Source organism: Girardinichthys multiradiatus, chromosome 11, assembly GCF_021462225.1.
Source record: "Girardinichthys multiradiatus isolate DD_20200921_A chromosome 11, DD_fGirMul_XY1, whole genome shotgun sequence".
NCBI classification, from domain to species: domain Eukaryota; kingdom Metazoa; phylum Chordata; class Actinopteri; order Cyprinodontiformes; family Goodeidae; genus Girardinichthys; species Girardinichthys multiradiatus.
Genome location: NC_061804.1, coordinates 20,537,691 through 20,681,869, shown reverse-complemented (window position 1 = coordinate 20,681,869; position 144,179 = coordinate 20,537,691). Strand labels below are relative to the sequence as shown.

Here is a 144,179-nt window from a genome sequence, read left to right as displayed (position 1 = left end):
CCATCCATCATCTCATTTGAAGCATGCCCTGACGTTGTCAGATATGTAGACAAGCACCTGGGGGCCAAACAAACTGCAGAGTACCATTTTGAGTTGCTGCAGTGACATTTCAGCAAATTGGACTAACCTGCTGCATCAGTATTTCAATTTAAATTTCTCAGTGACTTTAGATTAAGCTCTCTGTGGGTTGATAATTTTGATTTTCTTTAAATGTGGCGTCCTTTTATTCCCAACACATTACCCATTCCGTATCAGTATGGATATCCAGCATGATTTTATTGATATCTGAAGTGTTTCCAAAGTGTTCCTTTAATTTTTGTGAGCAGTATAAAACAATTACATATTTTTTTATTATTATTATTTATCAGTTGCACAGAGAATAAAATAAACTGTCATGCTAAGTGTCTTATTTTAAGAAAACATCAGTTTTTGTTGGCTGACAACTCATTTACTGGCAAGAATCAATGACAAATATTTAAAAGTTAAAGTCATGTTATTGTTCACAATTTATTTTTATAGGTATCCATGATGTTAGTTACAGTCTTTGGTTTTAACAAAATGACAAACAGGTCTTGAACTCATCCCAAAGTCACATGGATTTGTGAGTTCAACTGGTCACAGACTTATTAGATGTCTGCTGTTGGGCTTTCCGCAGTTCTTTCTGAGCATTTTGGAAATTTGTCATGCAGTCTTTGAAATTGTGAACCTGCTTCTGGCAGGCTCTCCAGTCCTGATGTTCAGCCATGCACTCCTGCACAGCATAATGCAGCTCAGTGCAGCCAGTGCGGGATATCATCTGCTCAACGGGGTCATCCTCGTCGTCTTTACGGCTGCGATCATGGGGTGAAGGGTAAGACATCCTGCTTGTATACACGACACTGACTCAGGCTGTGAAAAGCAAACATGTCCTGGTCAGAATTCCCATTAGTGACATCTAAAAATCATCGAAATAAGTAGAAAATGAGGAACATTTATTAACTGTATTTATTTATATTTAAATTTTATTTTTGATGTATCTTTGTTTCTATTAATGTTTTCTGCAAAACCATTAGTGTGTGGTAGAACATATAAACTAAATTCTTCAGCTTAAATGTAGGATTTCTCTGCCAAAAAAAATGTTTCATTAAGCTGCAGAGAGCACAGGCAAAATAATCAGCTGCTAATAACAACTTGTTATATTGCTATAAATAGGAGAGTGGCCTAAAGCTATACGATTCTGAGCAATACGCACTTGAAAACTACTAAATATAGCAGTTTTCAGTGTTTTTGCTGAAGCCTAAATATTCCGATAACAATAAACAACTGATAAAGAAAACATTTAGATATAAATGTTGCTGTTAAATTACTGCAATTAGATAATGTTAAATACACTCATTGGCTGCTTTATTTGGTACAACTTGCTAGTACTGAGCTGGACCCCTTCAGCCTTCAGAATAACCTTAAACATATTGTGACAGATTCAAAAAGGTGTCCGAAACATTCCTCAAAGACTTTGGTTCATATAAATTGACATGATAGCATCACACAGCTGCAGCAGATCTGTCAGCTGCGCGTCCATGATGTGAATATCCCAATCCAGAACATCCTATTGGATTGAGATCTGGTGACTGTGGAGGCCACTGGAGTATAGTGAACTCACCGTCATGTTAAAGAAACCCATTAGAGATCATTTGATATTGTTGACATGGTGGAAGTAACCATCAAAAGGTCTGTGCACCATGGACATACAGATGGGCATGGTCATCACACCACCACCACCACCACTAGCATGGATCCATGCTTCAAGTCTTTCAATGTTGGACTGGTTTTGTGTAAAGCTGTAAATGGCTCAATTGTTAAACAGAACTAACTCTGAATTGGTGTGTCACTAACATAGGTGTTCTTGTTCTCTTTGCATTGGTCACAACAATTGTAATGTGCTTTTATAATTAAATGAGTAGCTACATATACATTTTAAATACTATTTCCCAACCCAAACACTGCATTTGATGATTACGAATCCGAGTTATGGCGACCAACATTTTATTCCACGTTCATAAAGCGTGACCAATCCAAATATTAATAAATCAACGTTTGACATTGAGAAATTTTTACATTCAGTAACATAGAAACACAAGCTGGCGATTAAATGCTTAATAATAATAATAAGACATTTACCTTTGTTTTAACAGATCACTCCATCAAGGTAATTCTCCTTCTGTTGTGATGTAAAAAACAAGTTTTGCTAACGCGCAGAGTCTCAACGCTTTTTCATAACCAACCTAAGCTACGAGGAGAAGCGGATGGGGACATGTTTAAACGAAAACCGGAAGTGTTACCACAAAACATGTCGCTTCCATTGGTTCCGCAGCGTAATGAAATTTCAAAATCCAATAACTACTTAATAATACCGCGACACAATTTAAAGCCAGAAATATTTCACTTTCAGATAATTCTATTTTTTTTTAATCCGATTATACTATTCAAATTTCTCAAATTTAAAAGAAAAAAAGTACATATCTGCATTTTTTTACGTCTGCCATTCAATTCAGGAACTGAAAGAATTAAGAAAGTCAAATTATTGAATGCAGCTTGTAAGCATGCCAAGTCATTAATATTTTAGCATTCCCAGCTGCATGCATCTTTAAGTGGTAGTTACTTAAGACCTCAATAATCCTGTTTAACCCCACCATTCTTGAGGACCATGTGCATCCAATGGTTCAAACATTGTATCCTGAAGGCAGTGCCGTGTATCAGGATGACAATGCACCAATACACACAGCAAGACTGGTGAAAGATTGGTTTGATGAACATGAAAGTGAAGTTGAACTTGTATATGTCATTCCCAAGACGAATTGACGCTGTATTGGCCGCAAAAGGAGGCCCTACACCATACTAATAAATTATTGTGGTCTAAAACCAGGTGTTTCAGTTTCATTGTCCAACCCCTGTGTATATATATATATATATATATATATATATATATATATACTGCTATATATATACTGCTAAAAAAAATAAAGGGAACATTCAAATAACACATCCTAGATCTGAATGAATGAAATTTTCTCAATGAATACTTTGTTCTGTACAAAGTTGAATGTGCTGACAACAAAATCACACAAAAATCATCAATGGAAATCAAATTTATCAACCAATGGAGGCCTGGATTTGGAGTCACACACAAAATTAAAGTGGAAAAACGCACTACAGGCTGATCCAACTTTGATGTAATGTCCTTAAAACAAGTCAAAATGAGGCAACATGAGGCCAGTATTGTGTGTGGCCTCCACGTGCCTGTATGACCTCCCTGCAACGCCTGGGCATGCTCCTGATGAGATGGTGGATGGTCTCCTGAGGGATCTTGTTGGAGTTTGTTACCTAGAACTCCTGCATGCTCGTTTGTTTTGGTAAAGTTAAGTCCTGCTTTACTGTTTTAGTAAAACTAAATACCAAAAGAAAATAAAAAGACTGCACAGTCAAGTTATTCTGGCCGGCAAGGAGAAACGCTGCAGCCCCGTTGCTGCTCACCACGAACGCTTCTGCCTTTCTCCCCAGCTTCAGCAGTTTTTATTGAAAAGCCAGGCATGTACATGCAAAACAAAACATACATTCTATCAAGTGTCAGTTGGCCTGCCTGAAGTATCTTCATTGTTGCCGAGTAGAAAAACGTACATTCTTATCAAATGTCAGTTGGACTGACTGATATATCTAAGTCAAACACACACAGAAGCCTGACTGTTAGCCAGGCCAATTATATCTAAGTTTAACACACACAGAAGGCCTGTTAGACAGGCCACCAAGCCACACAATACATTTTATTTCACACATTATTAAACATAACTTGAGCATAACAATTCAGACCCTATTAAGTATTTTAAATGTTTCCAACAATCTCCTCCCAGATCTGGACTAAAGCATCCGCCAACTCCTGGACAGTCTGTGGTGCAACATGACGTTGGTGGATGGAGCGAGACATGATGTCCCAGATGTGCTCAATCGGATTCAGGTCTGGGGAACGGGCGGGCCAGTCCATAGCTTCAGTGTCTTCATTTTGCAGGAACTGCTGACACATTCCAGCCACATGAGGTCTAGCATTGTCCTGCATTAGGAGGAACCCAGGGCCCACTGCATCAGCATATGGTCTCACAAGGGGTCTGAGGATCTCATCTCAGTACCTAATGGCAGTCAGGCTACCTCTGGCGAGCACATGGAGGGCCTTGCAGACCTCCAAAGAAATTCCACTCCACACCATTACTGACCCACTGCCAAATCAGTCATCCTGAAGGATGTTGCAGGCAGCAGATTGCTCTCAACGGTATCTCCAGACTCTGTCACGTCTGTCACATGTGCTCAGTGTGAACCTGCTTTCATCTGTGAAGAGCACAGGGCGCCAGTGGCAAATTTGCCAATCCTGGTGTTCTCTGGCAAATACCAAGCGTCCTGCACGGTGTTGGGCAGTGAGCACAATCCCCATTTGTGGACGTCGGGCCCTCATACCATCCTCATGGAGTCGGTTTCTAACCGTTTGTGCAGACACATGCACATTTGTGGCCTGCTGGAGGTCATTTTGCAGGGCTCTGGCAGTGCTCCTCCTGTTCCTCCTTGTACAAAGGCGGAGGTAGCGGTCCTGCTGCTGGGTTGTTGCCCTCCTACGGCCTCCTCCACGTCTCCTGGTGTACTGGCCTGTCTCCTGGTAGCGCCTCCAGGCTCTGGACACTACGCTGACAGACACAGCAAACCTTCTTGCCACAGCTCACATTGATGTGCCATCCTGGATGAGCTTCACTACCTGAGCCACTTGTGTTGGTTGTAGAGTCCGTCTCATGCTACCACGAGTGTGAAAGTACCACCAACATTCAAAAGTGACCAAAACATCAGCCAGAAAGCATAGGTACTGAGAAGCGGTCTGTGGTCCCCACCTGCACTCCTTTATTGAGTGTGTCTTGCTAATCACCAAAGATTTCTCCCTGTTGTCTATTCCATTTGCACAACATGTGAAATTGATTGTCAATCAGTGTTGCTTCCTAAGTGGACAGTTTGATTTCACAGAAGTTTGATTTAATTTTCCCGCTCAGGCTACTGTAACATTCTTCAGATTAAAATAAAAAGACAGAAGTTCAGGATAGATATATAGCAATAATTACAATAATTAGTAATAGGAAAGCAATAACAACCCGCTGATTATGCACCATTAGTCAAGGCTGGTTCATTAGCCTCCTCAGAGAAACTTTGGCACTTTGTATAAAGTTGTTGTTATGGAAGTGACTCAACAACAATAATGACATTGGTAATGAACAGTACTCCCTTGGGGGGCATTTTTGTCACCAGAGCTCAGTGACCTTAGATAAAATGATCCTCTCCTGCCTCTTTGACTCCTGGGAGCCCTGCTAATTAGTTCTATTTGTGATGTCATTATCCAAGGATGCTAGTTAATGACCTTCCTTATAACAAACAAAGCTTTTACTGTGCAAGCTTAAGCCTAATTAATCTCGTCTGCACCCATTAGAAGGTTGCGTACTCTTGCAATTAAAACAGTAAAATAATAGGAAGGCATGTAGAATCATGTGAATGAGTCACTACAGTTAATAGCAAATAACCGCCTTTTCCATTAAAAACTATGAGGAATACACCTACAGTTTCACATGGCACAATTGTTGATCTTCAGGGAGGTTTTCTGTTAAAATCTGTTGCACACAAGATACAATAAACCTATAAATTCATTGTTCAAAATTAATCACAATTACTTTCTAATGTGGCAACAGAACAGTTGAATTTAATGTTAAAAAACTGGAATTCTAGAGATTGTTAAATTTTCTTTGTATTATAAAAAAAAATGAACTGAAATAGCAGAAAATCAGTATTGAATTGTTGTGAACCTGCTCGAAGTGGCCAGCCTACTAAAATTACTCCAAGACAGTATTGACGTCTCACCCAGAAGGTCACAAAAGAATCCAGAACATCTGATGCGCTGCAGGCCTCATTTGCCTTACATAAGGTCTATATTCAAGATCCAACAATGAGAAAGAAACTAGGCTGAATTCCAAGGCCAAAACCCCTCCTGCGCAAAAATAACAAAAATGTCATTTCACTTTTTTTTTTAAGTTTGCCTTTTTATACAGAACTTTACATCATCATCATCCAAGTTTTAAAATATGATCAAGCACCAAGATTCACACCAAGTACCTACCCATTATGAGTTGTTTTTATATTTACTAATACTTTTATGAACATCCTCTGCTCTGCAGAGTTAATGCTATTGTAGATTAAAGGTGAGACAGAAAGAGTTTTAGTTAAATATTTCATAAAACAACAGAAGGTAAACCATCTGCAGCTTACTGACAGATAAAACTCGTGACTAATACCTTTGTCTAAAGCCAGAGATAATTACTTTTTGTGAACAGCAGTTTGTTTTGAAAAAAGACAATCAGACTATGCTAAAATATCCGCAAAGAAAAACATCCTTCTTAAAGTATTGTGCTTTTTAAGTACCTAAAAATAATCGTTTATAAACAGAAAAAGGATTTCAGTGGTAGAGATTTTATTCTTATGTAACCTGATTTTGTAAAAAATATGTTTAACATGATACAAAAGACATATAGATACTAAACATAAATTGCTAAGACTGAACTTTGAACAGCTGCATTGTTGTCATTTACCCACAGGAGAGCAGTGATTGGCAGTTTTAATCTCTTAACTTCACTTATAAGTCTTTAAATAGGAACAGAAAGATATAGTATAAATACTGAAAAGTGCTCTTTTGCAGCCATGGTTCATTATGCTGTAGCAGCATTTTTTTAGTATCCATTTGTAAGGACTGATGCTTATTAATAAAGAACATATGAAGAAAAGTTTGTTTAGTATGCTGGACATAGTTTATTGAGCATTATAAAACAAGAACAATACAGAAAGTATTTCACTCTAATGTCATGTAATGTTATTTCCTGTTAAAACCTTTAATGTAGTAGTTGGGCTGAAGTATGGAAATGAAAGGGCTGTTCAAAGTTCAAACAGTGACAGACAGGCTGTCAGAGCAGATTATGCTTTTTACTTTGCAGAAACAGCTCATCCTTACAACCAGATGGAGAATCAGCAGCTTCTCTTGAGCGAAGGACAACATGAAATATTTACTCAGCTGAGGCAACATTTTTGATTTTGACATATGAATGAGAAGCTTCTCATATGTGTTTGTTATCCAGGGTTATGTTTCTTTGCATTGTACCCTGCCTCTCACCCAATGACTGTACTGGGATAGACTCCAGAACTAGACACATACTTCTGGATCTGAAACAGAGCTAAATGGGTTTAGAAAATGAGCCAGTGACAATTATGTGAAAGATATGCAGAAAAATATATTGAACCAGGAACTACTTGAGATTATTATTATATTATTGAGAATTATACCTTATTAGAACGCTATATGATTTGTCTCATCAGCTCCTTACACTGTGACAGTTTTTGATACTGACACGTGGTTCTCTCTCTGTGTGTGCTTCTTTCATTCTGTAGCAAATGCACTTCTAACCCAATGGACTAGAGAGTCACTCTTTCTAAAATTAGATTTTTCCTGATACAAACATGAGTTCTGGTGTTAAAGTGATTCCTAACAAACTTTTTCCTTGAATGTGCTTCTCTGACTATTGAGCTCATTTCTAACGCAGGGTCACTTTGCCTGTAAATTGTTTGAAAGGTTCGACCTTATTAATCTCATAAGAGCTGGTTATATATCACAGATTCTATGCTAACAACTGAAACAGGATGATAATATTTCAGACAACAGATATTTTAAGGTTGGTGCTGCAAGAAACATTTGGATTTAAAAAGTAGAGTGGTGAAGCAGTTTACCTTCTCCTGACTCAGCAGTGAGTTTCACCAGTGAGGAAACTTAAATGTTAAAGCATGGATGGCATCAAATGTTTTTAACAATAAATAAATAAAACGTTAAAGTCTTGTCTTTTGGAGCCTCCAGCATCCATGACGTCAGCCCTAAAGCAAGGCCAAGGCAACCTGAAGGCCAGTGGTATCTCTGAGGGAGCTACAAAGGTCTTTGCAGCTCAGTTAGAAGACAGACCAATTATTGGTTGTGCTATCCACGATTCTAGCTTTGATATAAAAGTGGCAATAAGAAAGCCCTGGTGGCACTGCACATCACATTAAATACAATATTTCCATGGTGAAACAGGGCAGTGGTAGTATCATGCAGAGAGGATGCTTTTCTTCAGCACAGACAGGGAAACTGATCAGAGTTAATGGGAAGATGGGTGGAGCCAACTACATAGCATGAAAGGATAAAAAAGACTTGAGAAGAGAGGATAAATGTATTCCACGCTTTTAAAATTTTTTTGTAAAGAAAAAAAATCATCTTTTAATTATGCAGTACACTCTATTATAATAGCATAGCATAATTGCCCAAGTCATATTTGCCAAAATATAACTTAGGCTACGAGGCTAACAATATGTAAAAAATCAAGGGCTATAAACAAGAGCTACAAATACTTTTGCAAAGTATGGATTTATAACAAATAAACAGCACACTACAAACCAGAACCTGGAGAGGCATCAGTAAAACTCAGATTATTTTCTGTCTCAGCTGCTTTAATCAGGCTCTCCTGTTGATGCATGTGCAATCATGGAAAGTCACTCTGCAGTTGATACCCTTCAATACATAAAAAAACAAAATATGATATGATGTAAATTATTCGAATACATGTAAATTATCAAAAAAGTGGCTCCATTGCAACAGATACAAGAATAATAAACTGCTTTGTTGAGAAATCCAGTTTTTAGTTGGGCGTTGGCCTCCCAGGCATTCACACATGGAGCAAGAGGGTGAGTCATTGCTTTGCATAAGGCAAGGACATTTTGTGCCTGAACTATAAAAAAAGAAATCCTCTAATGAATCTTTTCTTGCGCCCCTCCTTTTCTTTATCTCTCTGCTTTTGCTCTCCCTGTTTGCTGGGCTCAGCTTAAACACTGTCCTTGCTTCCCTACAAAGTCACTCAACTGGATAAAGTCATTTACCTGGCTAAAGAGGTGCGAGAAAGACGAGCAGATGGAGGTGGTGCAAGGACACAGTAGATGTATTTGACAAATCACTATTTGTAAAGAGAATGCGGAAAAATAAGAAGTAAGGGAAGAGGAAATGACAAGACAAGTAAAGATGTTTTGAACCAACAATAGAATAAAGTGTTGTCTGTAATTTTTTATGTGACAGTCTCAGAAAATAAAGGAAAAGCTGAGAGTTAAAGAGACAACACAGAGAAAAGATAATGCAGATGCACTGACAGAAATGCTCTTTGTTATTTTTACACATCAAAGGGAAGACTTTTCGATATGAGTTGTGCACAGAACACCGTCCAAAATGACAAATCTTAATGCAAACAAGAAAAAATAAAAAACAATTTTAAATTGCAGCCTGGGGAACGTAAAACAATGTCTAAGAAGTACTGAATATTTTATGAACACTATTGTTTTGTGTTTTTTATTACATGCAGTAAGTTAAGCACCTCATTACATTTTACGTGCTATTTTTGTTCCCCACTGTGTTCAGTTACCTTTACATTTGTTGTTTTGGGTTGGTAAACATTATAACTTACCCTAAATCTGACTATGAAGAAGCAATTTAAGGTTAAACATTCCTGCAAGGTTGAACTGCATTACTGTGTAAAACATTATGCTTATATCTGTATTTTTTTGAAGACTAAGTGCAAATTGCAATAGGAAATGATGAAAGTAATAATACTGTTAGCATTAACACGATTCAAAATATTCAGACCCTGTAGGGCCCCTGAATAATATGCATATTTGATGCAATCTATAAATGTATTACATTTCAAAATTTTCAGTTCCAGATAAAAATGAGAGTGTTCAAATGTAGCACACGGTTTTAATTGTCAAGCTGAATGGTGCTGTGGGTCTGAAAGTGTTACTTGAATATAAACTGAGGCATTAATTGTCAGCAACAAACCTAAGATTTTAGTCCCATAAAAAGAAAAAACATCAACTATTAAGTATGTAAAAGCGCTGTTTAAATAACTGTTGGAGGCAATTACACATTTCTTTAAGCACTATCATCTGCTCTATTGTAATTTAGTCAACATTAACTTTCATGAACAAAAACCAACAAAAGGGGTCAAGTTTCCAATGCTCCACTGAGTAAATTGTGACAAATGGCAGTTTTGTTTTTTTTAATGAAATTTTTTGTAATATTACTTTCACAGAAGGCAGTGTAAAGTGAATGTTCTGCTAGATGTGTTGGGCCTTTACCATATAACAGGTCTCATAAAATTAGTTTCAGGGAATACAGTTTTTGATGACTCAGTGAAAAAAACAACATTGTTCAAAGAGTTCACTCTGTTAATTCTCACAATTATGATAAAACATTTAAAACCATGCAACATCACATGAAATAAGCTTCTCAGTGAATGGTGCAGCAGCTAGGAGCTGTGGGATGGTATTATCTCCTTTCCTTTCATAAAGGATTGTCTAGCGCATTTCCTGCTAAATATGATTATGCAGGAAGGAATGAATTTCCATTCAGTGGCATTAGAATATTCTGATTAGGCCCTCATCAAAGCAACCAGTACTTCTGTATCATTTATCTGAGTTGAAAAGTGCTTCTTGAAGAAAAAAAAAATAATGGTGCTTTTCTACTGATTTCATGCAGCCTTACAGAGCTGTTGCTGCCTTCTGTTATGTGGAAAATGCATGTACTGCACATGAATGCTTTTATTCTTTGACGAGGCTGTCTTGCTGATTAGGTTATCTCTCCTAAGCCTTCACATACAACATGACAGTGGATGTTACAGTGGTGTCTTGACAACTGACATGGTGTCACATTCTGATACAATTGTTACGTAAAGGTACCCCCTCTGCTGCTGACTCAGTAAATTTTAATCTAGAGCATAAAAATTTGAAAAAAGAAAAAACAACTATTGAAATTTTCCCCTCATAATTCCTACATGCATTGCACAAAAGGCTTTAAATCTGGAAATGGTGCACCCTCCCCACCCATTTTCCTCAGTACTTCACCTGTTTAAGTTGCTCAGTGCCCAGCAATCTATAAAATATTTATTATGTTTTCTGTGGGGCCACAAATGAATGATATGAAACAGAACACCCACAAACACCCTAGAAGGGTTTGGTATGAAACAAATGTTAAATATGTGGAAAAGCATCTTTAGCCCACTGTTAAGTAAGGTGGGGAATCTGTGATGTTGTGGGCCTATTTTCCTTCTAATGGTCCAGGGACCCTTGTTAGAGTGAAGGGCTTTATGAATTCTTTGAAACACCACAATACTTCAAATAATCATTCGGCCTGTGCTAAAAAAGTTGAAAACTGTTCCTCACTGAGTTTTTCAACAGAATAATGATCAAAAATGTATGACCAAATCAACACGGTCTTGGGTTCAACTCCCAGCCGGGGGTCTTTCTGCATGGAGTTTGCATGTTCTTCCCGTGCATGCGTGGGTTCTCACCGGGTACTCCGGCTTCTTCCCACAGTCCAAAGACATGCTTGTTACGTTAATTGGTCTCTCTAAATTGCCCTTAGGTGTGTGAATGAGTGTGTGCTTGGTTGTTTGTGTGTTGCCCTGCGATGGACTGGCGACCTGTCCAGGGTGTACCCCGTCTCCAGCCCATAGACTGCTGGAGATAGACACCAGCTTCCCTGCGACCCACTATGGAAGAAGCGGTAGAAAATGACTGACTGACTGATGACAACACAGAAGTGGTTCATCAGACACAATCAACATTATTAACCCCACACTTCTTCCATTGCCATCTCAGTCCCTATATCTGAATCCTATAGAAAACCTATGGGGTGAGCTAAGAGAAGAGAGAATAAAATGCAAGCCAGGATTCTAAGATTCCTCTACCCGTATGCTCCAACAGTGTGAAACAGTTAAGAAGAAGAAACAGTACTGTACAAAAGGTGTTCAAATACTTAATTGCAGAGGTGTCAATAGATATAACATAGATTCATTAAAAACATGTATTTCTTAGATTTTAAATTGTTTTTAACAGTAAATAAATGTACTGAGATTAAATGTTTTCTACATTTTCAGTGTTAGATCTTGCAACTGCAAAAAATGCTTATTTTACTTTTTAAGCATCATTACCAGGAGATCCAATATGTGGGGGGTCTTCTATGTAGTGTACACGTAAAGCATGCTGTTAACTTTCTACTTCTTTTAATGGCACCTTCTAATTGAAAACCAACTTTGTTGGTGTTAATTTGGAACCTTTTCTCTGTGGCCCAGAATCTCTGTTGATACTGTCTTACAACTAAGTGGTGAACTGCAGTTCACCACTTAGTCAAGTTTAAATTATTTATACATTATATTTGTCCTGATTTTCAAGAAATCCAACTGATTTCTTTTGTTTAATCATTGTGCTTGTTTCCAAAATACATTTGTCAGATAAGAAGACACACTTTTATTCCTTTTTTAAAGAGGCTCCAAAAAATGTGGATGTCTTATTTAAACAAGTTAAATGATTTCCTTAATCTTAACTCATACAGAGGCACATTAATCAACACATCTGATTTACCATATACTGTCACTTTTTTCCTAATAAAGATCTTCATGAGCTGTGAGTCATGCACACATGGGTCAAATACTCATTCTCTGTTTTATTAGTAGCAGTGCTTCTAAAGGGAATATTCTGCTAAAGGTATTAGAGGTGTTCCACCATGTTGTTTTATTGCTTTTATCAGAGATTTATCTGTTCACTCTTCAGTGCATTATTTATATACGTTTTGTTAAGTTACAGTAAAAATGTCAATGTATTTTATTGAGAAATCATGTAATAGAACCCAGTGTAGTGCATAATGGCTGTATGGTTTTTAATCGTTTTTATAAATAAAAATCTGAGAAGTGTTGCATCAATACGTATCCTGCCCTCTTTACTCTGAATTATAATATCCACATGAGATTACACCTGTATGTAAATTAATGGCAACAAGAGTATTAGGCAGAGAAGCAGCCAAGAAGTCCATGGTAACTCTGGATGAGCTACAAAGATACATGGCTCATGTGGGAGAATCTGCTTACAGTAAACCTATCAGTTGAGCATTTAGCAATTTTGACCATTAAAGAAAGGTATACAGAAGAAAGCTGTTTCTGAAAGAAAGTCGTAAAAAATATTGTTTGTAGTTTGCCACAAGCCATGTAGGAGACACAGCAAGCAACTGTTGCCAGCATCATGCATGGAGTTAAAAACCATGTACAATTTCCTTTCCACTTCACAATTTTTGGTATATCACATATATTCCGAATATAAAATACAGAAATTTGTGGTTGCAACATGATGAAATGTGGAAAAGATATAGGGATGTGACTACTTCTCCACTATATATAAAATAAGTTATTTGTTAACCTTGGTTAAGCAAAGTTGAAATGCATCAAAGGTTAACAAATGTTCATAGATGATTTACTGCAGATTTCAAATCTCTCTGTCTGCTTTGTTACTTTAGATATAAACTGGCTTTACATCAAATTATAGGCATGCTATTGTTCCCAAAGAAAGCATAACTAAATCTATTTTAAGTTGTGTACGATTAATTTGACTTCAGCTGTACTTCTTACAACAAACATGGCACTTTAACAACTCCAGCCTTGTTACATAATCTTTTCTCTTAAAATTCGCATTACTTGCTCCACCAGTAGAATGAATGATCTTGTTCTCCCTGCAGGGTTTGTGACCTTGAAGCAAACTAAGAATAAAACTAGCTGAGCCACCATTTTATTTTAGCTTTTTGAATTTCAATCCTGACATCTTGTCTCTTCTGTCCTTTCACATGACAGCAAAGGCCTGAATTTTCCAGTGGATAAAACACAAGCTTGCCCAAGGAGTACGAGAACTAAGCCGCTGCTGATGGTGCCCCAGGCCAGTAGAGGCCCCCCATGAGCCCCTGCTGGCCCTGCCTGGCACATTGTATATCTCAGAACATGTTTTTTGTTGCTTGTTGTCTAATTTAGCAAGAGAAGCACTGAGAATGTTTTTATTTGGTTCATAGTTTTCTAAATATCAGGTTTTAAACAGTTCATGTTTCTATATTTACATTTAAAACTTTGAAAAGTGAAACTGAAATGAGCTTCCTCCGGGTTCCTCTAGGGTGGCCGGACACTCCCTTAGAGATAGGGTGAGGACCTCGGCTATCCGGGAGGAGCTCGGAGTGGCGCTGCTCCTCCACATCAAGAGGAGCCAATTGAGGTGGCTCGGGCATCTATGCCTCCTGGACGCCTCCCTCGGGAGGTGTTCCAGGCACGTCCCACTGGGAGGAGGCCCAGGGGACGTCCCAGGACATGCTGGAGGGACTATGTCTCTCGGCTGGCCTGGGAACACCTTGGGCTCCCCCTGAGGAGCTGGAGGAGGTGTCTGGGGAGAGGGACGTCTGGGTGTCTCTTAGTCTGCTTGCCCCCGTGACCTGGTCCCGGATGAAGCGGAAGACGATGAGTACGAGTACTTTGAAAAGTGTACTACATTAAAATATAGTAAAAATCAAGTAAACGTTTCATAGTTTGGAAGCCACAATTTAATGCTTCAATGGTAATTTATGAGTTATTTTGTATTTGTCTGAGCTGAATTCATGTTTTATTGACACAGCAACTGCTAAATAAATCTCAATAAGTAATTAAACAGTTTAAACATTCCCTTGTAAGCACAGTATCATTAAACTAGTGCGTTACACAGGGTCACTATACACAGGATATAACTGCAAGAGCAAATGAATGAATCTGAGATAACCCGACTCTAAAATATATATTTACAATATTCACCTTCTAAAATCCATTCTGTCAAATGTAATTTATTTAATAAATAATGTAAATTGAGTGACAGTGGTGTTACTTGTATGTAGGCCCCCAAGATTGAATTCTGCTTAGTTCCCCTCTTAACCTAGGTCTGGCCCTGGTTACACAGCCTCAATGGCCAGCCCGGGATCTGAATCCTGCTCATTGTGGTTGTGTTAAAGGTCCATCTGGTTATGTACACCTCTGATGATACAGAGCTACTGGTTAATGCTTTCCCAGTTGAGATACAGCAAAATCAAAAATACCACTCCTATTCAGGCTAGCACTATGCTGTGGAACATGTATTGGACCACCTCCAAGTTCTTGTTCATATAAGTCATGTCCTTCCCTCTGCGGTTTTCCATAGGAAATCCCTCCTTGTTTTTTGGTACACCGCAAAGGACCAGCCGAGCCTCCGGGGACTGTTGCAGCCATTGTCCTGTAGACTGCATCAGTGTGTTATCCTTGCTGCTTGTGCACCTCTTTCTAATGCACTTTATCCTTTCACTTAACTTTCCAATAATATGCTTGAAAACATGACTTCCCGAACAACCAGCTTATTTAGCACTGAACTTTAGTGGCTTACCCTCCTAGAGGGTCTCAGTGACTGTCTGCTGGATAAGTGTAAGGTCAGCAGTCTTCCTCATAATTGTTTTAATTTTCTGAGAAACTGAATTTTGGATTTTTATTACCTGAAAGCCAGTACCATAAAAACGAACAGGAATAATCTTGAAACATATAATTGTGTGTAATCTTCAAATGAAAAAGCGTTCAATGTTATTCTAATTTACTAAGACTCACTTGTCTCCTGCTCTATATCACGAATTGAGATTTGCATGTTATAGGCCAGTTTTCTCTCCTTTTTATGAACATCTTGATTCATCATACATTGTCTTATCTGTCCTCTCCCACCACAGCACTGGGAGGATTTTTCCAGGGAGTTAAACTGCCACGTTGGCCAGCCTCGGGTCCGAGTCCTGCTCGTAGCGGTAATGGTAGACCTCCATCTGGTCCCTGCACGCCTCTCGGATGTTGTTGAGCCACCGTTTGATGCCTCGCCGGTTGAGATACAACACCATGAGAAACACCACCCCTATCAGAGCCAAGACAATACCGAGGAAGACATACGACACCGCCTCCAGGTTCTCGTTCGGACAATCCACCTCCTCTCCACGGAGCTTTTCCACGGGGATCCCCCTTCTCGCTTCCGGCTCACTGCAAATGACCCGTTCAGCGTCCTGACACTGAGATGAGTTTTTCAACCAGTAGTAAAACGCCCCCAGTTCACAGTTGCACCGAAACGGATTTAAAGCCAAGTAGACGCGGATGCGCCTTTGCTGGTAAAGACTGGATATGTTTTCAATCCCGATGTTCTCCATTGAGTTATTTATGAGCACTAACGCATGCAGGTTATATATATCTAACTTTTCCATGGGTATAGACTTTAGCATATTCCCCGCCAGCTCCAATCTATAGAGGTTACGCAAACTTTGCGCGCTGAGCGCACCGGAAAGCTGCGCCGTGGCATCGAGAGAAACAGAGCAATTGAGAAAAAGAGAGCGCAATTCCGGTATTCCATGGAAAGCCCTGGATGAGATGGTCTCCAGCTGATTATGGCTCAGATCTAGCAGATGTAAGCGGGTGAGACCCAGGAAAGCGTACGGCTCAATAGTCTGGATCCCGTTATGGGAAAGCGAGAGTGTCACCATTTCCAACTCGGTGCCGTTGACGGTGAAAGCGCCTTGAGGTAAAGTTGGGATGTTTCTACCTTTAATTATCAGAGTGGACGTCCACCTCGGGATGTCTGCAGGGAGATCAGTTTGCCACCCATCAGGTAAGCAGGTCACAGTTCCCGAGTCCATGGCACAGCTGCAAGAGGACGGGCAGGCGTCATCAGTCCTGACTGGCGAAGACAACAAACACAGCAGCGCCACGTAATGCAAACCCCGCTGGTTCCAAACAGAGAAAACACAACTTAAATGTTGGGCCCTGTGAGTTATCCGCATCTTTCCATTCACTGGTTGTCTAAAAGCCTGAAATTATGACGTAAAGTCGAGTCATTGAAAGCGACTTGCTAATCTCTAACAGTCAGGATATTAAGAACTCTCCACCCATCGTCACCTCAGTCTCAGAGTGTCTGTCCACAGAAAGGATTAGCTGTCTGGGATCTTTGCGCAGCTGAGCGCTGGACATCAGCGTGGCGGGGTTGCGTGGAAAAGCTGCTGATCTGCGCTGGTATTTTTGACGCCTGTCACAGGGAGAGCGAGAGTCACACACACACACACACACACACACACACACACACAAACACCGCACGGGACAGTTCTAGAAGGCACCTCCAGAAAGTTTTGAAAGAGGTGGCCAGATGGGGGTCATTGATAATCCAGGGGTGGCACACGCAGAAGCCTTAATAGAATGCTGTAATATATACAAGCACAATGAAATCAGTATTTGCCCCATCTGACACAAGAATAAATAAACATATAAATAAATAAACATTGAAGCTCGTCTTTTCCTCTCTTAAATTATTTTATTTGCACACAACTTGGAGACAATGAGTACAAGTGTCTCCGCCAAAAAAACATTCTAGTGCATGATTCATATTTTTTTTAAATGAAAGTGCTTTGCTTAGGAATTTCTAATATAATTAGAAATTAATAAAATAATATAATAACTTCAGAACGTTTGTCCTTGAGTGAGTAATTCTGGGCAAATTATTGCAATTTAAGCTGAGTAGCCTGAAGAGATGGCTCATTGCTTTTAAATATCTACCTTTAGCACTTTATGGTTTCTTCTTAGGTTAGCAACAGTTAATCTTTTTAAGGGTAAACTTGTTTGAATAGAACATAACAGAATACAGTGCCTAGCAGAAGTATTCACACCCCTTGAACTTTTGCACATTTTGCCACTTGTGGTGATGTATTTGTATTCAGACCTTTTTACTCTAATACTCCTAAAAATAGTTCAACAGACTGCCTTCAGATGTAACTTAAATAGTAAAAAGGGTCCACCTGTGTGCAATTTATTCTCAGTATAAATACAGCTGTTCTTTACCACACACCTGTAATACCTTTAAAGACCTTAGGATGAACAAACAGAGTTTTGAAGACCTAGGAACACACTGGACAGGTCATAGATAAAGTTGCATAAACTTTTATAGCAAAGAGTATGCAAAAGAGTATGGCACAACTGCAAATCTACCATGAGTTGACAGTTCACTTAAACTGACTAACAATCAATCAGAGAAGCAGCTACATGGCCCATGGTAACTCTGGAGGAGCTGCTGAGTCTATTGCCTGGTAGGACAATATGTCTACAGGATACCTATAAGTTGTTCAAACCACAAATCTGGCCTTTATGGAAGAGTGGTAAGAAGAAAGCTATTATTGAGAGAAAGTCATAAGAAGTGACATTTTGAGTTGGCCACAAATTATGTAGGGGACACAGCAAATGTGTTGAAGAAGATCTTTTGGTCTGATCGGACCAAAAGTTAACTTTTTGGGCGACGTTCAAAACTAACACTTTACATCATCCCAAGCCATATAACGGCAACCCCACATGGTGGTGGCAGGATCATGCTGTGGGAATACCTTATTTTAGCAGTGACAAAGAAGCTGGTCAGAGTTGATGGGAAAATGGATAGAGCTAAATACAAAGCCTTCCTGGAAGAAAACCCAATCAACACATTTTTAGGACACTATAGAATAGAATAGAATAGAATAGAATAGAATAGAATAGAATAGAATAGAATAGAAACATACCTGGTTTCCTTTTAATTCAAAAAAGGTCATGTTTGAGTTCACTGGCCTAAAGGTAAATCATTTAAATAATAAACTTTTATAATAACATACATTCAACAACCAGCCAGACAAATATAAACATTAAAACAAATATATTGACTCTGCTGCAGCTGTAACATTGCCAAAATAAAAAATTGCACTAGCTCTACATTGCTCTTTTTTGTTTAACAGTCTATTAGTGCGAGAACTCCTGTACTCCCTGGGTCCAGGGTTGGCTAATCATTTAATTGTAAAGCTGTTAGATGACATTTTAAGTCACATTTTTTAGACCTAATGTATGGGTTGTTTTGTTTATTCCAGATTAGTAGCTGTAATTAAATGCAGGCAGGGGAGCCTCTTAAATAATGAGTTCTTGATCGCCTTGCCTTCAGTTTGAGGGGAAAAAAACTCGCCCATCTGGAGAGGGCAGAGCATGTCGTGGTTCTGAGCAGAAACCTTTTGTGGCCTCTAACTCCCGAACAATCTGAAAGTCTCACATTTAAATATTTTAAATCACCAGGGTCCATGATCCTTGGACAATTCAGCATCATATGACAAAGGCCCCACCCATTTCTGCCCCAAATATTTTTTTTGCTTTGTTGCAAAAAACAAAAAGCCATTTGAGATATTCCCTCTTAATTTGGACTGCTAATTTTCATTTGCAGAGGATTGGGCGCTGGATTTAGTTTTTCAGATTTTTTTCTTAAAATATTGTCCTCCAGTGGTTGGTTGCAGTTGGTTGAGGTTCTGTGGGATATTTTATATTTCTTGGTCAATTGATGAGAAACTGCATAAATGACATTAACCATGGTGAAAAAAATTGCAGAAGCCAATTCTTTTACTTTTGGGGAAAAAAAAGCATAAGTTACTTGTGAACAAACTGATTGTTAGCAATCACAAAAGTTAAGTCAGCATATCTGTAGCATGGTTTGAGATAAGACAAGATTGAAAATCTTTCTAAAAGTATTCCTGCAGATTTTCAAATTTCATCATGTTACAGCCACAAACATCAATGTATTTTATTGGAATTTTATGACATAGAATAACTCAGTATTCCACATATACATGTGTGAAATTGAAAGAAAAAGAAACTTCATCCATCCATTTTCTATACCCGCTTCTTCCATACTGGGTCGCATGGGAGCTGGTGCCTATCTACAGCAGTCTATGGGTGAGAGGTGGGGTACCCCTTGTACAAATCTGTACAAGGTGTACAGAAAATTAAACTTGGTTTTGTCAGGATCTGTCGGTTTTGGCTTTATTTTGGTTTTGTTGTGAAGTGTTTTTTCCTTATGTTGTGATTCTTAGTTTGGTTATAGTTTCTGTCATTTATTCTTTCTGCCTTCTTATTCGTATTAATTTGTCCACCCACATACTGGTGTAGTTATGTTCTTCTGTCTTCCTGTGTTCTACTTCCCTTCACTCGTGCCCCTTAGTTGTTCTTCCCCTTGTCCTTAGATCCCCTTCAGTTATTGTTTTACTCAAAGTTTTGTTTGCCGTTAGATTAGTTGTTCTCTCCAGGCTTACTTTTATATAGTTTTCTCTCGCTTACGTTCTTCATGTTTATTTTTTTCCTTCCTGGTTTATTATTTTAGTATAGTTATCTTTGTTTAGTTTCCCATGTTTATTTCCCTTCTGTCAGATTATTAGTTGCAGTCACTTAGTTAGTTCCTTCTCTTGTGCCTTCTATTTAGTAATTATGTTTATTTATGCCTAGGCAGGGCTGTGATACTTAGTTTGGTTAGTTAGTTATTTTCCCTGTGTCCTTAGTCCCTTTCTGTTTATGGTTATTGGTTTTTAGTCTTTTCCCCAGGTTTGTTATTTGTATAGTTCTCGTTGCTCTGCCCCTCATGTTGATTTCCCTCTGCTTGTAATTAGTCACACTCCCTCCTCAGTCTCCCAGCTGTTCAGTTCCTCACCTGTTACCACTTCCATCTGATTACCTGCCTTCCTCTCTCATTGGTCCACACTCACCTCCCTCAGTTTATTAGCTGGTTTGTTTCCAATACTTCTCACTGGTTCCTCATGTTATGTTACGTCGCTTCCCTTGTCTTTCCGAGATCCTCCTCGTGGTTTTGTTTTTGTTTGCCTCCTGAAGTGACGCTTGGACTGCCAGCCCGTACTTTGCACCCTGCCTACTTGCTTGTAAGTCAGTGTTCTTCAAATTAAAACTTAATCTAATTACCTTGGGCCTCCTCGCCATGATCTGCATTTTGGTCCTGCCACCAAACCCACAACCTTGACAATTTTCAATTTTCCTTATAAATTATAATCTGAAACTGTGGTGTTAATTTTTAATTAGCTCCATTTACTATCATTCCCTTAATACAATTCAGGTGAATAATTTGCCTTCAGAAGTCTGTTATTTAGTCCTCTTGTGTGTAATTTATTCTCAGCAGAAATACAGCTGTTCTGCGAAGGCCTCAGTGGTTTAAAAATATTAGCTAACAAGCGGCATCACGAAGACCAAGGAACACAGCAGACAGGTCAGGGATAAAGTTGTGGGGAGGTTTAAGGCAGAATTAGTAAACAAAATAATATTTTCAGGCTTTTTTCAGGTTACTCAATCCATTATCCCAACATAGAAAGTCTATATCACAACTGCAAAGCTACCAAGAGATAGCTCTCCATTTAACTGGCAAGCCAGGCCAGGGTTCATTAATTGTCGAAGCAGAGATAGCGCTATCAGTCAACAGGACAAGTACTGGTTGTGCACTCCACAAATTTGTCCTTCATGAAAGCTTGGCAAGAAGAAATCTATTTGTTAAAGAAGAAGATACCAAATCTACATGCAAGACACTGTTGGAGACAATGCAAAAAATAGCAAAAAATAACTCTACCTTCCACCCTCAATGCACCATCCCCACTGTGATACATAGCTATGGCAGCATCATGCTGAGGGGATGATTTGCTCAGAAGGGACAAGGAAGCTGGTCGGAGTTTATGGGAATACAGATCCTAGAAGAAAACCTGTGGGAGGCTGCAAAAGACTTGAGACGCGGGCAGGGGTTTACTTCAAACAGAACAACAAGCATCTCTGATGGCGTTCAGTTAGAACCTTAGTGGAATGATTTAGATCAAAACATATTCATCATATTCATACATAGCTGGTAAAGATTTAGTAGAAAAGACTTGCAGCTAGGTAATCTAGGTAATCTAACTATACAGGTGCATGCCAAACTTATTTATTTGTGAAAAACAAACAAATAACTAAGTAAAAAAAACATATGATCCTTTCATTCTACTTCATTGTTCACTCATTTGTGTTGATCTATAACATTAAAGCCCAACAAAATACATCAAATTCTATGGTTAAAATGTGACAAAATGTGAAGAGCTGAAGACAAATAGTTTTGCAAAGCACTGTGGAATATAATAGACTAAAGTAGAAAATATATTTTGTTGTACAAGTACCACGGAATTAGTTTCACTCTTTATTGCACACAAAAATACATATACAGATAATACAGTCAAATAATACTGACAGGTAATATGAAGAAGAATTCATCTTTATATCGATAGTTTGCATATTTATACAATTCTTAAATTGGTCCTTTAAGGGACTTTTGCAACCATAAAGTATAGCTTTTTGTCATGTTTAAAAGTACTCAGTCAGGAACAAATGGACAATGAATGGTCAAGGTTGGAGTGTACATATTGACACAGGCTGAGGCATAAAACATAGAACTTGGACACAGAGAGACAACAAATGTGCAAATAAGGTAAAGTGACCTCACTGCTGGTGCTCCCGATAAGCCGAAACAGCTATATTAGCGTCAACATTTGTTTCTCCAGACAAACAAGGACATCAGCTCATTCATGCTCTTCTCCTCGGAGGACCCCTGCATCCACTTGATGGACGGTAGCTCTATCCTCCTGCACAGAGAGCTGATTTACACCGGCTGCTTCTGATATTGTCACAGTGCCCTCTGCGTGGCCTTCAATTTGACAGTGAATCTCAAAATTGATTTACCCCAGGCTACTCATCCTATCTTCTGACTACAATGATAACTGTGTGTGTGTGTGTGTGTGTCTCTATGCTGTTATGTGAGTCACCTGGTTACTAATGACATTGAGTCAAGTTTCCTTCCTATCTAAAAGCCTCAATTTTTTCTGAGTAGCTCTCATGCTAAATTAGCAGAAACATACAGTTGTTCTGCAAACATGATACAATATGTCAAATTTGATTACGCGCATGCACATTAGGTGAATGCACATCATTCCTTCATGTAAGGACACAGATGCACAATCAACAGAAGAAAGTCAATACATCAGTGACACTGCCTTCAAAAACTATGTCTACAGTACTGTGCAAAAGTTATAAAAGACCTTACCTCATTTCTCTGTACTTTCTTTATAATAAAGACTTTCTTGCAATTTGTCAAACTGGTCTTGACAGACTGTTCTTCAGGCTTTCTGAAGGTCTTGCAAAACATAATTAGCATTTGAGCAGCTTGTTACTTATTCCCTGTCCTGTTCTTGTTTCTGACCATGAAAGCATATTGTACACATTGTTTTAAAAAAAAAATTAATAGAGAGGATAAGAGGAGTGTGCAACCTCATGGATGCATCATGGTTTAATTGATCATCAACTGAATTCAGAACATGGCTCTTTGGGAATCATTTTGTTGAAGTTAGAGCACCTTAAAGATGTGGGGATATGGGAGATTTGCATCATGGATGTGCACCGAACAGATCTGCAGCAACTGGATAATACTATATTCCACATGAATCAAAATCTCTGACGAATGTTTCCAACTCCTTGTTGAATCCGTTTCTTAAATAATTAAGGCAGCTCTGAAGACAAAAGGGGACCAGACTCAATATGATACATCTCCTGTTTTTTAAACTCTGTTACATGTTGAAAGCAAGTGAAGTTTGTGCACTTTTGTGCCAGATCATTACTGGCTAGAAGGACCCACTCTCCTGCTGGTGTGACCCCTATGATGAGTGTCACATGAGGCTCTGTGCTTGAAGACTTAATGAGTCACCTCATGTTCATATAACATCCAGTGTATCTCCCTGTACTGCAGTGGTGGGTGTTTGACTGAGCACATGATTACCTGTAGATAAGCAGCCGTGGTATATAGTCTCAGGACTTTGCAGTAAGTGTGAACCATCCATTTGACTCATAATAGACCCTACATTCAACTCTTGAGAAAGGAATGTTGGGTGTGTATGGAGGTGGAGGTCAGTGTTAATCTATCCCTCCTTCAGTTAGATGGTGATATATGACCCCCCCTCCCTCCTATATCAAATGCAGAGTGCAGCTCTACAGTCTGCTTCACCTGGCCTTCAATCTGTCTATCTGTTTGTCGGCAGACCTGCTTCTCAAACAGTACTCCACCACCAAATAAATAAGAGATGAGGGAAAGGTGGGGGGAGAGAGCGGGGATGAAGGCTGAAGTGAAGAAGAAGAGCTATGGAGTGGATGAGGGGTGTAAATGGATCTTGAGGAGCTGGTGTCACCTGTCCCTGGACCATTAATTAGTCATTTAGGCTAGTAATGGACTGAGCCAGAACCAGACAGACACAACCGACCCAACAAAGCCAAAATCACTCTGTCACATCAGTTAGCTGTAGCTGCTGATCACTGTCTGTATCAAGGGTGGAAAAGTATGATGATTGCTCACTTTATAATCTTGCAAAGTATCAGACTCTACACGCAGAGATAATGTGTAATACAGAAACATTTTCTCAATGTGGGACTCAGGATCAGATACATTTCCACAGACATTTTCCATTTTGTGGTTTAAACAAGAATCTCATTTAGGTTCTAGGTAAATGAATTAGGAAATTAAAATCTAGATCACGATTACGACAAACTTCGGGGAACTTGCCAGGTAATTCCCAGCTTCTGCCACCTAATGTCTAAGTGCCATCAGGCAAGACGCTGAATCCCAAATTAAGTTCAGGTAGGTTTACTTGTTTCCATAGTTTCCATAGTCTAGAGCAAGACACCAAATACAGGTTGTTTTTACGTTACAACCTCTATCTTGAATTTATTTCATTTGGATGGTATTTTACAAACTAACATAAAGTAGTACATGTCTGATAGCAGAATTTACAGAACCTTTCCCCCTGAAACTTCCTCCTTGCGGGAAGTGACTAAAGCTCTCTTAGCTAAGACCAAAGCTGATGAAAAGTGGTTTAAAATTGCCTCTAACATGTAAGTTAGTGTGTATGAATTTGCCAATAAGACCAGAAAAGAGCTCCGTACATTAAATGCCATTCATTAATAAACACTCTTATTAAAAGCCATCAGTTCTGCTGCAAGTTTATACATGTTGAAGATGAAGCCTGCTTTCAAATCTTTTGCTTATAAATTCATGGTTTTTGGGTACAAACACTTTCATGTGATGTTCTTTCATGTCCTTTAATGTTTAAAGTCCGGATACAGAATGCATTCAATCTGAAAATTATTAGCTTAGAGTGTCTAGGGCCAATTAGCTTCCATTTGACAATGATTTGATTCGGACACTTGACCTCCCAAGAAGACATTAAGGTTGGGTTACAAAGTGCCTCAGATATACCCAATAATCTTTCAGGGATACCGCAAAAGGACTGTCCTCAAAGGTTCTTCACTACACGTTTTGCAGCCTTTTTATTTGTGCCTTAAAAAGACTGAGAACCATGCACTTTTTTATAAACCTTTTCTAACTACTTTTAATTGTTAGTATTACATAAGACCGATTCCTCCTATAGCACTCAGGATAGGTTTACCCCTCATTGTGTTCCAACATGATCTTTGGCGATCGAGTGTGTGACAAACAGACGATATGGATACTTGGCGTCGCCTGTCTTTGTTTAGATTGAATTACAAAACGCTTGATATCTGATGTTCAACTGACCGCAGTGTGTCCTTCTGGCTGACAGTAACTGGTGACACTGAAGCTGCCATGGTGGCACTGCTGTTGAAGGGTGAAATGTATCAGTGGCAGCTTGGAAAGTGAATCAGTTTTCTGACTCAGGAGAAGACAGTGGACTGCGCCCGGTCTTGTTAGGAGGGGCTAATTAGTCAAAGTGCACGCTGGTGTAGATTCTGGAATGCAGAGACTCAATATTTTGCAATACATTCAGAGAATTAAAGCAAAAAAGCTTTGTACCCTGAGGTGAACTAATTCTGTGTTAAGACTAATTGGTATTTGATATGTGGTTTAGAGTCAGGCATTACATGGGGTCACCAGCAGAATTTGAATTTAATTTGTTTAACGCTTCAGGTTTCCACAGTTTGCAGAGGTTGTCAGATATTCAACAGACCACATGATAAAACCTAGTCCCTACAAGTCAGCATTTATTTATCCAAAATATAGTAAACAAAAGGAAGTGTGAAGCCCTTGTTGGCCAACATCACCCAATAAATCAACCCTTGTCATCTGGCAGTCCTGAAAGGAAAAAAGTAGGAGCTGATATTTATTCATAGCATGAATGGGCAGTCAAAATTATAGTTTCGTCCATACATCACCAGCCAGGCTGCTCATCACGTCAGGGTGAACTTTCCAGGGTCGACTGCTGCTGCTTTCTGCACATGTTGGGCAGCGGGACACTGCAAGATGGACAGGCCAGAGTCCAGCACTGCCTCTAATTCATTTAATTATTAATATCTGGGTATTGCTGAGGTTTGATGTTAGGCTTTTAAAACTTTTTTGTTAAAGACATGGCAGAGAAAAGTAGCCTTTGAAGAGTATTTAATACTAGGAAAGTACATATAAACAACAGTAATTCGATTCAATTCAGTTTATTTATATAGCACCAATTCACAACACATGTTGTCTCAAGGCACTTCACAAAAGTCAGGTACAATTAATCCTAACCATTGAACAGTGCAGTCAGATTCAGTTATTTATTCAAATTGGATAAAACGTTTTTCTATCTAGGGAAACCCAGCAGATTGCATCGAGTCAGAGACTTGTAGCAGTCACTCCTCCTGGATGAGCATGTAGAGATCAGTGGCGATTGCTCTAAGACTGCAAGGGAAGCTCAGCTTCCCCTAAAATGTCAAAAAATAAGTGATCAAATATATACTGTTGTGTGTACATGTCATTGACTAAATATGTGCTACAACGCGCTCAACCTTTGTTCAGAATCAGCTTCTTATTACAGTGTTTATTACTAAACAGTGAGTTCAATAGCGAAGCAAAAATGCTGGGCTTTGTCCCCCCCCATCGGACGCTCAGAGTCTCTGGGGGCCTATGGGGCAGTGGGCTGGCCTCGGCCGGCCCGGACGCTCAGCTTCTGCATGATGATTGGATGATCTGTCTGAGGCTGAATCACTTTTTGATTGACAGCGAAATCAGCGCATCAGCGATCTTGAAATTGAGCTTCCCCTCCTTGAAAGACCAGCATCCGCCACTGGTAGAGACAGTGGAAAGTCACTGGCATTGACTTTGCAGCAATCCCTCATACTGAGCATGCATGTAGCGACAGCAGAGAGGAAAAACTCCCTTTTAACAGGAAGAAACCTCCAGCAGAACCAGGCTCAGTGTGAGCGGCCATCTGCCACGACCGACTGGGGGTTTGAGAGAATAGAGCAGAGACACAAAAAGAACACAGCAGCACTGATCCAGGAGTACTTTCTATGGGAAGGAAAAGTTAATGGATGTAGCTCCTTTAGTTGTTTCATCTAGAAAGAAAGAACAGATAAACTCTGAGCCAGTTTTCAAGGTTAGAGTCTGAAAGAGAGCACATAGAATTAGTCACAGTAGAAGCTCAGTCAATTGCCATGTCTAGGAGAGAGAGAGAGGGTTAAACACTGAAAGACAGGGCAATGTGGATCATCGGTAGAGGGTAAGCATTAAGTTGTTGCCAGCAGAAGCTTGGACGATGCCCCCCTCCAGAAAGGTGTCACAGGTAGACACAGAGTCAGGCCAGGTGTAGCTTCTAGGAAGAGAAAAGAGAGAGAACATAAAGTTAGAAGCCAAAATAACAGCAAATAATGCAAAATTGGAGAGTAGTGTGAGAATGTAGCGAAGAGGGTGAAAGTGGTCATTATGTCCTCCAGCAGCCTAAGCCTATAGCAGCATAACTACACAGATAGCTCAGGATAACCTAAGCCACTCTAGCTATAAGCTTTATCAAAAAGGAAAGTTTTAAGCCTAACCTTAAAAGTATACAGGGTGTCTGCCTCACGGACTAAAACTGGGAGCTGGTTCCACAGGAGAGGAGCCTGATAACTAAAGGATCTGCCTCCCATTCTACTTCTAGAGACTCTAGGAACCACCAGTAAACCTGCAGTCTGAGAACGAAGTCCTCTGTTAGGAACATATGGAACAATCAGATCTCTGATGTATGATGGAGCTAGATCATTAAGGGCTTTATATGTGAGGAGGATAATTTTAAATTCTATTCTGGATGTAACAGGGAGCCAATGAAGGGAAGTAGGAGAAATGTGACCTCTCTTTTTAATTTTCATCAGAAGTCTTGGTGCAGCATTTTGAATCAGCTGAAGGCTTTTAACTGCATTTTGTGGACATCATGATAGTAAAGAATAACAATAGTCCAGCCTTGAAGTAACAAATGCATGGACTAGTTTTTCAGCGTCACTCCTGGATAGGATATTTCTAATTTTGGCAATGTGCAGGAAGTGAAAGAAGGAAATTCTAGAAACCTGTTTAATACGGGATTTAAATGACATGTCCTGGTCAAAAATAACACCAAGGTTTTTTACTTTATTATTGGAGGTCAATTTAATGCCATCCAGGTTAAGTGATTGACTAAGCAGTTTCTTTTTTAAAGACTCCGGTCCAAAGACGACAACTTCTGTCTTGTCTGAATTTAGAAGCAAAAAATGTAAAGTCATCCAAGTTTTTATGTCAACACATGCTTGTAGTGTATCTACCTGGTTGGGCTCATCAGGATTTATGGATAAGTAAAGCTGAGTATCATCAGCGTAACAGTGAAAATTTATCCTATGCTGCCTGATAATTTGACCTATTGGAAGTATATATATAGTAAAGAGAATTGGCCCAAGTACTGAACCCTGTGGTACTCCACAATTAACCCTGGAGTTTAAAGATGATTTATCAATTACATGAACAAACTGGAATCTGTCAGACAAATAAGATTTAAACCAGCCTAGCGCTGTTCCCCTGATCCCTACAGCATATTCCAGCCTTTCTAAGAGAATATTGTGATTGACTGTATCAAATGCAGCACTGAGATCTAACAGAACCAGTACAGACACAAGTCCATTATCTGAGGCCATAAGAATATTATTAGTGACTTTCAGCAGAGCTGTTTCAGTGCTATGAAGAGCTCTGAAACCTGACTGAAACTCTTCAAACAGGTCATTGCTGTGTAAATGCTCACACATTTGATTAGGAACTATTTTCTCAAGAATTTTAGACAAGAATGGAAGATTGGATATAGATTCTTAAGTAAAAGTTTAATTACAGCCACCTTAAAAGCTTGTGGTACATATCCATTTACTAAGGATAGATGAATCATATCTAAAATGGGGCTGATAATCAGAGGGAACACTTCCTTAAATAATTTGGTTGGGATTGGGTCTAACATAGAAGTTGAAGGTTTAGATGAAGCTAATATTTCTGATAACTCAGGAAGCTCCACAGGATCAAAACAGTCCAAACACAAATCAGGTTCTACAGTTACTTCCAATGTTGTCTCACTTGCTGAGGGTGAAGTAATCATCTTCGGGAGTATATCAAAGATTTTCTTTTTAATAGAATCAATTTTATTTAAGAAGAATCCCATAAAGTCATGACTGCTGAGAGCTAAGGAAATGGATGGCTCAACAGAGCTATGACTCTGTGTAAGTTTAGCAACTGTACTAAAGAGAAACATAGGATTTTTCTTGTTCTTTTCTATTAATGATGAGAAATAAGCTGTTCTGGCTTGGCGAACAGTAGGCTATTTTTCCAGATTAAGTAGGAATCCTCTAGGTGTGTAGAGCGCCATTTTCTCTCCAATTTTCTAATATTGTGCTTTCAAATTAAACTCAAAGGTTATTAAAAAATGGTCAGAGAGGACAGGGTTATGAGAAAATATTGTTATGTCTTTACACTCAATACCATATGTCAGCACAAGGTCCAGAGAATGAAGACAAAGGTGGGTAGGTTTGTTAATGTTTTGAGCAAAGCCAATTGAGTCTAAGATAGCATTAAAGGCTATATTTAAGCTATCACTTTCAGTGTCAACATGAATGTTAAAATACCCCACTATAATAACCATATCTGTATTTAACACTAAATCAGATAAGAGGTCTGAAAACTGATCTACAAATTGAGAGTAAGGGCCTGGTGGACGGTACAAAACAACAAACAGAAGTGGTTTTAATGCTTTGCAATTTGGATGAGGAAAACTAAGGATTAAATATTCGAAAGAGTTGTAGCTATTGATTGGTCTGGGACGAATCAATAAATCGGACTGAAAGATGGTTGCTACTCCTCTTCGTCCAGTATTTCGAGGAATGTGAACATTTAAATAATTAGTAGTAGTTGACTCATTTATAGTAACATAACCCTCTTGCTGCAGCCAGGTTTCTGTGTGGCAAAATAAATCAATCTGATTGTCACAAATCAGGTCACTAACGAGCAATGTCTTTGAAGAGAGAGATCTTATGTTCAGTAAGCCACATTTAATTGTTTTATTTTTCTTTTCAGTCTGAGTTGTGTTTATTTTTATGAGATTTTCATGATTTCCTCCTTTTTACATAATTTTTTTAATCTATTCAATTTTGGCCATGGGCGAGACACACTCTTAATAGGGTAATGGGTGGGTAGCAGTACAGAAGCTGCTGAGAGGAGTGTTAAACCACAACCCTGCTTCCTGGTCTGAACCCTCGGTTGTCAGAGTTTTGGAGAACTAATAAATTCGGCCAGATTCCTAGAAAGAAGAGCTGCTCCATCCAAAGTGGGATGCTGATCTCTCCGGATCAGACCAGGTTTTCCCCAAAATATTAGCCAATTATCAATGTAGCCCACATCGTTTTCTGTACACATCAGGGTTAGTTCCTTTAACAACTGAAGTCCTTTAAAAAGTAGAAATTGTCCTCAATTTCTCCTTCGAGCACTGCTCAATTGTTAACATTTTCATAAACATGCATAATATTTTCTGTTGTCTTTCCTATTTTCTGAGGCATCCATCACAGCATCTAAATGCCATAAAAGTTGTTTTGTCTTGCCGTATATCACTTGTTCAAGATGATATCCTGCAATTTTCAAAATGACTTAATTGATCTAATGACTTTGCTAAAGTCAGCAAAGCAATCAGCATAAATTAGCAAATGAGAAAGCCATTCAGGTCTACAAAGACCCCTCTCAAAACCTCTGAGTCAAGAGAGTTTAAAACCCCTTCCGGTTATTCATGACATTGTCATGAACTGTTAGATTTTTGGTTCCTTTTATCACTTTGGGGTTGAATTTTTGAGGTTCTCGAGCTTTGTTCCATATTCTTGTGTTTTTATGTATCTGTTCATGTCTGTGCTCAGGTTGTTTAGTTCGTGTGTCCCTGTTTTTCCCTTATCTTTATTCAGTTATGCTCGGCCTCTCTCAGCTGGCTCTATCTCCCTGCCCTTCCGCTCATTCCACTCAATTAATCAGTTTCACCAGTTACAGTTCCAAAACTCACTATCCTCAGTATTTCTACACTTCAGGTCAGTCAACCATTGTCAGATTCTCCTCTGAGATCCTTCTTATATAGAAGGCCTCCAGTTGCTTATGCTTTATGTTAAGTTCCTTTATGTTTCATGTGTTCCTCGGTAGGTCTTATTTTGGAATCCACCCATGTTTTTTTTGGACTTTACTATACCCCTTTCGATGTTGCTGCCTGTCTCCTGCCTGCACTTGGGTTATTAACCTCTGCACAATATGACAGACAATTCCTCTTGTTGGTGTATGCACAAAGGAGAACCTATCTGTTCTCTTTTAGTTCATAACTGTGATAAGATAAGAAACAATACCTAATTGAACAGTCTATAAATGTATTTTTCTGTATGGTTAGGGAAAGAGATCAGGGTCAGATATACCTGACGAGGTTGAAACTAGGTTATTGGTTAGGCCATAAAAGCAGCAAAGTTTAACCAGGTTACAAAAATAATTGGCCTTAGAACATGGCCTGCAACCTGACACTTCTCAGCATTATTGAAGGAAGTGGTTTGCTATCATGACCACAGCCACTCCAATTAATGATTAAATTCACACAAGTGGCAGCAAAGACAATTGTATTTCTTTTATAAACAGAGGTGCCAATAAAATATTGTTAGCTGTAGCGCTGTTATTGAGGACATAAAAATACCACAAATATAACAGAATCTAAACTTGTTCCTGTACAAGCTAGCTTTAGTAGCATTTCCTTATAGAGCCACTATGATAATTAGTGGAAAATAATTCATAGATAGATAGATAGATAGATAGATAGATAGATAGATAGATAGATTACAGAGTACAGCGTACAGCGTTCTGGAATGCTGCAGGCTTATTACAGCTTAAACAGAATGTCCTCCAGAAACTGTAGGAGACGTCTGTTGCAGATTTCTAAGTAATCTTCACTCTGAAAGGTCATACTAGCTTATAGGTAATGACAGCGGCCTACACCATGACCCCTCCTTCCACAGGCTCGTGCCTGACAGTAATTGATGACTTGATCCACTACTGCCTATCCATCAAGAGGCCCTCTCATTTAATCGGGCCATAAAATCATCGAAAAATGTATTCTTAGGTATTAACTGGTGCACAACTGATACATCAGCTTGTGAATTTTAATCAGCGCTGGCCATGTTTCAGCCTGTCTTATCTTTTATATTTTCCGTAGCACCTGACAGCTTGTACAGGTCTGGAATATGGCACTGCAATATAATATTTTCTAGTTATTTTGGTCACAGTCTTTGGGTTATGTTGTGGTTTAATGTAATGTTTTGTCACCTTGATTTTCTATGTAATTGCTTTATTTTTCCTTGTTTGTATCATGGATTGACTAATATTGCTGGCATCTGAGGACCTTCTTTTAATTTCAAATTAAAATGCTTGGTTAAGAGTTGACTGAATTTAGACCCTTTCTATCAACAACTCACATAACACTTTTTATGACCACAGGATTTTACTAAAGTATAGACTCAACAGGCAACTCATATCTCTTACAATAAGTGTTTTAGCCGGATTTCTGAATCTGGATTTATTTAGAACTCTGTTAACTTGCAACAATGCAAACATCCAGTGACAGAGATTAGCCAAGTATGTGATGCATTGGGGACAGAAGAAACTACCTTGATACTTAGTATTTGAAATAAATAGTAATGTTGTTTGTAGTGTAGTGTATTTAGGCACAGATGTAAACATTTCACTGTTGCGAAGTACTTTGAGGTGACATTATATTGAACTAAATCATCTTTTATTTCCAGACTGTGCTCCTGAGATAGTCCAATATGACTATAACATTATGATGCCTAAAACGATTAGTAAAATTGTATTGCGTGTAAATACATGTTAAATCAATACTTTTTAAAATTAATGGTCAAACATTTAATCTTTTTGGCTTCCAAGATCCTGCACTGGGCATTTAGTGTTGCTTCCAAGCAGTTCTTGTAGTTTATAATTTGGAATACTGAAATACTGTGCTCAGTCAAGGCTAAAACACAATTTTGTCTTTCAGTGGTTGCTTACAATTAGGGAAATGGAGGATAATTACAATCAATAATCACAATAAGATTGCAATGTCATGTTTTTCTAATATTGTGCAGTTCTCGTTTTACCCAAACACTGTTTAAAGATTGTGACTCAAACTGTTGGGTCAGAAAAGCTTCATTATTCTTCACAGACTGCCATTTTAAACAATACAATGACAAAGAAGACATGGTACGGTAGCAGAATGATGCAGTATATTAATTCTAGCATCAGCAGGTTTTGTTAATGACCTTATTTTTCATTAGAGAGCCAGTTAGTGTATTTAAGATAACACAAGTCTTTTATCTGCTAAATAGTTAGCACAAGTTAGTTATGTTAAACATTCACTCTTTTGGTTATTGAGCTATTTTTTATTCATAATGTTAAATGTTATGAGTCTTATTAAACCTTATGAGGTTGTTGTCTTTATTGTTCTTAATTTAAAAATTTTTAATGCAGTGGAGTTAGAAAGATAACAGTAAAAATTATTTATTTTGGGTGGTACAGTGCCACACATGTTAATGGTGTTGCCTTGCAAGAAGGTCTTACTTCCACTCCATAGTGAGGCGTTTCAGTTTGTATGTTCTTTCTGTGTGTCTGTTGGCCCGCTCCTCGTCAAACCAAGCTTGGAAGTTAGAGGGTAGGAACAATTTTGTGATGACTTTTGGCACTGGAACTGGAAAGGCGTTGCACAACACTTTAGTACTATGGCAGCAGATTTAGAAAACTTTATTACTCAAACCTGTTCATAATGTACAGCAGGCATATCTAGGCATGTGGGCTTATGGCAGCAGGGTCAATAGATAAAAAAGAGAAGGATGAAGATCCTTACGAGTAAACAATAGTTAACACAAGTGTTAATTGTTTATCGATATAAGTAATAGGGTATTAATTTTAACCAATAGTTTGTATTAAAAAAATAATAAATTATGTTGGATCAAACTCATTGCCCAACTCTGTTAGGTTAGATTAACCAGTTGTTAAATTGGGCCATATTTAATCCAGGCATTGGGTTAAAATAACCCAAATTGTTTTGTTTTTAAGCCAGGAGTTTATAAAGCTTTACGAGTACCATCGGGCCTGACGTTAAGCTTCTTTCAACAATGTCCACAAAACCCCTTCAGAAGCACATGCCTCTCATAATGCAAATCAAGAAAGTAAAAAGGAAATGTCTGTATGAAAAGCAATAAGGGATCACACTACGTTACATGAAGGAGTGACAAGTGAACAAGAAGCATGAGCTGTCATGAAGCTAAATGGCTTCGTTATCCATCCATGTTTCTCCTCAGAGCTGAAAATACTTATATCATTACTGTGAAGAACAAAATGGGACATTTGAAAAAAGAACAAAGGAGATAATGTGACATTTATTATCGTGAAAGAAAATTACAGAGGAAAGGTCATTAATATCTGGAGAATTTTGAGAAAAAAGAATCTATTCTTAGATTTTGCCCACATAATGAGATATGACTACAGTTTCCCATTAAGAAGTTTTAGAGCACCAAGTTTAGCCCTGATGAATAACGTTTTATCAATCAGACAAAAGAAAGTACAAACATTACTCCTGTGTCATAAATGAATAAACATTTGTGCATGTTTTGCAAGAAAATGTATTTAACAGTCAATATCCCAGGTGGTCCAGATGGCATACAGATCATAGAATGTAAATAAAGTCAACAAACGATTACATTTCCCCGAAGCAAGCTTCCTCCTCAATAATATTTGTTTACCCGTTGGACATTTGAAATGTGCCACCTGGGTTATTGCTTTCCAACGGCGCATGAATAATTCCTGTAAAAGCAATATTCTGCTTTAATAAGAGCTAACTTCAACTGTCAGTGATAAATGTGTGAAAGAGAAAAAACGTTTTGCTCCTGTTTTCAATGCCAGTAGCCCTTTAAATCAACACTAACAATAATTACCCCCATAAGGCTTGGTCAGATCTCATAATCCATCACTGATAAAGAGAAAACAACCCACATGAGGGTAAATGCTTTTGATCTTTTGAGTGTATTTCTTTTCTCATCAAAAACAGTTTAAATCTAAAAGAAATATTTCCTTTACTCATATCAAGGTTAGTTGCCAAAGTTTACATGATAAAGACTATAAACCCATCCCTCAGTCCAACCATTTTAAAGGCCTATTTAATGCTTGCAGGGTCATGGGGTGCAGGTCTGTATTGGTAAATTAGTGGCAGGCAGGTTTCCTCCTGAACAAGTTTCTAGACTAACACAGGGCACTGACTGAAAATATGATGCAAATTCTATATAACATAAAGAGAGTAATAGGTTTTCTTCCAGTAAAATTCTGAAATGTTTTGCTGCTCAATTCAATAACAAAAAATAAAATAGCTTTAATTGTAGAGTCAAAAATGGTTTGGTACTCATAAAGAAAGCTTTAACAGTAAATATCAAATGTCTCTGGAGAAAACCAATGGCCATGTAAAGCTGGCGAAAAGAAGCATTGTAATTAAAGAAAGCATTAAAGATTTAAAAACTAAATTGGAGATGAGCTGTAGTTTTGATTTGTGATTTGTGTGATATGGCTCAAAGCCCAGGGTGCCAGTCAATCAGGGAGTGGCACAAGTGCTCTAAAAATATCTTTCAGTATCAAGCAAAACACGTTTTCTACTCCTTATTTATATGTTCATTAAATTGAGAGTGGGTCCCACCCTGTCTTGTGCACTGTGTAAGCACGATAGAAAATTTAGTCATACACCACGGTTTACTAATGCTGCTAAAGTTGGTACCTGATCCATAGACATCTTTCAGTCAAGAATCATGGGACTATTTCACTATTTCTAAAGGAGTCTGGGCTGCATTTTATCAACTTTAGCTCAAAACCAAAACAAATCTTAGACTTATTAGCTAAACTACAATAAACAAAGATTCCTATAAAACACAGTTAATGTATGTAAAACCTTTACCCCATTTGTGAAATCACAAAAATGGCATTGTGAAAACCAAAAAAGGGGAATTCTCAGTTTGTTTTAAAGAATACAGTTAAAATTTCTTACCTTGCTGTTTATGAACAAACACCAACTGTGAAACAGGAAAATACAACACAAACAACAGACTATAGAGTCTGTTAAGTTGAATCCAATTCCCTATGGTTATCCCTAGCTGTACTGAATTGTGGTTTTGGAGTAGGATCCAAATGCAGACAGGATTGTGAGATGAGCATAGGGAAGGTTTATTAATAAATGATACGAAAACATAGAAGAAACACCAGGAGAACAGAACAGGAAGAACGGGCAGAGTCACAGGTAAAACAATGGGGAATGAAACGGAAAATGTAACGAGCAAACTAACAGGAGGATCCAGCAGAGAACAAAGAGAATCAGAGAACTAATATGCGCAGGGAGGTGTGGATAATAACATGGGATGCCGGTGTGAGAATCAGGAAATAATCCAGAGCAGCTGAGGCAGAGAGTAAGCGGGGAGAATAAGTAACATTGAGAAGCTGAATTAAGACACAAGGAACTATTCAATCACGAAGGAAGACAAATACTACCCTAAGAGGTATAAACTAGAATCCACAGGGATGAGAATGGAACGCTGAAGAAGCTGATGCGTCATCAGTTCTCATTGATTTCTACTATATGTAAACATAAGTGATTTTACATTTAACATTGTTTTTTAGATTTGTTTTATGACATTAAAATTTAACATATACATACATTTCTTTGGTGTTGGGCGAATTGCCCCTTTAAACTGTATGACTTGGGTCAAACGTTCTGGGTATATTTCTACAAGCTTCAAACAATAGTTTGCTGGAATTTTGGTCCGCTCCTCCTGAAAGAACTAGTGTAACTGAGTCTGGTTTTTGTACGCCACCTTGCTCACACACAAGTATTCAGCTTAGGTCACAAATTATTTCTGGGACTGGATTGGATCAAACAGACTTGTAGTGGTCCACAATTATATCCCTGGCATCTTACATGATTACAATTGATTCCCATGATGTCACACAAGAAAGCAGTGTTGAAGTGTGTTATGCTAAAACGCATCCACAGGCATTCCTCCATTTTACTCTTCAGAGACTTGCAAAGCCATGACATTATCTACTGGTCTTCCCAAAATAGCTCAAAGGTATTGTAATCTTACATTATATACATTACTGACTGAAGAAAATAATAAAACATTATTTAATAAATATCTGATCGTTTTGATAATTTAACAAATAGGAATAGTTTTAGTAATGCTAACTGATCTAAAAAAGGAAATGTTTAATCTGATTTAATGTCAGACAGTGAGGGAAAATGATTAAGTGTTTTTGTATAGTGTATATAAATGTCTTGGTTCAGTGGTACTTTGTTTATGGTTTTTCAGATTTTCTAAATGCTTAAAAAATGTAGCACAAATACTAAGTGGTACTTGGTTCCAAAACAGAGTGAATAGTACATCAGAGTACTAACTAGAATACATATAAAACATTACAGAGCTTTTTATGATTCTGTGACAATCTAAACACAAAATTTTTTTTTTCTTTCCTTTTTGTTAAAGAGAGTTACAATGATATCAAATAAAAATATTAATAACATTCTAATGGTTGTGGTTTTGGTAAAAAAAAAAATTACTCTGAGCAACATTTGATGATAAATGCTATTATTCTATGCAGATTAACACAAATTAACAGTGACCTGAAATATATACAGTATATAACATATTTCAGTCCTTATTTTGTAATTGCAAATATGTTAATTGGGAACTTATTTACATTTATGTGCACATATGCAAGCACCCTAAATACACGGACATAATTGGAACGCCCAACCTCATTGAAACGTCAGGCTAATGCCTAAGACTGAGGGACAATGGATTAAAAAGATTCAGACTCGGTATGGTATTGAGATACTACATGTAATATGATACGTTGGAGCAAAATCAAATCTAACCAAAAAAGATTTTCTGAATTTTCTATATTGTGTCATCTATTTGTAAAGTTAGATCACTCTCATAAAAACAACGCTAATAGGCTTTGTACAACCAAAACGGATGACTTACACGCCGACACTTCCGTCCTCAGGGTCACACCACCTGCTGGTTGAGGTGCCAATCATACTCCAACTTCCCACGTTTCACGTTGCTTTCTCATAGATGTGTGATGATGTTCCAGCATGGTGAGCAGGCTGTTCAGTAGAATAATTGGTAGTGGCTTTGCTGCCCAGTTCCCTCACCTTGTCCAGTGTACATATTTCTCATGCACACATGCCAAATTTAGCTCATCTCTCTGCAGCCCTGATATGGAGAGGCTGTCATTCTCATTCTACCCACAACCTCCTCATCTTTCTCTGTGCCTATTTTTAACAATGATTTCTAGATGGTGCAGCTGAAGTCTGCAAATACAAGAAACAATGAATGTTTTTACATTTGCTCCAACAGGGATTATGTTTACCATTTATTCCTGATTCAGACATGGATTAACTACCCACTGTTTTGAGATTAGTTGGTAATAACTGGCTGTCCTGGGCAGTAATGGGGATTTTATTTTTACATGAGCCCATCCACATTACCATCCTCTGCTTCATATTATCAAACTCCTTCTGCTGAGGAGAGAGCTAAAAGACTGAGCATCATGGAGACTGACTGCTGACACAAATCAACATAAAGGCAAATGGAGAGATTGGAGAATTTGAGGAGGCTTTCAGAGCAATGAGTGAGGGGTTCATCAATGCTCAGGATGGGAGGAGGGATATTTTGACCTAAAATGATAAATGAGAGATTCCAAAGGGTTAATTGTTGGACACATCTAACTGTAGGTAAAACAATGAGAGTTTATTAGACTAATATGGTAAAGGAATCCAAATCCAAATAAGGTCCATGTAAAAGTATTGATATCCCTAGAACATTTTCAAGTTTTGTCATGTTCAATTCAATTCAATACAAAAATACTTTATTAATCCCAAAGGGAAATTAAATGTTGTTGTAGCTCATATTATGAAGGTTTCCTCAAAGAGCCGTTGTAGATGCTGATGGCTGTGGGCAGGAAGGGTCTCCTGTAGCGCTCCGTCTTACAGCAGATCTGAAGAAGCCTCTGACTGAAGACACTCTGTTGTTGTAGCACAGTCTCATGAAGAGGAGGCTCAGAGTTCTCCATAATGTTCTTCATTTTATGAAGAATCCGTCTTTCCACAATGATCTCCAGAGGTTCCAGAGGAGTCCCCAGAACAGAGCCAGCCTTTTTTATCAGCTTGTTGAGCTTTTTTAAGTCCCTGGCTCTGATGCTGCTTCCCCAGCAGATGATGGTAGAAGAGATCATACTCTCCACAACAGACTTATAGAAGATATGCAGCATCTTGCTGCAAACACCAAAGGACCTAAGCTTCCTCAAGAAGTACAGTCTGCTCTGTCCCTTCTTGTAGATGGCTTCACAGTTGCATCTCCACTCTAGTCTGTTGTCCAGGTGAACACCAAGGTATTTATACTACTCCACCACCTCCACCTCTTCTCCCATGTTTGACTTATTCTTGTTTCTCTTAAAATCTACAATCATCTCCTTTGTTTTAGTCACGTTCAAAATGAGATGATTTATTCCACACCATGCCACAAAGCGGTCCACCACCTTCCTGTACTCAGCTTCTTGTCCATCTCTGATCCACCCCACGACTGCAGAATCATCCGAGTATTTCTGCAGATGACAGGAGTCTGTCTTGTACTGGAAGTCTGAGGTGTACAGAGTGAAAAGGAATGGTGAGAGGTCAGTCCCCTGTGGTGCTCCTGTGCTGCTGACTACCTGGTTAGACTCACAATCCTTCAGTCTCACAAACTGTGGTCTGTTTGTCAGGTAGTCTTTGATCCAGGAGATTGTTGAGGCCTCCACCTGAGTCTTCTGGAGTTTCTGACAAAGCAAATCAGGTTGGATTGTATTAAATGCACTGGAGAAATCAAAGAACATGATCCTCACAGTGCTACTGGCTTTGTCCAGATGACAATGGGTTTGTTGAAGCAGGTGTATAATGGCATCTTCAACTCCAACTCCACTGCGATAAGCAAACTGAAGGGGGTCCTGATGGTTTACTGTTTGCTTACTCAGGTGGGCCAACAGGAGTGTCTCTAGGACCTTCATGATGTGAGATGTCAGGGCAACAGGTCTATAGTCATTGAGGATTGATGGGTGAGTTTTCTTTGGTACCGGAACAAGACAGGAGGTCTTCCACAACACCTGATATGGTTGAAGGCAAACATGTAGAAGCAGAAGGGTCTAGGGCTGAGGTAGAAGATAAAAAATGTGAGGTGTTACTGGACAGCTGTGGGTCCTGTGGGTCAAAGGAAGATGGAATGTCTGTTTGGCTGTGAGCAGGAGAGGAGGATGCGAAGCTTGTTTCTGAACTGAACCTTGTTTCTGAACTGAATGTGTTCACTTCATTGGCTCTGTCCAGACCTCCATCGGTCTGATCATCCTTCTGCTTGAAGCCTGTGATCTTCTTCATCCCTGTCCACACATCTCTGATATTGTTTTGCTGGAGCTTGCTCTCCAGCTTCTTCTTGTACACCTCCTTGCTGTCTCTTATCTTGACTTTAAGTTGCTTCTGTATAATCCTCAATAATTCTCTTTCTCCCTCTCTGAAGGCTCTTTTTTTCTTGTTAAGCAGGTCCTTCAGGTCACTGGTGATCCAAGGTTTGTTGTTGGGAAAGCATCTCACGGTTCTGGTGGGGATGATGTTATCCACACAGACGTTTATACAGTCGGTTACACACTCAGTCATGGCATTGATGTCCTCTCCATGTGGCTGGCACAGTGCGTCCCAGTCTGTAGCCTCAAAGCAATCTTGCAGAGCTTCTTCAGCTTCTTGTGACCATTTTCTCAGTCCTCTTTATTACAGGTTGCCTCTGAACAAGGGGCTTATATTTCGAGCAGAGAAAAACAAGATTGTGATCTGATTTGCCTAGAGGAGGTCTTGCTGTAGAGATGTATGAGTCCTTGACATTTGCATAAAACAAATCCAATGTTTTTTTTCTCTGGTAGAGCAGCTGACAAATTGTTGAAACGTTGGAAGTGTAGCAGAGAGTGAAGCATGGTTAAAATCACCAGAAATTGCCACAAAAGCATTGGGGTTTTGTGTATGTAGCTTAGCAACAACTGAGCTGATGGCATCACATACAGTGTCAGCAACAGCGGAAGGTGGAACGTAAACTGTTGCCAAAATCACACTGGTGAACTCTCTGGGTAAATACAGGTCCTTCTCAAAATATTAGCATATTGTGATAAAGTTCATTATTTTCCATAATGTCATGATGAAAATTTAACATTCATATATTTTAGATTCATTGCACACTAACTCAAATATTTCAGGTCTTTTATTGTCTTAATACGGATGATTTTGGCATACAGCTCATGAAAACCCAAAATTCCTATCTCACAAAATTAGCATATTTCATCCGACCAAAAAAAGAAAAGTGTTTTTAATACAAAAAACGTCAACCTTCAAATAATCATGTACAGTTATGCACTCAATACTTGGTCGGGAATCCTTTGGCAGAAATGACTGCTTCAATGCGGCGTGGCATGGAGGCAATCAGCCTGTGGCACTGCTGAGGTCTTATGGAGGCCCAGGATGCTTCGATAGCGGCCTTTAGCTCATCCAGAGTGTTGGGTCTTGAGTCTGTCAACGTTCTCTTCACAATATCCCAAAGATTCTCTATGGGGTTCAGGTCAGGAGAGCTGGCAGGCCAATTGAGCACAGTGATACCATGGTCAGTAAACCATTTACCAGTGGTTTTGGCACTGTGAGCAGGTGCCAGGTCGTGCTGAAAAATGAAATCTTCATCTCCATAAAGCTTTTCAGCAGATGGAAGCATGAAGTGCTCTAAAATCTCCTGATAGCTAGCTGCATTGACCCTGCCCTTGATAAAACACAGTGGACCAACACCAGCAGCTGACACGGCACCCCAGACCATCACTGACTGTGGGTACTTGACACTGGACTTCTGGCATTTTGGCATTTCCTTCTCCCCAGTCTTCCTCCAGACTCTGGCACCTTGATTTCCGAATGACATGCAGAATTTGCTTTCATCCAAAAAAAGTACTTTGGACCACTGAGCAACAGTCCAGTGCTGCTTCTCTGTAGCCCAGGTCAGGCGCTTCTGCCGCTGTTTCTGGTTCAAAAGTGGCTTGACCTGGGGAATGCGGCACCTGTAACCCATTTCCTGCACACGCCTGTGCACGGTGGCTCTGGATGTTTCTACTCCAGACTCAGTCCACTGCTTCCGCAGGTCCCCCAAGGTCTGGAATCGGCCCTTCTCCACAATCTTCCTCAGGGTCCGGTCACCTCTTCTCATTGTGCAGCGTTTTCTGCCACACTTTTTCCTTCCCACAGACTTCCCACTGAGGTGCCTTGATACAGCACTCTGGGAACAGCCTATTCATTCAGAAATTTCTTTCTGTGTCTTACCCTCTTGCTTGAGGGTGTCAATAGTGGCCTTCTGGACAGCAGTCAGGTCGGCAGTCTTACCCATGATTGGGGTTTTGAGTGATGAACCAGGCTGGGAGTTTTAAAGGCCTCAGGAATCTTTTGCAGGTGTTTAGAGTTAACTCGTTGATTCAGATGATTAGGTTCATAGCTCGTTTAGAGACCCTTTTAATTATATGCTAATTTTGTGAGATAGGAATTTGGGGTTTTCATGAGCTGTATGCCAAAATCATCCGTATTAAGACAATAAAATACCTGAAATATTTCAGTTAGTGTGCAATGAATCTAAAATATATGAATGTTAAATTTTCATTATGACATTATGGAAAATAATTAACTTTAACACAATATGCTAATATTTTGAGAAGGACCCGTAATATGGACGATAACTTACTGCCAACAGTTCAATATCTGGACTGCAGAGATGACACTTCACAGTAACATGTCCTGGATTACACCATCTGTTGTTCACAAGTACTGCCAGTCCACCTCCTTTACATTTGCCGCTCCTCTTTAAATCTCTGTCTGCTCGTATGGTTAAAAAGCCCGGCAGAGAGACGCTGGAGTCGGGGATATGATTCTGCAGCCATGTCTCAGTAAAACACATGATACTGCATGCCCGGTACTCTGGCTGGGTCCTTTGTAGGGCTTGGAGTTCATCCAACTTGTTTCCCAACGATCTCACATTGCCCATCAAAATCGACGGAACAGATGGTTTGAACTTCCTCCTCCTCTCTCTTCTCTTAGCTCCTGCTCTGCATCCACGGTGTCTCCTTTTCAACTCATCAGGGATTTGGGGTTGTAGCTGAAGTATTATTTGAGCTTTTGAGATATTAATCAGCTGCTCCCGGTTGTAAGAAACAACCCCGTTGCCATGGCAATGCATCATAATAAATGTCCAAAAATAGAAAGTATTAAGAAAAATCCTCCAAGCTGCACAGCATCCGACACTGGAGTGGACAGTCATCCAAAAAAAATCAACTGTATCCACCACAAGAGGAATAGCTCCCAGAAAAGAATAATTAAACCAGAAGCTGTTTCATCAAAAATATTTAGGGTGTCCACATTTATGTAATTACAACTTTTTTATTTTTTACACGTTCCCCTAACATATTTGCTTTTTTTTTGTTGTGGAACTGAACATTATGTATGTCATATAAGAGGTAGAAAATGTTTGGAAATTATTTATCATTTTTTTTTCTTTTCAATCTCACAAACTAAATTTTAAGTTATGTGTACAACTTCATCTTTTGGACAAAACACAAAGTAGTGCATAGTTGTGAAGCATATGGAAATAATACTTATGGTTAGAATGTTTTACAGTAAAATTCAGCAAAATGAGGTGAGCATTTCTAATCAGATTACCTGAGTTAACACTTTGAATCACCTTTTTTAGAATAACATTTTGTGACAGTTGTGCCTGCAAGTACATGGTGGTCTTAACCACTAGCTGCAGACTTAAATTCATACCCACTGTTTATTTGCAAAACAGCTCTGGCTCAGTCAGACTAGAGACAGAGATTGGATGGGATTCAGCACTGGACTTTGTGACATACTAACTAATAAATACACATCGTATTGCCAAAAGATTTGTGGTCAACTGCAATAAAATGCAAAATACCTTTTCATAATTTGAGTATAGTTTAAGTATTAGTTCCAGCAATTGTTTAATTCGTGATTTGTAGTTCAGGTTGTGAAGTTTGGGTGGTGTTATCCAGCGACAAAACTGCAAACCCCATGAGGCAGAGAAGAAAGGGAATTTATTGCTCTTCCAAACCTACAAAAAAGATTTGCTCATGAAACTGGTTCACTGGCTTACACTTGTATGCTTGGGTATTTAACATCAACATTTACATCTAATTATCCACCAGAACTCATTCATCTGCTAAAGTGCATATGTAAAGAAGTTTGACTTTAAACAAAGATGTCAGTAGTTAACCAAAAGCTGTCATCAAAATCTTTTCTGAAGTTTATACTGTAGAAAGTCATTGAAGTTAAGAAACCAACTACTTGAATTGCATGCCAGAGCTGGAAAACACTAATTCAAACTGAAGTAGGTCTAAAATATAAAACACATTAAAAAGATAATAAAAACTTCTTGAATCTTGCACAAGGCCTGTAATGAACAGATCATATTTCAAAAACAGTATGTGAGATTTGGTTAATAATTTAACACTCATTCCAAAGTAATTAATCATTCAGTCCTTCAGAAGCTAAAGTTTGCAAGGTTTAAAAAAGCCTCATGCTTTATTAACTCATCAAGATCACCACCCATAGGTAGGGGAGTAACCTTTTTAATACCAAAAGACCCTTAAAAAAACATAGTTATTTATCATGATGAGCATCACTGCACATCACAATTGTTTTGAAGATCAAGACTGTTAGAAGAGAATAGTCATAGGGCTATATGTACGTATCATTTCAGTAGCCCTTTGTTCAGTTGAAATATTGGATTCTTGTCAGTTTGCTGTTCTTTTGATGCAGTGTAGGTGTTGGGCTTTTCTGCTTTTGGCAGCACCTGACCAGTGACCTTTTCTTGAAGTATCCCACACCTCACACTACAGTACTGGAATAAGTTCCATCAATCTACCTCCACCCTCCCTCCATGACCCTGAACTGGATAAACCAAGAGTGGAAAAAGAATGGAAACTATGATATATAGGAGTAACCACTTTATGAAGGGCACAAAGCTCAGGCTTTTGTGTGGCAGAGATTAATATAAATGAATTATTTTCAGCTTGAAAATAAGCCTCGTTTTAGTTATTTTCTTTCTCAATCTTTGAGTCTTAATAAGAGCTTAATGAGATTAAAAAAATCTAAATTTGAATAATCTGCCATATTTATTTCCCTTGTGTTCACTCAGAATTGTACACATAACTTAAAATTCAGTTTGTGAGATTGAAAAAAAGAAATCTGATAAATAATTTCCAAACATTTTCTACCTCTCATATGACATACATAATGTTCAGTTCCACAACAAAAAAAAAAGCAAATATGTTAGGGGAACGTGTAAAAAATAAAAAAGTTGTTATTACATAAATGTGGACACCCTAAATATTTTTGATGAAACAGCTTCTGGTTTAATTTTAACATTAAGCCTTCATTCTTCGGAGTCATTCTGCATCCTACCTCTTAACTAGGTAAAATTTACCTTCCCAGTTCTCTAAATCTCTCAGACTGAAGACATCTGCCATAGCCTGAAGAGATTTTTGAATTGAACTTTGGGTCAGCCATTCCAAACCTGTTTTTTTTTATTACTACAGAGAGATTCTTTTGATTTGTATGTATGCTTGGACTCACTGTGATGCTAAAAAATGAAATAACACTTTCTAAGTGACAGCTGAATGTTTTGTGTTAAAACAAACTTGTATTTGGAACTATTAATTATGTTATCCAACTTGACTTCATGTTTTACAGTGAGCATGACATTTTTTTTAACGTTGATTCTTTGCCAAAGCACCTTTTGGATCTGCAGCCCTAACGTCTAGATAGGTTCCTTCAGACCAATTGAATTCCCACACAAGGTTTTTGGAGATTTTGGCCAGGTGTGGATGTTTTGTTTAGCCTTGTCTTCCAGCCCTAAACCTTAGTCCAGGCATTTATAAAATACAGCAGATTGTTGTTAAATGTAGAACACAACTTGTATTTGCTGTTGGCCCAACCAGGTTTTGAGAAGAGCTTCAAAGCGCAAAAAGAAGAAACTGCAGCAAGAGAAAAAAAAAAACAAAGAGCAGACAAATTATTAAAAACAACTTTTAATAACAAATAGGCTGTTAAGAGACCTTCAGAGGCCACATCTTCTTCCATGGCAAGAGTTTGCCACATTGGACTTTGCAATTAAGCATAAAAAATGTCTACTCTCAGTTGAAATTACAGAATCTTTATGATAGTGCTTACTCTTATCTGACTGCTGATTTTCAATTAAAAAAAAAGAAGCCATAACAGGACTGAGTTATGAGGGACTTTTAGGGTGAGGGTCCTGGGGGACATGCAATTCAGGTTCAAGAGTCAAAGCACAGGCATCCTGCTTTCCAGCCATTCAAGCATGAAATTGATTTAGTCAGTGTGCAACTACTGCCATCTAAGGGTCAGAAGGAGACAAATAAGTTGACTTTAGAGAAGAAATTGCATGGTTTAAATCATTCTTTCTGGGTATCTAAACAAGACACCCCCCCCCATCCCATCATGCACACACAAGATAGAAAGTCCACAGTTAGGAAAAGCACGTGTTTACTTTTGTTTGATTCGGCGCACATACAACCTGGAAGTAGCTGGTTGAAAGGTTGTCATACAGTGCAGGACTTTCACTGAAGCATGAAATTGGAATTACTGATGGATCCATTCTGACACACACGCTTACAAGTGCTTAAAGACAGGACATTAACTCTTTCCTGACCCATAATGCCCATACACTCATTTATTCAGCTTCACTGAATACATAACTATATTTAAATTTTAAATGTGCTCAGTTGGGTTCAATCCTAAAAGGTTGAGCCTTGCAGACATTCCTCCATGGCGTTTAGTTCCTGCAGTTCAGGGCAGTGAGGACCACAATGGAGGGAGAGGATTCGCCTGACCTTGGGAATGATGGAGAGGGCTGGGCCTCTGGCACCACTGGGAGGAAGGAAAGAAAAAACACACACAATGCTGGTATTACTACTAAACATGTCAGGAAAAACAATACAACTAATAACTAATAAGTGGAGCTGGTGCAGAACTACTCAGTTTATTTTAGATTGAGAAAAAGAGCCCAAGCTAATGACCTGACTGACCCATTGAAGTGGAGCTGAACTAATTTGAAGAGCTGCTGTCCCAGTTCAAGGCTGTCTTTTCCATACTGGGAGCTGGTAGCTATGGCACTCTGCTCCAGGTAGGTTGCAGCATTTTTCCAGTCACCTGCAGAAACAGTAGATATCAAAATAAAAAACACCAAGAGGATGGTACAGCTTCTTAAGTCACGACTATTAAACAGGATCAACACTTCTGTTGCTAATGAAGCCAATTTAAAATTAAACCATGAAGATTTTTTACGGTTCATATTCTTCTAGATTTTATAGCCAACGAGTTTCACCGTGGAAAAAGAGGATCAGAAGGAATTTTAGACACCCATCATCTGCTAAAGATCTCTGCCCAGTAGTTTAGAAAATGCCCTCTCTCTCACACTTCAAAGAAGTGTGAATCAAATGTTACTTTTCTATTCATGTAACAGAGGTCGGCCAAGCAGAGACCTCCCCAACACGTGCATTTCAAATGATCATAGTCTGCACTCCTTAGTGTGAACGAAGTGACTTTTCTTCCATGCTAAGACTCTCCGCTTCAAACTGCCTCAAACACAGCAGTTCAAACTCGGATCACCCTCATTGTTCATGTTACAGAGAAGTTATGTGAGTAAATGATGTAGGGGTTATATTTCTTTTTTTATAGCAACTATGCTTCTGGGAGTTATATTACAAATGCAGTAACATCAATTACTACTTCAACTTGTTGGATGGTAACATTAATTTGCACTTTGATAAGCAATTACTTCTTTACAACCGTTCGACTGCAACAAAAATATTATGACAAACGGTGCCTTGCCAAAGTTTTTTTACCTCCCCTCGACTTTTTTTTATGTTACATTCCAACCTGTAACTTAAATGCTTTTTAGTCTTATTTTATGTGATGGATCTCCACAAATTAGTTCAAGTTGGTGAAGTGAAATGAGAAAAATTTATAGAAAAAAAAGACTTAAAAAAAACAAAAAGAATCACCATAACTCACAGACGAGGCAAGGAGGGCATTAATTAGAGAGGCAGTGCAGAGACCAGAGGTAACCCTGAAGGAGTTGCAGAGATCCACAGCAGAGACTGGAGTATCTGTCCATAGGACCTCAAAAAGCCATACAAACAATTGAGCTAAAAAGCCATTACTTAGTGTTAAAAACAAGGCAGGACGTCTGGCGCAAACCCAACACATCCCATAACCCCAAGAACATCCCTGGGGATGTTTTTCAGCTGTAGGGACTGGGAAACTGTCCCAAGTCAAGGGAAAGATGGATGGTGCTGAATACAGAGGTATTTTTTAGCAAAACCTGCATCAGTCTGCCTGCGATTTGAGACTGGCATGGAGGTTCACCTTCCCGCAGGACAATGATCAGAAGCATACTGCTAAAGCAACACCAGAGGGGTTTAAGGGAAAACATTTAGATGCGTTGGAATGGCCTAGTCAAAGTTCAGACCTCAGTTTAAATGAGAATCTGTAGTTAGACTTGAAGATCGATGTTCACAAGCGAAAGCCAATATGAAGGAGCTGGAGCAGCTTTGCCTTAAGGGATGGGCAAAAAATCCCAGTGGTAAGATGTTGCAAGCTCACAGAGACTTATCCAAAGGTCTAATACATAGTACATACATTATGTTGTAGGCTTGTTATGTAAATGAAATGGTGCAAGCTCTCAAAAAAACATCGCAAACGCATTTTAATTCCAGATTGCGAGGCAACAAAACATTATTTACCCCACGGGGGGTAAATAATTTTGCAAGGCACTGTATTATTTATTACATTTATGCTATCCATAACATTTATTCATTATTTTGAAGCATTCATCTAAGTGAAAACACTGACACTAATTAAATTTAGTTGTAATTTCAAACCGCTTATTAGGTCTATATATTATCATTTTTGCTGTTCTTTGGTCACTCAGGCACTTTTCCATAAAATGACTTTAAACTCTAGAAGGGGATGGGACTGTTTTTGTTTGTTTTAAAACCAAATATATTAATAATAATATATTATCCTGGCGTATCTTAAAATCAGTAGTGATGCCTCTGCTCACAAAACAATCAAACGCAAGCGTTTCTTCTTCTTTTGTCACAGGGCTGCTCTGCAGTTGAACTCTGTTCCTGTTTTAAATATTTGATTACAAAAGATCAACTTCATAAATTCTACAAAGAAAAAACAATGTTAAGTGTTTTGTTACTGATAACCAGATAAAATATAAGCATATATCTTAGTTACAGGTAAACACATCATAAAAATACCCCTTACCTTAGTAAGGCTAAATTTGCTTAAATAGATGGTGTTACCACATGAAACATATTAACCGTACAGGCCTGTTATGACTCTCACCCACTGAAGCATAAGCTCTGGCTGTGGCATCAGCCAGCTCCCCCTGCAGAGGATGACTCTCTCCGAGTATGAGTCCAGACTGATTCCTGGTCCTTTTCAGAAGGTGCAAGGCTTCCACTGGGTGAGAGCAGAATGGAAGAAGGACTTGACAGATATTCATAATTGTATACCTGTACATTTCTGTACAGCATTAGTGTTTGGGCTGCAGTTTTACAAAGAAACCTGAAATTTCTCTCTCCATGAGCGCCGCAGCCTTCTCCAAGGCAAGCTTGATCTCCTGCAGCTTGTGGTTCACATCAGCTGAGGACATTTGATGGCCACAGGTTAAAAGAGAACATATAAATCCACTTCCTCTGTTTTCCTAAAAAACATATATATAGAAACTATATTAAATATTCAGTGCAAATGTTTTATAGCAGTAGAACAGAAGAGTAGATAATCATTGAGTAAATTCATAAAACAGATTGTTGCATACTTTAAGAGCTCCTTTGCACTTGGAACACAGGAGTCCTGACTCATTCCTGCTGCTCTCCCTCAGCTCCTCCTCCTGCACGCTGCAGGCCTCGCACTCACATAGGAAGTAGTATTGCCGCTGCAAGAGACGCTGTCTTTCTCGAATCCCCATTCTGTTGCTCTGGGGCCCTGAGGACAAGAATCGGGGTGATAATGTAGACCAGGACATAAATCAGACATTTCAGGTTTGCATATTGTTAACAGTTACTCCGATTTCAGGAGAGACTGATGAATTCATGCACGGTCCCTTTAAGTTGGCAATGTTTTCCTACTTTTATGGGGGGACTAAAGATAGGGAAGACATGTGCATCCATTGTTTTTGAAAGGAAATACTAAAAGAGATTCATAAAAAAAACTTCTAAAAAAAAAAAAACTTCTCATGACAGTCCAATATCTTAAAGAAATTAAATTAAAAATCAAAAGCATGGTTCCATGTCTCATATCTCACCATAGCAGTGCAGGATCTCCTCTCCAGGAGTGATAACTCTAGCTGCTCTGACCGTCACAGTGACTCTGGGGCCCTGGCGTCCTTCCCCAAGGAGAGGTTGATTGAAACCTATGGACTCCTGTGAATCACAGGGATCAGCAGCTGTTCCGGTGCTGAACACCAGACTGGTATTGGGACAGCAAGAGTGATTAAGAAGGCTGAGAGTCGGGAAAATTGCAGTTGCAATTCGAATTTCCTCCACTGATTGTACTCGTGATGTTTTAGATCCTGGTAAGAAGGAAGAAGTCAAACTAAAGGTGGTGTTCTTCAGACAGAATATATGGTAAAACACTCGCACTGCCTTGTAAAAGTATAAATTTTTAGTAAACAATTTTTCATCATCAAACTTCAGTGTATAAAGCAACATAATAATAATGTTGTCGAAGGAAACGATACATGGTTGTTAAATAAAAAAAAAACATAACTCACTAAATAAAAACATGATTAAAGCTCTTACAGCATGTTCACATGTTCATAGCACTGATCGCTAAATCATCTGAGTATCTCACAATTCCAAACCTACTAAGACATGGCCATCCACCTAACTCTTCCACTAATAAGAGAAGCAGCCAAGAAGCCAATGGTAACTCTGTTGGAGCTGCGGCTCATGTGGGAGCTTTTGCTCTTTCACTTCATAAATTTTGCCTTTTCATAAACTGGCATTAGACAGTCACTGTTGAAAGAATACCTGTTTGCAGTTTGCTACAAGCCATGTAGAGGAAACAACAAACATTTGCAAGAAAGCACTTTGGGTCAGAAGAGACCAGATCTGATGTTAGAATTGCCAGGTCAAAGGCCAGACCCAAATCCAATTGAGAATCTGTAGCAGATACTCTCCATACAATCTAACTGAACTTCGGTGGTCAAAAGGTTCAGTTTCTAGACACATAAAGCTGGTAGAGACATACACCAACAAATAAGCAGCAGTAATTGCAGTGAAAGGTAGTTCAAGAAAGTATCAATTAAGCTTTTAGTTTAAAAAAATAATAACTACTAACAAAACAATAACTACAAGTCGTCCCTTCATAGTTATCCACTATGTTTGGCTGGTCTATCACATACACTGCCTGGCCAAAAAAAAAAGTCGCCACCTGGATTTAACTAAGCAAATAGGTACGAGCCTCCCATTGGATAATTACTGCATGGGCGATTATGTTTCAGCTGGCAACAAGTTATTTAACCCCAACTGGTGCAATGAGTTGCTTCTTATTTACAGCCATGTTGAAAGACACATCCTGTGATTGTGGAAAACATGTCAGTCTGTTTCAGAAGGGTCAAATCATTGGCATGCATCAAGCAGAGAAAACCTCTAAGGAAATTGCAGAAACTACCAAAATTGGGTTAAGAACTGTCCAACGCATTATTAAAAACTGGAAGGATAGTGGGGACCCATCATCTTCAAAGAAGAAATGTGGCCGGAAAAAAATCCTGAATGATCGTGATCAGCGATCACTTAAACGTTTGGTGAAATCAGATCGAAGGAAAACAACAGTAGAGCTCTGGGCTATGTTTAATAGTGAATGTAAGAACATTTTCATATGCACAATGTGAAGGGAACTCAAGGGATTGGGACTGAACAGCTGTGTAACCTTAAGAAAACTACTAATCAGTGAGGCTAACCAGAAAAAAGGCTTCAATTTGCTATTCAGCATAAAGATTGGACTCTGGAGCAATGGAAGAAGGTCATATGGTCTGATGAGTCCAGATTTACCCTGTTCCAGAGTGATGGAGGCATCAGGGTAAGAAGAGAGGTGGGTGAAGTGATGCCCCCATCATGCCTAGTGCCTACTGTACAAGCCTGTGGGGGCAGTGCTATGATCTGGGGTTGCTGCAGTTGGTCAGGTCAGGGTTCAGCAACAGTATGTGTTCAAAGACTGAGGTCAGCTGATCACCTGAACATACTGAACGACCAGGTTATTCCATCAATGGATTTTTTTCTTCCCTGATGGCACGGGCATATTCCAAGATGACAATGACAGGATTCATCAGGCTTGAATTGTGAAAGAGTGGTTCAGGGAGCATAAGACATCATTCTCACACATGGATTGGCCACCACAGAGTCCAGACCTTATCCCCATTGAGAATCTGTGGGATGTGCTGGAGAAGGCTTTGCACAGCAGTCAGACTCTACCATCATCAATGCAAGATCTTGGTGAAAATTTAATGCAACACTGGGTGGAAATAAATCTTATGACATTGCAGAAGCTCATCAAAACAATGCCACAGTGAATGTGTGCCATAATCAAAGCTAAAGTAGGTCCAACAAAATATTAGTGTGTGACCTTTTTGGTGGTGACTTTTTTTTTGGCCAGGCAGTGTATAATACCAATAAAATATATCAAAGTATGGGGTTGTAAAGTGTTTAAATGTGGAAAGGTTTAAAGGGTAAAATACTTTATTTTTTATCTATATTTGCTTCAGCCCTGACAAACCTTAGCTACAACTGTTTATTGTGACATTTAACATGTTTGTGAAAGTTACCTGCATCTTGCAGTGTAATTACTGCCTGAGCATTACACCTCAGCTGCAGCATGTGCCTCAGAACTGCACTTCCCACAACCCACAGCTCTGAGCTCCACTCTGTGTCCTCTTCCTTCTTCTTTGGTCCATCTGAAGATTGGCTTTTTGATGATGAAGCAACATTAAACGTCGATGACACAGGAAGAGGACCTGCCTTGCTGAGCTTCAGATAAAGTGTCGCCACAGTAACTGCACACAGGAAACGCAAACCAGTGCTCTGGTGCTCTATATGGTGCAGTAAGTGAAACACAGTCAGGTATGGATTATACTGCTCAGACTTTCTCTGCTCATCTCTGATTGTCTGCCTTGCTATTTGGATGTTTTTAATCCCAGCCTTTACCGTCACCCTGAGAGCGAGCTGTGCCATTACACCCATCGCAGCAAGTTCTGCTCCCAATGGACATTCCCAGTGGTGATGTTCTTCCCAGGCTTCCCGCTGACAAGCAGCTGAACAGTAGCGGCTCCAGCTGCAGCCCTCACATGCCACAGCACACAGAGTTTCAGCCAAACACCAATGACATCGCCTGTGCTCTGCTCCAAACACTATTTCCCTCTGTGTGTCCTTCTCCCTTCTTTTCTTTCCTTTAACCTTCTCAATTCCTGGAAGGAGGACCCAGCTGAACGGCCTGTCACTCAAAATCACCTCTCCAGCTGTTATCCTCTTTAAAGCCACGAGGTGGAAACCTTTCCCCTTGCTGCAGCCGACAGAAACTTGAGGACAAATGCCAAATCCGAGAGCTTCGCTGGACGATATGACATTTTTGCTGCATTTATTATCATCTGAGACAGGATGGGGATGATCGTTTATTCTTTTTTTACATACAGAGAGGTGGTTCAAGCAGAGAGTGCGACGGTCCTTGAGTTTGCTTGAGAGATGAGATGGATAGCCAGATTTTAAGGCTCTGTCGATGTCATCAAGGCTTTCCTTTGGAGGACAGAAAAGTTGATGAGGAAAACTTTAAGAAAAAAAAAACTGAATTAAAAATTTTTACAGTCATAAAAAAAGAGATCCGGACTTAAAATTGAACGATAAAATAAAGAGGGCAATTAGTAACACCTAATTAATGTTGCAAATGAACAAATTAAAGTGTAACTACTCAATAAACATTTTGAAAACTATTTTACTTTTCAAAGAGTAAAGTGGAAAACTATGGTATAATAGAACAAAAAGTAAAACAAAATATCACTAAAACCAAATAAGATCAATTTAATATGAATTCAAGTCCAAATGTGGGGCTGAGTTAGAATTTAGAGCAGGTATTTAAAATGATGGATAGTCTGAGCAGCTCTAACTGAATTAGAAATGTAACTCATACATCCATAGATGCTGAGAAACAGAAACATAATCGCTAAGTCATATAATCACATTGTATCACTGTAGCATGAACCTGGGATTACCTGACTTTTCCCTTTCAATCATCTACAGCTTGAAATGGAAACCTCCACACAAAATGTTAAAAGATGCATATTTGAAGTGCATGTGTTGGTGGGGTCTTTGTTTGGTCTGCTATGGAGGAAGAATAATAACAGAACAACCTCGCTGTTCTGAGAAGTCTTTGAAATATAAATATATTGGCAGGTTGAAAGCAATTAGGAAAGAGTATAATATGGATAAAGATAAAGCGGTCCACAGGGAGGTGGTGGACCGCTTTGTGGCATGGTGTGGAAACAGTCATCTCATTTTGAACGTGATTAAAACAAAGGAGATGATTGTAGAGTTTAAGAGAAACAGGAATAAGTCAAAAACTATTTCTATCATGGGAGAAGAAGTGGAGGTGGTGGAGGAGTATAAATACCTCGGTGTTCACCTGGACAACAGACTAGAGTGGAGATGCAACTGTGAAGCCATCTACAAGAAGGGACAGAGCAGACTGTACTTCTTGAGGAAGCTTAGGTCCTTTGGTGTTTGCAGCAAGATGCTGCATATCTTCTATAAGTCTGTTGTGAGAGTGTGATCTCTTCTACCATCATCTGCTGGGGAAGCAGCATCAGAGCCAGGGACTTAAAAAAGCTCAACAAGCTGATAAAAAAGGCTGGCTCTGTTCTGGGGACTCCTCTGGAACCTCTGGAGATCATTGTGGAAAGACGGATTCTTCATAAAATGAAGAACATTATGGAGAACCCTGAGCATCCTCTTCATGAGACTGTCCTACAACAACAGAGTGTCTTCAGTCAGAGGCTTCTTCAGATCTGCTGTAAGACGGAGCGCTACAGGAGATCCTTCCTGCCCACAGCCATCAGCATCTACAACGACTCTTTGAGGAAACCTTCATAATATGAGCTACAACAACATTTAATTTCCCTTTGGGATTAATAAAGTATTTTTGAATTGAATTGAATATATGTGTCAGTCAAAAGTTTGCTGTTTTTTTTTTCTTGAAAGAAACTAGTTGGTTTGCTTTTGTCTCTTCTTCAGATTGTTTTCTGCTTCAAGTTCTGAGTTAATAATCTTTTTGAAGGCTATTATCAAACTAAAAGGTAATTATTTTGACACAAAGGACATTTTTAACTCTTCAACCATAACAGACTTACGCGGATGCATAAAAAACAGAAAAAAAAGCTTCATTTCGCAGCTTAGATTAGAAGAATTACCGTTTTTAAATCATTTTAAATCAGTTGGCCTCTTTTCTCTCCACGTCCTCCAGTCATTTTGAGAGAAGAACACAAAATACAGCCAGAGAGATACTGGTTTGAGAACTCAAAACTATTTTCTGTCTATGGCATCTACACAAAATACCTACATCAAGAATGAAATGGCATCTATGAGTTGCTTATTCAATCTGATCATCATCCAAAAAGCAAGAGAAAATAGAACAAAATAAGAACAAGAAAATTTATGTTTATTGGATTTTGAGTCTAACATTTAATAAAAGTAAAAGTAAATCCAAAGCAAAGAATCACAAGAACAAAGCTCATATTAAAAGTCACACTAAAAGCTGAGCAAAGATCAATATTTCAAGAATTCTTGGAAAGCTGCATTAATCTCTATAAAGCTTTAATCTTGCCCTCTCTCCCTCACAGTCTCTTTTCCCTTAATACATGAAATCATTATTTAAAAACTTCTTTTTGTATTTACCCACATTACTTTTGTCTGATATTTAAATTTGTTTAATAATCTAACACATTAAAGTGTGATGAAAAATTTAAAAAAAAAAAGGGTGTAAGGGGACAAATGTTTTCAAAGGATTTTTGCTTTATGCCTGATTTTATTTTATGCATTTGTGGATTACTTTGGTTTCCCTATTTATTCTTAAGCGTGGTTTATAAAATAATGTTAGTATGATATTTACATATTCCAGATTTCGTTCTCTCAGGCCTCCATGTAGTAGTGCACATTTAAAGAAGCTTGTTTAAATTAAAAAAGGAAATCAGAAAAGCTGAGGATGAACCGTCCTACCTGATAGTGTTGCAGATGGCAGAGAGCAGCAGAGCGATTGGCATAGCACAGAGAAAGCTGCTCCGAACTTTGAGGTGCAAAACATATTCCCTGCAATAAGAAAAGTTTTATTTTAATTTGAGGTTGTGTACATTCTCTGTCTAGAATAAGCAGTTTCCCTTTTGCAATACTGTATATCCCTTAAGAAAGATTTAGTTTCTGTCTCTGAACCAGAATTTCTTCAAGATTTATACCATCAGTCAGATACAAGTTGATCTAATGAACACCTCCATTTACACCATTAGTATGTGAAGCATATGTCTCCTATATAATATAAAACATTTCAATTCACCTGTGAATAGTGTAGAGCTGCAGCCTTGTAATCTTTTGCCTTGAAGCTGGAGTTACCCTTTTCCCTGCATTTGGCTGCTTCTTCCGGGTCTTTCTTCACAGAGTATCCTGCAGAGATCGACTGAACGGCATCCAGATCCTGTTGGCTGGAAAACACAAAGAAACACAAGGAAGCTTTTTCTCTCACGGTTTGAGCTTCCTTCAAAGCCATCGACTGGCAGGAAACTATGGTTTAATGGATAATTGGAAACAATTAAATCTGAACATCTTTTTATGGCCCAAACAGCCTCAGATGAGAAAACTAGAATGTTTCAACGAGTCTAACCTTTTTTTAAACTACATATGGTTTCTGTTAGAGAGAAACATACTTAGCCAGACTTAAAGCGCATTTAAAGACATCATCTATTTCACGCAGAGAGGTAAATGTTTCCCTTAGCTCAGGATCCAGTCCACTCCATTTCTGTGCAACGTGATCTTGCCACTGCACGCAAGGAAGATCCATCATGAACGACAATGAACCATCACGGCACCGTCTCATCAAACGAGGAATCAGGGCCAAGTTTTAGGTTTGTTTTGGGACATTTTCATACCAGCATGCTGCCCTTAAAACATCCGGATCAAGCAAATGTGATCAAAGGACAGTTCCCGGTGCAAACTTTCAAAATAAAATCACACACTAACTGGCATCGTCCATTATTATTATTATGCTTGGAAAGATCAATCATTAGGCTGTAAAATGGTGGCGTCATCAAGGGTTAACATTTAATATCAACCAAATGTAAAAAAAAAAAAATTCTCAAACTTAGGTTTAGATATATTAGTGTTTAAACCAGGGTTGTCCAAAGTGTTGCCCAGGGTCCATTTGTCGCCCGTGGAGTGATTTTTTTGTGGCCCCTGACCACAACTTTTAGAGCAGTACATGCGGTTTATGCAGATAGAGATTTTCCTTTTTTTAATAACAGCAACAGACAAACTGAAATTTTCACAAGATGCAAAATGTTAGGTACAATACAAAGTACTCGTACTCGTACTCGTCGTCTTTCGCTTTATCCGGGACCGGGTGGCGGGGGCAGCAGACTCAGCAGAGACGCTGAGACGTCCCTCTCCCCAGACACCTCCTCCAGCTCCTCCAGGGGGAGCCCAAGGCGTTCCCAGGCCAGCCGAGAGACATAGTCCCTCCAGTGTGTCCTGGGCAGTCCCCTGGGCTTCCTCCCGGTGGGACATGCCTGGAACACCTCCCGAGGAAGGTGTCCAGGAGGCATCCGGTATAGATGCCCGAGCCACCTCAACTGGCTCCTCTCAATGTGGAGGAGCAGCGGCTCGACTCCGAGCCCCTCCCGGATGGCCGAGCTCCTCACCCTATCTCTAAGGGAGTGCCCGGCCACCCTACGGAGGAAGCTCATTTCAGCCGCTTGTATCCGTGATCTCGTTATTTCAGTCATGACCCAAAGTTCATGGCCATAGGTGAGGGTAGGAACGTAGACCGACCGGTAAATCGAGAGCTTCGCTTTTCGGCTCAGCTCTCTCTTCACCACAACGGACCGACACAGCGACCCCATTACTGTGGCAGCCGCACCGATCCGTCTGTCGATCTCCCGCTCCATTCTTCCCTCACTCGTGAACAAGACCCGAGATACTTAAACTCCTCCACTTGAGGCAGGAACTCCCCTCCAACCCGAAGAGGACAAGTCACCCTTTTCCGGTCGAGAACCATGGCCTCAGACTTGGCCATGGTACTTATCTTTTAATAAATATGCTTTCTTTGTTATAATTTCATAGTAAATAGGACCAGACTTATCCAGTAACTTTTATCCAAAGGAATACCTGGGTGGACCCAAATCTGGATTTGAATTATTTATTAAACTTATTGCAAGCATTTTGAAAGAAAGAGTGACTCAAATCCTATTCTTATTGCTAAGGAATAGACTGTCTTTTTTAGGCCAAGAAAATGAAAATCATTTGTCCCCCAGCCCCAAACATTTGCAAACTGTATGCCTTTCTTTTAATCAGGCAAACCAACAAAGCTTTTTTGATGTTTTGGATTTACAATTATTTACAGATCCCTTCCCCACAAACACAAGATAGCTTTATTTGTTTGACTAAAATATAAAACTATTGGCTTATTGTTGAGCAGAAAAAAGACTCACAAAATGGTTTGCATTTTTAATAAAAACATAATAATAATTTTATTGTGCTCCACAAGCACTTTCGACTTGACAATTTTGGCCCACATGGCAAAACGTTTGGACATGATGGTTTAAACCAAAACAGCTGAGTAAGAAGTGAGCATCTCAGCAGGTGAAGATACAAGGCCACAAAGACTTTCAACAGAGTGAGAAAGTGAGAATAGCCAATCTTTACAGTTGGAATAAAATATTAATTTATTTATTTATGTGATAGCAATGTTTAAAACAAATCTGGATCTTCGCCAGGTCAATATGTGAACAGCAAAAGGACAGACCTTTTGTAGGGATGATAAATGTCAGGCAGGATGAGTTGGCAGTTAACATTCAATTAAAAAACATCATTACAAGTAAATAAAAAATACAAATACATGTTTTATCTGTATTGTGAAAAACATCACAAATACACCATGATTCAATCTCATGTACTAAAAAACCCAAAACATGGTTTCAAAATATTTAACTTCAAGAAAAATATAATTTTCCCCCAATCCCCCAGTGGGCCCACCACCTGCAGGGGCCGTGAGGGACCGGTGCAAAGAGGATTGGGTGGCGGACGAAGGTGGAGACCTCAGCGGCCCGATCCCCGGATGCTTAGGCTGGCTCTTGGGACGTGGAATGTCACCTCACTGGGGGGGAAGGAGCCTGAGCTTGTGCGGGAGGTCGAGAGATATCGACTAGAAATAGTTGAACTCGCCTCCACGCACAGCGTGGGCTCTGGAACCCATCACCTTGAGAGGAGTTGGACTCTCTTCTACTCTGGAGTGGCCCACGGGGAGAGGCGGCGGGCTGGTGTGGGTTTGCTTGTTGCCCCCCAGCTCAGCCGTCTCGTGTTGGGGTTTACCCCAGTGGATGAGAGGGTCGTATCCCTGTGCCTTCGGGTTGGGGAGAGGTCTCTGACTATCATTTCAGCCCACGGGCCGAGTGGTAGTGCAGAGTACCCGGCCTTCTTGGCGTCCCTGTCGGGGGTGCTGGATAGTGCCCCTCCCGGGGACTCCATTATTCTGCTGCGGGACTTCAACGCCCACGTGGGGAACGACAGTGACACCTGAACAGGCGTGATTGGGAGGAATGGCCTCCCCGATCTGAATCCGAGTGGTGTTTTGTTATTGGACTTCTGTGCTAGTCACGGATTGTCCATAACGAACACCATGTTCCCGGTGCGTGTTGGACTCCGGCAGGGCTGCCCTTTGTCACCGGTCCTGTTCATAACTTTTATGGACAGGATTTCTAGACGCAGCCAAGGGCCGGAGGGGCTCTGGTTTGGGGACCAGTGGATTTCGTCTCTTCTTTTTGCGGATGACGTGGTCCTGCTGGCCCCCTCTAGCCAAGACCTACAGCATGCGCTGTGGCGGTTCGCAGCCGAGTGTGAAGCGGCTGGGATGAGGATCAGCTCCTCCAAGTCCGAGGCCATGGTACTCGACCGGAAAAGGGCGGCTTGTCCTCTTCAGGTTGGAGGGGTGTTCCTGAACTTTGGGTCATGACCGAAAGAACGAGATCCCGGATACAAGCGGCTGAAATGAGCTTCCTCCGTAGGGTGGCCGGGCACTCCCTTAGAGATAGGGTGAGGAGCTCGGCCATCCGGGAGGAGCTCGGAGTAGAGCCGCTGCTCCTCCACATTGAGAGGAGCCAGTTGAGGTGGCTCGGGCATCTATACCGGTTGCCTGATGGACGCCTTCCTCGGGAAGTGTTCCAGGCACGTCCCACCGGGAGGAGGCCCAGGGGATGGCCCAGGACACGCTGGAGGGACTATGTCTCTCGGCTGGCCTGGGAACGCCTTGGGCTCCCCCTGGAGGAACAGGAGGAGGTGTCTGGAGAGAGGGACGTCTGGGCGTCTCTGCTGAGTCTGCTGCCCCCGCGACCCGGTCCCGGATAAGCGGAAGACGACGACTACGAGTACAAGAAAAATATAATTTTACTACAAAAACAGAAACTTATACAGAGCTTGAGGTAGAATACTAAAAAAAAAAAAAAAAAAAAAATAAAACAAAAACCAAATCAACCCAAATTTAGGTCTTCCTCACTTTTTGTTTATTTTAAATTTTTATATAATTTTTTAGTCATCATTTCTAGAGACCCACAGAAAGTTAAATAAAAAATAAATGTTTTTATGGCAAATTCTAAATTTTGCCGACTAACATTTAAACCCAGGTAAAAATTTGAAGCATAATGAATATGGCCACATTTTTAACATAATGTGTGTGAGCTGGATTTGTTTCATAAAGTTTTAAAAGATATCGAATTATGTCTTCAAAAAGAGAACTCTCCCTTAAAGAAGAGTCCATTTTAAAATAACTAAATTTATTTTAAAGCCAAACAGCTTTTAAGTGTTGAACAATTAACCAAATGCTGCAGTTCATAATGGAAAATCATGTGCACAGTGCACTACTTCTTCATTTATTCACAAGTGCATCTTTACAACTGCACCATATTTTTAAATATTAGCAAAGATTTGTTGAAAAGTTATTCTAATACATAACAATAATGACAAAAAAAAATATTCAAGTAACTTTATTTGGTCTCTTATTTTGAAGGCTTTAATGTGTCAAACCGGTTCTGTGTATTTTTTTTATGTTGCTTTTCTCGTTAGCCTTTTTTATCTCGCGAGACGTGAAATCTTTTGCCTTAAAGTATACACTATAGAAGCTAGTCTGCGAGCTTTTAAAATAACTTTAAGAAGAAGACATGACTCTAGAACTGACACGGGGGGCAGTTGAAGTGAGCTTGAATTTTGTTATAACTTGATATTTAATCTTACCTTTGAATAAATGTCTTCCGGTTGCTTTAAAGTATCTGTTAGCATGAGCTAATGAGATTTACAGTCGCACAGCTGCGTCGACAGTGGCAGCCAAGAGTTTATATGTAACGCTCCGAATAGGAGCAGTAATTATATGAGTGATCCCGTAAAAAACAGACGTAATTCATTACTGGTGAACATTATATATAAATCTTTGAGTGAATATAATTGTGATTCTAGAGTGACCGCCTTCGCCCTGCCTTGTCATGATTTGTTTATGTACAACTTGGGGAGCGATGAGAACTAATTGCCCCCTAATTATTGTCCAGATGCCTAATTTGTAGCTTGGTATTAGCATCATAGTAATGTGATAGGACAGAATGAGGCCAGGCTTACTAACAGGTTCACATGTGTGGTTTTTCAGGCCCTCTTCAAAGGATCCCAAATAAACAATCCAGTGTTGCAGTTACTGGTGAGTGACAGTTAAGTGAGGCCACTCTTAAATTCTTCTTCACTGTCTCTTCTCTATTCCCAGCTTATCTGTTTAGGTTTATAACACGCAGTTGAGCTGAGAAACCCAATGTTTGTATTTCAGGTTAGGTCAATTGCACTGGTTTTGTTATGACATAAAACATTTTTTCCTAAATTAGTTTGAGATGCAGTATTCAGACTTTTCTTGGCCAATGGCAATTTTCAGATTTCTTTGCAGATTTTGGTTTTTGCAAAGTTTCTAACTTTGTTTTGTAAATATTCGCAACCAAGCCTCTCTGACCCCATTTCTGGCCTCTGTTTGTATGTCCTGTCAATATAAGGAGACAGAATACGTTAAAAAGAAAATAATTTTGAGCAAAATCACATTCTCTTACATTGTTATTCCCTTTATTTCCACAGTAACAAAGATCACACAATTCTGCATTAAATCCGTTTAATTCATTAGGAAATGTAACTTTTAAAGGATTTGTGTTTTGTAACGCAAACCTTTTCTTTTTCTGTGCTTTCAGAACATCCGTCAGATCAGTAACAACACAGGCCCACCCAGGTACCGCCTCATGATGAGTGATGGTCAGCACTTGTTGTCTTGTAAGTATCTTAAAGTTCTCTAAACACCAAGTATGTGGGTGTGGTTCTGAAAGTATTGTAAAAATAACAGATAATTTGTTTCTCACTCTACAAAAAGCACGTTTAAAGTTCAGTAAAGTGAATAGTAGCTGTTATTATATATGTGTGCAAGTACATGTTAGTGCACAGACGTGTAAAACGTTTGCAGCCTAGGTAGCTCACAAGACCATTGTAACTGGCTAAAACAGAATTAGTTATTTCAAAATGTATTTCTCTTTCTGTTTTGCAAGAAAACTCTTCAATTGTTCAAGTGGAACAAATGCATTCTTTGTGTTTCCAGACTAAATAACCAATTGGTAAAATCATGATTTGAGTGTTGACTAAAATAATAATTATTAATAATAATAATAATGATTTTTACTCCTTCAATGACCAGCCTTAATTTGTTTCCATCTTTTTCTGTGTCCAGCGTTCCTGCTGGCCACCCAGTTGAACCATCTGGCAGAAGACAACCTCCTTGTACCACAGTGTGTGTGTATGCTGAGGAGGACCACCACTAACACGTTGTCTGATGGCCGGTATGTGTTTCCTATCCTCTGTCTTTTGTAACTTTTAAATCAATTTCCTCTGTGCTACAATATTCTAAAACTGGAAAAAAAATATTTGTATTTCTTTACCCTTTCTAAGTTGCTTTCTTACCAAGCCAAGACAATATTGTAAGGGATCATTTGAATGTCAAGAGTCTAAGTAGGGATATTTTTTATTCAGGCAAGTAGTGGTTGTTGTGGAAATGAAGATCTTGAAGTCAGCAGAAGAAGCTGGAGGAAAGATTGGAAATCCCACTCCATATTTGACAGATGGTAAAGTTCTTTTGTTTTTGGTTAAATTTAGAAACAGTAATTCAGGGCCGGTGCAGGTGATTTATGATATTTGATTCACCTTTAGGAAAGCTGTCATCTCCACATAAGTTGTCATCAACCACCTCTGAACCAGCCTCCGCTTCAGCCGCTGAGGTACCTGGACCCTCCAGCACCAACAACAACAACAAAGGTGAGAGAGCGATTAAAGACCAAAGCATGAAATTTCTTCAGTGTCTCAGAACTTCTCCAGGACATGGAGCTTGGTACTCGTTTATAGTTGAGATTGTTTTATATACAGGTGAATCTCAAAAAATTTGAATATTACCTAAAAGTTGATTTATTTCAGTAACTCAATTCAAGGAGTGGAACTCGTATATTTCTTCATTCATTCGACACAGAGTGATATTTTTCAAGCGTTCTTCTGTTCATTTTTATGTTTATGGCTTACAGCTAATGTTGTATAAAACCAACACAAAAAATCTGTTAATTACTTCAATAGTGGGCTAGGGCTTCTAGCAAGATTTACTGCATTAATGCAGCATGGAATGGAGGTGATCAGCCTGTGGCTCTGATGAGGTCATAAGGAAGCCCAGGTTGCTTTAATAATGGCGTTCAACTCCTCTGCATTGTTGGGTCTGGTGTCTCCCCGTAGGGTTTAGGTCAGGGGAGTTTGGTGGCCAGTCAAACACAGTGATACCATGAGCATTACATTGGTACTTGGTACAGTGTGGGCATGTGCTAAGTCATGCTGAAAATCATAATATCCATCAAGCTTGTCAGCAGAGGAAAGCATCAAGTCGTCTATAATTTACTGGTAGACTGCTGTGCTGACTTGATAAAACACACTGAACCTCTCTTTGAAAGACTCTGGGACTCTGATTTCTGAATTAAATGCAAAATTATAATCTCATAAGATGACTTTATACTACTGAGAAAAAGTCCAGTCCCTTTTCTCCCTAGCCCTGGTAAAACACCTCTGACATTGTCTATGGTTCAGGTGAAGCTCAACACAAGGATTGTAACAGTTTTTGCCCATGTCTTGAATATGTTTGTGTGGTGGCTCTTGAAACACTGACTCTAGCTACAGTGCACGCGTTGCAAATGTTTGCTTGCTTTGCTTTGCTTTATAGTCACGGCTTCTGTCTCTGCTTGTGCAGCTTTTTTTTCACAGTTTTTCTTCCACTCAACTTTTCAATAATATGTTTGTATACAGGGGTCTGTGAACAGCCAATTTCCATAGCACTGACCTTTTGTGACTAACCCTCCTTGGAGGCTGTCAGTGATGGTCTGCTGGAAAGTTGTTAAGTCATCTTCCACGTGATTGTGGTCATAACATGACCATAACATAATATTTCTGTATTAATAATCAGTTTTTATTTGTCTTATGTATTTATTAAATTTTCTGAAAAACTGATTGTTTTGGTTGTCATTAGCTGTAAGCCACAGCTATCTTGAACTAACACTGTTTGTGTATCTGTATAACCTTTCACTTTTTGAATTGAATTGCTCAAATAAATGTACTTTTCAAGGATATCCTAATTCAGATGCAGCTGTACAGTGAGGAAGAACTGGTTAAACTCAGCTAATGTTATGTTCATAATTGTCTAATAAGGTGCCACGAAGAGTTTACTGTTCTCTCTGCACCTTTCTAATGTATCCATGGAGCCAGATCTCTGAGATTATCTGCTAAAAGAAAGGCTCTGCAGCATATACGAACAATGCCTCTGCTTTGTCTTTGTTGATGCTCTGCGGTGTTTGGTTAGCGGAAGCTTTGGCATTTTACAGATCAGAGAGTAGAATCTGTTGTGTTCAGTCTGCCTATACATTTGCACTGAGTGGTGAAGACCTGCAGCCAACAGATAATAGCTAATATCAGAACATAATAATGATAGCGTGGCAGTGGGCGAAGGTATTTATTCAGTACTTGAGTAGCATCTCTGTTTAATCATACACCTATGGCCAAAATGATTCTTCCCCCGGACAGATCCAGGCTTAAAAGAGTCTTTTCATTTTACCAACAAGTTTCTTCTGACCGGATGTAATAATTATGTTTTAGAATGGCCCAGACAGGGTCATGACTTGAATATGATACACAGCCTGAAGATTAGGGTGGATGGATTTCTACCTTAAAATGTTTAATCTTGTATCAAAAACTAGTGTTCAAACATACCAGTGGAAACATGCCAAAATCTGGTCAACAATTCTAGATAGCAGTTGATTGGTGTAATGCCAATAAAGGCTTTTTTGCTGATAAATGGGAAAAGGTGTTAATATTTATATGCTATTAGGAGATGCCTGTGTCATTTACTATCAAAAACAAACGTCTTGGTTGATGGAAATAACTGTAAATCTAAATCTGTTGGGGGTATGAGCAGTTGTGAGCATAACTTTATATACAGCTTTAGCTAACAGATGCTTGGAATTAAAAATGGAATATACTCACCAATAATGTTAAAGTTTTGTTTTCTTTAACTCTGTTGTTCACAACTCTGTCCTGGCTTTACTTCTCACTTCACACTCTAGGTGTAATGAGAAAAATCTGTTTGGCTTTCTACTGTTATCAGCACGAGGGTAATTTACACCGGAGTTATCTAATAATAGACCCTGAAACATAAGTAACACAATATTTTGACTGCTGTGTGCAAGACCGCTTAAAAGATGACTGAGACACTAAGGCCCTGGATAAGGATAATGTAGCATGAAAGAAAATGTAATTACCATGTTTTCTTATATAAACTGAAACAAAACAAGAACAACCAAATTAAGTGCCACGCTAGTGGTTGTTAAAAAAATCTAATCTATTCTGTAATCTGGCCAACAGAGGGAGCCATTCACCCTTTAACTAAACGATGCTGGTGTATGTTTTTAAGTTACTGAATCTTCTTCTTATGATTATTAGACAACACAAACTTTGTAAACAGTTTCCTATCCAAAATTTAGCACTGCTGAGCAAAATTTGAATGAATGCGTTTGCGTATTTTATTTTCTCACAGAGCTCATATGGTAAATCATTAATTGTGCTGATCCAAAGTTGAAATGGTAAATCATTGCTTTAACCAAATATATTTGTCAAATTCTTGTAGAAGCAGCCCCACTGCTGAGATATGCATGTTTTCCTTTCAAAATAAAAATCTGCAGTTGATTTATATTTATATAACCTAAAATATTTCCTCTTTTTATGACAGAAGACGAGAAGAATTTTAACAAAGACGATGTCTGCATGATGGCTAATTTCTGTCCATTGTGGAGGGTGCTGTGTATTATGCCTAATGTGTCTAAATTTGGATGAAATCTTCCCTTTATTAGCTTAGCCTGTGCTTCAGTTGGTAGTTTTCCAGCACCTGCTGCTCTCAGAATTAACATTGCTTCAGTTATGAGGCAGCAACATACCCTGTTGTCCTGCTCAATAGAAGATGTAGGCAGGTGGGTGGGTAATGAGTTCCTGGTATATTGTGTGTTCGTGTAGGTTGTTGTCTGCATGTGTGTGCTGTGACTGAGAGGCTGTGTGGGCTGATGCCTCCTCCAGTTCACGGCTTCTTGAATGTTACGTTAAGGACTGGATTCGCCTGCAGCGATGTGCAGACGGAGGGGAAGAGGGACAGACATGACTAATTTGACTCAGCAAAGACGAGGTTCAGCATTTCCTTGTTACATCCTTAGATCCACGTTACCTCAGAGATCCCACCAGTTAGAGACAACCTGCTGCTCTGTTTTTCTGTTTTGCTGACAGCGTTGTCTGCACTGTTTTTTTTTTATAGGCAAAATAGCAAGCCTCATATAAAAACACTCTTTTCTCCAAATGGATATGACCTTATTCTGATTACATTCCCATATTTTCTAAATTTATTTTTCAGAAAATTGATTTCAAATGTTTCCAATGAGCTCCAATGTGCCAATCGAAAGGCGTTAGCTAGTGCAATTTGACTGGAGGCTCTGAGTTCAGCATTTTAAGTCTTCAGGCCTCAATGGACTCTCTGAATAAACTTGACTCAATTGCCTCTTTCACTTCGGTGTCTGGTATCCAAGTTCCTCCCAGCTGGGATGTCTCGGAAAAATATCTGAAATTTCCAGTTTAAAACATCACAGTAATTTGGTGTTTGTCATGTTATTTACAACGAAGTGTTAGGGCCTTTGCAGATAATAGAAAAAAGTAAAATACGGTCACACAGGAGTTAACTTATGCCAAAAAGCTCCTAAAATTACCACTTAAACCTTAGGGGACTTCTGGCATTTTTTGTCGCAGATGTTTGACTTTATAATGTCAGAATATCCCAGTTTTAATATACTATATATATATGCCTTTAATCATAGAAAATTATCCTTTTTTTCTTGCAAGGTTATGACTTTTTGACACCAGAGTATATCCAGATTTTTCCTCGTAAACTTTTTTTGGTTGAAATTTACTCCTCCATGGCCACATTGTTTTTCCTTTATCTACACTGGCCGTAATACTAAGTGGTAGAAAGTAAATTTATGAGCTTACAATCTGAGGCAAAGAGTTGAGTCATATGAAAAAATATGTTTTTATCTAAAACATCTGACTTGGGGAAAGAGCAAAATGTCCTTCTGTTAGAGCTGTTGGTTCACTTCAGGTAAGCCACTTACTGGTGTTTCAGGTTGATTGTACTGGTATGCACTGTTTGCGTGGCTGCAGGAATAGTTGGTCTAGATGTTATTGGTTATTCTGCATTAAATTAGCCCAGCTAAACTCATAGGGCAGGGATCCTGAAATACATTTCAGCAAGGTCAACTACAAGAATTTTTTCCAAAACCAAGGTCCATTGTGTAAAGGCAACAAGGCCTGTTACCTTTATAATGGTATACCAAGGTTTTAAAAAGTTTTGGCTTCCAAACCGCAACAATTTTCCATCATGCCATTCCTACAGTTGACCAGAATTCTCTCTGGTTGTATCTGGAGCACAAAATAACAGAGCACTGCACCATCCCTGCAGCTAGCTGAAAGAATGCTCCTACACCTTTCCCTCAATTATGAAAAAGACAAATTTAGTCTGTTCAGCAGGCAACAGGCTGGCTACCCAAGCAGATATCTTGACTTAGAGAAAGTGATCAGAGTTTTTCTGGAAATCCTTTTTGGTCATAACAAAAACTCATATTTTGGAAACAATATTCACATTTTGAATATTTTCATATTTTGGTTTGTCTCTTATTAAGGTAACACTGTTTTAAAACTACAGTTGGCAAACTACAAGTAGCATGTCTGTTAAGCAGCTGACTGCAGGCTAGCTATCTGTGCTGATAAACCAACCAGCAGGGCTAATATCAGCTTGTTTCATTAGCTATTTCTCAGAAAGCAGAATGCCTGAAAGAGATAATATTCTGTGCGGTTAGTAGTTGCCAACTGCAAATTTTAGTGAGCATTTATTCCATACTTTTGCTCTCAAATCTTTTTTTTTTTTTTTATCAAAATGAAAATAATACATTTTACAATTATTTTCCCAGTATGAAACCAACTGATTTTAAGGTCTCCACGTGACTTAAACCTTCTTGGATTTTCACCGCTAGAGAAACTTGTAGATTAATGTGCCTTAAAGGTCATTAAATGCTAATTTATTTGAAAGTGACTTCTTTTTTTGTTAAATCATGAGCCACAATACCAATATTCTAAAATGCCTTTTACTGGCAGTTGCTGTTAAGTCAAAGGTTATGAAATGGTAGTTAAAAACACATCTGTGCCTCCATTTAAATATTCATCAGGAGCTTTCTCTTGAAACGGGCCACTTTTTAAATGGCTCAGCACATTTTATTTAAAATTCCAAGTCTGCAATAGTTCAGGTGAAGTAAGAAAAAAATCCTTTCATTATTCATCACTAAGCTTTATTTTTTTATTCAAACTTCTTCTTCCTACAAACGTCCGGCAGCTTCTGCCATTTATATAACAGCATGTGAGTAAATTTGAATATCAAAAAGATTTATTACACATAGACTGATATGTTTAAAGCGTTTATATATCTGGAAATTTTCACAATTATGTCTTACAGCTGCCAACCCAACGTTCAATTTTCAATGTGACATGGAGGTGATAAACCTGTGGCTCTGTTTAGGTGTTAAGGAAGCCCAGGTTGCTTTAATACTGGTTTAATACTGGTTTTCAGGTGATCTGGGTTTATCCAAAAAACATAAAACCACGGCTGCCCAGATCATGGCAGAATTAAACATGCACCTCAACTCTCCTGTTTCCACCAGAACTGTCCGTCAGGAGCTCCACAGGGTCAATATACATGGCCGGGCTGCTATAGCCAAACCTTTGGTCACTCATTCCAATGCCAAACGTCGGTTTCAATGGTGCAAGGAGCGCAAATCTTGGGCTGTGGACAATGTGAAACATGTATTGTTCTCTGATGAGTCCACCTTTACTGTTTTCCCCACATCTGGGAGAGTTACGGTGTGGAGAAGCCCCAAAGAAGCGTACCACCCAGACTGTTGCATGCTCAGAGTGAAGCATGGGGGTGGATCAGTGATGGTTTGGGCTGCCATATAATTCCATTCCCTTGGCCCAATACTTGTGCTAGATGGGCGCGTCACTGCCAAGGACTACCGAGCCATTCTTGAGGACCATGTGCATCCAATGGTTCAAACATTGTATCCTGAAGGCGGTGCCGTGTATCAGGATGCCAATGCACCAATACACACAGCAAGACTGGTGAAAGATTGGTTTGATGAACATGAAAGTGAAGTTGAACATCTCCCATGGCCTGCACAGTCACCAGATCTAAATATTATTGAGCCACTTTGGGGTGTTTTGGAGGAGCGAGTCAGGAAACGTTTTCCTCCACCAGTATCATGTAGTGACCTGGTCACTATCCTGCAAGAAGAATGGCTTAAAATCCCTCTGACCACTGTTCAGGACTTGTATATGTCATTCCCAAGACGAATTGACGCTGTATTGGCCGCAAAAGGAGGCCCTACACCATACTAATAAATTATTGTGGTCTAAAACCAGGTGTTTCAGTTTCATTGTCCAACCTGTGTAGTTGAACGCTCATCTGACGTAGAAAGGAACAGCTATGGTGATTGAGATGCCCAAGAAACACTATTATTAACTGGTCAGAGCTAAAGCTTACAACACGTTAGGTTTCCCATGAAATATTCTGTTTAATTAGTGTTGTAGCGCTGATTTCACAATTTATTTATGATATAAAATACTCTGACGTTGCCATCTTTTTCCTTGACTTGATCCAGATAATGTATCCCAAGCTAACATGTCCAGTGTCTATGTCGCTCCACTGATATTCTTCTTTTTGCCTTAAAGGCACAGCAATTTTTAGCATAGTAATTGGTTGGCTGTCTTACCCTGAGAAAATAAATTATTCTATTAATTTGCATAAACTGATAATAGCAGGGGACTAAGTGGATGAACGAAGGATCAGTTTCTTTGGCATTTTATAAGTTTTGTAGGATCTCATTTAGGAGACATTTGCACTGCAATTGATGACTTTTTTTTTTTCAAGTTAATGATTTTACTTGTGTACTTGAAATTTGGTTCCCTATTTACAAAGCATGTCTCTTCCAAATGAATACAGCATTTTCCTAATAAATTTGGGGAATCAATATGTTAAGCTTCCTCATTGCTGATGTAAAAGTTCCTAATGCCATTTAAAAACTACAGTGCCCTAGACACTTATTGGCACCCCTGGTAAATATGTGTAAAAAGCTTTGAAATAAATGCATCTTTTAGTTTCATAATTTATTTATAGAAAATCTGTACAAATCCAGTATTAATGATTGTATGTATTATGTGGAGAAAAAAAAAAAATACAAGAATCTAAAGAAATAGTTTATTTTTAACAAACTCAGTGATGCCACACTTATTTGCACCATTAATGATGCATCACTAGATGTTTACATACGGGCAAGTAATTTGGGAGGCATGCAAGAAAGAAGCCCTTTCTCTCCTATCATCACAAACACAAACATTTGGAATTTGCTAAATGCTATGTGGATGTTCTGTTATGCTATGGGCCTGTTTCTTCTTCTTTCCTCAGGAAAGAAACAGTTCTGCAGAAACCTAGCTCATGGTTTCACTCTACTTGCCAGTTTCTTATGGACACTTGCTCCTTTTAAGACCAGATGGGCTAAACCTAAATCTGAGCCCTGGTTGAATAAAACCCACTGTGTCAGGCCTGAGTGCCAAAGAGCTGAGAGCAAATGGAAGTAGAACAGATTGGAGGCTTCATTTCAAATGTTCATCTCTGCTCTCTAAATAATTTTCTCCACTTTATTATTGAAAAGGTCAGAACCATAAGGGCCTTAATTTCATGTCATGGCTGTCATCATTCAGTATGTGTTCCTGCTTGTGTAGTCTTTGTTTGAACCTGTGACTTTGCTGTTTCTTCAGAAAATTATTAGTCATCTAAAGGTTCTCCTGGAGATCCTTGACTTGACTTTTTAAAGAGCTTTTCCGTACTCTAGGAGACTCTTGAGCTTATCAACAGTAGTCTGTCTTCTGGTGTGCTCCCTGATCATTTTAAAAATGCTATGGTATGACCTCTATTTAAAAAAACCTGGACTGCATCCCACAAATTTGACTAATTTTAGGCCAATTTTTAAACTTTCTTTTATCTCCAAAGCCCTTGAGAAGATGGTGCATTGTCATTTCACCTTTCTTGAGGAGCATAGCATTCTTGAGGTTTTTCACTGTGGTTTTAAAACTCTCCTCATCATTGAATCGTTTTATTTTTTTATTTTTAGTTTTTAGCAATGTCATCCCTGAACTTTTAGATTCAACAGCTGCATTGATACAGTAGAATATAAAAGATTGTCTTGTTTAGAGCGAGCACATTCCTCCTGTTTTATCTTCACTCTGGTGGCTGCCTTTCCTTTTTGGGATCCATTTTATAATTCTTTTGTTTTTAAATCTTTAAATGGCCTAGTCCCACTCTATCTTTCTGAGATGCTGCATTCTTACAAACCTACCTGCTGACTAGCTGCTCTTGAATGTCCCCAAGACTAGGCCTAAGCTCAGTGTAGCAGCTACTAAAGTGTGCAAGAAAGTGAACCTTCATCTCAGTCAGGCCTTTTCATTGTCTGCTTTTAAAACTCTTTGTAAAACTTATCATTTTCTTTGGCTTTCAACACTTTGAAAAGTGCTTATTTCATTTTATTTCTTTGATAACTACAGCTTTTACAGTTGTATATGATATTATGTCTTTTACTATGTTTATCATTTCTTGTTTTTTTTGTTTCTTGTTTTTTAAATTAATTTCTGTTTTAAATAGTATTTTTGTCTTGTGTGAGCCACGTTTTAGTTTGACTCTATAACAGTACTTTGGTCCGCTGCAGTGTTTTGTAGTGCTCTACAAATAAAGTTGGATTGGATAGATTGGATTCCTGAGAACCTTCTTAGAGAGCATTGTGTCAAGGGCCCCAAGTTGTACTTCAGTTTAACTTGAAGCTAGTTCACTTTAGCACACAGATTATATTAAAAGCACTTCACGTTGTTATTTTCTACGTTTGTGCGTTACTTATGTTGTGCTGTTCTACACTTTAGGTTTAACTGAAATGTAAATATAAAATAAATTGCTCCAAACTAGAAGTATACAGATACTCTTCTCTTTAATCTGACTGCAAGTATAAGATATGTCAACGTTTAGGATACTTGGTACACCTTTTCACCAGAGTCAGTAAGTCTGGAGGTAATTCAGATTTTTAGTCTTCCACTGACTTTTTTTTTCTTCCCAAGACTGGAGAACAGGTTTTATGGGAAAGGCTCCCATGAAGACCTCTACCATGATGGTTTCACCCATGAAGACCTCTCCCATGAAAGGCTCTTCCATGATGGTTTCACCAATTAAGACCTCTCCCATGAAAGGCTCTTCCATGATGGTTTCACCAATGAAGACCTCTCCCATGAAAGGCTCTTCCATGATGGTTTCACCACTGAAGACCTCTCCCATGAAAGGCTCTCCCATGAAGACCTCACCTATGAAGGCCACCACCAGTTTACCAGGTTCCATCCCAAAATCGATCCCGATTGCTACCCTCAACCCTTACACCAGCAAGTAAGTGTACCTGTCAGTATGTCCCTGTTTTCCATTGACTTGTGTTTGTAATTTAAATTCTGTATTGCTCAGTTGGAAAACACAGGCCTACGAGTACTTCTTCCTATTTTCATAACTATGTGACATGGAGGTGATAACAGAACGTTGGACATATTACAGTTACACTTCTTATAGCCGTCTGCATAGCTGTTCCTCCATGTTTTGCTGGTGTTAGTTGACAGCATTGGGAGCAAACTTTAGCTTTTGACCACAATAAGGCTGGGTGTGGCAGTCCTATCCATAGTGAGCAGGAAATGGTGCTCACTCTGGATCAAGCTCTTATGAAAGGGAATTTAATCGCAGGGCAAGCTATGTTGTGTATGTCCTCCACTGCACAATTATCCCAGTAGTCAGAAAGCTCACTGATGCAAAAAGTGCAGCGTTTTGCAGAGCGTTGTTGAAAACAACAAGAACTATATTTTAAATTTATTCAGACGTTGGTAGATGTAAAACACCATGTTTAAACTTTGAAAAGAGAATTGTTTTCTCTTTCTCTGAACTTTAAACACTTACATATGCAGTTTCTTGGAATTCTTTAATGTGCAGTAGTGTTTAATTTGTTTAGTTGTGCTTCATCTAAAATGTGACCTTTGAAATCTGTTTATTCAACTAATGATATGTTAATACTGAAACATTCTGTCTGCATTCATATGAAGGTAAGGTGTTTCATAATCATTCAATCATTAACATTCATAAAAACAGGCTTAACTACATGAATTGAAGTATTTGTAATACAATGCCCTTCAAAATTATTGCCACCCTTAAGGATTCCTATAAAACAAATGTTACTGAAATGATCTCAATCAGTCTCTAGGAATAACCAATGACTTTCTGTTTCTGTAAATATGACACACAGGATTGATGTGTCTTAGCTTAGCTCTCTTACCATTCAAAATGGGAAAGACTGTATGCCATTTAGGCAAGAAAGATGTCTGTTGATCTTTATAAGCAGGAAAATAGCTACTGACCCAAACAGAGTAATGTTGAAAAGCCTAAAGCAACTGGATGTTTGAATAAAGTTGGATAAATATCCAAGTTTATTTAGACTAAATTTATATTTGGCCTTTCTGCAAGAGAAAAATCTTTTCTGCCATACAATCACAAGCCTAAACATGTGGAGTTTGTCAAACTTTAGGGAGACCTTAAAGCTGGAGACACACTCTCCAACCTTCTGTCATCACAGATTTTGAAAAGACTAGGTGTTAACACGAACAGACTGGTTTTTATTCCGCGACTGAAAGAATGGGGATCTGGGGACACTTCATTCTGCCTGCTGAGGGATCACAGGCTCCATCCAAAGGAAGCCGGGTTTGAGAGTGTCCGCAAAACTTCTTGGTCGGATAGGGAGTCTCGTCCACACGAACCGTCTGCGAAACAGACTACATTTGAAACATGCTCCCAGAGTGGAAAAGTTCAAAAGCCATGCCCTGCAGCAGCTCCGTGTCGATAGCCATAACCGTTTAATTGGCTACAAACTGGCGAGCGTCCCTCCCCTATCCCTCAACACGCATGCCCTGACCAGTGTTGCCAGTTTTCGCAAGAGAAACAAGCAACCAGCTCTATGAAAACAGGCCCAATGGGAACCCACCACACTGCGTAAAACAAAGGCCATTTGTAAACAGTATAAATATTTTTTTCCCCAAAGAAGCAGAACAATGTTTTGTATCAAGTTTTTTAACAATCAAAATTAAACAATCTTTAATTTTAAAAGAAATAAGATATCTGTCAAACTGAACATCAGTTCAGAACATCATGTGATAACTACTAGCCTACTAAAAACTTTAAAATTCTGACCTCAAACTTAAATAAAAATACTTCATTGCTTTTCAAAATCTGGATATCTCTCTTGGAACAAATCTAAAATGTCAGTAAAATATTATATCTGACATTGACAGCCTGACAGACGTTTTTGAAAAATCTGGCCTCTTTATTTCCTCCCCTCTTTTTCCTCATCTATTTTCCTGTCTTCCTCCCAGCCCATACTCGTTTGCATTTTTAACCATCACATGCTAGTCTAGTTGCTTAACCAGCGAGCGGATAAAAAAAGGCAGAATTTGGACAAAGCGGGAGAAATGTCACATCTCACGTTCCAACCTTGTTCTCAGTGAACAAGTGCTGTGATAAATGACTTACTGGATTCTCAACATTGGTGCAGTTTCCTCATCAGGTGAGCCTGTGGTTGACTGGGACACGGAGCTGTAGAGAGGAGCTGAAGGTAGCCCCACCTGTTGGAAAAGGCATGTGGACCAAACCACTTTTTAGAAGTCATTCTCTTTTTTAATTTAAATGGCTTTAGTTGTACTTTTATTTAACATTATATTATTCTGTAAAAACAATTGTGTGTTCACAATGATTTTTGGGGGGAAATCTTTATGGAAGGGGTGGACACGGATGTACGTCCTGGTAGAATAAGACCCAGGATTTCCGCCTATATATACGTAACAGCAAAATGACAGTAAACACAGTTAACAGAAAAAAAATTTGAACATTAAAAAAAAAAGAAAATGCACATTTTATATTTTTCCCATATTTTGTCCACATACTGCAACTCATTGTCATGCTGTCTTATCACTCATTTCCCTGTCACTCGGCGCTCTGGCCTGATTGTGACTGGGGTGTGGCGAGTCAACCTGGGCAGGCGTGGGAGCTGGGAGAATATCAAGAGGTTGCACTCGGAAAGAAACCCAAGCCCGAATAAGTAACTTCATGTTCAAAAACAAGCCCAAAACACCACAACCCGCGACAAGCCCAACATCGCTTTTAGTAAGTGGACTTGGCAACACTGTCCCTGACCTGTGAAAAAACAACAATGGTGGACTTCCGAGTTGCAGTTATATTGAAGCTACTCCGTCTGTTGTGCGTTTCATCCCAAAATCTTTTGCTCCTCTATGGCGAGTGTGAGCGCGTACAGGAATTGGAAAACTAGAGGTGCTTAGATCGCCATGTTGATCTTCTTCCTACAACATCTCCCGCACTCTGGTGCACACCATTACCACACCTCACTGGTGTGGTAAAGGTATTACAATACCCAATATGGCACCTCCGGCTTTATTTCAATTAGGCCTTAAATTATTTACTCTATTTTAGTCTTGAATATCCGAGTGTCTCTCTTGATTATTTTTTTTATCACTATGTAATCAGTTAGCTAGTAGTTTGTATTATACCCAGTGTATTTATGTTAATAATGTTGTATAGTTACAAATAATGTAAAAGAAAAAAAAAAAAAGTTGGCTCGCAGCTGTTGCCGAGTCCCCTACCCTATTTTTTATTGGCTGCCGACAAAAGTTTGAGCTTTGTGACTGAGCTTTGGTCTGGTGAGGCAGATTGAGTTTTTCCAGCAATGAAGACTCTAGATGAGTCTAGTGTGAAACAAGGGATGAAAATATGGAACCACCCAATGGTTATTGTCAAGTTTGGTGGAGGATTTGTGATGCAGTGGGCCTGTTTCTCTTTCAAAGCCCCTGGAAACCTTGTTAAAGTAGATTTTACCACAAGCAGTTTGAAGTGCTAGAAAATTTAAATACACATCTGTTGGTTTCTGCAAGAAAACCCCAAAATGTCATTATAGGTTCTCTAAGCAGAACATTGATTCAAAACATATGGCCAAATAAAAACAGAAATGTTTCACCAAACACAAAATCAATGTTCTTCCATGACCATCTCACTCCTCAGACATAAATCCTATAGAAAACCTTTGAATAAAGAGAACCTAAGAGCAGGGGTGGCACACTGTAGTTCTCAGGAGCCGATATCTTTCATGTTTAGACACGCCCTCGCCCTTACATGGCTGAATTAATTGCTGAATTAATTCTTCAGTATAATATAAAGTTCTGCAGACACTTTATGAGTCATTTATTTAAGTGTACTGAACCTAAGGAACACCTAAAACATGCAGAACCGGCTGTTGAGGAGTATGGTTGGCCAACCCTGAAACAAGAAACATTGTCCAAAGAGAAATGGTCAAATATCCCCGTCTCTTTAAGCTCCAACCTGATAAATTATTATGGGAGGGAACTAATTGCTCTTCTGTAAAAGTAATTCTGTAAGTGTAAGTCGATACGTTTTCCTAGTGGCATCATTTTGATAAGATGAGCCAGTTCTTCAACTAAAACCACCTACATTGTGCCCTCTATTAGCATCTACTGTCTACATACTGATCTGCCATCACAGATGCCTTTGTACTGTTTGTCCCTAGGTGGACTATCAAAGCCAGAGTCACAAAGAAAACTGAAATCCGTAACTGGAGTAACTCCAAAGGGGACGGCAAGCTCTTCTCCTTTGAGATAGTGGATGAGAGTGTGAGTAGAAAGGTCCTAACATTGTCTGCTTACTGTACTTCACTTATGGTGGTGTTTTTGCTTTATCCATGCGATGTGCCTTGCTGGTCAACAGGGAGAAATTAGGATCACAGCCTTCAACAACGAAGTGGACAGGTTTTTCTCTCTGGTGGAGCAAGGCAAGGTGAGCACATCCTGCTTATCCAAATGAATTCTTTAAGTGATAAGTATTTAATTTGTTATACAAACATTTTACATTTTGAGTGTATTGCTCTTTACTGGTTCATGAGTTGCAAGAACTTTTAGAACCCGTAGTTCCACACAGAGATTTTTGTGTTTTTTAGATAATTTGAAACCTGCATCATTAGTCAATAACAAATAAATAATTCTGTTTACAGAAATATTTTAATTCTTTATCAAATGGTCTTTTAGATAATGAGGTACTGTATGTTTAGTTACATGTTAAAAATTTGAGTAAATCTATGAATCTAGGAAAATGTTGCTGATTGCAGTTCTAAGAAAACCTTAAATAGCAACATTTTGTCACTTTTCGCCTCTTCTTGACACTCAGACAATATGAGTGCTACTCTACTGGAAGAAGACGATAAATGGCTGATTTATGCTCAGCTTTTGCCAGTTCTATTGTTGACATGTCTAACTGTTGCTGTGCTGACTTCCGTCTGCTGTAATATACCGACTACAGGTCAGTATATAACCTGCCTTTTAAAAGACCCCTTTTATCTCACTGATCCTGCAGTAGTTTGTCCTTTACATCTGGAATATCAGTAAGGAGTTGAATTAACAGTACACTGGCCAATCATTTTCATCTTGGCACATTCATTTTACCAGAATTCTTTCTGAATAGAAATCTGTGTGATTCATCATTTTGTCAGAACAAACACATGGTCTACGGGATTGTTTTATTAATACCAACCTAAAATCTCCTGTTGACTGTGATCCAGTTGGATCTGCATTATTAACAAACTTTTTTCTTTTCCTGGATACAGGTCTTCTTCTTTTTTTTTTTTTTTTTTACACAGGCAGACCGGCAGCTTTTTCATCTTGCACATACAGGGATGATGATATCTATAAAACAGAGTTCCCTTCGGAGAATGTCAGCATCAGTGCTGACCTTAACAACATTCACTATCAAACTGGGTGTGTGTGATCTCTCAGACCTCTGACACCCTCTGTGTTGTGGGACGGAGTACCAAAGGATGTCCTGTCAATAAAGTCTGAACTTTTATGACCTTGTTCATCATTTTGATTTACAGGGAGAAAGCACTACATGGCATTGTTTGTTTTTGTTTTCTTTTTTTTGTTATTAGCTATACCAAAAGTAACTCAGGTCACAGATGTGCCTCTACCTACACAGTCTTATTGCATTACAACCCTCTTTTTTTCCCAGGCATATACTTGGGGAATCACAACAATGACCAGTTTTTTCTGACAAAGCAGTTGTTTTTATAGAGCCTGGGTTGTAGCGTTTGTTTGCAGAATCCTTATCAGGTAGATTTTGTTGGTTCTTGACTTTGTGACAGTAAGCATTGCCATCTATTGTACTATACAAAAAAAACAAGTTCACCAACTCTAGTTTCTCTTACATAACTTTTACTGCCCTCTGAACTGGCTAGATTTAGCTGGAGGTAATCATTTTAGATTGTCCTATGATTTATAAGAAAAGGGGGCCACCTTTAAAGGAAATTGTGAGTTCTGCATTAAGCTCTTCGACTTTTCTGTTACACTTTGAAGTGCAGATAGACTCCGACGGATCATCCTTCAAGACATAAAACTGCTTGCAATGTCTGTCGGTAGTCGCTTTCAAAAAACACCAGTCATTTTGTTGCATTTGAGTAACTGAAATAGGCAAATAAACGTCCAGCGTGTACAATGTGTTGACCTTTTGTTGCATTGTAGCAACAGGCTCCTGCAACATGATGATAAAACACATCTGTGGTGTTATCATTAGCCTACTTCATGGCAACAAAAAATTTTGTTTTTTATGTTTTAATTACAACTAATATATATTAATATTATAATTAGAAAGCAAAAATCAATATTATAAAATCTTTATACAACCGATGTATTTTTTTTATTTCGGTTTATTTTGAAGGTTAAATCTTACAGCAAATGAATATCCAAAATGCAGTTTCCTACAAGTTCTACAATGTCAGCCTACACAATCAAAGGGAAGACATCTGACTTAACTATGCACATCAATGGGAAGTTAAGTGGAGGGAAAAAGTGTGGTAGAAAGGGTGAACAAGCAACACAGTAGCCACATGAGGATTGTGAAGCCAAGCCTATTAGAAAGTTTGAGGAAGATGCATACAGCATGGACTGTGGCTCTATGAAGAGCTTCAAGAACCACCACACAGAAATATCCAGAATCTGGACTACAACTATATCAAACCCTTACTTTAAAACATTCACACCAGAATCAGAAGCATATTAAATGGAATCATGAGAAAAGGGGCTGGACTGTTGCTCTATGGTTCTCTTTTTCAGATAAAAGTAAAGTTTTTCATTTGATATTCAAAGTTGATATTCGAAGTCCCAGAGTCTGACAGGAGATTGAGAAGGGGGTTAGAGGCACAGAATCTGCATTGCTTGACATTCAGTGGTGAAGTTTCCACAGTCAATGATGACTTGTGGAGCCATGTCACCTGCTGGTGTTGGTCCACTGTTTTTTATTAACCCTAAAGTGAGGAGAGCTGTCCTTCGGGAATAAAAAACCTATCTAAGGGAAAACCCAAACTTGATTTTTAGGAGTTCTCATGTTTTTTTTGTTTTTTTTAGCTAGAAGCCATCATCATCAAAATTATACTAAATAATCACATATACATCACATTTACATACAAGTTTGACTGTTTGAATTGAATTACTAAACCGTCACCTTAACGTGGTGGAGGGGTTTGAGTGCTCAAATGATCCTATGAGGCTATGTTGTCTGGGGCCTAAATGCCCCTGGTAGGGTCTCCCATGGCAAACAGGTTCTAGGTGATGGGTCAGACAAAGAATGGTTCAAGAACCCCTCATGAAGAACACAATATCGAGGCACGTGACGTCGCCCGGTACGGCGGAGCCGGGGTCCCACCCTGGAGCCAGGCCTGGGGTCGGGACTCATCGGAGAGCGCCTGGTGGCCGGGTTGCTCCTCGCGGGACCCGGCCGGGCCAAGCCCGAACGAGAGACGCGAGGCCATCCCCCAGTGGGCCCACCACCTGCAGGGGGAACCGTGAGGGACCGGTGCAAAGAGGATTGGGTGGCGGACGAAGGTGGAGACCTCAACAACCCGATCCCCGGATGCTTAGGCTGGCTCTAGGGATGTGGAATGTCACCTCGCTGGGGGGGAAGGAGCCTGAGCTTGTGCGGGAGGTCGAGAGATATCGACTAGAAATAGTCGGGCTCGCCTCGGCTCTGGAACCCATCTCCTTGAGAGGGGTTGGACTCTCTTCTACTCTGGAGTGGCCCACGGGGAGAGGCGGCGGGCTGGTGTGGGTTTGCTTGTTGCCCCCCAGCTCAGCCGTCTCGTGTTGGGGTTTACCCCAGTGGATGAGAGGGTTGTATCCCTGCGCCTTCGGGTTGGGGAGAGGTCTCTGACTATCATTTCAGCCTACGGGCCGAGTGGTAGTGCAGAGTACCCTGCCTTCTTGGCGTCCCTGTCGGGGGTGCTGGATAGTGCCCCTCCCGGGGACTCCATTATTCTGCTGGGGGACTTCAACGCCCACGTGGGGAACGACAGTGACACCTGGAGAGGCGTGATCGGGAGGAATGGCCTCCCCGATCTGAATCCGAGTGGTGTTTTGTTATTGGACTTCTGTGCTAGTCTCAGATTGTCCATAACGAACACCATGTTCAAACATAAGGGTGTCCATCAGTGCACTTGGCACCAAGACACCCTAGGCAGGAGGTCGATGATCGACTTTGTTGTCGTATCATCAGACCTTCGGCCGCATGTTTTGGACACTCGGGTGAAGAGAGGGGCTGAGCTGTCCACTGATCATCACCTGGTGGTGAGTTGGATCCGCTGGAGGAGGAGAAAGCCAGACAGACTTGGCAGGCCCAAGCGCATAGTGAGGGTCTGCTGGGAACGCCTGGCGGAGCCCTCGGTCAGGGATGTATTCAACTCCCACCTCCGGGAGAGCTTCGACCAGATCCCGGGGGATGTTGGAGACATAGAGTCCGAGTGGACCATGTTCTCTGCATCTATTGTCGATGCTGCTGCCCATAGCTGCGGCCGTAAGGTCTGCGGTGCCTGTCGTGGCGGCAATCCCAGAACCCGGTGGTGGACACCGGCAGTAAGGGATGCTGTTAAGCTGAAGAAGGAGTCCTATCGGCTGTGGTTGGCTTGTGGGACTCCTGAGGCGGCTGACGGGTACCATGAGGCCAAGCGTGCTGCGGCCCGGGCTGTGGCAGAGGCAAAAACTCGGGCCTGGGAAGGGTTCGGTGAGGCCATGGAGAAGGACTACCGGTTGGCCTCGAAGCGATTCTGGCAAACCGTCCGGCGCCTCAGGAGGGGGAAGCAGTGCTTTGCCAACACTGTTTATAGTGGGGGCGGGAGACTGCTGACCTCGACTGAGGACATTATCGGGCGGTGGAAGGAGTACTTCGAGGATCTCCTCAATCCTGCCATCACGCATTCCGTGGTGGAAACAGAGGCTGGGGACTCGGGGTTGGACTCTTTCATCACCCAGGCTGAAGTCACCGAGGTGGTTAAAAAGCTCCGTGGTGGCAAGGCTTCGGGGGTGGATGAGATCCGCCCTGAGTACCTCAAGTGTCTGGATGTTGTAGGGCTGTCATGGTTGACACGCCTCTTCAACATTGCGTGGCGGTCGGGGACAGTGCCTCTGGACTGGGAGACTGGGGTGGTGGTCCCCCTTTATAAGAAGGGGGACCGGAGGGTGTGTTCCAACTACAGGGGGATCACACTCCTCAGCCTCCCTGGTAAGGCCTACGCCAGGGTATTGGAGAGGAGAGTCCGACCGATAGTCGAACCTCGGGTTCAGGAGGAACAGTGTGGTTTTCGTCCCAGCCGTGGAACACTGGACCAGCTCTATACCCTCTACAGGGTGCTCGAGGGTTCATGGGAGTTTGCCCAACCGGTTCACATGTGTTTTGTAGACCTGGAGAAGGCATTCGACTGTGTCCCTCGTGATGCCCTGTGGGGGGTGCTCCAGGAGTATGGAATCGGGGGCCCTTTATTAGGGGCCGTCCGGTCCCTGTACGAGCGGAGCAGGAGTTTGGTCCGCATTGCCGGCACTAAGTCGGACCTGTTCCCAGTGCATGTTGGACTCCGGCAGGGCTGCCCTTTGTCGCCGGTCCTGTTCATAACTTTTATGGACAGGATTTCTAGACGCAGCCAAGGGCCGGAGGGGTTCTGGTTTGGGGACCAGTGGATTTCGTCTCTTCTTTTTGCGGATGACGTGGTCCTGCTGGCCCCCTCTAGCCAAGACCTACAGCATGCGCTGTGGCGGTTCGCAGCCGAGTGTGAAGCGGCTGGGATGAGGATCAGCTCCTCCAAGTCCGAGGCCATGGTACTCGACCGGAAAAGGGTGGCTTGTCCTCTTCAGGTTGGAGGCGAGTTCCTGCCTCAAGTGGAGGAGTTTAAGTATCTCGGGGTCTTGTTCACGAGTGAGGGAAGAATGGAGCGGGAGATCGACAGACGGATCGGTGCAGCTGCCACAGTAATGGGGGCGCTGTGCCGGTCCATTGTGGTGAAGAGAGAGCTGAGCCGAAAAGCAAAGCTCTCAATTTACTGGTCGGTCTACGTTCCTACCCTCACCTATGGCCATGAACTTTGGGTCATGACCGAAAGAACGAGATCACGGATACAAGCGGCTGAAATGAGCTTCTTCCGTAGGGTGGCCGGGCACTCCCTTAGAGATAGGGTGAGGAGCTCGGCCATCCGGGAGGAGCTCGGAGTAGAGCCGCTGCTCCTCCACATCGAGAGGAGCCAGTTGAGGTGGCTCGGGCATCTTTACCGGATGCCTCCTGGACGCCTTCCTCGGGAGGTGTTCCAGGCACGTCCCACCGGGAGGAGGCCCAGGGGACGGCCCAGGACACGCTGGAGGGACTATGTCTCTCGGCTGGCCTGGGAACGCCTTGGGCTCCCCCAGGAGGAGCTGGAGGAGGTGTCTGGAGAGAGGGACGTCTGGGCGTCTCTGCTGAGTCTGCTGCCCCCGCGACCCGGTCCTGGATAAGCGGAAGACGACGAACGAACGAATGTACTTTTCAGTGAAATTCCAATTTAGACGCACCTACATAATGCTTAAACTGCTGATAAATTATCCTCAACGTTACTTAATTCAGGAAGTTAAATAGACAAGTGAAATATCAGATTGGGTAATTCTATTTATACAATAATAAAAAGTGTAAGGGGGGCTGTGTGGCTCAGTATGTACTGCAGGCATTTGCACAGGCCTTATTCTTCGACACGACTGTCCTGGGTTTGATTGCCAGTCTATAAATGAATGCCACCAGTGCCAAACAAATCTTAAAATGAAAAAAGGGAGAAGAGTAAGCAGCATATGACGCTCAGTAATGTTCTTTCACCATAAAGATCAGGCTATTTGCATTGCTGTATACCTGTTGAATTACCAACATCTAAAAGGCAGGCAGCACAATTTATGGTACTTAACCACTAATTACACCAATTAACCCTGGTCAATATTTTGATTGTCTGACTGACTCGGGTATCAGCCTCTAACAACGATTCCGCACGTAGACCTGGATCCAATTTGTGACCTCTGCCCTCCAAAGATAAAAAAGGAGTGGTCCTTTTTTCTTCCATGATCAGAGTATTGACAGACCAAGCTGGAGTGTGCGAGTGGCTTGGAGCAGTCAGGATGCTGCTAACAGAAGTTTCTTGCTCTATGTATGTGTGCTAAATAAAAATGGAAGGAAAGGCAGGAAGGAGTGAAGGAAAGGAAAGAGTCTGAGAAACAAACCCAGAAGCAGAGAGAGAGGTGGGATATTTGAGCCTTGGGAGAGTAAATGAAAAAGACTGCCTAGCAGATTGAGTTTAAATTATGCTGTTAAGCAGAGTCGCTCTCAACTGCTGCTTATTTTCTGGTGAATTAGAAAAGTGATGGGGCTGATAGGGACACTGAGCGTCAGTTTGACCTGAAGGTTTTTCAATTCTTATTAGGAAGTTTTGCCTGAACAGAGGCTGTTTTGTAGAGTAAATTTCCTTTGCAGGCTTGATCTGTCAGTCTCTCATTGTTGCCTCAATTTGCTTGATTAAGTCGGATTTTATAATGCTATTTCATTTTGCTGACCCTTTTTGTTTCCTCTAGGTATACTACATCTCAAAAGGTACTCTGAAGGTAGCCAACAAACAGTATACAACGTTGAAGAACGACTACGAGATGACCCTCAATGCTTATTCATCCATTGTGCCTTGTGAGGACAGCCCGGGCATCCCAACAGTGCAGTGTGACTTTGTGCCCATTGAGGAACTGGAAAACCGTGACAAAGATGCCATCATTGGTAAGAGACAATGTTTATAAATCCAGCCTAAAACAGTTACCAATATTTTCTGTTTTATTTTTTAACTCTCAAATGTAGACTGACTAGTAATTGCTCTAAATGTCTACTAAATATGATATCAACATATGAAATATAGTGAAATAATTTATTTCAAGTTTTTTTATTTTATTTAGTATTTTGATGATTAACAACTTAAGGTAATTGTCTTCTGTATGAGTTTATTCATTAACCTGTAAAGTTCTAATAGGGAATTAAGAATGATTACAAAGTACATTCAGTTCTCTGTTCTTTTTAGTTTAGGACTTTTTTAACCAGTGGCAGCACTTTAATTTTTCTTTTTTCATCCATTCTGCTCCTGGCATAATGATGGCGTTGACACCTTTTTACGAACCCTGCTTCATGATGAGTTTTATTCCTAATGGAACAACGGATGACCAAACAAATCAAGTTTGAGTTTACGGTAGTTTTCAATGGGAATTTAACACAATTTACTTCTTTTTCCAGCCAGAGGAATTTCCGCTTTTATTCAGTTGATTGACTGAATGTTTAAAGCTGCAATAGGTGGCTTTTGTAAATTGTATTTTATATATATTTGTTAAAACTGTCACTATGTCCTGACAGTACAATATGAGACATATTATCTGTGAAGAAATGAAGCTCATCTTAACTCCCCCCAGTGGTCCTACTGCCTTTTCCAGAAATACACCACTCCTGGTCAGAAACAACCAATCAGAGCCAGGAAGAATGTCTTAGCAGTGTCAGTCACGTTAGTGTATACACTGCTCACACCCCTCCCCCACACAAGGCATACCGTTGCTCAAGGATTGCCGGTGTGCTGCAGCTGTGCTAATGGTTTGAGGACCAAGTGTGTAGTCAATGTAAGGCATATTGTTGATGTTTCGTTGCTACCAGTGAATGTACCATAGCTGTTTATCGGTTGTCATCAGTGGCCCTGCTTACTGGCCTTTGTGTTCACAGCAGGTTCCATTGTGGGCGAGGAGCTGTAGCACAGCAGAGAGCAAGGGGAGGGTACCTGTAAGGTGTGCTTGTTCAAATGTTCAGGCTTAGTCCACTGTTTCCTCAGAACTCCCTACTGAAAATTGTGCATAGCATATCTACAGCCAACTAAAAATATTTGGGAGATGGAGGAGTACTTGTATGGTTTCCTTCTGCATGTAGTGAGGACAAAAACATCTACAAAGCCTATCCCTGTGCAGTTATGAAGGCCAGATTACAGCTAAGTTTAAGACTGAATGCTGTTTGCTTGTGGAAATACCCCAGCTTTGCTTTTACTGCCTTCTGCTCGTGTCTACGGCACCATTTTGTTTATGTTGTACTTGTGCTTTAATCAGATATGGTTTAATAACAATTTATTTTAAATTGACATTGATATTAATACCATCCGTCAAGAGTTGTCATGGTTACCAATGAAACTGGTAACCATATACCTGCTTTAGCATCTTGTTTGACGATGCTCCTTATCAGTATTTTTCAGATGGTTTCGACAGTTTAATTTATGTTAACCTTATTTGTATCTATTTATATGACTTCCATGCCGGATTTGTTTCAACTTGGTAGAATTACAAGACCACCACATACATCAATGCTAGCTCAAAGTAATGTAGGGAATTACATCATTTCAGTGCCCATCTTAGAGATCCACTGAAGAGTTTAGGCAAAGGAACACTTTTGCGTTGGTTATGGAGGACCAGTGTTACACGTCCTAAGCTGTCGTCTCTCCATTTTCCCTTGCTGATCCTCCCCACTCTATGCCTTTTGTTAAATAGGGGATTATAACATAGTAATGAGAACTGTCAGCCTGTTCCTGTTGTGATAATGGAGTTCATAGGTGGGTGACATCGTTTCAATCATAATGGAATTAAGCGGGGCTGAGAGAACACTGACGGAGAGCAAACGGGAGGGATGGAGAAGTGGGCAAGAATTTAGAAAAAGGTTAATGGAAAGTGCAGAATGAACAAATGGGTGATTTGCAAAACCAGTTTTAGGATTTTTGTGTCAGAACAAGTTAAAGGAAGAAGGCAAATGCAATATGGTTTATTTGTTTGCTAATTATGAGCATAGTTAAGGAGCAAGTTTAGACTCTTTTTATTCTAAATTATGGATTAATTTTAAACATAAATGTGTTAAAAAGAAAACCTAAGAGGAGTCTGACATTTGTGGTTTATAAAACGTGATTGATTTGTTCTTGTGTCATATGAATAAAAATGAGTTGCAACTCATAAAACAATTGAGTTAAATGAAAGAAAATCTGAGAAAAGCTTACTGGTGTAGTGACTGCACACTGTCTCATTTTATTTTTAGTAACCTTGTGACATTCCTCTTTGATTTATGATGAGCTCTTTACAAATTGAATTGAATTTTGCTGTTGTGCATTCTAGAGTAAGGTCCTCTGCAGAATTGGAGCGCAGCTGCCTCTGCTCTTCAGCAGCGTAATCCTGAATGAAGTGTTAAAGCCTTGAACATGACAGAAAACATGAATAAGAAATGACTTCATTTGTTGTGATTTGGAATAAGGAGCAAGAGATTTAGCCAGTCTGTTGTGACATTAATGTCAGTTCTCCTTATATTTTATGGGATCAGACGGGTGTCAGCTAGCTCACCTTTCCTTGATCTTCTCTGCTTACAACAACGTCAGTTAAAGTATAACCTGGGGACAATTTAGTTCAAAAGCTTTCCTTCCATGTTCACCCATTTAAAAGCAAATTGTGCTCCTAGAGTGCTGGTCAGAAGTTGACACACAACACAGATCATCAGCGTGAATATTACATTAATTTCTGACTTTTAAATATGCATTCGAACAGATTGCTTCAACTTTCTGGATTTTTAAACAAAATCTGGGTGCATAGGTTTTGATTTGTTTGTAATCATTGTCTTGCTTGAACACCATCCTGGTTTCCACCATCTAGCAGTTAATTGTGCTTAGATTCAATAATTTAGAAGCAGTTCTTCTCCTTCATTATTCCATCTACTTTGTGCAACAAACAAAGTCACTGGCAACAAAACAAACCCGTAGCATGATACTATTACCACCATGCTTGACAACTGGCACTGGTTTTCTAAAGTTTGAAATACGTAGCTTGACCTCTAAATTTGCAATTTTGTTTTCTTCTGAATAGTTCAATTTTGTTTTGTCTGTCATATCTTTCCTCTAGAGAACGTTTGAAGCTGCAAATTTGAATCCTGCTTAGAGGAGTCGAATTTGAAGCAGACACAATTGATGTTAAACTGGTTTGACGCTGGACCCAACACTGGTGTTCTATCTTCCTCCAGTTTATGATCGGTTTGAGTCCTTGGTTTCCTAGGTTGTCTCTAAGCAACCTAGAACAACACCAAAACACGTTTTTTAATAGGAAAAAAAAGTCTAAACTTAAGCTTCTTAAATGGCTCAGACTTTAACATCATTCATTATTCTGAGTGAAGTTAAAAGTAGAATCTTTTGCAGATAACCCACCAACATATTTGAGCTCCTCCAAATTCTGATAAGAGTAGTTAAATATCCAGCCATTGGCGCGATGTGTGATATAGCTGTAGAGCGTGCAACTCATATATGGACGCTTCAGTCCTAGACGCAGCTGTCATGGGTTCGTGTTCTGACCCCCGCGACCTCTGCTGCAAGTCTTCCCCCTCTCTCCACTCCGCTTCCTGTCTGCTTACTTTCAAAAAACAACAAAAAAAAGTCATTAGTGGCACCAAATAAATCTTTAAAAAATTGCACCAAACTGGTAGTTCCTAAAATTTTTTGAAGTTAATGTATAACCATTTCACGTTAGAGAAAGGACATTTCGATTGGATCATTAAAAGCTCAAAATGAATGACACTGATGTTGATTAGTAATGTATGTAAACATCACAGTATATGCCTCCCTGTGTTCATGAGCTATATGTCGACAAGAGATTTGGTATCATCCTTTGCTTGCCTTTAGATGTAATTGGAGTGTGCAAGAGTGCAGATAGTGTGTCCCGTATCACCACTAAGGCCAGCAGAGAAGTCTCCAAGAGGGCCATCAACCTAATAGACACCAGTGGCAAAGTGGTGACAGTCACACTGTGGGGAGAAGAGGTAAGAGCTTTAATCTCCCTCCCTGCTTTTCTGTATGCATCCATGACTGGATTTATAATGCATCATAAAAACACATTGAGCAAACTGTAATTAAATGGGTTTCTGAAGGGGCCCATGTGTTCATGCATCTGTGGTGGCGTCTGTGTGGTTGGTCTTGCATACAAAGTGCTTTGACTTGCTTTTCTGGGCTGTTGGATCGTTTAAATCACTCTTGTGACCTTCAGTGCTGTGTTGGAACAGACACTCTGATTTAAGACATGGGGCTAAAATGACACCATTCTTCTCCAAGCTTATTAGATCAGCCCAAGCTAATCCATCCTCCTTACCAAAGTCTGGAAATTACTTTAAAATTAACTTGTAGTTTGTCTAATTATTAAAGTAAACTTTTGCTGATCTTACATTTCAGTGGCTAAAGGTTTCAGCCACAGATTAACATGTAAGACCTTGCGGTTTTTCTCTCTCTCAAAAGCCTCTCCATTTTATCAGTCTTCTTCTGTTTCTTTTTCTGTTTCTTCCCAAGGCGGAGAAGTTTGACGACTCAGGACAGCCTGTTGTTGCCATCAAAGGAGCTCGCTTGTCTGATTTTGGGGGCAGATCTCTCTCAGTTTTGTTCAGTTCAACAATCATGGTCAATCCAGATATACCCGAAGCCTTCAGGCTCAGGGCTTGGTGAGTCACACTGATGTACACTGACAATCACACACGCTGATTATCACATACAGAACTGTCCACAAATTGCAGCCTTCCTAATTCTCTGTCACAGACTCTGCACAAGACAAGATGTGTATAACCAGACAGAAATGTCCTCCTACAAAACTATTCATAATCCTTGAAGTACCACACATTTCACCTTGTTACAACTACAAGCTTCAATGGGTTTTATTGCGATTTTTGTGATTGACCAACGCATAGTAGCTCATAGCTGTTTATCCGCTGGCCTTAAATGTTTTTCTTTTTTTTTGTTGACAAATGACAGTGTGTTCTGCATTTGTATTCAGCCCTCCTGGATCATTGCTTTGTAGAACCACCTTTCACAGTTGCAAGTCTTGTGAAGTATGTCCATCCGATTTGCACTTCTAGACATTTTACTTTTTTGCCCATTTTGTTTGGAAAATAGCTCAATCTGCCATATGAGATGACAAGTCATGCCACAAATTTTTACTAGATTATGGTCTGGATTTTGACTGTTTGCTTCACGTTTAGGGTCATTGTCATCTTAGGAGGTAAACCTCTGACCCAGTCTCAAGTCTTTTGTTGCCTCTGACTAGCTTTCTTCTATTATTGCCCTACATTTAGCCCCATCCCATCTTCTCATCAACTCATACCACCTTCCCTCTCCCTGAGGAACAAAACAGTCACTGCATCATGGTGCTGCCACTACGATGCTTCACAGGTGGCAAAGGTTTGTCCAGGGTGATGTGCAGTTATATTTTTCTGCCACTGGCCACTTTACATGCAGGCCACAGAGTTAAATCTTTGTCTCATCTAACCAGAGCACCGTCTTTCACTTGTTTTGTATGTGGGAACTGCAAATGGGAGGTTCTTTCAGTGATGGCTTTCTTCTTTCCACGCTTCCATCAAGGCTAGATTTACAGAGGGCATAACTAACTATTTTCGTGTCTACAGATTAACCGACCTGAGCTGTGGATGTCTGCGGCTCCTCCAGAATTACCAAGGAACTCTTTGTTGATTTTCTGTCAGTTTTGGTCCTCGTCAGTTTGCACTTGTCTCATACTTTTACCATTTGTAGATAATTGATTGAACAATGCACTGTGAGATGTTCAAAGCTTGGGATAATAAGTTGAATGGCCCTAGCTTCAAACTTCACAACTTTATGCCTGACCTGTCTGTCGTGTTTCTTGGTCTTCATGATGCTTTTTTGTTACTGATGTTCTTTAAAAAACCTCGAAGTCTTCAAAGAACATTTATTTAGACTGAGATTATATTAAAACCAGTTGGGGACTCTTTAGGTGACTTGGTAACTGGTTGCACTGGATCTTAGGAGGCTGAGTGCAAATGCATGCCACAGTTTTTAGTTTATTTGTATAAATTTTTGCACTAGTTTGCCTATAACATAAAATCCCATCCAATGTTTGTAACTTCACAATTTGTGAAACAGGTTAAAGGTTCGTGAAAACTGGTTCAAGACGTGTACTAATTTGTGTTTTCTGCTGTGTTGTCTGTGTTTATAAAATCGGATGTCATTGCCAGACCAAGAACCATCTCTCATACACAGATGGTAATAAGCAAACGGAGGTGCAAAAACCCTGATTGTTAGGTATCCGGAGACAGTTGGTTTGTGTCACCTCAGTCTCAGTGGGGTTGGATTGATGGAATAGGAGAAGCTTATATTTATTCCTGGATTCCAGCTCTGAACTGCTGCCGCCTGTGCTCTAAAGCCCATTGAGCAGGATCAAACTGGATTCCTATTAGCAGCTCCTGTGGAGGGATTTTTGAGTTATGACTCATTCACTCATTAAGACTGTTCCTAATTCTGGCCACAGGAAAAATAAATAAATGCATTTGTCTTTTGTGTGTGTGTGTGTGTGTGTGTGTGTGTGTGTGTGTGTGTGTGTGTGTGTGTGTGTGTGTGTGTGTGTATACATATACATAACAATGCTTTAGTGTGCATGTTAATGTGCTCGTGATTTACTTAAAGCAGTTCCCAAGCACAAGGAGGCTAAGAAAACGGGCTAATAAAGGTTTTTGTTACTTAGCAGAAGCATTTGATTTGCTTTTGTCCTTTAGTATTTCTTCCGCTTCACTAAAAACTGAACAATAACTTTGGTCATTTAGGCTTTATTTATCCTGACAATCAAAGGTCTTAATGGGACTTTTTGGAGCTTTCATTCATTCTCTCAGCCCTGACTTTCCTCCCTGATCTGTACTGCTATTTGGTTCTCTTTTTAGCATTTAGCTGCACACTTTACAAAGACCGGGTGTATGTCTTGATTTGATTTTCCCGTTGCAATGTGGAGCTATTTTTATGTTTTGGGCAAGGCTTGTTTGCATAAATGAAGGAAACTGATGAATCTGTAGCATGCTTTGATTAGGCTGCTTAGCCTGAACACAGAAGAACAATCTCACTCAGGCATTAAGTGTTTAGATAGAATAATAAAAAGGAAGAGAAATTAACAGATATAAGGCATACACAAAATAATGAACATGTTTTGCATAAGGGGTTATAACATATAATAGAAGCATGAAAGCTGACTTATCTGGGGATACATCTATGGATGTTAGACATCCGTGTCAGATCAAATCAAGGTAATCATCTGATGGGGAATAAGATATGGAAATAAGGGAGTTTTCAGATACTGACACAAACAAGTGACTTGTGAAATGCAGTTTTCTGGTAGAAAGATATTTAAAGTCTTTTAACAAAGCACTTATTCTAGATTTACTTTGCACTGGTTTTGTATCATATCGGATATTAACAAACAACTGATGTTTGTTTTGTTCTGTGTAATTGAATTACTTCTGGGATCGAGGGGGATGTGTTTGTTATGAATAGTTAAAGCACATGTGATCTATTTTATCGACTGATGTTCCAGAAGTTTACATGCACTCATTAGTATGAATTTCATTAGTTAGGGCCCATTTTTTTTTTTTTTTTGAATTCTTTTTTTTTTTTCTGGAGGAAGCATTGTACTCCAAAGATTTTGTATCAGTTTGATATTATTATGGATCTTCTCTAATCCGCACATGGAAAGAGTAATATTTAATTTATACACTAATATATGGTAACTAATATACGGTAAATGTCCCTTAGTGGGTTGGACTTGTGTAACCATAAACAAGCTTATGGCTTAATTCTAGCTGAATATTTCAATACCTTTCCTGGAAGCCTGTCATACTTCATTTCAGTTGCTTGATTGCCTGGAATGGATCTGGCTTTTTAACATATCCGTAGCTTTTCATTCAAGTTTTGCTTAAGGCACTGGAAACTTCCTCCCAGAAGCTTAATTTTAGCCTGCCGTATCCATACTAGAACCAGTTTTTCTATCAGTTTGGGATAATTCTCCAGACAACCAGTTGTGTCCAAGTTTCAGACATCTAGTTGCTGGGTGAGTGCAGTGAAGGTCAAATATTTGCAGTTAGTCCTCCTCCTTCATTATTCCATCCAACTTGTGCATTATGCTACAACCCCCATGATGCAGGTGACACAGTGTTTGTAGGTTTGATAGCCTCATCTGATTTCTCCAATCATCCTTCTTGCTTGTGGCCTTAAATCTGCCTCGCGTGGGAATACAACTTTTTTCCAGAGATTTGGTATATATATATACACATATATATATATATATATATATATATATATATATATATATATATATGTATATGTATATGTATATATACATATATTGTTTACATTTGAGCCTGTGTGTATTTCTAACCCAATCTAGAGAAAATCTACAACAAATCTAAACTCAGTTGTATGAAGTTCAGTCATTCTGCCCTTGATTAGAACAGTTTAAATCGATCATTAGGATTCCTACGTTGATATGACATTGATGGAGAGTGGATGTAAACTTCTGAGTGAAAATGTAGGTGTTTGATTTCCTGTATGCCATGTTTGCATGTGATTATCTGTGTATATTCCATGTTTTTCTATGTTCACTCTGTAGGTATGACCAGGAAGGTTATGCAGTTGACAGCCAGTCATTAACAGAAACCATGTCAAGAAGCATTGGATCAAAGATGAACTGGAGAATGCTCAGCGATGTTAAGAATGAAAACATGGGGCACGGAGAGAAGGTACTGTCTACACAGGCACACGCAACAGCTTTTATTTACAAGGTCATTTATTGTTAAGGTTCCCTAAAATAGTTAGCTTTTTGCCTCCACATACTTACATTTCTTTTGAAAGCAGAAGCTGAGGAGACACCTTTAAACCCAATCTATCCAAACTGATCAGCTCTAGCAGACTGCATCATCAGCCTCGGCCTTTTAGTACACATTTGACAACAGGACAGTGTCAAAATCTTTCTAATTGAGTTTCAGAGAAACCTTATTTTGTTAATTTTTAATACTTTTACATTTAAAAAAACAATGTTTACACTTCATTCACTATTCTTCCAGTTAGTGCTTAAATGTGTGGGTTTGTGGATTTTGATTGGTTTTACCTGGAGAAGTAGTGACACATCCCAAATATCTATACTGTGGAAGAAAATACTGCTGGAAGGCTCGTAAAGTGAACCATATGCCATTTTCTGAAATGAAACAGAGCAGAATTATCATGTTTTCAACCAGAAGAGGAGTCTATCTAAGCGGTATTTGCCACACACTTAACTTTCCATCTAATTAATTCGGTTTATCTGAGATTAGTTTTCCTCTTTCCTTGCATTTAATTGGAAGCTGCTTATGGATAGCTTGAAGATCAATGTTCTTCCTAATGAAAATTTCTAATTATGTGCTAGAGAAAGCCTAGAGGGCATAATATTGCCAGAAAGGGAAGAAGTACATAATAAAAATGTGGGAACTGGTGATACTCCATTGCAAAAAAAAAAACAAAAAACAAACTGGTGCCATTAAATCTTCGTGTCGCTCAGAAATCTTTTTTGAAAAATACAATAGATTAAGGTTCTAGAAAGCACTAATGGAAAAAATTAGAGTGGCTTAAAGTGAGAGGTAAGGAGAAGGTTTGAGAGAAAAGACAGGAAAGGTTTCACTGTAAGATGCAGGAAGGTGAGGTTAGAAGTGAGAAATTCTCATTTTTGCCTCTTTTGTCTTGGCCTCTCTTCTCTTCTGCTCTCACTCAGCTCTGTGCACCCCCAGCTGTTTCTGTAATTGAACTGGAAAGTGAAGAGAAGGCTTCCCATCATACACTCTGAGGCTACAGCTTAAGTTAAAGTTGTAGAATCTTTCAAATTTGCAGCAATCCAAATCTAAACACTACCTGTTTCCTCCATCTTTGGGGGTGGATGATTCTGACCGTGTAATGTCACAGTGTTTGTGTTTAGGAGTTGGTTAGAGATGGAGGGATGAGTGGGGTATAAGTGTACAATCCATTTCTAATTAATCTAGATATCCGTGTGTGTTTGGGATTTTGGGACAAGCATTAAATTTGTCGTGTGCAACCACATCAATTAAGTGACGTGCATTTTCACTTGGTTGCCCTTCAACGTGTAAATTTTAATTACATTTAGGTGCCAAAAGGTGACACTGGGATTTGGAGCGATAAGAATGAAAACTACTTTCACATTAGAGCATGTGTGTCAGTCAGTAAGTGTGCATTCAGTTTTGTGTTTGTGTGTCTCTGAGTGGTTTTGGGTACATGCTGTTCATAATCCTTTTATAAGTTCTCGTAAGTGTTGTTGAGGTTAAGACTTTACCGTGAAGTTTTCGTCTACATACAGAGCCTTGCAGGACTATTCATACCTCTTTAACCTTTTACACATTTAGTAGATGGCGAATGATGCATTGTTTTTCATTTCCTTACTAATAACATCTGAAACGCACATTTCTGTTTGGCATCCTGACTTAGAAACCCCTTTAAAGAAATACTGTCCAATCAATTGTCTGCAGAATTCAGCTAGCTAATTAGGAAATTAATTTGTGTGTATTTTGGGGTTCCTATGCAGTCTGGAAAGGTATAGGATTTGATTTCAGCATTTCCCAGGTCTAGATAAATATGGAAAAATAAATTACATGAATGAAAAATATTTGTATTTCCCTGTGTTGACTCCTACCTTCTTTTTGTCCCTCCTTACTTACTGCCTATATATCATTCACTCTGTCCTTAATCTGTGTGGTCTTCCTTCCTTCCTTTCTGACCTTTCTTTTGTTTTTATCCTGTTTTCATCCTTTGTGTCCTTCCTTTATTTATTTCCCCTCCCTTCTATCTTTTCTAATTTTACTTCTTCCATATTCTTTTCATTCCTTTCCTTCCTTGTGTTGTAGTTCTGTTGTTACTTTGTGTCTTTATTTTTTCAGTTGTATCCTCTCTTCCTTCCTTAGGTGTGCTTCCTTCTTTTCTTTTTTCTTTTCCCTTCCTTTCTCCCTCATGTCCTCCTTTCTTGTGTCCTTCCTTCCTTCCTTCTTTCTTTTTTTTTCTTTATTTCTTAAGTGCTTTCTTCTTTCCTTTTTGCTGTCCCTTGTTTCTTCGTTTCTTTCTTTGTTTCTTAAATTTTGGTGGTGATCCAGATCACAATCCGGATTTGTTAGTGTAAGGCAACAAAGCTAGAGATGAACAGCTAAAACCAAAATGTAGCTGAAGCTGTCTTGGTTCAGTGAGCTGCTAATAGATTTGTTACATTAGAATGAATAGTGATATAAATGTGAATCCAAGTGCTAGTATCACTTGATTTAGTATAAATCAAATATCCTAAAAGCACCAGAACGCGTAGAATTGAACCATCTTTGTTCTTTCACTGAATTGGAGGAGCTCACTTTGCCAAGTAGGAATCTTTGACCCTAAGCTGGGTGGTGGAGGAATGCAGTCTCAGGCTCTTGTTTATCATGTTTTACTGTTGATGAAATAACCCCTGGTCAAGGTCCCACTGTTCTCTACATCCACATTAACTGTAGCATCTGCCATCAACAGGAACACTCAGCAAGCCCCCATTTCTGCCACATCCACCCACCTACTGCCTTCCACATCTCCTCCCCACTTCTTCAGCCTTCCAGTCTGCCCGCATCTTCAAAATCTGATGAGGCAGGAACACATATGGACACGTAGGAGTGTGTGGTGTTGATGGGGAGTGAGGCTGTTGCTGAAGGGGGAGGTTCTGCTAATTAATAGAAAAAAGCCTGTTACTAAGTGTTTCAGAAGGGTCCTTGCTCGGTGGCTTAGATGCTGAGTAGATTGATGGGTGGACAGATTATGAAACTGTAAGTCAGTAATGGCCAGAGGGAGAAAAGTGTCAGAGGACTCCAAGTCTGAGTGACAGTAAGCGTAGAGGTTGTGGGGACAGCACAGCATTAGCCCCCTCATAAGGGATGCAGGGAATACAATGGCCTTTTCACATTGAATGCTTTTACAAAACACTTTGGAGGAATCGTGGTTTGCAGAGCAGAGAAACAGCATTCCTCGGTATGTGTGTGATTTTGACCCACATCCTAGAAAGAGTCTTTGATAGACTCATTTAGGCCAACATCAGTAATGAGTCTGGCCCAGCTCTAGCTTGTGCTTGTTGTTTAGTTTGCATTTTATATCCTAGCTGTAATTCCTGGGTCCTGTTTAAGGCCTGTTCTCCTAGAGAAGAAATGCCCTCTTGTGCATTGTTGAAAAAATCAGTTCTTTCTGGTTTCCTATATGGGCATGTAGATCACATTTTCCCTCTGTGCTTTAAATTTGTTTATGCTTGCATGTAGGTGCACTGAAGGGTTGCCTCTTGTAGTGAGACATTGTTCATCTGCTGTGTTTTTTTTTTTTTTTGTATTTATATTTATGGAAATGGAATGCCATGATTCTCTACAGGATGAGAAGAATAGCCTTTTCCCCTCAGAATTAGCATTTCTTTCCTTTTTAGCTGTTGATTTTACCAGTGTGAGTTCTGCCGCCTAAGGTGCTAATATCTGTTTAAATTACAGCTGCATCGCTGCATTTTAATTTGAATCTGTTTGACTGTGCACACTTTAATTTGATTTTGTAAGGATGTTTAGGGTTACTATATCTGCATTGCACACTTGAATCTTTGGTTGTTTGCATATAACCTTGCATGATAGTCTTGTATACTTGTCAGTGTGGTTGTGTGTCTGTATTTATAAGCAGAACGTTTGCATTAGAGAGAGAGAGATCCATCTTGTCTTGCATCTCTTATGCAAAGAATTCTCAAACTCCCCCTGCTCTCTTTCTGAACTGTTCCAGAATTTTCTGGAAGTCAAATGGAGTGTGTAAACAGCATACATGCACCAGTTGGACTGAATTGTTGGCAATAATTACCCATACAATGCCAAGTTGGATTTAATTGAATTTTTGATTTCATTAATTATTTCTCTTTGAACCCTGTGCAGTATATTTTGTAGCTGTTTGTAGTTTTTTTTTGTTTTTATTTCAGGGTGTTTACTGTTTTAAAATGTATGGAATATTTGTTTCCCTTTTTTCCAAGTCTAGGTACAACCAGGAAAGTAGTTTCTGTATACAGAAATTTTTTTTTTATTTCAGACTCTTCTGTGTTAAATATTCCAGGACATAAAACAGGACAGACCATTAATCTGTCCATTCACCCATCCATCCATTGCCATACCCCCTTTTTCCTTGTAGGGTCGCTTGGTGGATGGTATTTATTTCCAGCGTTCCATAAGAAAAGAGGCAGGGGTACACCCTGGATGGGTGATCAGTCCATTACAGGAGGAAAAGCCAAAATTGATAAAAGAAAACTGGGACAATTTTCAAACTGATCATAAATACGCTATATTGACAAAACCTCAATAAGAATAAGTCACCCATCCACATCATTAAATTCAGGTGTTGCAATCACTTCCTTGGCTACAGCTGTAGAAAATCCAGCACCTAGAAAAGCTGCTTCTACAAACATTTATGAAAGAAAGGATTGCTCTAAGGAGCTTACTGACTTCCAGTTTGATACCTTAACCAGTCCAGTCGTGAAATTTCCTCATTACTAAATATTCCACTATTGGTTGTGTTACGGCAAAGTGGAAGCGTGGAAGCAGCGACTCATCCACAATGTGGTTGCCCAATTAAAACTGCAGAGTGGGGTCCGCAGATGCTGAGGTGCATAGGTTAACAACTGCCTGCAGAGTCAATTGCTGCAGACCTTAAAAATTCCCACAAACAGACTCCTAAACCTTGTTTCAAACCTTTCCTGAAGCTTTAATAGTTAGAAAGGGTGGGCAAACATCATAAAGTTTTACTTACCGATATACATATCAAACCTCATGGATTAGGAATAGGCTGCCACTCCAGTTCATGTGAGTGTGAAGGCATACAAGCAAATACTTTTTGCAATATAGTGTCATAACTGAACAAAGAACAGTAACCCATACTAAGATTCATTTTGATATGACCTTTTTAGATCATTAGTTGCTTGCCTCATTATTATGATGAATGGAAATCTTGAGAAAACTGGGTGATTATGGGGCAAGAAGACATAGTTCTCAGTTTCAAAATTCAGTGTTGCTTCCATCTCATTTGCTCATAACCAGTTGCAGTGATGTATTGGGTTGTGGCGCCTACGGCTCCATAGACAAGTAGTCATCTAGCAGTTGGAAGGTTGTGGGTTCAATTCCAGCTTCTAATACCACATGTTGACATGCCCTTGGGCAAGGACCTTGGCACAAGGATTTCTACCAGTTTTCCTCCATTTGTGATAGATATTTTCATCTGTAACCATTGTTGCTGTCATAATTTCTGTATTAAAATAAATATTAACCTAAATTTAAGCCTTTATATATCAAGATAATATGATAATTAAGCACTTATGAGAACAATATAAGCTGGACTTTTCATTAAGTCAACATAATAAAAGCAAAGCTGTTATTGGAACAAAAGAAAGCAAAACCTTGAATCCAATCAATAAATCAAAGCAATAATTGGGCTTAATGACTCATTATCCTTAGATTAGACAGAAAAACTTGTTTTTGAAAAAAATTAACTTGAGATCATTAAACAAGCTTGAGACCTTATGTTAATATACTAAAATAGCCAAACAAGATCTTGCTAAATTAAGATAATCAAGCAAACAACCTGACTAATTATGGATTATTTTAAAAGCTTTCCAAGTGTGTGAAAATAAGATAATTTATATTTTAAAGTCTTTGACAGAAATTCAGACATTTACAGTACATGCTAGGTAGGCAAAGAGGTCCAAACCACTTAAGCGGACATCATAGCCCACTACTGTTCCGTGGACAAGTGATTACTCACTGTGTTCTGGAGGCCTTCGCCACCTGGCATACTTTTCATCTAGCAAGATGTTGCCTCCTACATAACAAACACTTTGATGAGATATCTACTTCTGCTCTATTCACTGAACACCTTTGTTCACGTTTGATTCCATCTTGGCAAAGCTTCTGGACATTTCTCTTTTGGCTCTTGTAAACATGTGCTTTTATGTTTTTTTAGACCTGTTTGTATGAAATTACCTAGTTAAACAGATTTATGCCTGGAAAAATGTACGTGTTGCTCCTGGATGACAGCAGAAATATTACTTACTGAGTCTTGAAATATTAAAATCTGCTTTAATATATGCCAGTTTATTATTATCAGTAGTAAATGTTAAATTGTTGCTGTGTACATTTGAAAAAGCTGTTTTCTAAATGTACTAACAAATAATTTTAAAGGCATAGGTCATACTTTTCACTTGCTTTTTCACAAACAAATTATGTAATCTTCTCTCGTGGTCAAAGGAGCAATAAAAAATGAAGAGCAGCCATGCTAATGAACTGAGGAAAATTTAACTTAAGGGCATCATCTATGTAAATCTGTCTGCCATTTTTCAAAATAGCAAACCTCTAGTTGTGACCTGCAGGGATTCCTGGCAATCTGGTACAATTACTGTAATTGTGTATAGTATTTTGAGATTAATAACTTGGTAGACTACATCTTGGTGTTTGCTCTGTTTTTCTTCAAAGTAAACACCAAGTAATCGTGTACTTCTTGCAGCATCTACCTGATGCAACCTGTGACGGGAAGCGTGTCCATGTTAAATATGGTGTGCGCTTTAATATTATGCTAATGTTTCCCCATCACTGAAGCTGCAACCAAAAAGATACAAACTTGATATCAAAGTTTTATTGAAGTCAAACCTCTTAAGTAGAAATCAGTTGGGTGTGCTCTGAAATTTTAATGAAACAACTTAATTATAAGCCAATCACATGGACTGCTACAGATATTTTTATGTTTTAACATTGCCAGCACTGTAAGCATCCATCAAGACATAAACAGGGAATATAAATGCTCCGTAACTCTTGATATTCTTAGTAATCATCAGGTTTCCTTCTTGCATTGTGTGAATTACACATTTTTCTTGTCATTTTACACAATTATTTCTCAGGGACAGTGTTTATTCTCTGGTAAATTACACAAGTTTATTGATATTATTCTTGTTTTACAAGGTTTATTTTAAAGAAATTTTTAGGAGAATTCTCTCTTTTTCACTTAAAACTATTCTTCCAAAATCCTGAAATTAATATTCTTAATATCTGACTAGGTTATATTTGATCAGTGAGAAATAAACATTCACTCTCTTTAAGGTCATTTTTCGGGTGTGTAAAAGAGATTTTGCAAAATATGTGTATTGATCTGTACAAGGCATAATTTTGTTTATTCTGAAGTTTGTTGTATTGTAAGTGACTCACAGAAATGGTTGAAATGTGGTTTAACCACACTATTCTGATTATTGTTTTTAGCAAAGTTATTTTTTTGTTTTGTTTTGAAAGAAATTACAAAAACGGAACAAAACTCGGGCCAGTAGGTAGTGATAATCTAACATAGACAGAAAAGAATCTTCTAAGCAAAGATGATAATTTCCCAAAAAGAAGCACAACTGCACTAGCTAGTTTCTTCTTCTGACATGTCCTGGAAATAATTAACCTTTTTACCAGTCAATCAGATTGATGGCATTGAAGGCTCAGAAAAAAATAAAAACTTTTTTTTTTTCCATGTCTGTTTTTTGTAACAATGTGACCTGACAACACAGATATTGGGTGGTTCCCATTTCTATAAGAACTGTAAAAACAGCATTTAAATTTTTGTGAGCGGTCATTAAGTATAAAGAGCAGAGGGACATCACATCATGTGTTTGAGAGAGCAGTGGCTATGAAACAAGATTTTAAACAGTATTAAGCATCTTATCGGTTAGTGTGATTAGCATTACTAAACCAGTAAGTCACCTTGTTTATTTCCTAGAGAATGTGCTGTAGCTCCTTACCTTTTAGTCCAGGATTTCAGAATCAGCTTTATTGGCCAGGATTTCGTGCACAAACAAGGAATTTGACTTGGAGTTCAAGCACTCACAGTGAACTGCCATTACGAATAAATATATAACCTATAAAGGAAAAACATGAAGGAGTGGCTGATTCTGCTGAGCAGTGAATTTCTCGATCCATTTTTATTATATGACCTTATTTTGCGAGTTAGATTACCCTTATTTATAATATTGTATGAGGCAGCAAATGCCTGCAACTTAACTGTCTATGTTTATTGCTCAACCTCTTTTGCATAATAACTTTGTCTTTTTTTTTGTGACATCTTTGTCTCCTTTCAGGCAGAGTATTTTAGCTGCGTGGCGACAGTGGTATACATGCGTAAAGAGAATTGTTTGTATCGGGCCTGTCCATCCGGTGATTGCAACAAGAAGGTCATAGACCAACAGAACGGTTTTTACCGCTGTGAAAAGTGTAACCGAGAGTTCCCCAACTTCAGATATAGACTTCTACTTTCAGTGAGTATGGTGCATATACAGGATAGTGAACATCATTAATGCTTGTCAAACATGCTGTGATTGTTCTCAGTGATGACACAAATACACAGTCAAACAGAAGTAATAGTTTTCCTCTCCATCATCTCTTGCTATCCTGACTTTCAGGCTAACTTGGCAGACTTCGGGGATAACCAGTGGGTGACATGCTTCCAGGAGACAGCTGAGGTCCTGCTGGGTCGCAACGCAGAAGAGCTGGGACAGCTCAGAGAAACCGTGAGACTCTGACACACACACACACACACACACCCAAATGCGAAAAATGAGAGGCTGACACACACAGTTCTTAACAATTTCACCCAGGAGGTCTAAGGACTGCTTCCTTTTAGAGTTTCCACTATACTTTGTGTTTACCCCTGTGTGTGTGTGTGTGTGTGTGTGTGTGTGTGTGTGTGTGTGTGTGTGTGTGTGTGTGTGTGTGTGTGTGTGTGTGTGTGTGTGTGTGTGTGTGTGTGTGTGTATGTATCCCCAAGGACGAGGCAGAGTTTGATGAAGTCTTCCAGAAAGCCAACTTCACCACCCACATCTTTAAAAACCGTGTTAAGCTGGAGACGTATAATGTAAGTAGCAATAAACAGAAAAACTGTACCATATGGTGCAAAGGAATAATGCAGCTTTTTATGTATAAACAGTATTTTCCTGATATATAGTACTGCTTATCATCATTGTTATCCAGTGATGTTGCAAAACCACACAAACCTAATGTGTGAGTACAAAAAGCTGGGGTTCTCTGTTCTGAACAGATACATCAGCTCATGTCTAATTCATTGTAATTTTGAGAAAAGTGCATCTTAAAAAGGAAAGTAATCATTGACAAGTTAATTTATTTTAGTAATTGCATTACTTTATATTATATATTATTATTACCCACACATGTGATTTAATGGACTTGATGAAACGCAGTGGACAGCATCATTACTGATTGTGGAAGCTTCAATTAGATATCCAAGCCTCATTTGATGTCTAAATGAAATGCAAATTTTACTTTTATCTAAAAAGAGACAGTCCAGTCATTTTTTCTTCTTAGGCCAGGTAAGATGCTTCTGATGTTTATGGTTCAGGGGTGGCTTTAACAACAGATGTGACAGGTGTGACCCATGTTCTGCATACATCTGTGTTTGGTGGCTCTTGAAGAAATTACTGTAACTGCTGTCCATGCCTTGTAAATTGTTGGTTATTTGAGTTTTCTACAACATTCTTCCTACCACTCAACTTTCCATTAATATGGCTGGATACAGGACTCTAAGAACAAAGAGCTTATTTAGTAATGACCTTTTGCAGCTTACCTTCTTTGTGGCGGATGAAATAAGTAAACATTTTAAGGGTATTCTAGAGTGCTATATAGGCATTTTTAAATGAGGAGAATTTGTAACAACTGACATTGTTACTGAATGTTATTGGAAGTTAAATGGTTCAGTAAACAGCTGCTTCCACGCTGTTTTTCCTGTTGACTCAAACACTTTTGTTTTCTTTTTAGATGGAATTCATATTTTTATGTGGATTAATTAGTTGGTTTACTGAATTTGACGCAGTGTAAGCAATGTAGAGATGCCAAAAGCAGATGTGTTGTAAAACAAAAACAAACAAATGAACTTTTATTGTATCGTGTTAAGCATTTTCTGGGACTAATGGATAGACTGTTTTACAGGTGAACAAAATTGGCCAATTTTCTGCTTGACTGGTTGAACCAGACCTTTTTTTTTCTTTAAATGTACCAAAGCAAAGCAGCTACTTAACTCTGGCATTAACGGCTCTTCAATGTGGAAGTTTTTACTCCGAGTTCCTGTGGTGAACAAAGAAAGCTGTTTAACTCAGTGCTGAGAGAGAAAACGTAAAACTCTTGTTACATTAAGTCTGAAGAAATTAAAACATAAAATATTTTGTATCCTCTTAATGATTCAATTCAGTATAATTTTATTGTGGGGAAAGTTGTTCTGGGCAAGTAAAGCTGCACTGAAAGTACATACAGTAAAAATTGTGCAATTCATCATTTAAATATCAACAATAAAAGACAGTTTGACATTCATGATCAAATCATTTAAGTGATTAAAAACATTAGAAAAATGTATAAATTGTAAACAACAATTTAAAATAAAATAATACCAAAACTCTCCAGATCATATTGTGTTGTTTAAAAGTAGATCACAGAAGTGGGGGAGAGGTTTATATAACTGTCCCGCTCTGGTTAAGGGACAAGGAGACATGGGAATTTATAAAACCATTTAATTTACATTTTGCCAGCGTATGTCTTGTCTGAAGGAAGCAGCCCATACTTATAATGGAGAACATGGGTTTGTTCTGCCAGGATTTGGTTTTTTGATTTTTCAGCTCTAATTTTTCAAATTGTTGCTGGATGGAATGATGATCTTTCTCACCGATAACGTTTGTTGTAAAACGGCTGTTTTAATGACATAGGAGAACTTATGTTTTAGTTGCACAGGACAGGTTTCCATACCAAGCCTATATGCTGATCTGTAATAGGCTCTCCATCATTGCTTGGTGGAAGAGATGCATGATGAGTCTTCTGAGGCAAGTACATCCTCTGCTGCAATGATGTTCTTTAAAAGAAACTTTAAATCAAACAACCCGCAATCGGTGCATCTGTGGAGTTAATGCATTATAACTCCACAAAAGAAGTTAAATGTCAACTATGAATTTGTAAAACAGAAGTCAATATCTTTAGTATTTAACTGAACTGCAGTGCCATGCTTGTAAAACCACCAAACAAGATGCACAAATAGCTGTAATCACAAAACACTGTCAGTGACACAACATAAACTCAGAATTGTTTCAATTGGTAACAGAGCGACAAGGGGGTTGTTTTGCAGCCACTGCACTTTGGACTGCAGACAACAAATACAGCTGTGGATTCATTTATCTTAATTAGGCACTAATTAACATTTAGTTATTGTCTATCTAAGGCTAATTAGTCTAATTATTCAAAGGCCAAATTGCCGCTAAGGGCACATACTGGAAGGAGCAATTGAGATTCAGATTTCTCTGAAGGATCTGTGTCCTGACCTTATGAAACCCTGCAAGCAATCATATGCAGAGTTTTATTCCAATCCTTTTGCTGATGAAATAAGATTACATTTATCTCAGAAGGACTTACTCCCATTGTGAGGAAATGTTCCCATTAAATCCCCTATAGACCAAAGATTGCAATTATAGTGCCTTATTTAGCTGAATAAGCCTTAGATTTCACAGCAAATGTCAGTGCATTACCAACAGATGTTATTGACAATACTTTTTCCAAAACTCAGACGATTTTGCTTTTATCTTTCATCAGTGGTGCAGAGCAAAGATTAGTCCTTTTGGCAAAGAGGTCGACACACCGCATATTTACCCCTGTGGTAACAATAACAACTGAACCTAGAAAACGTGGCTAAATTTTAATGTGCATTATTTATAAAGGGTAAGAGGTCATGGGATCTGGTGAGTGTGATGTTGGTAAACGCGTGCAGCGCAGGGGCAGTTCACAAACACAAACTCTTTGGCCGTCTTCCCACTTTGACTTATACTTTCAATGCAGCTGCTTAATTTTGATAAACAAGCGAAGTATGTTTTGACATACAGTATCTCAGAAAAGTGGGGAGTCACTGTTTTTTTGTAATCTTTTATTAAATCTTGTCATAAGACATAAAATATGACCCTTCGATACGATGTAGTGTACACAACAGTTTCTATAGCTGTGTAAATTTGTTTCCCCTGTCCTTAGCCATTTTCCCTCCCCAGTGTCATGTAACTCGTTAGTGTTAGGAGCAGGTGTGTTAAATTTGGTTTTATTGCTCTCACACTCTCTCATTCTGGTCACTGGAAGTTCAACATATCACCTCATGTCAAAGAACTCCCTCGGGATCTGAAAAAAAGATTTTTTGCTTTGTATAAAGATGGCCTAGGCTATAAGAAGATTGCCAACATCCTCAAACTGAGCTGCAGTTCAGGGAACCATAAATGCCCACATGGACTGAGACATACAGAACCAGAGCATCATCCCCTCCCTTTAGAAACTGGGCCACAGGGCAGTTTTCTAACACAACAACCCTAAATACACATCCAAGACCACCAGTGCCTTGCTAAAGAAACTGAGGGTAAAGGTGCAGGACTGGCCGAGCTGGTCTCCAGACCTAAACACTATTGGGTCATCCTCAAACAGAAGGTGGAGGAGCACAAGGTCCCTGACATCCACCAGCTCCGTGGTTTTGCCCAAGAGAATTCAGGCATTGCTGGAAAATAATGATAGCCAATCAAAATATTGACCCTTTGGGCATAATTTGGACATTTTCACTTAGGGCTGTACTGTTATTGTTGTTGCCAGCGGTTCAGACATTAATGGCTGTATGATGAGTTATTTTGAGAGTACAGCAAATTAACAGTCATACAAGCTGTACACTGACTACTCTATATTGTATCAAAGGGTCATATTTTCAGTGTCCTATAAAAAGACATAATATAAGAAAAGATATTTACAAAATTTGAGGGGTGGATTGATCTTAGTAATATACAGTATTTGACCATTAAGTTTAAAAACACACAGTATTGACAGTAAAGAATATGCTTGTGAGAAAATGAGCTAAATAATTGTATTAATATTCAGTTTTTGTCATATTTGTTTTTGTGGTTATCTATATTTAAACTGAAAATTAAAATACATCTGATTATTTACCTTAAATGCATTTAATTGATTACAAAGCCTAACACGTGCTTTTCAATAAATAAAAAATAAACACAAAAAAAACAAATGAATAGATGCAAAACATCTGTTTACAAAGCCTATTTAGCTATCTTTGTATTTGAGAAAGACAAAGAGATGAAGATGTTTAAAACTATTTAGTACATTAGTTTTTACTTTCAACTATTTTAAAATAGTACTTTCAGATAAATTTTTTATATATTCAACCTTTTCTGTTACCGAATTGTCTGAAGTTGCAAGGGAAAAGTATGAAATTGCTTCTTTTTTTTTTTCAATGACTGGGTATAAGCAGAGGAGAACAGATGCATAACACAAATACTTATGACATTTTAACTGCCAGATTGTATTCGTGATTAGCACAAAAACCTCAAATTGTGAAGTTATTCTGTTACAAAGCATTCAGTAGAGCCAGTAGCTGTATGTTGCCACTGTTCACAGTGTCAGTGGTCACTCAGCTCCCTTTCTCAGCTCACTCCTCAGGTGAACAGTTTGCATATCAGAGTGAGTCAGCATTAACCTTTTCTTTTTGCAAGGGTCTCTTCCATCGTGGGAGAGTGTGCTGATACAGCCCGATGTAATATGTAGTGTGTGTTAACACACTGTACATGTAATGAAATGTTTGCTTAATAGTAGTTTCTCACTAGTTCTTTCAGAAGCAGTCATTTTTAGGTGGGTATTCACCACAGGAGGCAGTGTAGTCTTCTAGGATATATTTTCACTCCCCGTAGTTCCACTGCAGCAACCTGAGGCGAATCAAACTAAACTGGTAGAAATCGAGCTTAGAAAGTGGTCTTTATAAGGACCTAGAATTTTTTTAATGGAACCTGAACCAAGGGTGAAGTTTTCTGATGGGCTGGTGCGAAACGTTTAATTATCCAATTTGTTTCAGTCGTCGTGCATTTTAAACTATTCTATTCTTCAGTTTATATCATTTGTCGACTTTGAATATGACAGGATTAAGGGTATCTTTTCCCTACAAACGCAATATTTAACCACAGCCATTCATGTTGAATATCTGTTTTTACAGATTTACTTTTCAGATGTTAATAAAACAGGGAATCCTTAGTAAAAATGTTAATTGCATAATATAAATGAAACATGGACCTCTGCTGGAGGCTAAGGGAATAACGCTGTCACTTTTTAAAATAATTTAAACTGGTGAAGCTAAAATATTTTACAGCATTTATGTTCCAAGATACTTATTAAAATGATCACAGCCCACCCAGGATTGTCTATCAATAACCGATTTAAAGTTTCAAAATAGCAGACATGATAATGAAGCTACTGTCGGGCCTACTACTGTCTCTACTGATGACATATTTTCGCAGGTTGATACAGTAACACCTTTCTATAAGGTTTGGGGTGGCTCTAAATGGGTTATAGTGAAATCGCTTCAACAGAATCATAGATTATGATTTTATTGGTAAAAATGATAGCTTTTTATTTTTCACGACACAAACATCTTACTCCTCTCTCCCTGATCGCACATTCTACTTGCATATTTCCACAAGATTTGAGGTGACAGCACCTGAATTTTAAACCATAATCGTTACCAAACTCTCATGTATTGGTACAATTTGGCTGTTTTTAATTGCAGTCTTGACTCTGCTGTTTCAGTGAATGGTGATCTGTGTCCCCAGATTGTAACAGCCCTCCTTCAGGAGGAGGAGCCTTTCATCTTCAGGAAACATAATCTACATAAATGTCAGAGTTTTGGACCTCACAGTGGAAATGCAAACAAGAAATGGCCTAGGTATTTAAAAAAGTTCTGGGGTAAATAAAGTCACAGTATCTATAGACAAATGCAGCATCTGTTGCCCCTAAATGTAAATGGTAATTAGCAGTTCCTGGTTTCTTCCTCTATGAACCACAAGGTACTACTAACAAAAAGGTCTCTTATGCCCCTATTCCACTGGCTCGGTTTAGCTGGCGCGGCTCTGGACCACTCGGTTTTGCTCTACTCGGTACGGTATCAGTTGTGTTTCCACTGACCCGCCAACAGGTTGTTTCATGGTGGTATAGTTTTATGTGTTTCGGGGTAAATGTTTGTGCCTCTGGACAGCTGATTTTATGTGTGATTTGCTGATTTAGGATGTTATTAAATACAGCGAATCTGCCTGCGTGTAATTTCGAAACCTGGTTTATGATCTCTAAATGGTAAAATTACATGCATGACCTGCTTCGGCCACTGTGGTCCTTAATATTATTGTAGATGCTCTTGAGTTTTGTTAACTTTTCCCTGCACTGTCTCCTCCCATGGCCAATCAGTGAACAGCAGTCTGGTCACGTCACATGTAGTCCCTACTCAGCCCCGGTCGTACCTGCTCAGGAGCAGGGACCAAAAAAGTAGGTACCGGCACTGAAAAAACAGTAATGGAAACGCTCGCAAAGTGAGCCGAGTGGAGTTGAGTAGGGACAGTGGAAAAAGGGCATTAAGCATTGTCTTTTCATGGAGAATTAATTGATCGACGTATTGAATACCCATACAGACATCTTTGGAAAAGTTGCTCAGTTCTTGTCCAGTTTTCCAGTAGGTCTATTTCACACAGAACAACCTTCTGTTCTTCTAATACTTACTGGCTTGTTAGGAACAACTTAACAGATGCAGCTTTGCACCATATCAGTGTATTGTTTTTTTAATAGCATGGCAGATTAAAAAAAAAGCTAAGGGAAAATGGGGGCTTGTGTATAAAACGGTGTGCCTAGTTTCTCCTTGAAAAATAATAGTAAACTAGGTAACATCAGCTGAGGTTTCTAGCTGTGCACTGAAGTGGAATCCATATGCTGCTGATTGGGTAGACGCTAAATATTCCTATAAGGTATCCAGTCCTTCTGTCTCACAGACTTGTTGCAAATACATTCAGTGCAATAACACACTAGTTGCCTCATTTGTCTCTTTTTATGAATACAGCTAGTAAATCCTTCACTTCATCTGTTAGCTGTGATGTTCGACTCATTAGTTTTTATGTAGCAGAAACCAAGAGATGATCCATCCAGAAAACAGTTATAATTGTGGAGTATATGGAGGAGGCTTTGCATCTAAGAAAATGTCCTAAATAAAACATTTAGAATTATATTTGTATTATTTAAGGTTTTAGTATTTATTTTTAGGCTTTTTACATGGTCTTGTGAATATACAGGTCCTTCTCAAAATATTAGCATATTGTGATAAAGTTCATTATTTTCCATAATGTCATGATGAAAATTTAACATTCATATATTTTAGATTCATTGCACACTAACTGAAATATTTCAGGTCTTTTATTGTCTTAATACAGATGATTGTGGCATACAGCTCATGAAAACCCAAAATTCCTATTCCACAAAATTAGCATATTTCATCCGACCAATAAAAGAAAAGTGTTTTTAATACAAAAAACGTCAACCTTCAAATAATCATGTACAGTTATGCACTCAATACTTGGTCGGGAATCCTTTGGCAGAAATGACTGCTTCAATGCGGCGTGGCATGGAGGCAATCAGCCTGTGGCACTGCTGAGGTCTTATGGAGGCCCAGGATGCTTCGATAGCGGCCTTTAGCTCATCCAGAGTGTTGGGTCTTGAGTCTCTCAACGTTCTCTTCACAATATCCCACAGATTCTCTATGGGGTTCAGGTCAGGAGAGTTGGCAGGCCAATTGAGCACAGTGATACCATGGTCAGTAAACCATTTACCAGTGGTTTTGGCACTGTGAGCAGGTGCCAGGTCGTGCTGAAAAATGAAATCTTCATCTCCATAAAGCTTTTCAGCAGATGGAAGCATGAAGTGCTCCAAAATCTCCTGATAGCTAGCTGCATTGACCCTGCCCTTGATAAAACACAGTGGACCAACACCAGCAGCTGACACGGCACCCCAGACCATCACTGACTGTGGGTACTTGACACTGGACTTCTGGCATTTTGGCATTTCCTTCTCCCCAGTCTTCCACCATACTCTGGCACCTTGATTTCCGAATGACATGCAGAATTTGCTTTCATCCGAAAAAAGTACTTTGGACCACTGAGCAACAGTCCAGTGCTGCTTCTCTGTAGCCCAGGTCAGGCGCTTCTGCCGCTGTTTCTGGTTCAAAAGTGGCTTGACCTGGGGAATGCGGCACCTGTAGCCCATTTCCTGCACACGCCTGTGCACGGTGGCTCTGGATGTTTCTACTCCAGACTCAGTCCACTGGTTCCGCAGGTCCCCCAAGGTCTGGAATCGGCCCTTCTCCACAATCTTCCTCAGGGTCCGGTCACCTCTTCTCGTTGTGCAGCGTTTTCTGATACACTTTTTCCTTCCCACAGACTTCCCACTGAGGTGCCTTGATACAGCACTCTGGGAACAGCCTATTCGTTCAGAAATTTCTTTCTGTGTCTTACTCTCTTGCTTGAGGGTGTCAATAGTGGCCTTCTGGACAGCAGTCAGGTCGGCAGTCTTACCCATGATTGGGGTTTTGAGTGATGAACCAGGCTGGGAGTTTTAAAGGCCTCAGGAATCTTTTGCAGGTGTTTAGAGTTAACTCGTTGATTCAGATGATTAGGTTCATAGCTCGTTTAGAGACCCTTTTAATGATATGCTAATTTTGTGAGATAGGAATTTTGGGTTTTCATGAGCTGTATGCTAAAATCATCCGTTTTAAGACAATAAAAGACCTGAAATATTTCAGTTAGTGTGCCATGAATCTAAAATATATGAATGTTAAATTTTCATCATGACATTATGGAAAATAATGAACTTTATCACAATATGCTAATATTTTGAGAAGGACCTGTATATGGAGGGCACCAATAAAATGACAGGTTAGACAGGTTTATATGTTATTGAAGTTTTGTTCTTCCTTACAGGAAAGTAACATTAATTATGAAAGCACTGTGGTTTATTACAACACAGGACATCAAGATAATTTGCAAAAAAAATAAAGAAGTAAAGATTCCACATATTTCAAAAGAACAAGAACCGGTCTGTGAATGATTATTGTGTTTCGACCTAAATCCATGAGTCTGTCTAAGCATAAAGAGATTTAAACATATGTAAACGAGCTCTTGTTATTTGCTGCAAGTTTTCCAGCATGTGAGCCATATATCTGTGTTTGTATACTGTGTATCTAAATACATTAGTGTCAGAGATGACACATCTTTCCTCCTTTCTTGTAACACACTTACCATTGAGAGCCAAGCACAGACTTAACATTGTCACCTTACATCATCAGCAAAACCAGACTCTTAGTTCAGCTTGTCAACAGAAATTTCTGCTCTTTTTGCTGTTTCACAGTATTATAAAAAGGTTTGTTAAATTCAATGTATTCTATTTCATTTGATACACTAAAAATATATATTTCTAAGCATCTCAGTTACTGCTTTCTTTAACATGTAGCTGACAGTGAGCACTTGTGACAGGCTGGACCAGCAAATCAACAAAGAGACACTATGTTGTCTGTTAGTGACATAATTCATAATTTGGATAAACGTGAGGGATTTGGTGTTTTAAGAGAAATGGGAGACATGTAGCACAAAACCGCAAATGTAAGCCTTATAGTGTCATTTAAGGACAACTCAGAGCTCCAGTAATGTCCAGGATGGGACTGATTTGCCTTAATCCATGGTTAGCGGATTTTCAATGCTGCTAATAACTGTTTAAGATTCAGTAAGGTCAGTAGGAGCCGTTCATTTCTGCAGAACTTACTGTGGCGAAGTATTATCTGCAGTGAGTATTTTCAGCTTCGTTATGCCAGTTTTTCTGCAGGAATCGTTGGCTGTGTAATTACATTGTTTAGCACAGTAATGAATCTTATTAATTCTCCATGAGCTTGTAGCATATGTCTGAATAAAGTGGTTGTTGTATGTTGCATTTGTGTGAGCTTCTGTGTGTGTTTTTTCATGTATTGTCCTTGTGCCAGCCAGCATCTACACGTTAATTCTTCAGGCAGAATGCCGACTTTACACCAACCAGTGAAATACAGTTAAAGCAAATGTTTGGCAACAAAGAATGTGCTTTTTATTAGGCGCATCACATAAACTTAAATGACTGTGTTCGTTAGATGAGATGTTACCTTTTATCAAGTCAAAATTACCCCTCCTTTAGTTTAACTTTTCTTTCTTTAGATGGATAAAATTTAAAAATGCTGATAGGAGTGTGAACGCACACATATTAAATACATTTTAATACCCAATTTGCCCGCGGAACTGCTAATGAATTATTTTTCATGAGGCTTTGAATTGTTTTATTTTTAATCCCTGTGATAATGACTGTGATCAAAACAAAAAGGAGATTTTTGTCATTATGTCTTCACAGAAAAGTCTTATAATTGGAGAGTGTAAGTGCGCTGCCTTAACTCAGAAAGAAATGAAAAGATAAAATCTACGTGGGATTTCAGATGAAATTCTTAAGTATGAGTGGGGAAGTAATTCCTTATATTGCACATTACATCTCAACATACACTGTCTTTGTACCCCTTATCTTGAAAATGCCTAACAGAAAGTAAAATTGGAACATGTTTTTTTCTCTGTGATACTAATTTATAATAGTTGAAACGCACAGACTGGACATCCTGCTTTTTCTCTTAGAGGTGGAAAATGTAACCTTTCACGCTCTGTTCCCCCAACAAATTGTAGTCATCATCAAGGTGTTCACAGTTCACAAGTTGGATGCCACCTCAGACCCAAGTCAGGTTACTTTCAAATTATCTTCGTTTTATTCCAGTTGGGAAATAATCAAAGGTCTCTTTATGATACTCTGAACTCATTTTAGCTGTACACTCTCAATGTGGCGTTACAGCAGATAACTGGATTTTCTACTCATTTACAATCAGTTGTTCCCCTTCTAAGTTCCTTTCTCTTGGGTCAGAAAAGAGAGTGTCTCTGTTTATCTTTGTTTTAATAATAAATCCATGTAGCATCTTTATTTGCAATGTGTTGAGCTGTTTTTAATACATTTAACCTTTTTATATGGCACCAATAGACAGCAAAAGTCTTCTTAAGGCATTTTACATGTAGGAAAATTGAAAAGCAACCACGATGTTTTAACAAAGAGAAACCTCCACCAGAACCACGCTCAGTATGAGCATTCATCTTTCGTGATAAATTGGGGTTTGATAGAACAATTAAGTGAGTGGTGCCAGAAGTAACTTGCAGGAAGGAAAACCTGGAGTACACATAGTTACTGACAGTAGATGGCACAGGTAAATACGGAGCCAGGAGTACTTTCTGTTTGAAAGAAAAAAGAAGAGTATTAATGCTAATGGAAGCGGTAGTGCCATCAATGGCTTTGCCTAAGGAAGAAACACAGCTCTACACAAAAGAACTGAAAAATATACTTTTAAAGGGAAAGAAAAGCAAAGATACACATAGTTAAACAATAGTTCTGTTAATTCAATTCAAAATACTTTATTAATCCCAAAGGGAAATTAAATGTTGTTATAGCTCATATTATGCAGGTTTCTTCAAAGAATCGTTGTAGATGCTGATGGCTGTGGGCAGGAAGGATCTCCTGTAGCGCTCCATCTTACAGCAGATCTGAAGAAGCCTCTGACTGAAGACACTCTGTTGTTGTCCAACAGTCTCATGAAGAGGATGCTCAGGGTTCTCCATAATATTCTTCATTTTATGAAGAATCCTTTGTACAATGATCTCCAGAGGTTCCAGAGAAGTCCCCAGATCAGAGCCAGCCTTCTTTAATCAGCTTGTTGAGCTTTTTTAAGTCCCTGGCTCTGATGCTGCTAAACAGATGATGGCAGAAGAGATCACACTTTCCACAACAGACTTATAGAAGAGATGCAGCGTCTTGCTGCAAACACCGAAGGTCCTAAGCTTCCTCAAGAAGTACAGTCTGTTCTGTCCCTTGTAGACGGCTTCATGGTTGCATCTTTACTTCAGGCTGTTGTCCGGGTGAACACCGAGGCATTAAATTCCTCCACCAACTCCACTTCTTCTCCCATGATGGAAATAGTGTTTGACCTATTCCTGTTTTGTCTTAAAATCTACAATCATCTTTGTTTTATTCACATTCAAGATGAGATGTTTCCACACCATGCCACAAAGCGGTCCACCACCTTCCTGTACTCAGCTTCTTGTTCATCTCTGATCCACCCCACGACTGCAGGATCATCTGAGTATTTTTGCAGATGACAGGAGTCTGTCTTGTACTGGAAGTCTGAGGTGTACAGAGTGAAAAGAAATGGTGAGAGTACAGTCCCCTGTGGTGCTCCACTAATTGCTTAGTCCAGGGAAGAGACACACTTAAACCATTCATTTTTAAACAGTCTCCACTGTGTGGGATGTGCGAGAGCGTCACTGATATTCATCTACTTAAATTGTTTTGCAAGTAGAGCAAATTCAGTCTATAATCAAACATTTCTGTAGTGGAATGACTCAAGTCGCAAGAGCACCTGGTTGCAGACTCTGACAGGTGAACCTCCTGAGTTAAGTTCCTGTATGGTGTTGGAGTGAAAAGTGTTTCCTGACATGAAAAGGTTTTTATTGATCTTAGGTCATTTTCTGAGACACTGAATTTGGGGTTTTTATTATCTGTAAACCATAAACATTAAAAATTACAAGAAATAAAGACTTGAAATAATCCACAGTGTGTGTAATGAATCTATATAATATAGGCGTTTCAGTTTCTGAAATCCATGACATGATATATTGCCAACATCGCAGCTCTACCTGCAGAATGTTTGTTAGTCTGCTAGGACAAGCTTCTGCATTGGCTGAAAAGTTTAGTTTTTCTAAAACAAGCTGTGATTGCTAATTACAGACTTGTTTCTTTTTCTGAAGACAGAACAGTTGGAAAGTGCAAAATCTAGTTTCCTCCCAGAGTTTTTAATTAAAACATGCAGCTTGTTGAGGGATGTTTGCCACATTAGCTAATTATTCTTATTAACTGACTTGTACGTAGTTGTTGCCAAAGTACAAGCTTTGATGATGAACAAAGGGTGGTCCAAGCTGTCTTTGCTTCATTGTTTATTTATTGTGAGCTTCTCACATTACCCTCTCATTAGGTTTTTGTAACATTTTTCTGACATAACAGAGGAACTAAGCAATGCAAATCAAAACTAACATGTTACATACCTAATAGTCATGCAGGTCTGCATGAATAAACAGCATGGTAGCTCATCTCTCTAAAGAGCACTTAAATACAACCACATATTAAATCTGCTGGATGTTTTGTATTGTGAATTGAGGTTAGTAAAATGTCTTTACTTCTATAAAATAAAAACAGGTTTATTTGAGTTTCCACTTTAAACCATTGAGCATAAAATATTAAAACTGTTCATCTTTTAGCACCAAGGAGGAGTAGTTGCATTTGGGCATCTTTAGAATTTGTTCTGAGTTATTTTGAAATTATACTCGGATCTCTTTTTAATTAACTTATAAAGCAATCATGGTTGAATGATATATCTCTCTTTGCCATGTTTCAAGTCTTAATTTTAGCCTTTTGTTCGGTCCACAGGATGAGAGTCGGGTGAAGGTGACCGTAATGGAGGTGCTTCCCGTCGACCACAGAGAATACAGCAGGCGACTACTCAGTAACATCCAGAAATTGACTCGCTGACCTTTGGTTCTTGACATCCATATGGCTGCCTGATAATTACACATATCTTCACTTGGTTTCTGACTGGACTGTGACTGGTTTGGGTCTTTTCCCAAACATCAAAATATCATATCTGATACGGGAGCAGCTGGTGAGACGGGGGAAAAAAAAGACTGATGGGTTGTTGTTTTTTCCTTCAACGTGCTCTAATTTTTACTCAAAGGCACAAATGGAAAGAGTATTAATAGCAGTTTTAACATTGGAGTTTCTTTGTTTTTGAAAAAATGTAACTTAATTTGTGCAATTTGTAAATTTTTCACTTATTTTCTTATCCCTTGTCATGTAGCTGTTCAGTTAAGGATCTGCTCTGTTTAAAGAGGGACTTATTTTGGTTTAAAGCATGTTGATGTTCACTGTTAGTTGACTAAGAGATAAAAAGCTCTTTAATTTTCTGAGTTATTTCTACAAATGTAACAATAGTGCATAAGAGTTCCTCTTTAATCCGTGTTCAGTGTTTTTTTCTTGTCAAATCATTGTTCAGAGTTTTCTTTTGTTTGCTGAGTCTTGTTTGCCTCTGAAAAATGTCAAACTAGGAAAAAAGTGATTAAAATCGCTTTAAGATATCCAATCTTTGTCTTTATCACTGTCATTTTGGAGCATATAGATTCTAATAACCAAAATAGTGTTTTAGAAATGAGGGATTAAATGTCTGAATATAATTGCAGATTGTTGAGAGATGTTAAACACAGCTTAACAGTGCTGGAGAAAGTTACAATAACTGACATTAATTAGTTACTGGAAAACTAATTGCATTTTCTAACTGCTTTCATTTGTCATCCTGCTGTCAGCTTCAGTTGCACGGAGCATCAAAGACATCCTTTCAGTGGGTTTCTGTCAGCACAGTCACTTCTATAAACACTGTCAACGTTGGGAACTGTGTTCTCAAAAGCATTTTGCAGAAAGAGTTCATTCACTCATTTCCTATTGTTCATCTTATGCCGTGTTGTATTAAGAAATTAACTTTATGATTACAACATTTTGTTACAATATAAGCTTAGAGAACATAGTAGGTTTTTCAATATATTGTAAATAACATAGAATGTTCCTAACGCCATTGGGAGTGGTCTTGAAATGTCTTTAGTTTTATAATAGATGCATGTCTGACAGTTTAAAGAAAAGCAGCTCACTGCAACTCACAAGGGGCTCTGGCCCATAGAGGGTTTAAATCATAATTTTCTGCAAGATATTTAATCTGAACCCTCATTATTATGCAGGGTTTGACACACAAAGATTTGCTGAACAGGCACAACATTTTGATAGAACAGTCCTGACTCTTTGAGGCCTCGATTCCCCTAAGCCCCTGAAGGTGTGCTGTGCTATCAAACACATTTACAGCCAAACCTTTAAGACCTGTAGGTTGTGAGGTGGAGCCTCTATGGACTGGCTTTATTTGTTTGGCACATCCCACATATTCTCGATTGGATTGGGGGCTAAGTCAACACCTCAAACATGTTGTCGTGCTCCTCAAACCATTCCTCAGTCATTTCTAGGGCACCTTTCGCTGCTATAAGAGACCTCGGCCATCGAGGAGTTTTGTTTTCAGTGAAAATGTGTACATGGTTTGCTGTGACCCTTAAGTATCTGATATGTGTCAAAGTAACATCCACATAGATGGCAGGACACATGTTTCCCACCTCAACATCGCCCAAAGCATCACACTGTTTGATGTACCTTGATGTTAAAGTTAATGTGATCCACAGTCCAAAACACCTTTTTTCTATTGTGCAAAGGATTCACTTCTGATGCCTTTTCCCCATTTTTGGTCCTTTCATGTGGTAGATGGCGGTCAGCTTGCTGATTGCTCTATGTTTTCTGACTGATTTATTTTAGAATCAAGATTACCTCTATGAGCTACAGCAGCGTTTCTATTAGATTGATCCATATGGTGCAGACCTTTCTCCCCACATGCATCAGTGAGCTTTTGGACTACATGTGACACTACTGCAGAGCAAGAACACCCCATAAAAACTAGCTTTGGAGATGCTCTGACCCTGTCGTCTACCCATCATAAGTGCCTTTTGGTAAACTCATTTAAATCCTTACACTTGCAGATTTGTTTCTGCTTCTAACATCAACCTTAAGGACATCATTTTATCCTGCTTCTTAATCTGTCTAACCCACTAACAGGTGCCACAATGAAGGTTTAATTAGAGCTATTTCCTTCCCCTCTTGGTCATAAAGTTGTCTGATCAGTGTGTATCACTTTGGGCTATTAGTTATTTATAGATCACAAACTTTTTTCCAATCGAAAACTTGGATGTGAGTGTGCAACAAAAGCATAAAAGGACTAAATATCAATAAGACAAAAGGTATCAATAAATGTAAAATTAATAATTATACAAACTCTTAGTTGGAGTTGACTTGGTGTTTATTACATTGTTTTTCCTTTATTTTACACAGACACTGGTCCTTTTCGTACTTTACTTTATACTTTAGCAGTTTGGTCGTTTCTTTTCACATGTTTACAACATTGCGTGGATCCGCTTTGGCGACCTAAATATGATGTGCTACAAATTATTCAGGAAAAAATCTACATTTAAATTAAATTGGAAATTAATGCATTTCTGATTATTTAGCTCCATTAATCTATAAAAAAAACAAACTACTTGACTACCAAGAGAAATTAACTGATGGTATATGTGTATGATCTGGTTTGTTTGCAGGAATGGAAGTAAGTTGGGACAAAATGGCAGCAAAATGGCAGCACTGGACAACAATGACTCATAGCTGTCAAACACAAACTTTAAAAACAAAGCTTAGTCATCATAGATAAATCTTGACATTTCTCAGCTCATGAATGCAACATTAACAATGAGAATGGCACTTTCAGCTTGATGGAGTCTACAGCATGGCAAAGCACCTTTGTCTTCACTCTGACCACTTTCTGACCATGAAAGAAAGCGCCTGGGGCAGTGACATACCCAGCCTGTGGTGTGGCTAATGATCATGATCCTGATTTATGATGGCCACGAGTCGCCTGCTCTTTCATTTCATGCACCATGACTACCACTTCCTACCTACTGCTTGTTGCACTCTGTGAAGCTTAGGGGTATGAAACATTCATGTACTGCTTTTTTTAAACCAAGTGTCATAATTTCACTCTACTCCTCTCTATATTTTTGGGAGTGTATATTTATGGAAAACCTTATTAAAGCTTTGTTTTGTCACCTAAAGGTAGAGTGACTGCAGACTGGTTGACTTCAGTTTAATCTTTTTTATTATTGTAAAACTTCTTGGAATAAGTCTTGTAGGTGCAGTAATTGCATATTTAGAAAAGAAGCCATGAGATCAGAAAGTAATTTCCAACTTAAAGCCTTGCCGGTGATGGAGTTTCAAGATGAAGACATGTCGGGTATTTAAGCAGAAAATGGTGGTAAAGGACAAAGTGAGGAGAAAGGGACTTCTTTATTATCCTTTGTGAACTTTGAGAGGTGAGAACTGCATTGCATTTAAGGTTGAGATATTTTTTTTCTTGAAATGTGGAAACTTGTTTTAGTAAATATATAGTGTTTCTGTCTGTAGCGTGTAAACCTGCAAGGAAGGAAAATGGGCTTCTGTTATCACAGAGGTTACCCTGATCAATCTATCCACGATTTTATCTTAAGACATGCTACAGGCCAGACAAGCCTCCTGAGCTTGCCTACAGTGTCTGTCTTTGACTCTTTAACTAAAACTAAAGAAGAAGGAAGTAAAAAAAAAACAATTTGGAACCAGTATTTTGGAGAAACAGCATTAAACATGTTTCTCCAAAATACTGGTTCCAAATTTATTTTTTTTTTTTTACTTCCTTCTTCTGTAGTTTTAGTTAAAGAGTCAAAGACAGACACTGTAGGCAAGCTCAGGAGGCTTGTCTGGCCTGTAGCATGTCTTAAGATAAAACAGCATTAAACATGGCTGCACGGTGGCGCAGTTGGTAGCACTGTTGCCTTGCAGCAAGAAGGTCTTGGGTTTGATTCCCGGCCTGGGGTCTTTCTGCATGGAGTTTGCATGTTCTCCCCGTGCATGTGTGGGTTCTCACCGGGTACTCGGGCTTCCTCCCACAGTCCAAAGACATGCCTGTTAGGTTAATTGGTCACTCTAAATTGCCCTTAGGTGTATGAGTGTGTGTGTGCATGGTTGTTTGTGTGTTGCCCTGCGATGGACTGGTGACCTGTCCAGGGTGTACCCTGCCTTTTGCCCATAGACTTCTGGAGATAGGCACCAGCTTCCCCGTGACCCACTATGGAATAAGCGGTAGAAAATGACTGACTGAGCATTAAACATATATATATATATGTAGTGATTATATTATAAGAATTTCTTTTAACTTAGAAGAGTATGGGTTGCACGTTATTAAAACCCAAATTTTAAATATTACAAAATATTACATAAAACAAGACAAGTAGTTTGTTTAGTACAGAAATCTTATGATATAGCCAACACTGAGGAAGGCTGCTGACTTGACATTGGAATGGTCTTGACATATGGTAATATCTAAAATAGTTTTTTAAATCAAGCATTTTTTTTATTTCAGGGTTCCTTAAAATATTGGAGAGTTTCTGTTATCAGAAAAATTGGTAGAGTATCCTGATATGATTTTTTTGGTAATATCGAACTCCCAGATAAAGGTCAATTATGATTAGGAAGGCATTGACTGCAGTTTGAGTCAGTGCTTCAAGTGCCCCACACACAGACACATTCTAGACATGTATTGCAACTAATGCATTGTTTGAGTTAAGCCAGTCCTGAACCAGAGACATAAAGTTGATGTTGCTCAATGGTTTAGTCTGGTAGTCTACTTTTCAGATGAAAGTAAATGCTGCGTTTAATTTGAAAATCAAGGTCCCAGAGTCTGCAGGACGGGTGGAGAGGCTTCAAATACAAGTTGCTTGAGATCTTGTGTGACGTTTCCACACTCAGTAATGAGTAGGCGAGCCCTGTCTACCAGGAACTCTTAGAGCACCTCATGCTTCTCTTTGCGGACAAGTTTAAGGGGATGCTGATTTCGCTTTCCAGCAGGACTTGTTACGTACCCACACTAAAAGTACCAATACCTGAATCATTCACCATAGTATTAGCAAGCTGGACTTCCTTAACACCTCACCAGTCCCAGAGGCTGATCACCTCCATGTCACACTGCCTTGATGCAGTAATTCAAGCAAAAGGAGTCCCAACCAAGTTTTGAGGACATATACTGCGCAGTAGGTGGAGATCCCTGTCAGTTAGCGAACATGTATGTATTAACACTCCTATTTTAATAATCTTATGGAAGATTCAGATTTTCTGGGAAATGGAATTTGGGTTTTTCATAAGCTATAAGCCACAGTCATCAGAATTAACACAAATAACCATCTGACATGTTTCTGTATAAGAAAAAAATAGAAATTTTTTAACTAAGTTACTGGAATAAATACATTTTTTAATAGTTTTCTAATTTGTACTGAAAACACTTGAATAAGTGTGCTAATGACTTTGACAATCTGTTTTTATGAAATGTGTCGGCTGGAGCTTTAGTTTTAACTTCAGGTAAAGGTATAAAGTTTTAAACTAGCTCACAAGGGCCGAGTTTTCACTTGTCACTTTTAATGCCAGTGTGTTTAATTTGAAGCTCCTTGTTAGGTGACAAACAGAGAAGAACAAAAGTTATGTCTGTGTTGTGAGAGGCATGAAATAGACCCAAAAGCAAGCTAAAAACATGACTCCATAACAGGCGGGTGAGCAGGGTAACAAAACAAAGGAACACACAGAGCTACAAAGAAGAAGATAAAGAGAAGAGAATCTGACAACGAATAAGCAGCGACTAAATATACTGAGGGAGCAAAGATAGCTGCAAAGCAGGTGGGACTGTTATGGGAAAGGGAATATGTGTGCAGAGCAGAAAGAAACACAAACAGAAAAAGACCAAGGAAATGAAACCAAAGCAAAATAAGTGAAAACTACAACGATCAAAACCAAACTCAGAACCGCAAAACACAAGAGCCAAGAAACAACAACAAAGCATAACCCCTGCACATTCAATATTTAATTTTGTTATATTTATAAAAAGCTTAATATAAGAATATTCATTGCAGTTTATGTTGCAAAATGTTGATGTGCACTGTCCCCGTTTTTTAAATATGTTCAGATGTTAAAACTATCAAGAGGAAACAAAACGTTTGCACCACTTAAGGTAATTCATTGCACATTTTAACATTTATTTAAGATTATATTTCAGCTCTAGAAATGTGTTTTTTCATTTCATCATTTAATGTTTAATACCATCATTTACTGCTCTTTAACCCAATTCATTCCTATTACAAGTTAAATATTTCTGATGACAATAGCTATAACATAAGCCCACAGCATGGTTCAACTACCTCCGTACATTTAAGCAGGCAAAAGTTTCAAAAGGTACCTTTGTCTGTTCTCCCAAAAATGTATATTCTAATTTGTATCTGTCCTTAGGCCTTGCTTCTCAAATACATGAAGCAGATTGAAAAGGTTTACATTATTCTCCCCTAACAGATGAAAAAATGCTTGCTGCTTTTAAAGTAAGTTTCCTTTCCAGTTTCGGCTCTGTTTATTTTAGACAGACAATTATTCTTGTGATATGACTTATATGCTTTTCAGAATTGACCTTTGAAAGTGAAATATTTGTGTCTACCTATACTTGACTTGTGAGATGAAATGAACTCATGAAATTATAGAAGAAATTATGTTGTATTAAGTGTATCTAATAAAGTGGCCTGTAACTGTAGCTGTCACACAAAAACTAAAGTTAATTCCAGTAGACAAACTTCAAACATTCTTATAAAAATAAGCGGAGGGTATTGCAAATTACCATGGATTTATTAAATCTTTTTAAAATGTATTTATTTTTGTATTTTTTCACCAAATTCCATGACCCAGGCTTGAAAGGAGACTTAGCATGGAATGACTGTGCTCCATCAGATAAAGGCTGTGGTTTCAAATGTATTTCCAGCTGTGCTAATCGATAAGTATCTGAATGGGATTTTTAAAGCTTTTTCTCTGTGAGTAGCTGCTTGTGCCTGAAGGACAGAGTTCTGAGACACTTTCACATTTTCATTTGTAGAAAAACTGAATGAACAACAATCTTTACATTTAACTCTAGTTTAATAACCTGTGAATTCTATAGACAGAAACAGAAAGATGTGGGAGAAAGTGTAATATTACACTAATTAATAAAAATGGGGTGATTCTTCCTTTGAAAAACCTTGCAAACAAATACATTCCCAATAATTTTTCCACACTTTTTTAACCACAAACGTCAGATTTTAGGTGCTAGGCCACCACAGAGTATGAAATAAATATAAAGTGGAAGAAACACAAAACATAGTTTTGAAACTTAATTTCTTCAAATGAAATCGGAAAAGTGTGGTGCACATTTGAATTGAGCCCCTAAAGTAAAATCTAGTGCAACCAACAACCTTTAGAAATCACCTATTTAATCGACAGAGTCCACTTGTGTTTAATTTAACCTCAGTGTAAATCCAGGTGTTCTGTGGAGTTCTCAGATGTTTGGTGGAGAACATTTAACAAACAGCATCATGAGGACCAAGAAACAAAACCGGTCAGAGATTAAGTTGCTTAGAAATAAGCAGTGTTATGTTTGGAAAATTTGCAGATATCCTCAACTTAGGTTGGCGAGTCAATCAACAGAACAACTGTTCTTGCACTTTACAAAACTGGTCTTTATTGAACAGTGACAAAAGAAGGCCATTGTTGAAAGAAAGCTATAAGATGCCATATTTGCAGTTTGCTACAATGCAAGTAGGTGACAAACCAAACACATGCAAGCCGGTGACTTGTCAGGTGAGACTAGAATTGAACATTTTGGTCAGCGCTACATTTAATGGAAAACTATCACTGCGTATCAGCCTAAGGGCCCCATAATGACACATGGTGGGGGCAGTATGAAGCTGTGTTGATGCTTTTCTTCAGTGCAGGCCAATCCAGGAATAAAAACTGTTAGAGGCTGAAAACGACATGAGATTGTGGCGGAGGTTCACCTTCCAGCAGAACAATGACTAAGACTTCAGTCAGAACTACATGGTTTAGATCTAAAAATATATTCATGTGTTAGAATGGCCCAGTCAAAGTCCAGACCAAAGTCCAACAGAGAATCTGTGGCAAGAGTTGAAAACTGATGCACTCCATCCAATCTGACAGAGCTTGAACTATTTTGAAAGGAAGATTGGAAGACTGAGTACAAATGCACACCACACTTTTCAGATTGTATTTGTAAAACTTTCTAAAACAAAGTATAATTTTCTTTGCATGTCACAAAAATGTGCTACATGTTGTAGGCCTATCATATAAAATCCCAATAATTTACTTTGGAGCCGTACCATGACAAAATGTGAAAGGGTTCAAGGGGTGTGAATACTTTTCAGGATTTGGCCTGTATCAGATCTTTTGAATGCCCAACCAAACATATAAACATTAAAATATTTCCGCAGGTTGGGTTCATGTTTGTTAGAAAATGAAAAAAGAATCAAGTCAGCCAGAACAGAACCTCCTCATCAGCTATCTACATGTTGTGCTTTAATGTCCATGACTCAAAAATTTTGGTTAATCCACAACATGAATGCACAGGCAGAAAGAAGAATGTGTTCGCTGGTTTGCCAACTTGTCTCTGCGGATCTCACAGTAGACTTTAAGAGACAGTTTGAAGGCCTGTTTGTGTTCAAGGATCTCACTGTTATCAAGGACACTTCAAGCTCCCTGGGGTATTTATAGGCTCTATATTGTCTCTCTCTCTGTTTGGGTGTATGAATGTGTTTAAGATCTTTGTTATTCAAGTTTTTATAAAGAAGGACTCTGGTGGCAGAAGTACAGATGCTCTGCTTCATTCTCTTTTCTTTCATGTTGTTCATTCTGCAGGTCCAGACTTCTTACTAATTGTTTATGTGCAAGTTTTATTTTTGCCAGCTTTTACTCCTAGCTAATTCCCTCTTAACACCCTACTCATTTTATTTTTATTCTCCCCTGCCTTGTCCTCTGTCCTCCTGGCCACCCACAGCAGATTTAGCTTTCAGTATAATTTTTCTCATTGATTTCTTTTACCACTCTGCACTTCCTCTGATTCTTCTCCTTGTTTTTCTCTCCTACCCAGCACTAGTGAAATAAACCTCCCATATTGCCCTCCCTCTCTGCATCATGAGCACATTTAGCCTCTGGGCATGTAGGTTTTTTTTTCTGCAGCTCTTGGAAAGCCAGAGGCCATGCCGACACCAAGGACGAAATGCACTTTGCTCACTATGAGCTACTACTTATGCATGATAACTCTTGAGAGGTAAAAAGGTCTAAATTGCAACTGTAAGCAAGTTTATAACACAGTGAACAACTGGGAACAGGGTATACAGGACCTTTATACAATATTAGCATATTGTGATAAAGTTCATTATTTTCCATAATGTCATGATGAAAATTTAACATTCATATATTTTAGATTCATTGCACACTAACTGAAATATTTCAGGTCTTTTATTGTCTTAATACGGATGATTTTGGCATACAGCTCATGAAAACCCAAAATTCCTATCTCACAAAATGATCATATTTCATCCGACCAATAAAAGAAAATGTTTTTAATACAAAAAACGTCAACCTTCAAATAATCATGTACAGTTATGCACTCAATACCTGGTCGGGAATCCTTTGGCAGAAATGACTGCTTCAATGCGGCGTGGCATGGAGGCAATCAGCCTGTGGCACTGCTGAGGTCTTATGGAGGCCCAGGATGCTTTGATAGCGGCCTTTAGCTCATCCAGAGTGTTGGGTCTTGAGTCTCTCAACATTCTCTTCACAATATCCCACAGATTCTCTATGGGGTTCAGGTCAGGAGAGTTGGCAGGCCAATTGAGCACAGTGATACCATGGTCAGTAAACCATTTACCAGTGGTTTTGGCACTGTGAGCAGGTGCCAGGTCGTGCTGAAAAATGAAATCTTCATCTCCATAAAGCTTTTCAGCAGATGGAAGCATGAAGTGCTCCAAAATCTCCTGATAGCTAGCTGCATTGACCCTGCCCTTGATAAAACACAGTGGACCAACACCAGCTGCTGACACGGCACCCCAGACCATCACTGACTGTGGGTACTTGACACTGGACTTCTGGCATTTTGGCATTTCCTTCTCCCCAGTCTTCCTCCAGACTCTGGCACCTTGATTTCCGAATGACTTGCAGAATTTGCTTTCATCTGAAATAAGTACTTTGGACCACTGAGCAACAGTCCAGTGCTGCTTCTCTGTAGCCCAGGTCAGGCGCTTCTGCCGCTGTTTCTGGTTCAAAAGTGGCTTGACCTGGGGAATGCGGCACCTGTAGCCCATTTCCTGCACACGCCTGTGCACGGTGGCTCTGGATGTTTCTACTCCAGACTCAGTCCACTGCTTCCGTAGGTCCCCCAAGGTCTGGAATCGGCCCTTCTCCACAATCTTCCTCAGGGTCCGGTCACCTCTTCTCGTTGTGCAGCGTTTTCTGCCACACTTTTTCCTTCCCACAGACTTCCCACTGAGGTGCCTTGATACAGCACTCTGGCAACATCCTATTTGTTCAGAAATTTCTTTCTGTGTCTTACCCTCTTGCTTGAGGGTGTCAATAGTGGCCTTCTGGACAGCAGTCAGGTCGGCAGTCTTACCCATGATTGGGGTTTTGAGTGATGAACCAGGCTGGGAGTTTTAAAGGCCTCAGGTATCTTTTGCAGGTGTTTAGAGTTAACTCGTTGATTCAGATGATTAGGTTCATAGCTCGTTTAGAGACCCTTTTAATGATATGCTAATTTTGTGAGATAGGAATTTTGGGTTTTCATGAGCTGTATGCCAAAATCATCCATATTAAGACAATAAAAGACCTGAAATATTTCAGTTAGTGTGCAATGAATCTAAAATATATGAATGTTAAATTTTCATCATGACATTATGAAAAATAATTAACTTTATCACAATATGCTAATATTTTGAGAAGGACCTGTATATGATGGATTTTTACGTAAGTTATTGGATACAGTGATGACAGAGAGCAACAGGTGGATGTCGGTGGTCGATCCCAATAGGTACAACAGATCAAGATGACAGTAGTATGTTGGTGCTGCATGCATTCATAACAGGTTGGGGATTAAATTAAAGAACACTCCCAAGGCTATGAGTGGCATCAAAGACATTGCATGAAATGTCACAGTAGACTTCATTATAAGTCAAATCTTACACTCAAAAGGCAACTTCCAGATTTTCAACTTCAATGACTCAAAGTACAGGAAAACCAAGCAGTAACTTACTTTAGGAAATATATTTCTACACGACATCAAAATTTCAACTGCATTTAAAATCTGCCTGCTGTCAATACAATAAATCTCTCTAGATTGTCCAGAGTCCTGGGACTGCTCTCATCTCCTTTCTTCTCTTGAGCTCACCACCGCAGGATTTAGGTTTGTGGACTGACATGGCCACTAAAGAAGACAAATTTTGTGTATTTTGATCCATTTCAGGACTGATTCACCCTAACAAATGCACTCTAACAAATTCCCAAAACCTTCGGATGAGAAACAAGCTTTGTTAATGTTCCAGTTGTTTTATGGTTTTAAAATATTGCTCTAACTGTAATAATAGGCAACCTTAGACATTTTTTTTTTTTTTTTCCTTTACTAATTACGTACGCTATGGAGAAACCCACACATATGCCTTAGTTTAAATAGTGTCTTCTTTTAACCTTCTTCATCTGAGGAGTAACATTAAGTGGGTTTCTGTTACCCAAGAGAAAAGACTCTATTCATACTTATTTTATAGAAATATTTAGAGGTGCCCGATAATTGTGGGATCATTGATTAAGTAAAATACTACATTTCCTGACATGGAGTATTTTGTCTCCACAGAATAAATTAAATATTATTAAAGTCTTGATTTATCTAAATTATCCAGTTTGAAATAATGCTGCTGCAATGAAAAAAAAGTTTATTTTAAGGTTGTTAACACATCTTTACCACCGCTGTGCTGTGGAATTTAAGCGTGATGCGAACCAGAGGAGAACTAAAATGGTGCTTTTTGGTTAAAGGTTGATATTTAATAATGACTAATGATGTAAAAATGTCCCTTTAGAGAATATCTAAGCCTTTTATTAGTGGAATAAATAAACAGCACCGAAAAGACTGTCATCATTTTACCGAGCTTCTTGACCGACATGCAGAAACTTTCAGGAGACAAATGAAGTTTAAGATTTTTATTCAGAAGGGATATGACATGAATGAGGAATTCAGGGTGGCTCCGGCGGAACGTCCACTGAGGAGGGAAAGCAGAACGGTGAGTAAAGTTTTTGAGTGAGGAGGGGAAGATTGAATGATGAAGGCTTACTGTTGCAGGCAGAAATAGGAGTCCGGGAGGGGAGGTTAGTTCTTGGATGGAAGGTCTGTGTTTTCCAAAGGTAAGCAGTTTGTTGGAGGGCGGACAGGTAGGTAGCTGAGCGTCTAGAACCCGGTGATGGCAAACCTGCGATCCAAACGGGTAACTCAGAAGGTGAACGAGATCAGGTAGCACGGGAACCACCAGAAGGATCCAGGGAGGCACCTTAAAAAGGAAGAGCTAGGTCACAAGAATATCTCTAAATATTATATTTAAATAAATTCAAGATTCCCAAATAAGTTAAAAACATTTATCAATGTATTAGTGTGCAGAGAATTTCATAACAGGTTTTTACATAATTGAATTGTGAACACAGAAGGCTCCTTCCTTTTAATTGCTGAACTGCCAAATTTAACAAAGCTTAAATTAAAGGTTGTTGCATTCGTAAAGTCAAGTATCAGTATCAAGAGAGGAGCTGGATTGCGGGCAACAGAAAGAGAAAAATGTGTGAAAGCAGACATTACTCAAAACACTATTATATGTTGGTCTTTTGTGACTGCTATCAATTGACAAATTGGTGTCTCTGGGTCCTGTTGTAAAGAGTCAGTGGTGCGGCGAGATGCACTCATCCTATGACAGCTGACTTTTAGATGTTTTGGTGGTAAAGGCATGAAGCACAGTTAGAAACAGGGTGTAATTATGAAACATATATTATTAGGAGGTGATAGCGACTTGTATCAGGCAACTAGCAGTCAAATTGGCCTTTCTTATTTTCTTATGTTTACTATAGCAAATAGTTCTATGATCCATGAAGCCCTGAGACATGTAGGTTTAGAGTGTGTAAATAATTTCTTATTATCTGTGATTGGTCTATTTCTGGAACTGGCCAAAAGTTTTAGAAGCCTTTCTCATTTAATGGTTTTCTGTATGTTTATGACTTATTTACATTGTACGTAGATACTTACTGAAGACATCAAAACTGTGAATGAACACATATGGAATTATGCAGCAAGCTAAAAATTGTAAAACAACTTTAAATATGTTATATTTTAGATTCCTTAAAGTAGCTGCCATTTGCTGTAATGCCTGAAATATTTACCTTTGGCCATCTCTCATTGCACCTCTGGGAAGTTCTTTCAAGACTCTTTGGGAAACCGTTTCAGATGACCACCTCATGAAGCTCATGGAGAGAATGCCAAGAGATCAAAGCAGTCATCAAAGCAAAAGGTGGATATTTTTAAGAATCTAAAATAAAAAACTTTTTATTTGTTTTATAAAAATATGGTTATTTCACACTTTTTGTTTAGTATACAATTCCATACTAATTCACAATTTTGAATTCAAAGCGCCGTAGGGCAAACATTACTGAAAAAACTAGAACATTGAAGTTTCAATGCATTAACTTTTTTATTTGATCAAGCCAGATTAACCAGTGTGACCAGCAGAGATGTCAGAAACTTGCTGGGATTCATCTAGTTGATTACATTTGATTTTCACACTGTTTTCAACAAAACTTTCACAGCTTGTTTCAGCTTTTTCAGTTTCGGTAGCCATTATTTTTGCCTTTAACTTTTTTGCCTTTAAAATTCTGTGAATTTCCAACTGTTTAAGTATGATTTAATACTGGAACCACATAAATACACCCCCATATTAACCCTATTCAACATTTCTATAAATGTTTTAAAAAGTACTTGATTAATGTTTTACTTAAATGACATATCAGACAGCACATTCATTTCAGAAAGACTCTTAATGTGTCTAGCCAAGCAGATTTGCAGACACATAGTTTAAAACAAGGCAAGTGAAGCTCTTAAATACAGCTTATTTTTTTTCTGAATGGTGAGTGATTTTCTGGTAAAGCATACCTTGTTGGGGTTGGAGTTCTCTGTGTTTTTTTGTATTGAGCCGCTTTGAGCCGCTTCTCGTATTGCTTGCTTCGACTTTGTTAACCTATTTTGTCTTTTCAGTATACCATGTTGGTGACTACCTGGATGTTACCCAGGCTGGCCACCAATGGATTTTGCTTATGAGACCTCGTTCCAAGTTTCCCACGGACGGATCTACAAACTGGTGTCTTGCTAACGCTGTGCTGCTGGATTTCCTCTTGCTGATCTTTTCCTGGATTCGACCTCTGTTCCTGCCTCCACAAAACCTGTCCGCCCTCCACCGCTCCACTCGTGTCCACCATACAATCCTCCAAACACCGTTAACGTCCAAGGGACTAAGTATCTTGGCAGAACTCACCTCCGTAGTCCCACGTTGTTTCCTCCAGCCCGACTCCCTCTCCTCCTGGCGGTTTGTCAACAACCAACTTGTAAGAAACAGAACACCATTAGTTTCCCATCTTAGTTACCGTCTTAACTTACCTATGCTTTCTTCCTTACAGCTTTGCCTGCTGTGCCAAGACCGTACTTACTACTGTGCTTTCAATAAATCTGTAAAACACTTCCTGGTTTCCTTTGAGCGTTTACTGTGGGTCAGAACTATTCCGTAAAACGATGACATACCTAAGCAGAAATCACAGTTGAAACTCCTAAACCACAATCTTCATAATCAAATTTATAACTATAACCCATTTTTCAAGGTGGTTGAAATATGTCACATATAGAAAGAGCCAAATACAGAGAAAGCCAGAGTAAGTCAGCAACATGCATGTGGTCTCAACAAGTCTGAAGACGTAATTGATTCCACTTGGAGCAACTTACTCATTACAGCAAGTTTTGTAACTCTAAGCCTTATTCTGAGAGTTCTACAGATAAGATATAAGGTCACAACTAGTGAGTTGTTGGCTAAAAACAACAGAATTTCCAGAGAAAAACACTTTAGTTGAATTTTTAAAGCTAAGTACAATGAAATTCTTTCAAAGCTAAACCCTCAACAACATGTAGGACAAACATTTTCATTTTAACTTTCCTAGTTGAACATAAATAAATAAAAAACTGGAAGGCCCAATTGCTGAATATATGCTTGAATAGGTGGATGTTTCTTGCTATCCAAGAGCTTGAAAACCTAATATGTCAGCCATGGATATAAAACAATGGAATTAGCTGCAATGCTAAACGCAGAAGTTTCTCACAAACACTAAACTCAAAATGCAACATGGCTGCTGTTTGTACAGAGGGTAGCAATAGCTGCAACAATAAATTGTTCATCTGCACTTCTGATAACCTATATATTATAATCAGATTAATAATTCACATAACATAATACTGTAAACGTAAGGCACTGTATAATTTTCTGCCCACTTTTCTATCAGGCAGTTAATGAGACCATCCTACAATTTTCACACAGGAAGATCAACAGTGGTGCACCACCTCCTAAGTCAATTTCCTGTGAAAATAGTCAGCAACTTTTTATAGATAAGATGAGAATAGCCCAAAGGTCATTAAATAGTTATAATTTTTTTTGCCAGTTTCTTGGACAAAGAAATTTAGATTTCAACTAAATGAAAGGACCAAGAGACTTAGTAAGATATTAACTGCTTATAACCTTGTAACATAATTTCACATGAACATTTCCGCATCGTCGCTTTAAGTTATGCCCAGATCTGAGTTCTGCCTTCTTAAGCAAATGCAATGCAGCAACAAACAAAATGACCCAGCAGTAATTAAGGAACTCTGGGCAGATTTTAAAACTCAGGTGTTGATGACAGATGAGTAACAGGTGTTACAGTCAGCAACAGAAACCAGGAGCGGGACAGAAGAAGAAACACATCACAAAATGGTCCAGTGTTTTTAGGTTTTCAAAATAAAAATGTAAAGGTTAAAATATTTTAACAATGGTAACAAGAAACTGAGATAGAACTTGAGAACCAGAGCCAGCTATTCAAGTACGAAAAGAAAAAAGAATACACCCAAATATAGCTGACCTCACAAAACTAACTGCTTTTTTTTCTCCTTGTAAATAATAAAATACACATTTCTGAACAAATTATAAATTGCCCTATGAAAGCTTGTGTGTTAATATTGATTTTAACAAAAAGGAAAAATTCAAAAAATAAAACTGAATAAAATACATTTTAAAGCATTTTGCAAAAAGTGCAATATCTGGCAAGGAGTAAATTAAAACATCTGCATGTTTATTTCCAATTGAAATGCCTAAATTACACAGAGGTATATCACATCAACTGAACATGATTAGAACATTGATACTCAACATTTTGAGAGCAGTTTGCATGGACCATAGTGATATTGAAGGAGTTGTCAGAGAACTTCAAAATGAAGGTGGTAGCAAAAGAAACCTTTCCACCCAGTATTCAAGCAGAGAATAAAACAACTGCAAACATGCCCAAAAGCCTAGCCTTCCAAGCAAGTTCCTCCCAAGAGCAAAATGTTAAAAGAAGCATCCAAAAACCATAACATGTCATCAGGGGACCTTTAGCAGCCTCCTGCTACCATTGATGTGAAACTGCATGTCTGTACAATTAGGAAAAGACTGCACAAGCTTAATTTTTATTGAAGGTTCGCAAGGAGAAAGTCTTTGCTCTCTGAGATAAAACACGAAGACCAAGTTTGAATTGAGAAGGGATAGAAAATAAAAACCAGGAATTTGGATTAATGTTGTTTGTACAGATAATGTAAACACCAGAACAGAGAACGTTTGGCATAAATAGGGCACTGCAGGAAAATAACCTCCTACCAACCATGAAGCATAGAGCTGGACGTGTCATGGTTTGGGGATACTTTGCTACAACAGGGCATTGCCAGCTCACTATCATAGAGTCTGTAATGAGTTATGTCAGGTATCAACAGATGTTTGAAGAAAATGGGAGATTATCTGTGAAAGAAACTAAAGCTGAAGCAGAACAGGACCCTAAATCCAGCAAAGACTGGCTAAGATTTGAGAAATGGAAAGTCCTGGGCAGTGTCAAAATACCGATCTTTATCATTTTGAGATACCGTTGGGTGACTTGAAATAAGCTACATATGAAAGAACCCCATTTAAACACCTCAAAGCTGTAAGAATTCTGCATTGAAAAGTGGGGCAAAATTTTCTTAGACTTCAAATATAGAGGTAGATGGCTACAAGAAGCTTCCCACTGGTTATTACAACCAAAGGGAGTAAGACTAACTATGGGGTAGGGTGTCCTAACTTTTTACTCAGCTTAAAAACACATTTTTTGTTTATATCTTTTTGTTTAATAAGTATAATTAGGCTAACTTAACTTCGAGGCTAAGTTTACTTCCAAGTAAATCACTTCTGCTTTCAAAGATTAAATAGATAAATAAATGTCTTTAATAAAGAACTAAAAATGTAATGGGGTATCTATATAAAATAATTATCAGAATATTATATATTATTTGCTATTACATGGATCGGAATGGACGGTTGCTTAATTTTCTCACCAAATCTCATCATCGTATGATTGAATATCTTTTCACAATTTCCTCATCACCCTTAGTGACCTGCTCCCTGTTCAGACAGCTGCATCTCATTGCACCATTAGTGTCTCTGTTCATAATTACGGCATATGGTGTAAAATTAATATTTTGCACATGTATTTTTGTCCGTGTTGCCTTGTATACATTTGTATTCAGTCTGCATGTTTCTGACAGCCTGTTTTGCTTAAACTCTGCAGCTTGGGTTTAGAAATTCGGTCCCTCTTGGAATTTCGGCAAAATTATATTAAAACCCCATGATCCTGAAAATAGAGGATGTGTGACCAGCATACAGAATGTGGATATAAAATTGTTTTCAAATGCGTAATTCATTTCAGAGTTTCAAATGATTCTACTTGATTTAGCCATCCCTTAGCCATGTGGTATTCAGCTGGTCCTTTTAACCCCATCTCTGTGCACCTGCAGTGTCTTTAGGATGTGCCCGTCGATAAGCGTCTTAGGCCTCTATCTTCATAACCTCAAATCGGATCACTGTGATATGACTGTAATAGATCCTGTTGTTTGTGTGCTTATCTACAGGATTAGATGCACCCGCCAGAATAGCTATAAGATAGCGTCTTCCACTTTGCCATTACCTTGCAAAAGAAGAAAAGAGTAGACAGATTTCCAAGAAAAATCTCTGCACAATAGCTTTTTTTTATTTCTTTAAGTCATAATTTAACTAGGGGTGTTCTTCATTGCATTGCTGTTTTGTGTAAAATTTTAATAACCCTTACTTACTGTGGGCTTTCCTTAAAAATGATAATGAATTACCCACAATAAGAATACAAAGAACCATAATTACCTTATGCAGAACCTTGAAATTGTTCTGTCAAACTTAGTAACAGCAAAATCAGAGGACAAATAGTGAGTCACAAGACCCAAACATTGTTGTCTGCATAAATATCGTTAGTCAGAGTTTCTTATCAAAGGGGTTTTGACAACAACCACAACCATATCAGACCATTGATTTATGAGCATCTAGGTGGTGGTATAAACAAAACACCAAAAAGCACATATTTATGTACTTTAGATGAGATGAAAGGTGAATGTTTCTGAAAGCATCGTTCGAGCAACAGAAAATGTAGATTGACATTCCCTGTGTTATGATTTGTGGGTGTTTGTGCATTCTGTTGCTCTTATTCACAGTTGAAGTTTTGAATCATGCTTCTGTTTATTATTTTCCTGGTCATGCTTTAGTTTTTGTCTTCTAGTTCATGTTTTGTCAAGTTTGGTTCATGGATCTGGTTATGCTTCAGTTTCATGTTTTTCTAGTTTCTATTAGTTTCTATTCAAGGGTCTCTGTTTTGCTCCAGTCACGTTTTGTTCTCTCCTGTCTGTTAATTAACTTTATTCGGTTCACCTGCACTAAGCAAATCTATCTCCTCGCTTCACCTGGTTCATGCTCCATATATAAACCTCCGTTCTGTTTATTCCTCGCGGAAACATTTTCTCGATCATGCTAATGTCTTGATTTTCGGATCATGCCATGCCTGTCTTGCCTGCCCGTTTATTGTTTTGTTCCTGCCTCTTCTTGTGAGTGAGTTTTTTGTTAATTAAATCTTTTTTCACTTACCGTCATGCTGCCTGCTTGTCTGCATTCTGGGGTCTTCCATTGTACCACACCTAACACCGTGCAAAAAAAGTAATATAATCAGCAAAACCTTTCAGAGAAAAAGTCGTGGCGATGGGAGAAATGTAGACACACAAGAATTCAATTTAATTCAATTCAGTTTTATTTATATTGCGCCAATTCACAACACATGTCGTCTCAAGGCACTTTAAAAGTCACTTAAATCGAATCATACAGATTTCAAGTCGGGTACATACATTTAAATTATTCCTAACTATCAAACAGTGCAGGCAGATTCAATTTATCATTCAAATTGGTTAAAAAGTTTATCTATATAAGGAAACCCAGCAGATTGCATCAAGTCAGTGACTTGCAGCATTCACTCCTGGAGAGCATGTAGCGAAAGTGGACATTCGCTTGCATTGGCTTTGCAGCAATCCCTCATATTGAGCATGCATGTAGCGACAGTGGAGAAGAAAACTCCCTTTAACAGGAAGAAACGTCAAGCAGAACCAGGCTCAGTGTGAGCGGCCATCTGTCACGACTGACCTGGGATTTAAGAGAATAGAGCAGAGACACAAAAAAACACAGGAGCACTGATCCAGTGGTACCTTCTATGGGAAAAAGTAAAACATTAATGGTAATAGCACCCTTAGTGGCTTCATCTAGGAGAGAAAGACAGCCAAGCAGATAAACTTAAGCCTAGAATGATAAAATAATTTGCATTTGTTTTCAAATTAATACTTATGATGATGTTAGGTGGTCTGAAACATAAAGTCAGTTCATTTGCCTTGTAATAGATTTTATACCGCTTAAACATTATGCTTAACTGTAAAGGGAAAGGAATATATAAATAAAAATCTGAAAAGTGTGGCATGTGTTCATATTGAGCCTTCCTAAACCAACTGTCAATTACAAATATTTTTTTTTTCACAATGTAACCCTTGATTCATTGTATTATATTCTTTTGGGAAATGCACAATTGTATGATTAATAAAATAAAAAAGAACAAAATTAAAAAAAAAAACATCAGAATTTAGATATGCAGCAACGGGACACAGTCAAACATTCAAGGGTGCTTCAGAAATGACAGTAAAACACTCACTGGAAGTGTTGGGTTTGTATTAATTTGTTTGGGACTTGCTGCAAAGTCAGAGTCAACAGATGCAGCAATGTTTCTCCTTCTCGCCTCTGTGTTTCCAGCTGTGAGCTAAGTGGAGATGTGGCTAATTATCCGGTTTACACCACAAGCATAATTACACCCTTATGAGAATTTACACATTGAATATGCAGTACATATTGAACTCAAAAAGCTCTCTCTCTTGCATCTGTTTGTGTGTTGATTCATCTCACATGCTCCACACCAGTTAAATCTTATGGTGGGGATCTTCTCCAAATTCACTAGGCTGTTTCATATTTTATAACGGACTCAAACACAATTTATCTGGATGAGAAAGAGTTAATGAAGACGTTAAAAAGAGCCAGATCAAGTGAAAATACTGCCTTATACTGAGCTTTTTAGGTCTTTTTATTGATTCAGACCAAAACAACACAGCTCGATTCTCATAAATCTCTCTCCTAGAGGGACGTGGCTAATCACAGATGCACCACATGTCGGTGGCTCAGTTATTCAGCCAGATTAACAGTGCAGGGGGTATTCGGCACACAATGCTGCAGAATACATTCCTAAACACACAGCCTCAAAAGGTAGTAATTGAAGGTTCCTTACCCTTGTATTAAAGTTCATTTTGAGGGGGAGAAAAACAGAGCAAGCTTACACATCAGATCAAATCTAATTTATTCAGAAAGTATGCTGGGAAAAAAACAGCAGCTATTGAACAGAGAGTGGAGATTAAGAACACAATACGACTAATTAGAAGCATCTTAAAAACACTCTTAAAATGGTCTATTACAACAAAATATTAGGGAGACAACTATACTACTATAATTATAAATAAATACTAAAAATAACAATTAGAATATAACATTACTAATATTTATTATTATTATTTTTGAGATATGCTTTTTCCTTAAAATAGAGCCGATGGGAAGCTTGCAGAAGAATAGTAGGCGCCCAGGAAAAGAGCCTTGAAGCACCTTAAAGCAGAGTGTAGACCCTCCCACCAAGATATATGGCAAAACTAAGGATCTGAACAAAGCAAGTGCTGTACCTTTAATGCAAACTCCATTTTACTGAAGCGCCTGTGACAATCTATTCCCACAAATGCAGAAATTGAAAGAAAACATCTTAATACTGAAGGAATTGGGCAGTAATTGACATGATATTAGGATTAAAGATGTGATAAAAGACAATTATGACACAAAATAAGCCTATTTTGTTGTTAAATTTTGCAAGTCTAAAGTCGCCTAGAAATGACATCAAAATCTTTGGTCATTCATTGTGTGAGTGTCAATGATAAACGGATCAGGTAAAGGCTAAGCTGCGTTAAAAACAGTGTTAATATAGTGAAACAGTGCATTACTGGCGGTTGCAGCAATACTGAGACAGCAGCCGTTAGTCTGCACTATTTTCCTGAAGTGAAGAGGATCAGAGCTGCCTGGATCAGAGCTGGAAAACCGAGGAGGGACACATGGGCTGGTCTCACCAAGCACAGCCAGTTGTGATTGGAGGACTTCTCTGCAAACTGCTTCAAACAAGAAACCTCAGAATACGCAAGAGAAATGATGTCAGAGGTCGGGATATCTGACAGACGAAGGAGAATGTTGAAGCAGAGGCTATAGCCACGCTGTTCAGAGCCTCTGATATGAAGAAAAGGCTGTTGCTGCTGTTGCTAAACGGATCAAGGCTCAGCAGGTAAGAACAGTTCCTTGTCACAAAAGTACATTTAGATATTGGCTGTTATTTTTAATAATTCAGAATCAGAAATTATTTTATTTATTAATAATAATAATAATAATAATAATACTAAATTATTATTATTAAAATAAGATTAATTATTATTATTATTAAATGTTTCTATAAAGATTCTAATATAAAGTAAAAAAAAAAAAATGACATCAGGTAGTGTCTTCAGATCTTGAATCATCTCTTGTGTCTGCTACTCCATACTGCTCACTTGACCTGCGGTTGTTTCAGTCAGTGCCGTATTTACTGTAACCCTGGATTTACACTGTATCTGCTCTGGTCCTGTCTGCTGTGAAGCCCGGAGGAGCTCCAAGAACCATACGCAGATCGCGCAATGAAAGCCAGTGATAAATGCGTTAGCAAGTCCAAACAACTCATTCTGCAGAAGTTAAACGAGTTAAACTGCTTGGTTTTTTGTTTTATGCCTCCAGATATTTTCACGTGTTTTGTTCTACAATGGGTGAGTTTACTGAGTGAAGCGAAGCTATATTTGTTTCTTAGTTTTGTGCATTTAATGTTTAATTACGCAGTTTACAATACCTTAGTTAACCCAGTAACTGAACTAATTGAACTAATGTAAACAACTGCTAATACATACATGTGTATATATAAATATATGTGTGTATTTAATATTGCGAGATCTAGTCTGCCTTTAGTGAATTATTTTGAAAATCCAGATGTGTGCTCATTCTGTTTCCTGGTGGTGTGATTCATGCACATTGACTCTGGCTGTGCTCCGGCATCTGCCAAAAATGGTCTCGAATTAGATGGCCGTCCGCCCGCCGCAGCACTTGTGCTCTTCCATCTGATGACAGCTGACTTTCTCCGAACTGCTGCATCTCTTTGTGATAGTGACTGAAATATATCTAAAGAAATAGTAGATTTTTCGCTGCTGTCTGTGTTGCTGGCCATTGTAGCAGCAGTCAGGTTACATGTGGGGGCCCCCTTTGACGTCATTAAAGAGCACAACAAAATCGCAAATGAATAGTCTGGAAATGCCGTTTTAGGGAAATTTATGACCATACATCTCAGCAACTGGTCATTTCAGTGGCATGAATTTACTTTAAAAAATATTTTATCAATCTTTCCTTTCCATGAATGTAGTTGTATTTATCATGAAAGTTCAAGGCACTTTAAAGTCAAGAGAGGGAAACATTTTTTAAGAGGGAGACTTCCCTAAGTGCTTTTTGTTCCTGAAACTTTACACTGCCACTATGGGCTTTTTTCTTTCAGTCCACTGGGAGAGATATTGTGATCTATCATGTGAAAAGCAGCTGTGAGACCCAAAACCAGAGAGATATCAATATCTATCTATCTACAGCTGAAAAGTGTAGCTATTAATACATTATTTAAACAAACGTAAGTTTTTTTGTGTTGTTAAGAGCTTTAAATCCAGGCTGAAACACTTCCAGAATGTTAAAGGGTTGAAGTTGTACTTACGACAGGAGAATGTTGCTTTGATTGTTATATCAAACATTCCAGCCAGTGACTTTGTGTTGCTGTGTTCTTAATTTTTTTTTCTTTTGAGTATATTTCAGTAAAGAAGAGCAGAAGGAAGATAAGGCGAGCAATGTCACAGCACAAGTCTTCATTCATAGCACCTTCACGTCCGTGTCCTCCAAAGAAAAGGATGTTTGCCCTTCCAACTGACTGACTGTCCTAGTTTTGTCAGGAAAAAAAAGTCACGTTGTTGGAGGACACAGAGTTTCCTGTCAGAAAGGAATTTTACCAAGAAGCTGCAGGCAGCATGAAAAAAACATTATTATTTTAAAGCTGAGGCACCTTGGGCTGTTTTTACCACAAATATTGTTGTTCACCAATGTTCTGTCTCTTAATTTTAGCTCCTTGTCCTGATTCTATTATCTGCTTTTGACCCTGCCATCTTCTTGTCCCAAAATATTTTCAGATGGTTGAATATTTTAGCTATATTTTTTTTGAGTTTTTATTTTTTATTTTGTGGCATATTATTCTGTGCGTACTTGTCAATTTTTTGCCATATGTTTAAATCACCACACTTGTTTATATATATACAGCCATATTCAAGAAATTAGAAAAAGATAGGGCTCGTTAGTCAGATTAAAAGTATATTTTTAAGATAACCTTTAAGCAGGTGTTAAATATACTTTTCATTGAGCCCACATTTCTGCATTTAAAATGAGTTCTATTAGTCTAATGTAATATTCTAATCGTAAAAGTAGTACGTTTATTAGCTATAGTGGAAAATCAACATTATTTGCAGAAATGAAGGCTTCAGTCTGTATGTAAATAATCTATATAATGTATTGTGAATTTAGTAACTTAAAATGAACTTTTAATTCATTTTCAATTTTTATATTGAAACTTTGTACACAGTATATTTTATCTTACTGTTTTTCCTGTCCAGGGACTGCAGGTAAAAATACTCTGGTGCATTTGCAGCAATGCTTTTAGTGTACAAATTCCCTGTGAGATAAACCTATTCTATTCTATTCTATTCTATTCTATTCTATTCTATTCTATTCTATTCTATTCTATTCTATTCTATTCTATTCTATAACACACATGAGGACACATATGAATGTACCGTGTTTCCTTAGTTGTACATCGCTTTGGAGGAATTTTGTCCCTGGTCCATAGACTCACACTTTTGTCACCTCAACCTACAGTATATTTTCCCAAATGTTTTAGGTACCATTCAGATGTTTTTGGCAATTGTGAAACAGGCCATTTGTTTTCTTTTTGGTCAGCAGTGATATTGTCCTCAGAAGTCCCCCATGCATTATATTTTACCCAGTTTCTTTCTTATTGTTGGATCACGAACACTGGCCTTCATTGAGATAAATGAGGCCTGCAGTGATTTAGATGTTGTTCTGGGCTCTTTTGTGACCTCAAGGGTGAGTTGCTGATGAGTTCTTGTAGTAATTTTGGTTAGCCAATGACTCCTGGGAGGGTTCACCACTCGCTGGAGATTTGCTGGAGTCCCAAAGCCTTAGAGATCACTATGTAACCTTCTTGGTAGATGTGGATAGCTTTGTTGATTTTTGAGATCTTTTAACCTACTTTGTGTTGCCGGACAGGTTATTTTTTAAAGATATCTTGACTAAATGGGTCAAGCAGGAGTTAGGAATAGGTCTGGTGGGTGAAACTGAACAAAAAAAACATAACATATCTGTGATTCTTTGCTCCATTGATCCATCGATGAACCGACTAAGTGGATTTTGTTTTTATTGTTAAAGTTTTGAGGGCAAAATATGAGTTTTTGGCTGATGGAGAATCAACCAAGGTTTGAAACTGAAAATAAAAATGTGGTTAAGGCAATTATTCAATTCAGTTTATTGGGCTGCATGGTGGCACAGTTTGTAGCACTGTTGCCTTGCAGAAAGAAGGTCCTTGGAGCACACTGATCCAGAAGTACCTTCCATCTGAAAGAAAAGTTAAACATAAATGGTTTTAGCTTCTTTAGTGGCTTCATCGAGGTGAGAAAGACAACGAAGCGAATAAACTCTGAGACAGTGTTTAAATAGAGAGTATGAAAGAGAGCACATAGAGTAAAAGCTCAGCCAGTAGCTATGTCTAGGAGAGACAGGGTTAAGCACTGAAAGACAGGGCCAAGTGTCTCATCTGTAGAAGAACATTAAGTTGTTGGCAGCAGCAGCTCAGCTGATGCCCCCCTCCAGGAAGGTGCCACAGCTAAACACAGAACCAGGCCACATAAAGCTTCTAGGAAGAGAAAAACAGAGAGAGCATAAAGATAAAAGATAAAATAACAGCAAATATTGCAAAGTTGGAGAGTAGTATGAGAATGTAGTGAAATATAAATATGACAAAAAAAACAAAAATGGAGGAAAAATCTGTAACAGGGCAAATACTTTTTTGTGGCTTCGTACAATAGTTTCATAAATGTTTTTTATCGAAAAACACATCATCACCTCAGTAGTCTCCCTTGCATTGAGTGCCATTCTCCACTTGTCCTAGGGTATAAATTCTCACCGGTTTTCTTTTTGTTTCCTGCTGGATCCTCCCGCTACATTTCTCATCTTCCTCGTTCCCTTGCCTGTCATTCTCTATTTTGACCTGCGTGTCTTTCTGTCCGTGTTCCACATCCTGCTGTCCTTGTGTTGTTTTGTACCTTTTCTTTTAGTTAATAAATTATTTACATGTTCATCCAATGCTCCCGTCTGCACCTGGGTCCTGCTCCACACCCACAGTCCATGACAAGGTCCACACTAATAAATATTATTTGAGCAAAGATTGCTGCCGCTGTAATTGTTAAAAACCCTAGAAATTCCTATAAAATAATGTAACTGCTGCATATTTTTAACAGTTATTATTTTTTAACTCAACTTTCTCTTCCCTTGGGGTACACATTTTATGTGACACAGGCCTATTTAGAAATAATTGAGACGACAACATGCATCCAAGATCCAACATGGTACAAGAAAATAGTAACTCTTCCAGAGTTTCCCATATGTACAGTAAGGGCAACATTTATGCTTTAAACAACTAGAACTTATGGCAAATGTTTCAGACTAAGTCACTGCAATAAAAGATGGATTTATTTTAAGGTGTTTTACATGTCTTTCCCAAAGGTGCAAATAGATATGGTGGGTGCTGTAAAAATAAATAATTTAACTATCATGAAGGGCTTATTTTAAGCCATACAATATCTGTGATTCTTTGCTCCATTGATCCATAGATGAACGAACTAAGTGTATTTTGTTTTTGTCATGAAAGTTTTCAGGGCAAAATATGAGTTTTT

At 38.9% G+C, this 144,179-nt stretch overlaps 4 protein-coding genes across 6 annotated transcripts; 1 reads left to right on the top strand and 3 right to left on the bottom strand.

Annotated features, from left to right (window-relative positions):
* Positions 1-251: 251 nt before the first annotated feature.
* Positions 252-2,323, bottom strand: LOC124876667 (cytochrome c oxidase assembly factor 4 homolog, mitochondrial). Its single transcript, XM_047379622.1, has 2 exons — positions 2,158-2,323; positions 252-888 (listed from the first exon to the last, which is right to left on the bottom strand). The coding sequence occupies exon 2, from the start codon at positions 857-859 to the stop codon at positions 608-610; it is 252 nt and encodes an 83-aa protein (XP_047235578.1). The 5' UTR covers positions 860-888; positions 2,158-2,323; the 3' UTR covers positions 252-607.
* A 13,119-nt stretch (positions 2,324-15,442) lies between these two features.
* Positions 15,443-17,008, bottom strand: waif2 (Wnt-activated inhibitory factor 2). Its single transcript, XM_047379706.1, has one exon. It carries the CDS (start codon positions 16,775-16,777, stop codon positions 15,713-15,715), a length of 1,065 nt encoding a protein of 354 aa, XP_047235662.1. The 5' UTR covers positions 16,778-17,008; the 3' UTR covers positions 15,443-15,712.
* A 29,311-nt stretch (positions 17,009-46,319) lies between these two features.
* smyd4 (SET and MYND domain containing 4) lies at positions 46,320-57,570 on the bottom strand. Of its 2 annotated transcripts, none has more exons than XM_047380060.1 (10): positions 57,300-57,569; positions 56,933-57,077; positions 56,602-56,691; positions 53,166-54,129; positions 50,646-50,912; positions 50,160-50,326; positions 49,907-50,045; positions 49,685-49,801; positions 47,353-47,476; positions 46,320-47,194 (listed from the first exon to the last, which is right to left on the bottom strand). In XM_047380060.1, the coding sequence occupies exons 1-10, from the start codon at positions 57,467-57,469 to the stop codon at positions 47,062-47,064; spliced, it is 2,316 nt and encodes a 771-aa protein (XP_047236016.1). In that variant the 5' UTR covers positions 57,470-57,569; the 3' UTR covers positions 46,320-47,061. The 2 variants fall into 2 exon arrangements, 1 of the variants encoding a protein (XP_047236016.1); XR_007040422.1 differs by having other exon boundaries at positions 47,053-47,194; positions 49,689-49,801; positions 57,300-57,570.
* A 4,135-nt stretch (positions 57,571-61,705) lies between these two features.
* On the top strand, positions 61,706-117,881 carry LOC124876730 (replication protein A 70 kDa DNA-binding subunit-like). Of its 2 annotated transcripts, none has more exons than XM_047379715.1 (17): positions 61,706-61,832; positions 62,276-62,323; positions 62,853-62,931; positions 63,380-63,488; positions 63,679-63,770; positions 63,856-63,960; positions 73,471-73,789; positions 78,024-78,126; positions 78,221-78,289; positions 85,402-85,594; positions 89,538-89,674; positions 90,195-90,343; positions 94,300-94,429; positions 102,844-103,020; positions 103,165-103,272; positions 103,530-103,616; positions 117,173-117,881. In XM_047379715.1, exons 1-17 carry the CDS (start codon positions 61,800-61,802, stop codon positions 117,272-117,274), a joined length of 2,040 nt encoding a protein of 679 aa, XP_047235671.1. In that variant the 5' UTR covers positions 61,706-61,799; the 3' UTR covers positions 117,275-117,881. The 2 variants fall into 2 exon arrangements, with proteins under 2 accessions (XP_047235671.1, XP_047235672.1); XM_047379716.1 differs by having other exon boundaries at positions 61,780-61,832; positions 62,276-62,333.
* The last annotated feature ends 26,298 nt before the right edge of the window (positions 117,882-144,179 follow it).

Bases quoted from the DNA above. Each gene is read 5' to 3' on its own strand.
- waif2 (XM_047379706.1), bottom strand. From the start codon at position 16,777: ATGCGGATAACTCACAGGGCCCAACATTTAAGTTGTGTTTTCTCTGTT.
- smyd4 (XM_047380060.1), bottom strand. From the start codon at position 57,469: ATGAGACGGTGCCGTGATGGTTCATTGTCGTTCATGATGGATCTTCCT. The intron at 56,692-56,932 runs GTGAATTGAAAT...TTCTTATTGCAG, and splicing joins CAGCTCTACACTATTCACAG to GGAATATGTTTTGCACCTCA. The intron at 54,130-56,601 runs GTAGGACGGTTC...TGTCCTCCAAAG, and splicing joins GCCATCTGCAACACTATCAG to GAAAGCCTTGATGACATCGA.
- LOC124876667 (XM_047379622.1), bottom strand. From the start codon at position 859: ATGTCTTACCCTTCACCCCATGATCGCAGCCGTAAAGACGACGAGGAT.
- LOC124876730 (XM_047379715.1), top strand. From the start codon at position 61,800: ATGACTCTAGAACTGACACGGGGGGCAGTTGAA. The intron at 63,771-63,855 runs GTAAAGTTCTTT...ATTCACCTTTAG, and splicing joins CACTCCATATTTGACAGATG to GAAAGCTGTCATCTCCACAT. The intron at 103,617-117,172 runs GTAAGTAGCAAT...TTCGGTCCACAG, and splicing joins TTAAGCTGGAGACGTATAAT to GATGAGAGTCGGGTGAAGGT.